General features: G+C 43.7%; 2 protein-coding genes across 3 annotated transcripts; one reads left to right on the top strand and one right to left on the bottom strand.

Annotated features, from left to right (window-relative positions):
- Positions 1–1,037: 1,037 nt before the first annotated feature.
- Positions 1,038–35,708, bottom strand: zgc:173742 (DNA topoisomerase I, mitochondrial). 2 transcript variants are annotated; one of them, XM_061244977.1, is made up of 20 exons: positions 35,047–35,078; positions 33,530–33,661; positions 32,289–32,364; positions 31,990–32,042; positions 30,254–30,376; positions 27,518–27,608; positions 24,104–24,231; positions 22,021–22,136; positions 21,586–21,707; positions 20,424–20,546; positions 17,289–17,476; positions 14,867–15,011; positions 11,142–11,285; positions 9,074–9,259; positions 6,034–6,102; positions 4,258–4,372; positions 3,034–3,161; positions 2,618–2,712; positions 1,808–1,957; positions 1,038–1,309 (listed from the first exon to the last, which is right to left on the bottom strand). In XM_061244977.1, the coding sequence occupies exons 1-20, from the start codon at positions 35,061–35,063 to the stop codon at positions 1,207–1,209; spliced, it is 2,304 nt and encodes a 767-aa protein (XP_061100961.1). In that variant the 5' UTR covers positions 35,064–35,078; the 3' UTR covers positions 1,038–1,206. The 2 variants fall into 2 exon arrangements, with proteins under 2 accessions (XP_061100961.1, XP_061100962.1); XM_061244978.1 differs by lacking the exon at positions 35,047–35,078 and adding an exon at positions 35,565–35,708 and having other exon boundaries at positions 1,039–1,309.
- Positions 35,709–38,557: 2,849 nt separating this feature from the next.
- On the top strand, positions 38,558–59,051 carry mlycd (malonyl-CoA decarboxylase). The gene is made up of 5 exons (XM_061244979.1): positions 38,558–39,165; positions 52,131–52,243; positions 52,779–52,935; positions 53,383–53,535; positions 58,293–59,051. The coding sequence occupies exons 1-5, from the start codon at positions 38,611–38,613 to the stop codon at positions 58,830–58,832; spliced, it is 1,518 nt and encodes a 505-aa protein (XP_061100963.1). The 5' UTR covers positions 38,558–38,610; the 3' UTR covers positions 58,833–59,051.
- The last annotated feature ends 62,845 nt before the right edge of the window (positions 59,052–121,896 follow it).

The following is a 121,896-nucleotide window of genomic DNA, read 5'->3' as shown; positions in this document are numbered from 1 at the left end:
AAGTGCACCCCCACAGGTGGACCCATGAATTACCAATAAAATATTCTAAGTATGCGCTCATGTTTCCCTGCTCAAAGGAAAGATTGTGAGTTCTTAACTTCTACTTGTCGCTTCTAGAAGGAACAATTAACAGGTTGGAATGTCCTTAAAGATGGCAGACCTCGATTGATTTCTGGCCCAGGAGGGAGGAGATGAGTGGAGGAAAGGAGGATTCATTTTGGAATATTGGAAGTTCATCTAAACAGAGAATACAAGCAGATAAAATACTGCCTCCTAGAGGCCATCAGGGACCTACAGATACTCAAAATCCCAAGAAGTCACATTAAAAAAAGACATGCCTGTTCCCTTCAAATAAATCATGCGACTGTAGTCCTCTTACCTCAGCCTCTGTAAAGCAAAGGCAACAGGATTTGAAAAATCCATACATACAGTAACTTCAAAACAGGTCCTATTTCACACTAGGAGAGGTGGTGCCATCGTATGCTGTCAATCACTGACTAATATCAACAAATCAACACTTTGCTCTCCAGTCTCCACGGTGATAAGTTTGGCCGTTCCAACGATCGAGGGGTTCACAAAGCAAATAGTAAGCGGCACCCATTTTGAAACCGACTCGGGGAAAATAAATCCATCCACCACTTTTGTTGGTGATTACGGTGCCGGCACTTAAATGAGAATTATTTGAACCGCTTCAGCATCGGTGACATTTATTCCCTCCTGCTATAATTCAGCCGTTAGTTTAATCAACTCTTCCCCTTAATTGCAGCCGACCCCCTGACACGAGGCCACCTTGCGCGCGCTCCCTCGTAGACACACCGCGGAGCTTAATGAAGGCAGAATAAACTGTAGCAGAGATTGTTCACAGGCCACACATTCTGTTAAAAGGGTTCCGCCACCGCAGAGTGAAGTCTGTTTACAAAGGCTTGCTCGCTCGCTTTTAGCCAACTGGAGAGTAATCACACCGACACCACTGTTCTTTGAACAATTAACACTTTCACACCTTTAATGTATCCTTTATTCATGGTTAATTTAAAAAATATAAAATGCATTTGAACTGTAGCATAAAACTTTAGCGGAGAATGAAAAAAAGCGGCAACAGCACTAAAATACAAATACAGGGTAGGGGGAGCATGTGCAAAACTTTGAACAAACAAATTCATTCTTAATGAAAGCCATCTTTGCTGCAGGTTAGTCTGAAGCTGAGACTCAGAAAAAGAAATCCATTTCGGTCATGTCGACGGCCCAGGCAAACTTATCTCTCTGAGTTTTGTTGTATATTTTCTCCAAGGGCACCTCCATGTTCTTGCACCTGGAGAAAAGATGGGGGATTAAAAACAGCCACCTGTGAAGAGATTAGAACAGCACTCTCCTGCTCAGCCAGATATCTCAGGACGACAAAAGACATCAGCAGTGGGCATATGCAAAGCCAAAAACCATAAACACAAGGAGCGAGTGTGAGCGCTTGGCTGTGTTTGTATGTGTGGGAAGATAGGAGAACGTGTGTATATGAGCAATGTGTGTCAATAGTATGTGTACTGTATGCATGAGTAAATATGTGCACTTGCATCTTGTATATCTCTGTGCGCACGTGTGTGTGTGTGTGTGTGTGTGTGTGTGTGTGTCTATAGGAGTATGAGTGTATGTGTGTGTGTGTGTGTGTGTGTGTGTGTGTGTGTGTGTGTGTGTGCATGCGTGCGTCTGTGTTTGTGTGGGTGGGTGTGTGCATGTGTATGTGCGCATTCATGTCTGTGTGGGTGTATGTGTGCATGTGTGTGTCTATGTGTGTGTGAGAGAGGGAGAGAGATACCAGGCGACGCTGATGCGCGGGTCCAGGTAGTTGAGTTTGGAGGTGCCCAGGGAGATCTGCTTGTTCTCCTCCCGGTCTGTGGCCTGGATTTCCATCCTCAGCAGCTGCTCCTCACAGCGCTGCACAGTCTTCTTCTTCTTCTCCACCACGCTGAAACGCACGCGCGGGAACCAAGTCACACGTCACGCACACCGAGTCACACGTTTATGGCTCTCATTCAGCCATTCATACACACACAACGACCATAGGCTGCCATGCAAGTCACCGAACAGCTTGCCGGGAGTAATTTGGGGGTTAGCTTGCTCAGAGACACTTCGACACAACCTTCTGACTGCCAGACGACAGCTTTTGCCTCCTGAGCTAACCCCGTCCGTGGCTCTTGCTCCGGTAGAGCAGGGTCGCCAGGGGTACTGAGATTGTGTGAGACCAGGGGAGTTTGGAGACAATGGCGCAAGTACCAAAATTGATCACCTACAACTGGCTCCTCTCAACTCTGCTGCCTCGCTGACAGCTCGCCATTTCCACGACCACACACTCGCTAAATAACAGCCCAAAAAAAAGCCTCAACCAAGTCGAAAAAGCAACCGAATTTGGCACGGAAAGCCGCATAACCTGCAAACGGCAGCCCGTGAAGAGACGTCGAACCACGGCGTCCCCCTGCTGCGCGAGGAATTTAACCGAAAGACCTCCGCGGGTATCGCAGCGTGCGCTCTCGGTTATATCCCACACCTCACTTCCTGTCTCGCGCACCCCGCCGCGAGCACAGCTTGCCGCCGCCCACGCCTGGCTTCCCTCGGCGCTCTCACTCACGCCTGCAGCTTGCTGTCCGAGCCGCTCACCAGCTCCTTCTTGGCCTGCTTCAGCTCAGACTTCGCCAGGGCCAGCTGCTCCTTCCTACTGTCAATCTGCAGAAAGAGCGTCAGGGTAGAAACGCAAGACCGTCCATTTCAAAGAGTGTGTGTGTGTGTGTGTGTGTGTGTGTGTGTGTGTGTGTGCGCGAAAGAATACAGCACTGCTCACTAAAAAAAAGCATTTGCCTGCTTTGAAGATTCTAGTTTCCTGAGGAACATTTTAGAATCTCACTGAAGTTGGTTTCTCCTGTAAAAATTTTTTTTTGCAGTATGAACTACTGATTCTTAAATGAAATGAAGGTTGAGAACCGAAGAGAGAAATGGCTAATGAGTTCAGTATGGTTCAGCGATAAGGAAATTAAATGCACTTCTCACCTTGGCCTGCAGGTTGGCCATGGACTGCTCAAAGGTCTTTGGCGGCGCCCGCTGGTGGTTGCAGAGTACTGCAACCGCACGGTTGGCCCTGTTGTATGACAGCAGCTTCTCAGGCACATTGTCTGACACTGCAACGACACATGGAAATGGAGGGTGAGTGGAGATTCTGCAGGAACGCTGGTGATATACACTCACTGAGCACTGTATTAGGAACACTATACTAATACATTTACATTTTAGTCTGCCAAATGACTAAAATGCAAATGTAATACTGGGTAGGGCCTCCCTTTGCTCTCAAAACAGCCACAAATGATTCATGGAATGGATTCCACAAGATATTAAAACATTAATTTGAGATTCTGTTCCATGTTGACATGATTGAATCATGCAATTTCTGCAGATTTGTCAGCTGCTCATTCATGCTGCGATTCTCCCGTTCGACCACATTCCAAAAGTGTTCTATTGGATTCAGATCTGGTTTGGGGGAAGGCCACTGAAGAACATTGAACTCATTTGTCATGTTCATGAAACCAGTTTGAGATGACATTTGCTTTGCGAATTGGTGCACTGTCATGCTGGAAGTAGATGGGTACATTGCGGTCATGAAGGAATGCACATGGTCAGCAACAATACTGAAATAGGCTGTGGCATTCAAGCGATGATTGATTGGTATTAACGGGCCCAAAGTGTGCTAAGAAAACATTACCCACACAATTACACCACCGCCGCCACCAGTCTGGACTGTTAACACAAGGCAGGTTGGGTCCATGGATTAATGCTGTTGGCAGCAAGTTCTGACCTTAGCGTCTGTATTCCTCAGCAGAAATAGAGATTTGTCTGAGTATTCTCTGTTGACTTCTCTCATCAACAAGGTGTTTCCGTCTGCAGAACTGCCACTCACTGGATGTTCAACCATTCTGAATAAACTCTAGAGACTGTTGTGTGTGAAAATCTCAGGAGATTATAAAAATAGTCAAACCAGCCCGTCTGGCACCAACAACCATGTCCAGGAGTCAGGAAGTAAATGTCCTGCCATTTCTATCTTTCACCAACAATCTCCTGGCTGAAGAATTGTGCTAATGAGCAAATACAAATGATTGGAACAGAATACTGGGGAGGACATTACTTTAAAAAGCTTTATTTTCCACCTCTGATGATTGTATATGCACAGATACACTCATCTCATCTGCACCAAATTAATACTGTACGTGCTTTAATACTCACTGGTGGACAGTTCCTTCAGTTGCTCCTGCAGAGTGATGGAGGCGTTGTACGTTCGGAACACCTTGGCGGTCAGCCCAGCCATTAGTGAGGTAAGGTACTTATTCAATACAGACGTCTGGAGAAAAGAGAGAATGGAAGGAGTAACCTAATAGAGAAACAGGATCAACCATAGTTCAAAGCTACACCACTGTAACAATATCATTGTTGAGGTACCAACCAGGGCAGAGGGTCGGCAACCCTTGGTCCAATGCGGGTGGCCAGCACACCTTGTAGCTCTCCAGGACCAGAGTTTCCGACCGCTCTGCCAGGTTTATGCCAGTACAACACGGCCTGAAAAAGGCACTAGATGGCACTGTGGTACTTGTGCAAAACACTTCCCTCCCTCAGTTATAGCAGGACGAAAAATACGAAAAAAGGACAATTTCCATAGTTGTTGTTATTATTATTATTATTATTTGGACCAGGTGGAGGATTAAGAGCTTATGGCAGTATTTTCTACAGTCTGATTTGAATGCCTTTCTACATCTTCCAACCATTACTTATTTCAGCACAGCCCACCCTCTTTACCAGACGCACAGCCTCACCACTCAGGCCAACGGTGCAGAACACATGGGCATGCACACACGTCGACACACACACACACACACACACACACACACACACACACACACACACACACACACACACACACACACGTCCATGGACACACACACACACACACGCATACCCGTACACACGTCCATAGACACACACACACACACACACACACACACACACAGACACAGCAGACACACAGCAGACACACAGCAGACACACAGCAGACACACAGCAGACACACGCACATGTGCACACACACATGTGCACACACACATTCACACTCACAGGCAGGCACCTGAAGCAGCAGACTGGAGCTCCACTGTAACGAGGCGGACGCACGCCCCTTGATCTGGCTGTCCGTAGACTGCGGCGGACAGCCCGGGTTCGACTCGCCAGCCCATTAAAATCCGCTCCCCCCCACCTGCGGATACCGCCGCTAATCCCTTCGTGCTCACAGGCTGTGAAGCCAAATCCTTTCCCCCCGGTCCCACAATCGATCAGAGACGGGGGGGGGAGTTGTCGGGCAGGTAGTTTGGTAGGACGGCGGTACAAGAGTGGCTGTTTCTGCAGTCCAGGTTCAGCAGGAGTGCTTCTTATCTCTTAAAGACTGGTCCAATGCGGGTAGCCCCCCCCCCCGATCCCTGACAGGTCCGATCGAGCAGAGCCGGTATCGGCCCGCCGATCCTTCTGGGCCCCGGCGATACCGCCAAGCTGCTCTGTCCGTATCGATCCGGACCTGGAGAAGTGCCACTTAGTTGGGAACAGAGTACCTGCCCTACGGTCTCAGAACCCGGGAGATAACTGGATAGGTGCTGTAATGGGGTGTAGACCCACAAGAAGGAGCCTCAGGTACACGCTATACAGTGTGTTTACGGTGTGCACAAAGCGTGTGCCGCGTGTGTGCGCAGGTGCACGTATCTAAGCAGGAATGATGATAGTATACATACAGACATATACAGGTAGTACTCCGTATAGGAGTCATGGCAATAGAGGTACATGCATCCATCTGTTAGATAACATTTACTTTAGGCAAACAAAGCAGTTAGTACACGTTCGTTGTAGGAAAAGGCAAGCATTGCTGGGCGAAACAGCCGTCATTATGTTACGTTATAACACACACTCGCTCTTTCTGACCGAACTGTGATCACAAAAGCTCCGGGTTTACAAATGTAAACTCACGTTCAGACAGTCGAACAGGTCATCTCCTCCTTGCTTGTTGTTCATGAAAATCTTCAGGTTTTTGAATACCTGGAATTAGATAGAAATGCTTTCATTGCCACCTGACATGAAAAGAGAGAGATCCATTCACTCCAATGATAGGAGCATACTGCGAATCTCACTGCTGAATTAGCGCCTACTGGCCTCCAGACCTGGTCTGAAGGTTACTCATATTAATGAATTATACGCACCAGACTGAACACTTTCTCATGCGATTCAATGCCATTCCTTCACAAACAGGATGGAGAAAAAAGAAAAGATTCTCTCAATTATATTTGACATTTCAGAGAAATTTTGATTTTATTTCTGTCCAAATGCACTGAATAAATTATTCAGGGAAGTAATTAATTGTACCTGAAATGTTGCCTCTAAATAGTCTAATTTGAATAATTAAACGTAGAAGGGGGGGAAAAAAAGACGGAAAAATATCTGTCAGGTGCTGCCTCCTGATTGGTTCAAATAGGTTTTTTCCTGGCCTGGAACACATTCTAATTTACCAGGAGCACAGATGATCGACTGCAATTACAGAACTTTACCGGTTTAAATCGGTTTGTGCGTCACCAAACTGTCACTCAAACTTTCACCATGAGTTTTCTGACAGTCTGACAACGATAGCACAGGGGTTGATGTCCAAGTTGACAATAATTGCCTGCTATTTATTTTCGTAAATGCAATGCGTGCTTCAAATGTTTAAAATGGTGATATCTGGTCTCCCTGTTTGACTCCTGAGGAATTTGGGTCCATCTTATTAAATCAATGCCATCGGTGGACAAAATAAGAAAGTTGAAACAGTTTGGCAATAAATGCCATTGAAATGCAAAAAGAAAAAATCATAAAATAATAAAAAATGTCAGCATACCTGCTCCCAGTGACAGATCATTTGGAATACCTATGCATTTTTCCAAGAATGCATACAGTTAATTGTTTACATGTATGCAAATACACTAGTCATCCATAAAGGGTTTCATAAATAGTGGAAAATGGCTTGTGCCATAACCTTTAAAAAAATAATCTAGTCCCCTTGAAAAAGCAGTAGTAGAACCAGGATATAAACCAGTGGTTCTTACTCAGAGAGAATGTGCTTGAATTAAAATAAAAATATGACTTTTGAGAAAAAAGTCTGCAGGAAAAGGGAGCATTTAATCAGCACTGGGCCATTTCTGCGTTTTATAGAGTGCGGGCGTGTGGGGCTCTGTTTATGGTGGGCATTCTGAACTGGAGTGGAGGAATATCATTTGGCTGGCTTTCCGCTTATAAACATGACATTTAAGCCACTTCAGCATTACCTATTTAAAAGGGCAGTAGGGAAACCGCCAACTCCAAGACGGAGCTACACGACCTGCCATTTATGAAGTGGCCGTTAAATGGACTACAGCCACAATCATTTGGCTAAACTCAAAACTGGATCAGTCCCAGATTCCGTGATAAAAACGTGATTGATTGCAGCTTGTTTTTGGTGCATTTGGAGTGGAGAAACACTATATGATCTCAAGGGAATAAAAATCTTGTCATTTAGCTTTTATTTTGCAGATGGCAGACTATCCACACATGCCAGTGACTTAACTCATACCCAAATGACTGAGCACACACAGTGACTTTCCATACAGAAATGATTAGATGGGTAGTGCTACTTACAGACCACATATTGCAGTGACACACACAAATTACTAACAGTGACCAATTAAAGTGCCAATCTATGATTTTTTTCATATGAATAAATACCATATTTGAGATATATTCCCACTGGCATTTCTCTAGCAATGACAATTTTGCGTGGTTTATTTTCATTTCTAAACATTAACATGCTGCACACCAGTACTAAACACACACCAGTGTCTAACCTCACACATACCACTGAATAATCACGAGCCAGTTAGTAAATTAGTCACTAGCTAGTCACGTGACTTGTTTAATTCGGAGACCCAAGGCACCAATCACTATTTATTCAGCTCATGAAGGAGGAAGAATATTCTCTCAATTATCTCTGACATTTCCAAGAAGTTGTGTTTTTCTTTCACTCCAAAATCAACCTGATAAAATATTCAGAGAACTAATTAATTTTACTTGATGGGCTGTTTTTAAATAGTCTAATTTGAATAACAATTAAACCTTAGGCCAAAATAACAACAAAGGGAGTCGAATGGCTGTCAGACGGAAGCATTTTTTTCCCTCTGTCCGGGAAATGTTTTTTTGTTAGTTTTTTCACCCCCATTATTCTCTCGGAGGAACATGGCAATTCCTCTTCCCAAAGAAAGAATCTTATAAATACCGTTAATCTCCATGCAGTCACCGCACAGCAACGGCTAATGAACGGGCCTTTTCTCCAGCTCATCACCCTGCTAAACCAGCCAGTCTCAATGCAGGCACTGATTAGTTGTGTCTCTAGCTTTAAATGGCAGCTGATTATTTCTGTCTGGGTTAGGGGCACAGGTTTTTAACCGGAGAGGGCTTAGGTCAAACGGGAGTGTTTATGCAGTTATCCTGTTCCCGAGTTACAGTGTACGTCCTATACCCCACCTCCTCAGCAAGTAGTGGGAGAGTGAGGTGACATAACCTCGCACTGAATGGCGCTCCAGTGAGCTGTCAATCACCAACTTGTTTGAGCCGCGGTTCTCAAATTGAGCCAACTGCTGGCTATTTAGTTAGCCTTTAGTTACTCCAGGCGTGCAAGCAGCCCATATGTCATGCCATCCGTGGGCTATCACGGCAGGTCAGTTTTGTTTCAAATTGTAGACTGCATTTGATGAGAGGGCGTGCTAGTTTGGTTTAGCTTACCTAAGCCAAGTTGATTAGGAAGGCCGAACGTGAGTGGGTGTCCAATAAGACATGGACAAAAAGACATCCTTAAAAAAAAATCCCGATCTGAAAACACCTTTGCCTTACCCACATTTACACACCATCTGTCCCCCTTTCTCTTACAACACGAAAAGGACCCAGCGCGATTGTAAACGCGACATTGAAAAGGCACTAACGAGACGTCAGTGAGGTGCCGCCTCCTTACCCTCTTGGTGACGGGGACCTTGTTGTAGTAGCGGATGCAGTCTTTACCCAGGAAGTCGAACTCCACCACGTTCTGCTCTCCGTCCAGCTGCGGGTGGAGGGCGATGTGCTCCACACGCAGGGAGCAGCAGCCCACCGTGTCGGCCGTCTCGCCCTCCTCCTTTTCGTTCCCCGCCCTGAGGGCCAGCTGTGCGGGACGACAGAGGGGGGGGTCACTCAACTTCAGCCCCTGAATTTCACCCCTCAGTGAGATTGCTTCTGTCCATCGGTGATCCTCCCCTTATTAAAAATGTGGCCTTGATATACCCAGGCATGACATACATACAAATTCAATGTGGAGCTTTAAGTCCAGCATGGTATAAGCATGAATGGTTCATCCCTGTCCTTATGCTGCATTCACTGCTCATTTATGGTCTTTCAAAAAAGAAAGGCACCATTATTATTATTATTAATTATATAATAATAATGGTTTCTAATATAACTGTATTAAAACAGCTAGTTGTGTCAGAATGGCCAGTTCACAGTTTGTAAAGGCAGGAATCTGAAACTAATGTCCTTAAGGGCCACAGTGTCTGCAGGTTTCTGTGGTTTTGTTTCAATCAGTGGCTTAATTGAATAACCGATAAACAGCAGTCACTCGAATATTTAAATTTGAGATCCCTGACATAAAGAGTATAGATAACCTGTAGTGGTGAGTTGTTTGTGGACAATTTGCTCATTTTGTAGGTGAATGACAAACTGGTTTGTCACAATGTAAATATTTGATCATTTTGTCATTCTTGTATCCTGTTCGTCTCGGACACTCAGCGGGTGAATATTTAAGGCAATAAAAACAATGAGAAACGGCCGACGCCTCTGAGCGGAATGGGCTGCGTTTTATTAAGGATCTCATTTGTGAGGATTTATCGAACGTAAATGCCCCCAAACAAATGAGATTGAACAAATTGGTGAACTGAAAGAAAGGTGAGCTGAGGAATCCATCGGCAAATTAATTGGTGAGCATACTGAAAGACCTGGTGGAGTCTTTTACAAACAAGTGCCTACCTGCCCGGGCTGTGTCGAAGTGTCCCTGAGCAAGACACCTAACCCCCAAATGCTCCTGACGAGCTGGTCGGGGCCTTGCATGGCAGCCAATCGCCGTCGGTGTGTGAGTGTGTGTATGAATGGGTAAATGGAGAAGCATCAATTGTACAGCGCTTTGGATAAAGGCGCTATATAAAATGCCCGCCAGTTCCCAGTCTGAACTTTAAGGGTATTCACATCCATATGGAGTGAGGTTTGTAGGAATTACAGCCCTTTAAAATTGTGCCACTGTCCAAATACTAACAGGCCTCACGGTATGTGATGCACAATGTAACGATATAAACAATATAAATTTGTTACGATGTAATAATGTATTTATAAGTGGTTCAATTGGCATAGAATTCTGGTCAAACAGACAAAATTGGTTCACTAACATATATTAATTAATTTAATTTTTTTGCTTCTTATAATGACATTAATATTATTCATACTGCCTCAACTTCCCTGTTACTGTCTACAATGACAACAAGTGTTAATTTATGCATTAAATAAAGATATTGCAATAAACCATACCACGTAAATGTCCTACAGTGCTGTTCGTTCATCATATTATATTAATGAAATGGCATTACTGACGGAGGACATTTTCTAAATCATTCAAAAACCTGGCTGAATCATATTTTACCAAGGGATTTAAGACCTTCTCGACAGTCAGACAAATTAAATTAAACCCTGGTTAATTTTCTTTTAACATTTAAACATGTTAAATTGAGTTAAAGTGAGAAGTGGGGTTTAAAAATTGTTTTAACATCAGTGCACATCAGTTAGCTTGCTTCAGAGGTTTAACGACCCTGGGATGCGCTTGGGCCCTTTGAGAATGAATCTTTAGTGAACCGAGTCAAAAGGCTCCAACCACTGTAATGAAGCAAATTGCCCATTTGTAATAACCTGCCTGTGAACTCCTGCCACTCACTCCCCGGGCTGGACCAATGAACTGCCAGGAGAGAGGGCCATAACAGACAGGATTGTCCTGCCCTCTTCCTCACCTTGTCGATGAAGTAGAGGGCCACAGCTCTTTGGCGTATGCTCATCTGCTTGGACTTGAGGTCTTGCTTATACTGGGTCCTGATCTGCTCCACACAGCCCTTCAGCCTCCGGGCCACCTCATATTTCTCCCAGTCTTTCTCACCCTGACAACCCACAGAGAATGGGAGAGAGAGAAAGAAAAATAAGCTGGATAATTATGCCAGAGACAGAGCAGACTGAATACAATTACACTGCCCTATGATTGGGCCAGAGAGAGCTGAATGGGAACATGGACTATATAACACCACTGAACCAGAGCCATATATATATATATATATATATATATATATATATATATATATATATATATATATATATATAGTCCTCTGACACAGGTCTATGGAAAAGCAGGGTTATAATGGACACATTACCACAGATTCTAAAGTGACTTTCTGCAGTTATTTTTTACATTTCAGTTTTTGATTGGCCCAAGTAGTTTGCGTGTGCCATGTGCAAGGATATTTTGGATGCTTACAGAGGTTTCTGATGACCAGCCTGCTTTACAAAATCTGGTTTAGGGGCATTCGAGGGTGTAGAACATACACTTTATGTAACTCCAAATACCTTTACAGGTGTTCCTGCTTACTCAGTTGTGTTCAATTGCTATTGTATTGTCTATTATATTGTAATTTCTCACCATTATGACCATCAACTCATTATGAGGCTGAGAAATAAGAATGGAAAAAAAAGACCTGTTAGACCTCGACAGTTGATGACCGAAGAATTCTCACCATAATGGAAAAAAAAGCCCCAAACACCTGGCTGACAAATCAGAAGCACTCTTCAGGCTGTAGGTGTGGATGTGTCAGTGACTACTGTCCACCGAACACCGCAAGATGCAAACCTCTACTAGGCTGCAAAAATGATGGCTAAGGAATACCTCAAAGAGCTTGCAGAGGTCTGGAAAAAGATGACACCAAGACTCACTTGTATCAGAGTGATGGCAAGAGCAAAGTGTGGAGGCCAGAAGAAGCACCAAAGCATCTCCCCCTGCCCGTGAAAAATGCCAGTGGGGGTCTTATGGATTGGGCTTGTAAGGTTGCCACAGATACAGGCTTACCCATCTGCATTGATTATGTAATTGGTGATAGCAGCAGCAGAATGAATTGTGAGGAACAGAAGCATTTTATCTGTTCAAGCAAATGCCTCCAAACTCATCGCATGACGATCCATCCGACAGCAGGGCAATAATCCCTAACATACTGCTAAAGCAACAAAGGAGTTTTTCGAAGCCAAAAACTAAAAAGATCTTGACTGGCCAAGTAATTCACCCAATCTGAATCCAACTGAACATGCGTTTCATATGATGAACAGAATACTTACTTAACTAGCCCCCATAACAAGCAGGAGCTCAAGATGGCTGCAGTACAGGCCTGGCAGAGTATCACCAGAAAAGACACCCAACACCTGGTGATGTCAATCGGTCTTCAAGCAGTCATTGCGTGCAAAGAATATGCTACAAAGTACTAACCATGACTATATTAATCTACATAATATTTACATAAGTGTATAACAATATCCTCCAATAAAAGTTAAGAAAGTGCACTTGTCAAACCACATGCGAATGGTTTGATTTTCGAGTACAGAGCCAAATCAAGAAAAAAAATATGTCTTTGTCCCTCGACATATGGAGCTCACTGTAGCTATGAATAAGGAAGGAATGCCAAGTACAGTATGAGAGACGTAGTCCCAGCAGGCTAAACTGTCATGTTCCACAAACAAGGGCGATGGCAGGACAGGCTCAGAATGGAAAAAAAAAGGAAAAGAAACCAAAAAGAATAATTAAAAAGAAAATCAATTCCCCGCACACGCACACACTACCTCTAGACTCGTAACATTTCAGAATTAGCTTTGCCATTGGGCACCAGAGAACCATAAAGCTTTAATTTCCAAAAATTGTCCTCCAATTTCCCAAAACAGAGAATGCTGCTCTCCGGTTGATGTGGGAGGACAGCTCCCAATTACTGCCTTTCGTTTCGACGGCGAATAAGGCACAAGAGCGATTCCGACCACGGAGCGGTACACGCCAGAGCTCGTCGCTGCCAGCGTTCCTTATCCGGGGAACACTTGTTCTCTGGCTCCACCCCAGACTAAACGGTACACAAACACCTGTGGAATCATTAAGACTCTTTTTGCTTCATGGTTTTCCCTTGAAAAGGAAATGTCTCTCTCAGTGGGACGTTTGTACACACAATAGAAAATAAAAATAAGAGCGCTCTCCCCGGGGTTGCCGACAGCTCCAGCGTTTTTCGCAGGCCGCCCAGGACTTGGCGCGCGAGTGGCTTGCCGCAGAGTCGACGTGTTTATTAGGGAGATGGCGACGTCGCCACCGGCCCTTTAATTAGCCCGCGCCTCATTACCTTCTGTTGCCAGAGTATCGTCAAGACTACAACTGTGGAATAACTTAACCTTTAAAAATAAAGATTGGGGGGGGCAGCGGGTTGGACAGAGATGGTGGTAATGAGAAAAGAGAGAGGAGATCGAAGAGAAGGAGATGGTGAAAGAGGGCGAGGCTGAGCGTCCGTTCAGAGTAGAGAGTGGCCGTCTGTGTAGAGATGGGAGGAAGGAGACAAAGTGAGGAGCAAAAAGAGAGATGGGGACAGGAAGGAGAGACGGAGAAAGACGAAGTGGGAGGACGGAGTGATGGAGGAAGGAGAAAGATGGAGTGAGGAACAAAAAAGAGATGGGGAGGAGGTAGGAGAAATGGAGGAAAGAAGAGAGATGGACTGAGGCAGGTGATAGTGAGGTGGAAGGAAAGATGGAGGGAGGAGAGGAATGAGGAATAGGGAGGAGGAAGGAAAGATGGAGAAAGAAGGGAGGAGTGAGAGATATTGAGGAGGAAGGAGTTATGCAGGAAAGAGTGAGGCGGGCAGAGAGATGGCGAGGAAGAAAGAAAGATGGAGGGAGGAAGAGGGAGGAGGGATGAGAGAGACGGAGATTATTCCCCGTATTGTTCTCTGCACGGCTCCGAGGCCCAAGGACAGCCACGTCCCAGATCCCCGCTCTGCCCATACAGCCTCTCCATCACTCAAAGATAAACTTATTCAGCGGATTTAATAACGCCGCTTAATTACTGTCAGCATGCATTTGCCTGCGGAGACCGAACCCACGGCTCCGACAACACAAAGCGCAGGGCGAGCCAGGCTTTCATTACGGAGCCCCGGTGACAGATTGGAAGAGGCTGAAGCTAACTGCGGAAATAAAGCAAATAAATAAATTGAGATGGGGATAAAAGCCCTGCGTTACGTGTCATTGTTGAGAACTCCGGGGAATAAATTGCTTCCTCGTTTCGGGCAGGCCTCTTATTAAACCCCCGGCCACTCTGGCAGCGTGAGGGGCGGCGGCGAGCAGGAGGCCGTAAACACGGGGGCGAATCGAGGGCCGCGTGCGATTAGTACATCTTGACCTGACAGCATTACACAAGCCTCGCCTCTCGTCCAAATCCGCTCCAAATTGAAGGGCTCTCGTCTCAGCTTTTCCGTGTTTGAATATTCACAGTTCTCGCCATTTACCCGCACGCTCACCCAACCTACACACCTACTAATGCTAATTTGTAATTAGCATTAATCTCCCCTTTTATCTAAAGGGACTTACAGTTGATTAGACTAAGCAGGGGACCCCCCCCCCCCCCTGATTAACCCCCACTTTCTGTTGACAGTTGGACCCCACTGTAAGTCCCTGGTACCTTCAGTTTGGAGTTGGCATTAAGCATGATGTATTTGCACGAGCCCTGCACATTCTCCGTCCAGCTGGCCAGCCACGTCACCGTGTTGTCATGGCGAACCTCCTTCCACTTGTGACCAGCAGGGGGTTGTGGGATGTTTGATTCTCTGCAAAAGGTGGGGTAAGGGTGGGGGTTCACACACCATGTTCAAAAATGCGTAAATGCACATTGCTTAGTTTGTGGCTCACATATCGAATGACATCTTTGTACATGCTGTTATAGGTCAGAAGAATAACAAAAAATATAATTTCCCTCAACAGACCCAAATTAGTTACTATAATTGTAATTAGTAAATGTGACAATACAGTGGTGGCCAAAATTATTAGAACACTTGGCATATTTAAGAGGTTTCAGTTGTTTTTGTTGAATTGGCCATTAAAATACCCATAAAACAAATGAAATATCTACAAAGTCATCATTATGCTCTATAAACCATAGAATAGAGCCATCATAAGGTGATTTACGTCTTTTCCATACAAAAAACAAGCTAGGCCTATTTCACTGACAATGTCACACAATCATGTTCCTTCACAGAAGAAGCCAAATTACCTGTGTAATCATTGTCAGGCGTGATCGTGGTTAAATTGATGATGATCCAAGAGTCTTAGGACACAGCTGTGTGATTATTTTGAATGTACAAGGCCTATCCTGCTCATTAAGTGATTGGTAACATCAGGGTTTTGTCACTGAGGCCACATCACCAATTGGTATAAATTCAAAGCTTCTAGAAGTAGTCTTGAAGCACATGTTGCTCTTTGAACATGGCTAAGGTGAAGAAGGAGCTAACGAGTGAGCAACGGGTTCGAATATAGGCCCTTTTTGATGCTGGCTGGAGTTACCGCCGCATAGCCAAGGACTTGAGATGCAGTCCAAGCACTGTAAAGTACACTTTAGACCGCCATGATGCCACCACACCAGAACCGAAAGGGGAGAGGTAGAAAAAGAAACTTTCAGACAGACAAGTGAAGCATCTCAAAATTCTCAGTCTTAAGGACCGAAGAAAGACCTCACGAGAACTGCGTGACGAGATCAACACCACAATGACTAATGGTGCAACAGTGTCTTCAAGAACTGTGCGTCGGAAACTGGGAGAAGAAGGACTTGTTGGCAGAATAGCAGCAAAGAAACCATTACTGAGAGAGAAAAATATAGTGAAACGCCAGAAATTTGCAAAAGAACACAAGAAATGGACAAAGGAAGATTGGTATAAAGTGTTGACTGATGAGTCCAAGTTTGAACAGTTTGGCAACAAGCGAAGAGTATATGTTCGACGGAGGGAGGGGGAGAGATATAAAAATGAGTGTCTCTTGCCAACAGTTAAACACGGAGGGGGTAGTATTATGGTGTGGGGTGCCATTTCAGCCTCAAGAACAGATGACATAGTGAAAATTGATGGCATCATGGATAAGAAAGTATCCCACAACATTCTGGTGAGGCACGGAGTACCATCTGAGAGTTGTCTTATTGGGCCTGGATTTATTTTCCAAGAGAACAATGACCCTAAACATTCTTCTAACTATTGCCGGAACTACCTGCTACAGAAGGAATCTGCTGGAACATTGAAAATGATGGACTGGCCCCCTCAAAGTCCGGACCTCAACCCCATCAAGCAAATTTGGGGCGAGTTGGAGAATAAACTGGACAGATCTATTGTACATTCAAAGGAAAGCCTTTGGCTTGAGTTGCAGAAGGCATGGGATAACATTAGTGTTGAAGTTCTCAGGAAATATATTGACGCTATGCCAGAGAGATGTGCTGCTGTAATTGCTGCAAACATTTGGACATACCAAATATTAAAGTTAAAAGTGGATAAAAACAGTTGGACTCACTTAATCTGTTATTTGTTGTGCTCAGAGCAACCATCTGCATGTTTCATTAACATTATGAAATGAAATCATGTTTTGGAGGCAAGAAAAGGTCAATATTTTCAGATAATTCTAATAATAATTTTGGCCACCACTATGTCAGAAAGTTTAGTAAATCTCTCTCCAGGCTCTGCCCCTCTCTCTCCCCTCACTCCCCTCTCTCTCTCTCCTCTCACTCCTCTCACTCCCCTCTCTCTCTCTCCTGTCTCCTCTCACTCCCCTCTCTCCTCTCCTCTCTCTCCCCTCACTCCCCTCTCTCTCTCCCCTCTCTCTCCCCTCTCTCTCCCCTCTCTCTCCCCTCTCTCCTCACTCCCCTCACTCCCCTCACTCCCCTCTCTCTCCTCTCTCTCCTCTCTCACTCCCCTCTCTCACTCCCCTCTCTCACTCCCCTCTCTCACTCCTCTCTCTCACTCCTCTCTCTCACTCCTCTCTCTCACTCCTCTCTCTCACTCCTCTCTCTCACTCCTCTCTCTCACTCCTCTCTCTCACTCCTCTCTCTCACTCCTCTCCTCTCTCACTTGCTGCAGTTGATGATGATATCCTCAGGCTGGAGCCTCTTCTTCAGCATGCCCTGTTTTGGGTGGTCGCCTCGCCCACGGAAAAGGCCCGGTGGCTCGATCTTGAAGTTGCCGATGCGTTCCCGGTGGTGGTCCAGCAGGCAGAAGCCATAGTCCTCTACTATCTTCTGATTGGCCTCCTTGATTACCTTAAGAAAACAGAAAATATTGGTAAAGAACACAAAGGCACCAAAAAAACACCCATCACACACTGAAAGAGGAGAATCCATGATTGTAAGTGTGTACATCGCCACAGCGAGAGGGCAGGCCACCTCAACCCTGGTTAATTTTCTAACCCAATTCATCCAACCACTTTTGCTTCCTTGTTTGTGGGGTGAAGGTACCAATGACAAATAAAACTGGGAACATACCCATCCAGAGCAGGAATATCAAACTCCAGTCCTGGAGGGCTGCAGTGTCTGCTGGTTTTTTGTGCATTTCAGCAGTGATGAATTTAAGTCTTTCATTGGCAAAAGTCCACACACCTTGTTCTCAATGCCTTAATTGGCTGCTGATTGAAGGGAAACCACAAAGACGTGCAGAAAAGGTGGCCCTCCAGGACTGGAGTTTGACACCCCTGATATGAATTCTGAAGGCCAAAGGTCATTGGCTGCCTGAGGGACCCTGACGGACCCAACACGCTCCTAGCCCTCTCCGCTTCCTCTGCCACCTCTCCTTTCTTTCTCTCGCTCATTCTCTCTCAAATATCAGATATCCTGCATCTATCCTCTTCACATCAAAGCAGCAGTGAGCTCACTTTAATCTTCCAGCCACTGGTCTCAGATCAGGGATCAGATGCGGTTCAAAAGCAGGCATGGTGCCCGTCAAGGCCCTCGTTGCTTCTCTGTTTGACAAAAAATGATTGCCAAAGCACCAGGTGATGTGCCAAAGCGCCTGATGTTCATGTCTCATTTTTCTCCAATATCAGTTTGCACTGTTAGTTTCAGTCTCACTTCACATGAAAAATATTAGTTTTGCACCTTTTCCACCAGTTTCAGATGAAAACTACAATTAATTTAAGAAAATGTTTTTTGCAGGTTTTGACACAGCTTGAGGTCTAATTATTTTCATAAAATATATCTTTTTGCCAGTCTTTTGACACAGTTTCAGTCTTCAACCAGTAATTTCACAAAATATATTTATTTTTTGTCTTCCATTGACTGGCCTGCAGGAGAACAATAAACTAAAAAACACAGAGCATGTTTTGAGAGGATGTTCATGGAGTTCATGGAGAATAATTTGGTATTTAGCTTTTAACCAAAGCAACTTAAAGTTGATTAGACTAATGCAGGGTTAAGGGCCTTGCTCAAGGGCCAAACAGCTGAGTGGATCTTATTGTGGCTACACCGGGGATTGAGCCACAGACCTTCTTGGTCCCAGTCAAGTACCTACAGTAGACATCCTTGTTCTGGAGATATCTACTGCCAGAATCAATAGGGGTAAATCTTCTACATTAAAATGATTGGGTCTTGGCCATAGCTAGTATCCAAAGCCTGTCATGAATTCTACATAATCCTGTATATTTTAAGTACAACCACAAACCAAAAAGCTTGAATGTGCACAGTGCAGTCTAACAGTTGTTGGCAACAATATTTGTCCAATGTCATATTTTCCTTTTTGTAACCCCCACATATGAAATGTATCCCAATTAAGGTTTTGTTCATTGTCCTGTGTGAATTCTGACTGTGTGTTTGTTAAATTGTACAGAATAAGTTGAACATCAGACAAATACATAGGAACATTCAACTAAAAGAAATACATACATTTTTCATCCAAGAGCGAATGCTGCCTCTGCATGATACCTTCTTTTTCAGCAAGGAATTCCTGACGACTTTCTCACACCCTTTAAAGAATACTTTGAGCTTTTCCCAGAATGCACCACCTCTAGCTCCATCTCTCCCTTTCTCCCGCTCTCACATTCTCTTTGCGGGGTGAATAAAACGCTGCCCTCGGGCATCATGGGATACTGGAGGACAATGGCCTGTGACAGCAACTTTAATGAACACCATTCTCACAGGTTCTTGCTAGTTAGAAGCCAGAATAAGGAAGGGGGAAATGCACTGTAGTATAGTGCACCCTAACGCATGGCGATTTGAGTCTAACGGTGTGAATCACAACAGTACAGTCTCTGTAGGTTTGTGTCCAGTAGTTCAGAACACTACTATTCAATCTTCATAGTTTTAAGCTGAGCTTTGCTGAGGCCAGGGCACATAAGCCCTGAGAGTAGTGTGTCACAGGCCACATTCGTGTGCCTTGAGTGATTTTTCAATTATTGCCCGAATGACGGGGTATTAAAGGAAACTGCTGTCTGCCAAATTAAAAAGCATTTTTGAAAATTGTAAAATATGTCTGAACAAAAATTGAGAAATGTTCTAGGCATTTAATGATATTCCAGCATTTTTAACCTTGTTGAACTTGGCCTTCATTTACTGCAGAGAAACGCCATTGGAATGCATGAGATTAAAGTAGGCATTCAATCACATTTTTGGTATCCAAGACCCATCAATTCAAAAGACTGAAGACCCTGCACAAACAAATGTCAGTCATATCACAGATCCATACTCCCATCTAAGGCACGCCCACCTGTGTATGATACAAACTATTAGTGCCAGTCCGAGGAGGCTCACCCAGTTCTGAAAGGCCCACATGCATCAGCGTTCTCTACCTGGTTTTAGTATCTAAAATACCCACAAAAACATTCGCAAGAAAAAAAACAAGAGCAGTAATGTATTCTTTTTTATTTTATTTTTGTCCCTAACCCTGCCACCTGACCCCAATTCCCTCTCTGCCTCCTGCGGTCAGCTCTTTGTGTTAACACGGACAGTGGCCAAAGGGTGGCTTAAGTAGAGAGATCATCATTAGAAGATCATCAGGGTTCTCAGAAGGCTCAAAAGCTTATATTTAACATCATCCCGATAATTATGCAAAAACATACGTCCTGTCACGTGGAAAATCATTTAACAAGCTGGGAAAAATAGCATTTTCTTTGTTGTTGTATGGAAGTGAATTAGGAACACAAATGGAAAGCTCCAGGATGATGTGAAAAGCTCATGATAAATATGCGTGCGCACTTCTTTGCCCCAGAGCTTCACCCACCTGTTTCTCTTCTTTGCTCATGTTGCGTCTGGCCTGCACCCTCTCCTGGTGCATGCGGAAGATCTCCCCAAAGTCACACTTATTCAGGTCCGTGATGAGCATCCTCTCTTCCAGACTCATTTCCTGAACAGAGAGAGACTGCCGATGAGATGCACACAGAGGCGTACGGCAGACGATCGCTCCCGACTCAAACGCACACGCCGCCTTTTCACGATTAAATTTACTGACCTGCGGCAGGGGAAGGAAAGCTCGTAAATGTCAGTGAACGAGTAATGGAACTGAAGGCAGAGCAGGTATGTTTGCAGTCAGTAACGCATAGTGAGGGCAGCTCACATGCACATGAATGTCAAAGGCTCTTCACTTATAATCAACACCTTCACATTTAGCTGAAATATAAAATAAAATAAAACATTTTATTGTTATTCAATTAATGCAAATAAATCTAACCCAAACCACATGCTGTAGACAACCTGGTACACCCCCCCCACTTATGGATACTCAAAGTCAACTTGCGCACCGCTTAAAAAATAATACCCCCCCGTCCAACCTATGCACCAATTACACCCTGCCAGTACCTGAACACCCTTAACGCCAACACAATGTGAACTCAACAATTACCTCCAGCTATAGAGTAATAGGGAATCAAATAATTATACCCCTCATAAACAGAAGCGAGCTATCATTCGCACGTTGACAATGCATGGGCTCTCATTCTCTGGGTGACTGACAGGTAGGGGGCAGGTCATGGAGGTAGAGTGGCTGGGTGGGGAGAGATGAGGGGTTTCTTGTCATTGTGAAAGAGTTTAATTGGATCTGTTCACATGTGGGGAAAGCGGCTTTTCAGGATTAGCATATCAATTCTCTTACACAAACTCGTATTTTTCAAGAGCAGAAAGAAATTAATTTTACATCATTTTCGCCTTTAGGCATCCTGGGATCCTATAAAAGACAACACCCCCCACCTTCATTTTATTCACCTCCCCCCTCCGAAATGACATGCCTTAAAGTAATGCAAAAAAGAAGCAGCTTGGGCCGTTCTTATGGTGGTAGAGAGCCGTCGGCTGGCCATCTCTGACAGATCTGTGCCACCCCCTCTGCCCGCTCCCTCTCTCGCTCCCACCACTCCTCCTGCCGCCGTCTCCTCCCGTCCTCCCTCACTCACCTTCCTCCAGTCCTTGAAGAAGTTGTTGCGGAACACGTCCTTGGTGGTGTAGTCATGATCCAGCATCTGGGCAAAGAACAGGGCCGCTTCCTCTGCTACTGGGCTCAGCTGTACGGCTTCCCCTGGGTAACGCATACTCGTCTTACCTCAGAATCACACTAACACACACACACTTTTCCAGAGAAACACCTTTTGCACCTATCCATTTATACTACTGGGTATGTACTGAAGCAATTTAGGGTAAGTACAGCACCTTGAAGGGTACAAATGCAGTGTCCTACCTGGTGACAAGCCCAGTTCTCTACCATTAAGCTGTAGTGCCGCCCACACACTCAAATTCAAAAACATAATATTTATACACACAGGCACATACAGCGTGGGTAGGGGGTAGGAGGGACTTTTCAGCTGTAAAACAAAAAAGGGCTCCGTCGTCACCATTGTAGTAGAATTTCACGTTGTCAGGCAGGGGCAAGTACTCTGGGGGGAAATAAGGCCCTTTGTGTTCCAGAAACTTCCACTTAACACCATCCTCATACTTTTCCTCCTCCCACCTATAAGAGAAGAAGAGAAGAAAAATATATATTTACACATTCATAAATAAAATGCATCTTGACAGTGCTGTAAAAAGTGTTTGCCCCGTTCTGATTTCATCTATAATTGAAAATTTGTTGCACTGAATGGCTTCAGATCAGATCCTCCAAAATGTATTTGGACAAAGGGAAGCAGAGTAAACACACAACACATTTCTAAATTATTGGAATGAGTGAACTTAAATGTAACTGGTTGCACAATCTTTAGCAGCCATTTCCTATAATTTGCTCAGTCTATCACATTGTTGTGGAGACATTTTAGCCCACTTTTTTTTTAGCACACACTTTAATTGAGACAAATTGGTAGGTTTTTGAGCATGAAGTTTCAGCTCTTTTGGGTTCAAGTCAAGACTTTGACTAGGCCACACCAAAACCTTCATTTTGTTTCTATTCAGCCATTCAGACGTGGACTTGCTTTTGTGTTTTGGTTAATTTTCTTGCTGCATAGACCCATAGCGCTTCAGCTCACGGACAGATGACCAGACATTCTCCTTAAATATTTTCTAGTACAGAGCAGAATTCACGGTTGCTTCAATAATGGCAAGTTGTCCAGGTCCCAAGGCAGCAAAGCTTCCCCACACCCTCACACTACAACCACCATGTTTGACAGTTGGATTGATGTTCCTTTTGTGAAATGCCATATTTGTGCCAAGGCAGACATGATGGGACTGCCACTTTGGACTAATCTGCCCATAGGACATTTTCCCAAAAGGCTTGGGAATCATCCCAGGAATCACATTTTTGCCCAGTTTCTTTCTTATTGTGGACTCATAAACACTGCCCTTAGCTAAGGCTAGAGGCACCTGCAGTTCTTTGGATGTCCTTCTGGGATTGTTAGTGACGTCCTGATCGGTTGTCACTGCACCTTCAGAAACATTTTGGCAGGTTGGCCAGTCCTGGGAAGATTCAGCATCGTTTCAAGTGTAGTTTACATCTCACTGTAGTTTAGTGGAGTCCCGGGGCCTTACAAATTACTTTGTTACCCTTTCCAGACTGATACACTTCAGAAACTTCATTTTTCATCTCTTCTGGAATTTCCTTTGATTGAGGCATAGCATGCTTGTAGAAACTGTGGTGACTCTGATGGTAAGGTTCAATGGGCCACATGCAATTTTCATATTCTTATCATAAATTTATCTCATTTCTTTTGAACAAAGGGCTCATACGAGTGTGCCACGTTGGATTCAACAAACACGAACTTCAGATAATGGTTCTAAATGAAGATCTTCGGTATAATACACAGGACATAGTCAGGCGGATCTTTGTCTTTTTTTCTCCAGAACAATCCAGTGAAATAAGTTTCTGACAACATTTGAAGCGAGAAATAAGCAATGCAGTTGCTGAATCTTGGTGCATGTTTGATCTACAATGCCTAGTTTGAAGGTTTTGTCCTAGTTCAGTGTGCCAGGCACACTGACATGCGCTGCAAGTCTCTTGTTTACATGACTCGTATGACAGGTCAGGACCCCTCATAAATGTTGCTCCAACCCAAGGAAGAATTCTAAAGAGAAAACTGGTGAATGCAGTTCTCTTAAATCACACATTTTAAGAGATTTAAGTGATTTAAGAACAAAACTGCCCATACGAGTGGTTCTTGCAAGAGGCCCATTGAGTGAGGGTTAGCTTCAGTAAGCCTGCCTGCAATGAAGCCTGAATATAATTATCAATTACATTTGGTTAATTGGTTGACAATTTTAAAATGTGTTTGTTTCCTCAGGTTTCCTTTGTCTAATATTGCATTTTGTCAAAGCATCTTAAACAATTCATAGTCATATTAATATGCAATAATAGAGCAAATGCTACGGATTTCCCAGAACTGCATAATTCATAATTTGTACTGTACCAACACACTTTTGGGAGGATACACACCTAATCCCCATCACTCTACTGGCAGGATATTTTCACACGCACACACAAAGTCCACATACCATCGCCACCTCTGTTTCTCCTCCTCTTCTTTCATCTTTATCTTCAAAAGCTTCGCAGCTTCGATCTCCTCCTTCGTCTTCTTCCTCTTTGAGGACACCGGTTGTTCCGACTTTTCTGGTTTTGGCTCCTGGCAAGTATAATGAGGATCGCAAGTTGGCATAGTCCCCATGATGTGCGTCATTTGCAAGTCCACTATGAAACTTGGATCACCCACCTCCTCGATAAGGAGCCTCTGATATTCAAGCAAGCATTTGGCACATCAAAAAAAATCCCTGGCTCAGATGCTACAATTCTGAATATTTTGCAATGAGTCAGTCCACCGTTCAGCTCTGGATCAAACTACAATCCCCATAATTCCTTTCATCGACACAAGTGGTATTTCCATTAGTACTGGTCAGTACAACCAACACTGGGCTGTCAGCTATATTTGGTACCACTTGAAAACATCAATCTGTTACCTTGGCCCTCCTGCTCCAGCTTATAAACCTGATCAATGAATCCTCCTGGCTAACAGGGTGTCAGTAGCGTGATCAAGCCAAGTTTACTCAACTCATGCAATTGTTTTAAAATCGAGTGCATGTATTAATGCATACTGCCATCGAATGCATGAATGAATGGGAAAGGTGAGTCAATGTTGGAGCAACTTCAGCAGGGTGCCCTTCACAACAGCAACACTGCTTTGATGTGCTCTGTACGTAATTGACCGAATTGTGTCTTTCTTTTATATTTTGAGAATTGTTTTAACTGCTCAGCACCCTGGAACACCTTTAAAGAGCAGAATATAAAAATAAAACTGATTTATAGAGAAGTCCCGCCTTAGCTCACAGTTCCCTTTAGTGCGGGAGTGTGATTTGTGAGCTAATGGACAGTGGAGACGCACACATTTTTTCACAAGAATAGACTTGCATTATTTCAGCAGTAATTCTCATACGTCTCTGTATAGGTTGGCAAGCCACCAGGTCCACCTTAAATGGCTATAGATTTGCAGTTTTTGGAACAGGCACAACCCTGGTACAGACAATTGCTCCAACAGTGCTTTCAGATTTGGATGCAAGCATACACTATTTCAAAACTAGACGTGTACAGAAGGTAGTTGCTTTTAAAGGGTATATGCATAACTCACTGCTATCTTGCTTAACGTCCTTTATAATTGTGAATTGACTCTACTGATAATGAAACGATTTGTAATTTTTTCAAAATAGGTTTACATTTCGGCCCTAATTTGGCACATGTGATTCCACTAATGATCAGCTCAAAAAGATCTCTAGCTGTGCAATGAGGCGTGCATTGAAAACCTATAGAATGGTAGATCTCCACGGACAGGGTTGGGCAAACCTGAAAAATACATTTTGGGGACTGCTTGGTGGCTCTCCCTGTCAAAGATAATGGGCCTTATGCAAGAACCACTCGAACAAACATATCTGTTCTCAAATTGCTAGTACGAGTGAATTAAGAGAACATTAAGATTAACATTCACCAATTTTCTTGTATGTAGAATCTTTTTTTTTACGTTTTTTACGAGTGGTCCTGACCTGTCGCAAATAACCTGTACACTTAGTCAGCCATTTTCCAAGTGTTTTATCTCATTACACAACTACAAAGAGTACAAAAATGTTCTTGCATGACTCCTTGAAAAAATAAAGATAAAGATATTTTGGCATGATAATCTCTTAGATGTGGGCAGTGCTAGCCAGTTACATCATACCATCCCAGTCACTTGTGGGTGAGATGGAAACTCAAACCTATACAAGGATGGGTAACAGTTCAAGTGTATATATATGGATCATTCTTAACCTTCACTCATCTGCTACACTGGTGGACAACCTGCCCAAACAATATTTTTCCACCAAAAATCAAGTTTTTTTTTTAATAGGTAAGGGTACAATAGGTAAGATCTTCATGTGAAAACATTGTTACAAGACCACTGTAAATCCCTTCCTATCATTGAAAAAGGCTCACTGACATGTTGACTCACCCTTTACCTGTGTTTTTAAATTTCAATTCTTCCTTCAATCGGGTTTCAAAATATACAGTTGACAGCCCGACACACTGTATCAAAACATTGTATAACTGTACAATAATTCAAACTCATTGGTTGAAAATTGGTTCTAATTGCTACAGCCAATGGCGCGTCAATGTCAGCGTGTTTACAGAGAAGGGGGTGGGATAAACAGTTTGAAGGTGTTTATTGCTGCTATTCCTCTCTTGACCGTTAGAAGTGTGAAATTACCAATTGTACCTTTAAATCCCAGGTCAACTAAAAAGCATATAAATACAGCAATAAGACAGATTCATTATGGTTATTTCTGAGCAGTTTATGGTTGCTCAAATCGAGTTGACCGGGAGAGAAACAAGTATTTTTTTTAGTTTGCCAAAGATTATTACCCACCAGGGAGAAGAAAAGCAAAGGTTGTCAACAGAAAGAGCAAGGTGGACAAACAGTTTAAGTAGGCAAGATCTCACACACACACACACACACACACACACACACACACACACACACACACACACACACACACACACACACACACACACACACACACACACACACACACACAAAAGTTTGTTAGGATCACTTTGTCACTGGTAAGTTTTACTTTGAATGTGTTCTATCATACAACTTCCTCACATTCAAGCTAGCATGGGCCAGCAAGTTGAAAAATCTCATGGGCCAGTTTTAACAAGTGCAAAGTCCAAACTAGCTATGAGGTACTTCACAACAAAATCAGCTAATAAATGTTCTGGCACCATGATTACTTATATATAACTGGTTATATCCCAACTCGTTTGATCATAAAGTCAGTACTAAGCCATTACGAAGTGGATAATCGGCGATGAAAACGATATCTCATTGCGGTTACCGACTTTGAAGTTACTTGGCATCCTAGCTAGTTGGCAAGATCCTACTAAAATATCCATAAATGAAACCTCTTCTTGATTACCAAGTTGCTAAATGCCATGGTATTACCAAAGAATTATGTTGTGTGCAGACAATATAATTTACCATTAGTGACGGTGTAGGTTATTTCTGAGGGGTCACCGCTTTTATGTTAGTAATGCATACATCAAGAGTATTAGTAGGATTATAAGTTACAGCTAACTAGGCTACATTTGAATTGAAGTACAGCAGGGGCAACCCAGTCCTACAGAGGAAATGCAGACAGTTGCTGCAGTAGTGAAGCTCCCTTCTTAGATATTTGTTTTTTTGGTTACAGGCCGAATTCAAGCCCTGTGTTTGACCACAACAATGAATGGGTTGCTATGGATTGCTATGGCCACTTGTCCTCAAACACGTCAAGGAAATTGTCACGTGATTAAGAACGATCCATGAGGGAATGAGCGAATGTGCATGTGTGTGTCCTATTCGCTCTACCCTTGCAGTGGCCAAGCCACTTCTTCCTGGGGCAAAGTACCTTTATTCTCTTCTTTTTCTTCTTCTCATTCCTCTGGCCTTCAGCTTCAACCTCCTCTTTCTCTTCCTTCATTTTCTTCCTCTTCTTCACACTGAGAGGTGAAAGCACCATTTTGTCACAGATCACACTGTGGAGCATTTCTCACATTCCATTACATCCTGAAAGTCTCAAAGTCTGGAGGCTTACTGCGGCAGACAAATACATTTGTAAACAATTTTAATCTTTTCGGAATGCACAATCCCTACAGCAATTCATGTTAAGGATTTTCAACTTTCGATGACAACAAAAGTATGTTAAAGGACCTTTTAATGGATGATTGTAAAATACATTTTTATTGAATCCTTCCTATTATAAGAAGGAATGTACCCCTTTTTCAAGCTACAACAACACAATGTTCGACAAACTAACTGAAAACCACCTTAAACATGAAGCTGAAAGCAGTTGCTCATATTGGATTTGTTCCCTTCTTACCTGTCATTTAAATGGCACCATAACCATGCAATGCAGTGTGGAACAATCAGCTGTGGGGGGAAATAAAACATTGGGGCATGGTCCTAAAAATGTTGATGAGGTGGCAGAACATCCAGCAAGGGATTAGAGATTATTTGTCCAGGCAGAATCCTCACAGTCCCTGATCTTTGCTAGTGGAGACTCCTCTTCAGCTGACCAATAGGGGTTTGAGTCAAGGGACCGGGATGACCATTGCAAAAGCTTGATTCTGTGGTCAGTTGACCATTTTGTGTGGATAAGAAGGAATGATCTGGATTGTTGTCCAGCAGGAAGATACAACCACTACTTAGCTTTTTTTCCTGGCAGAGAAAGCCAGCTTTCAGTCTAAATGTTCCTGGGTCCAGGATGCCATGCATCCTAACACGGTTCCCAGGGTCTTTGGAAGCAAAATGGCCCCCACTATCATAAGGGAGGGGGGATTGGGTCCTTTTCCGCATAACCATCGATCTTTTCATGCAATGCCCATCTCTGATGTCTGTGGCATATTTTTGCCACCCACACTACCCAGTTCCACTCAGAGTTCCAGTGACATTTAGCAAATGCCAAACGATTACCTTTCATTACAGCAGAGGCTTGATACTAGTAAGTCTTCCAAATATCCTGTTGCCATGGAGGTGGCGTCTAAATGCAGTTTTGTAGACCTGGTGACCCCAGCATGCAACCAATTACTACAGCTGTGATCCTTGGAGTTAAAATTATTTTGATCTCAAATAATCCTCCAGTGCTTGGGGACAAAATACGGCAGTCTCCTCTCTCAGCCAGGTTAATCGCAGCTCCAGTCTATATGGGTCATTTAAGGCTCTTAGCTATTTTAACAAGGTCAAGAATGTTTTGTCTCATTTCATTTATTTGTTTTCTCAGCATCCCCATGTTTATGGTTCACTAAGGAAGTTTGGCATGTGTCACATATTTCTCCAGAGAAAAACAGGAAGTCACGGAGGACCACTTAGACTTTTGTCAAGACTCCAATTCACTTTAAAAAAGAAAAAATTGAAATAGATGGGAGAGGGGATTAAGAACAGAGAATTTAACTTCAGATACATGTTTTTTTAATTTATATTTTTTTTTAACCTTTTTTGTGTAGAAGAAATCCTCAGTAGTGTTTTATAAGAACGGCTGGTGATCACAAAAAATAAGCTAAGGTGGTTGTTATGAATTATTGAGGAAAATAATTCCTCAGGTTACTATAGGCTAGCCAAGGTTACTATAGGGTAGGACTTCCTATATAGGTTGTGGGGGCCGTTCGGTTCAGTTTTGGTTTGTTCATAATCTATCCACCTTTGCAGAGCGCCTGTTAAGTTGCATGTCACAAATGCAGTGTGGAAATACCTCCCTCGAAGGGAAGACTGGGCGGCCTGTAACATAGTGGTTAAGGTAAATGACTGGGACACGCAAGGTCAGTGTTTCTAATCCCGGTGTAGCCACAATAAGATCCACACAGCCGTTGGGCCCTTGAGCAAGGCATTGCTCCAGGGGAGGATTGTCTCCTGCTTAGTCTTAATCAATTGTACGTCGCTCTGGATAAGAGCGTCTGCCAAATAATGTAATGGAAGACATCAAGGGAAGGGAAGGTGTTAAAGTGGAATTGAACCCAGACACATCGGATGCCCGTTACGCATGCATTTTCCTGTCAAATAAGTGACCTCTAGGCAGGGAATACTGTATCAAATATAGGTTTCTATATGGTTACCGTTACCTGCAAATGTAATTTATTCAAAAAATAAATATTATAAAACCTAGTCCCTGCATGGGAGACACCCTGTTTGCCAACTACAGCTGAGCTCTGAATAAATTACAGCTTGATGGAGCTGTTAATTAGCTTTGATTGAATGATTGTTAATTGAATCATGATCTGAATCTTCAGACTGTGACCTCCATGAAATTCTCTTGTTCAAAATACAAAATTAAGAACAAGGCTGTTTTTGCCATCATCTGCAGTGTAAACTGATGGAAAAAGAGGGTGCATTAATTCATTACACTTAATTGGTTATTTGTTTTAGGAGGGCGCCTGGTGATAAATTAATCAACTTAATTACTCTGAATCCCTTTTTTTTTGTTAATTACCCCTTTTCCTAGGGAGCACAAGTGCTGGGTTAGGAATGGAGTGGGAGACGTATGGAGAGAGGCAAGGGAAAGCGGACACTGACAGAGAGCGAAGAGGTGACAGAAAGGCAGATGGACAGGCGTGACGTGTATCCTCTGACAGAATGAGCGGCTGCCACTCACGTTGATGTTGAGCATGCCGTCGCCTCTGTGGGCTCGCTCTCTCTAACTCTCTTCTTCCCCTTTTTCTCGGCCACAAAGTCGCCATCGTCTGGCTCTGCCTTCACGGTCACATGGCCAGGAGTGCTGTAGAAGGTGAAGAGAGGAAAAAACAATGACACAATGGCAAGTGTGAATTTAGTTTCAGCTTCAATTTGCATTCACACCAGCTTCATTCTGCATTTACCCAACTGAAAAAGGTGTGCAAATTAAATTCACAAAACAGCATCTGCTCGCATTCACACTGTATTTAATATCCATTCACACCCAACTGTAATTTGAACTTTTGTTGCCTCAAATTCATACTGACATTTTTTTTTTTGCTTCCAGATTTAATTCCAACCGAGTTCATGCAGTTCTGTAAAGGTCACAGAAAAAGAACTAAAAATGTATCAGAACTGATAGAAAAGAAAACCTAAATCTTGTTTAGAAAAAGGTAAATGGCATACAAATACAAATTAAATACTTGAACCATTCATCCTCATAACAATCATCAGGTAATTACAGTTAGTATTCACCGTTTAAAATCATGATTCCATATCCAGTGACCAATAATTACATAATTACAGTAATTAAACAAGATAACCGTGGTAATAAAATTACTGTAATTAGACAATAATTCCATAATTGCTATTCGTTATTCCCTGTAGTGTGCACATGGGAACGAAGCCAAACTGACAAAATATAAATATTAAAATAATCTGTAATTACGCTGTTCACTCGTTTATTCTAAAGGTTGGAAAAATAAGTGGGAAATGCTATGAAAAAAAAAATGTAAGGTCCAACAGCTTTCCCGCGAGAATGACAGCAGACTGTTCAGTTATGTCAAGATTATTTTCAAACACAGCCTTATAATAAAGTACACATCGCTGTAATTCCTTATGATTTGTCTTTTATATTTGCCTAATTCAAATGTATTCTTTAATGCATGATATCGAGATCTGGCACTAAGTACAGAACCTGTAACAGCAAATAAAGCAGAGATGATAGACAGAAAAACAGTGCTTGAAAAAGTGCGAGCGGTGGCAAGCAAGAGCGGGAAAGACAGCCAGTAAGAGAGAGCAAGAGAGGCCAAATTGGCAACTGTTCTCCTGGCAGAAGGCGGTATGGGTAATGTGAAAGCCTCTTGCTGAAGAGACCCACTGTAATGGCTTCCCCGCCAATAGGTAGAGGATTTGCTTCTGTCGCCACCACCTGACACTGGCAAACCCACGATCCTGACTGCTTTCAGACAGACCGAGAGTAAGGCCATTTCAGGGTCCGTTCCCCATCGTCCCCGCCAAGCCTGACCCCCTCATTAGTTTCGCCGACGTGCTGGAGAAATCTTCCCCGAGTGCCGTCCGTAATTAATTTAAACCAAGACGATTGGAGGAATGTGGCGGAAAACTGGAATGGAAGCAGTCCGGGACCTCGGACACTCCCAATCACAGGAAAAATTATTTCAATCAATTCTCAAACGTTTCATTTAATTTGAAAAGTAATGGGACTCAGAACTCCTCGCCAACCGACTTGACATCTCGCCCCCCCCTCAACAGATATAGCTATGAATATTGATGAGAGAGGCTGGTCTCTTCCACGCACAAATACCATACCACTTTCTCACTCACTCTCTCTCTCTCTCTCTCTCTCACTCTCACACACACACACACACACACACACACACACACACACACACACACACACACACAGGACAATCTCACCTCACAAAATCCTCCATTTCACTCTCAAGTGTCTCCGTTTTGACAGTCTTGACCTAAGAGAGAAATAGAGAAACGGAGCGAGTGAGAGACCTGAGTCAGGTAGGATGACTAACACCCTGCAACTGTTACATTTTTGCTTTCGTCCTTCAGAAATCAGGCCATGGTGGCCGATGGGACAAGCAGACTTTTCGGTTAACTGCACAACTCAACAGCAGCGCAGAAATCTTTGGGGCTGGGAATTAGAGGAGGGCGGACATGGTTCGGTAGGAGCTGCTCCTGGAGACGGAAACTAAAATGACCTTCCGAGAGGCTTTTCTCTTCTGATCCTTTTCAGACATCTTCACGGCTTCGTCTTCATCCTTCTCGGGCTTTTTACTGAGAGGGAAAAGATGGAGGAAGAAGAGAGGGGGAAGAGATGGAGGAAGAGGAAAGAGGAGAATAATGTGAGCAGAGTTGGCCTCCCCCTAAAGTCGCGACTGCAAAGACTGTTTGTCTACATCTCCACAATCAGCCATCAGTACCTGTCACATGCAATTGTTCACCATCCCTTTCATCTGATTAATTACACACACTCTAGATGGATGGCACTGCATTCATTCTGCTTTTATGTAATGAATCTGATATGAAGGTAAATTAATTTATTCCCGTAAAGATGGAGCACCCGTCTGTGGATGGCGGGTGCCCGTCCGCCCACACAGCGTACGCTTTATTAGATTTCTCGTCATTGCTGTCGCCCGCTTGTTTGTCGCTTTAATTTGCTCTTCCTTTTCGCTCTGATGAGAAAGGCTTCATCAGTACAGTCGCGTTTGGTTTCAGTATGTGCGGTAGCGCCCTGTCCAACTCGGCGGTGTTGTGCTGGGTTACAGATGCGTCGTATGAGACGCTCGGTAAGAGAATGTGCTTTCAATGTCCCACCCCGTTGTAAAAATGCAGCCATGTAAACTACAGTTATGGAGGTTCCCTGTTAAAGGCCGTTGCAGATCAGAGTCTAGTTCTCACTATAAAATCTGTTTGGGAGCATTTACTTCAGCGAGCAGGGTACCCCAGGCACTTGCAAACTTTTTTGATAGCACCATCTTTACCAATATGGATCATAAAAAGCCTGCAAGTAGAGATTAAGGTACATTACATTTCATTATTGGCATTTGGCAGACCCTCTTACCCAGAGCGAGACAGGAGACAATCCTCCCCTGGAGCAATGCCTTGCTCAAGGGTCCAACGGCTGTGCGGATCTTATTGTGGCTACACCGGGATTAGAACCACTGACCTTGCGTGTCCCAGTCATTTACCTTAACCACTACGCTACAGGCCGCCCTACTAAGGTACATGATTGGGCCCAGGAAGGATGGTAACTCAAGCCCTGATGAAGCCACAATAAAATGAGCAAAGTCCTTAACCCCACATTGCCCCTCCCCAGCTTAGTCTTATCAACTCCAAGCTGCTTTGGAGAAAAGCATCAGCAAAATAACTAATGCAATGTGATGTAATGGCACAGGAAGAGGGGTCCCCGTCTCCAGAGTTACATGATGACACTCCTCACCTTCTGGGTGCGTCTCCGCTGGACAGCTCCTTGGATGGACGCTTCCTCTTGGTCTTGCCATTCTTACCGCCCTTCTCTCCCCCCATCTCAGAAAGTTTATTCCCCCCTGAGCCACTTACACCAACAAACAGCCTGCAAAAGAAAAAAAAGCCAGCAAAAGATCAGCCTGGGTGCCAGATTATAACCAATCTTATCACATCGATTCAGTGAAGGCAGATCTACACAATTTAAAACACAGGAATATAAGGCATATAAAATATAAGGCACAGGAAAGAAAAATCTCAGAATGGCCTAAGCCTAAGCTTGCATTTCCCTGCAGGGTTCAACAGTGCTCCACTTTTGGAGCATTTTCTCCGGATAATGGATAGGTGCCAACTGGAAAAAGAATTTACATGTGCACCAACATTTTTCAGCTTTGAAGCATATGTGCACCTTGGAAAAATACGTTTACGTATAGCCCTGCTCTGTCCTGACCTGGACTATTGCCATTACAGTACGTGGATGTTCCCAGAATATTAAGGTGATAGTGTCATGAGATCTGCAGGCTTGAAACGAATACTGTGGCCTAAATTCCTCAATCAAAGTGGTTCATTTTTGTTGCTTCGGCACCCATCCTGCTGTGACCTTAGCTGGGTTGTAAAATGGAACTACATCAGTTGCCTCAGATCTTGTTATGGGTACAAGCACAGAATAACGCACAGCCAAAAAAAGAGATGCCGCTTTTCTCTCTCACTGATTCATTGGCTGTAAAAGAACATTTAAACTTGGCTGGCACTTGTACAGCAAACCTGGTCTCAGAACAGTTTGAGCATTGCCGCATTTCTGACGGTGTCTGCGCGAGATGCAAGAGTGCAATGCCCATAGAAGAATGCATGGTTGGCATACAACAGAATTTTCATTAAATTGGGATATTTTAACTAAAACATGGCACAATATCTAGAATTATTAAAGTTCAACTACCCATCGAAAATTTCCACAAATTTTCCCGATATCTGTTAAGTATATGATAGGCACGATATTGTTCAAGTATCTGTGCCCATAGTAACTTAACATTCGCTACGTGTGGTGTCGCCGTATCTAAAGTCCCTAAAATTAACTATAATGTTTCTCCTGTTGACCATTGTCTGGCATTTAAATGCTGTTTTAATTGATATCTGATGGCACCAGGTGGACACGAACATAAAGCTCTTTCAGGCTCTGTGTGCACGTCGCGGTATGCTCTCAAAGATCACTAACACACCACCATGTCGTGTTCATAAAAAAACACGTTTCTTTTGTAAGCCGTTTTAGCACGCTTTCAACTTGATGCGCAATCGGTGCTAACTGAAAGCATCCTCAAAATCGATAGCACTGTCTTTTTCAAAGCTCCACAGGCGTGATGGAGGTTAGAAGGTTAGAGAACAACAGACAACGCTTACAATGAAATGTTGTCTGAACATACATATCTACTTCCATGAATATAACGATCTAAACGGCACTATTATCCTGAAGCAAAAAAATTAATAAAAAAATCAGACCAGCAGAAATGGTCCATAAGTGAATGCACCAATGTCAGTCAGTCAGTTCCCATTCACCTACAGACGGTTTGCAAGGTATCCAACGCTTTGAATAAAATGTTGCATGGCAAACTAAATGAAACACATGTCTGGACATATAGGCTAGGTTCAGTGGTGGCTAGCAACGCAATGTTTTCTCCAATCTTTATCGAGACTTCAAATGCTACAGGTGTGAACATTTTCAACGGTAGCCAGTCACATCAGCAAAGGGATAGCCACCGCCAACATTACTGGCAGCCAGCAATATTTTTATATTTTTCCCCGCGAACTTCCAAGATAGCTAGCCGTCAGTAGCCAAAAATCAGGCGTGATGGGGTCGATGTACAGATCGAGCTACCTACTAAGTTAACGAAGATAAACAATCCTGCCAGTTATTGCACTCATCGGTCTGTATTTAAACTATGGTGTTAGCCAAGGATAGTTATTAGACATTTTAATTAGCATAGCTAACTTCCATTGCATAGCGACACCATGCTTACCACCTCTCCCGCACTTGGGAATGGGAAAACTAGTAAATAGGTCGTGCGGCCGATTCAAGTTGGGAGTGGAATCTGAGTGGAAGAGACGATCCTATTCTCAGTGGCCTCTCAATGCATCAGATTTCGATTGGTTTAGCTATCACGTGTGCAATATGTGTGCAAAGCAAGTTGCGTTTCTCTTCGCATGAACTGTTCCTCTAATTGGTGAACTTCCCGAGTGCTTCCAACTATTTGCCTAGAAGGTACATGCACTCCAGATAAAGGTTGAGAAAAGGTCATCATATTTGGAGATTGAGGATATCTTGATTCAAGACTGAAGCTGAAAAATAGTAGATGATTTTGATACAACAATCATTCCACGGTCTAAGTCACTCACATCATATTTTTTTCCCCATTCTGATGGTTAATGTGAACATTAACTGAAGCTCCTGACCGGTATCTACATGATTGTATGCATTGCACTGCTGCCACCCAATTGGCTGATTAGATAATCGCATGAATAAGTACAATAAAGTAAAAATGTTCCTAATAAAGTGCTCGGTGAGTGTAGGCTTGTGATATTCCCAATGATGCCTAAATTCCCATATTTTCCATTGTTTCAAATGTACAGTTGTCTGCCCTCTGTGGTGAAAGCTTGGATGTAACTGAGGATAATGAGATTTTCTGCAGATCTTGACAAGGGGTCAAATGCAGCCTGTATTACAGTATCTTCAGGTAGTTTGGGGGTTATTGGCTAAGGGTTTGGTTTGTAACAAATTCCAAGGGGAAAAAGTTTTGATGTAGATGGGGCTGGTAACTTTCATCATGTAGCCTCCCCTTGAAAGGTCCTTGTTCTTTGGCTCTTAGTGGAAAGGCTCTGTAGTACAGATTTCAGTTCACATAGACACTTGGTCGAAAAAACTGTCCGGTGAGCTGAGCAGATGGTGCTCGCCCTGTCACTGCATGTGACTGCGCTGGTTTTCCATGCTATGCTGTATTGGGGTACTGTCAGTCCAGGATCACACTTGTGGTTCTGTATATTCCCTTTCAACATAACTTTTAGATGTGATGCCATATTATAGCACCCTGGGGCTTTTCCATTTTACACTTCCTCTAGGCTATATGTGCAATACATAGCATTGCAATGATCTAGTTCCTAACACATTTGCATTTCTGTTCTCTTGGCAGGGGCATCTGGCCCTTTCCCCCATTCGATCAGTCTGATCCAGCCCCACCTGGTTCCAGGTTCAAGCCCACGCAATGACACAATCTGGAAGCCAGGATGCATCAACGTGACCCTCTGCATATTGATATGCATCTCTTTGCATGGACTTTCTAATTTACCAGCCAGTTTAATACATCAGGCTATAACAGGTCTACCCACTCTGTCTGTTTGCTCTGATAGTGTGCCTATTAGCTGTCCATTACCATTTAGCTTATCTTCAACTACTGACAGCTGGCAGGCCAGAAGAGGATGACCTCACCCTCAACATCTGAATTCCTCCTGGGTTTTCTTCTATCTGGGGAGTTTTCTTTTCTTGACACCGGGGAGTCATTTATCTCAATTGATGAATGGGGGTGCATGCTCTGTCTGTCCTAATTTTTCCCATTTCTTGTTTCTGTAAAGCATCTTTGTCACAGCGTGTCTCACAAAAGCAATGTACAAATAAAAATGTATTAAACTGAAATTGAATTGAATTGTAAAAAAACAACATTAACAAACACATGGAAGACTGGGGAGCACGCTAATATCCAAGCAAGCCAAATATGCATCTATAATTTAATGTATTTCCACTATACGGTAAGTGTCTTCAAATAATCCTAATTGGCTGCGGTTATTCCTTCAAATAATGTAGGCGATAACTCGTCATCACCAGTCAGGCGAAACACAGGATTCCATTCTCCAACAAATGCATTCAATTTATTTTTCTTTGCACAAGATAGTCTCACTAGTGAAAGCAAACACTGGCCTAATACATTTTTTAACAAAGAGGAAACGTTAGGATAAGCTTTTTCAAACATGGTATGTAATGTTAAGCCACATTGGCATTACTATTTTCAGAGGAATGTGCACACGATTTAATGCACCCTCCATCTCTGTGTTGACTCACGCAGAAATCTATTTATTTTCCCATTTTGATCATGTAGCAATTCATTGTGATAGCCTACTGCCATATTTAATACAACGTAATGTCATATTATGCTATTGCCTTGAAACTAGTTGAGATATGGGGGTATTTTATTGCTTGCCAAAAGATAGCTATTTAATTCAAAAAACATTTTTAAAAGGAGGGGACTTTATTCAAAAGAGCCTATTTTTCATACCACACAATTTCCTATAGGATATATTCTGTGTTCCCACTGCTACATATACAGGCCAGACAAAAACTCAGTGTGGAAGTGGATGTCTAGAAACATGAGTTTCAATTATTTCCCTGTCCCAAATCATTTTAATACAAACAGTACCCCATGTCTTACAATACCAGTATTTTGCATGCTTTATTTTTGTAATACAGTGCTTGAGAGGAATATAGCTTAACAGGAGAGTCAGTGTTTTTAGGTAAATCAGCAAAAAAAATATTCTAGGAAAAATGCAGTTTTGCAAGTCCTGAGCACAAATGTGAAGATATAGGCTTTGTGATAATTACTGTAATTTACTATGATAATATCTGTATTATCCAGTGAGGCCGCTAACCATTGAAATAATATTTTAGAGTCATCTTAGCATGCCAAGCATACATCAAAGTAAATGCCAATGCTGTTTTGCAAGGCATGCAAAAGTATTCCATCTGAATTAAAAACAAATATACGTACACTCAATGTGAATGAGCAACACATGGCATTTATTCATCAATACACAAGATGACAATTTACACGATGCCAAAACCAGTTTATAACCGTTGGATGCATGAATGAACAGTTTATTGACTATATGGAGGAATATCCCTTTTATTCGACACAAACGAGTCCTGAAATAGGACGCTGTCCCTTTAAGATACCGGAAAGGCGCACATACTGTACCCGGGTTACACGTTTATTTTGGTAGGTCCGCTGCTTCCAGACTGCGATGATATCTTTACACTTATTGTGTACACTACGCTGCGGTGCAAGGGGCTGGATACACCGAGGCGTTCTTGGCACTGCCATCAAATTAACAGCCAGGGACTGTCGGAACGTGCGCTGCTACACGACCTCTCCCGACCAGAGCCTTGTCAAAACCATGGAGGAACTGCTGAAGAGGACTGTGGCTCCCTTACCCACATATGAGACGAGAGATAAGTCTCCGCCTATCCCGGAGTCAAGCAGCGTGGAGTTTATGCATTTTTACAGAAGCTTAGATAAGGAGCAAAAGCTTGAGTTCCTAGACAGACTGTCACGGGATTTCGGTGTGGACCACAAAAGCGTTTCAGAGCTGGGAGCGAAAGTAGTCGAAACGCAGCTCCGGGACTTGCCGACAGTCCTTCAAGTGGAGGACAGACTACGCTACAGCCTGACCCCTCGTTACAGACATCTATTCGGTCATATTAGCAGGGTAGAAGGAGGAGTGAAGTTTTTGGTGGACCTACGCGCAGACTTGATCGAAATAATTTCCTCCAAAGCCAGCGAAAGTCCTCTCTTAAGGGTAAATAATGAATATTGCTTTAAACGAGTATAGTGGCCCTGTGTTGCCAATCTTAATATCAAACGCTTTTTGGTTTTCAGATAAAATTTAGTAAAACGTATTTAACATGAAGCATCCTCTATATAGAAATGGTCATAATAATAATAATAATAATAATAATAATAATAATAATAATAATAAAAAGGTACATACACTTATTATTATTATTATTATTATTATTATTATGCTTAATTTCAGAAATGCCATTTGGCATGTTTTATTCAAAAGCTTCAGTTTCAGAAGTTTCCATCATCACTGAACTTTTTGTTCCGTTATTTAAAGCCATTCTCGATTTAACAAAATCCCCAAATTGTTGGTAGACCTGAATGGACCAGTGTTGTCTCAGGGTTGATAGGGCTTCCTGACAGGGCTGTCTGTTTGCAAGGCCTGTTTTGTTGAGTAAAGAAGAAAGGGCAGTTACAGTGGCATGCAAAAGTATTTGCCCCCTTTCTGATTTTGTTTATTATTGCATATTTCTCCCACCCTTTGCAGCAATAATTGCAACCAAACACTTCCTATAATTTGATATCAGTCTTTCACATTGCTGTTGAGGAATTTTAACCAATTCTTCCGTTTTGAAAAAAGACAAATTGGCACATTTTCAGCATTAACTACTTTTTCCAAGAAAGTTCCTGCCACAGCATCTCTTTTGGATTTGAGTCAGGACTATTGGATTTGAGTCTAGACCACTCCAAAACTTTTCTTTTTTTCAGTCAATTAGATGTGGACTTGCTTTTGTGTCTTGAATCATTGTTTTGCTATATAACCCTATTATGCTTTAGCTTCAGCCCATGGACAGATGACCAAACATTCTCCTTGAGAATTTTCTGGTACAGAGTGGGCTACAAAGTGGGCTACAATTCCTATGAAAGATTGATATCAATGCTGGATGTTGATGTGCTCACTGATGGCTCTGAACTCCACCAAGCTGCAGACCCAGTATTGCCTCATTTGATCAGGGAGTGGAATATCAGGGGCCCTTGTCCCCAGTACCATTTTGTATCCAGCCATTTCGGTCAAAATGGAAAAAGATGCTAGCCGAAGCTCGTCAACCACTTGCAACAAACTATGTTGCCCAGAATTGGCAAGCAATCAGGGACGCAGAGCTACACACTGCTTCCGTTTCAACGTGATTCAGAAACTATCCGATGAGGGTCTTTTTTGCGAGAGAGATTTGTGTCCGTGAGCTGACAGAAGTGTGATAGCTTTAGGGTGACCGAAACGTGGAAAAGCAGTGCAGCGCTTCAAATAATAAAACGAGTACACACACGGAACGTGATACGAATGAGGACAGTTTTTCAGTGCTTGCACAATGGTATAAATAAACACAAAAATACATAAACTCTTGTAGCTTGCAAGCTAACTAGCTAGCGAGTTTTGCAGACCAACAACGTTGCATAGCAATCACGTGGCGCTACTTACAAGCATGCGGAATTACTTGTAAATTATTCTTGTAAGGAAACTGTTAATAAAAAAACTATTAATTTCATTGTGTCTATAATATCTATATTGTTATTATTATTACTGCCTCTCGTTAGTTATTGCTTAAATATAGAAAACATGGAATGGTTGCAGACTTGGCAGGAAGAGGACGCAAGTGCACGTTGCCCCCACAGATGGTAAGGAAGATGGTGAGGGAGGCCATAAAGAACCCAAGGATCACAGTTAAAGAACTGCAGAAATTGGTTGAATCTTGGGGTCACCAAGTCTCAAAAAGAACCGTAAAATGGCACCTCAACCAACAAACTATTTGGGAGGGTGGCGTGAAGATAGCCCTTACTGAGCATAATAAACAAAACCAAGCATCTGGAGTTTGCCAAACCTCATTTGGATTATGACTGGTATGGTCAGATGACTTGGCCATACGCGGCATCGACAATGGACACTATTTAAATCAATGGTACAATGAAATCAACAAAGTACCAGAACGTTTTTGGCAACCGAACTGGTTGTCTCTGCTAGGAAGCTGACAGTTGTCATGGCTAGATTGTCCAGTAGGACAATGACTCCAAACATACATCAAAATCCACACAGAAATGGTGAAAACAACATTGATATTCTGTGGATGGCCATCTCCGTCTCCAGGCCTGAATCCCGTAAAAGGGGGGGCGCAAACACAAGGATATCAGGATTCTTAAAAGTTGGTGTGGAGGATTGGTCAAAAACCCCTCAAAATGTGTTCTCTAACCTTATCACAAATTATAGGAAAAGACTCATGGCTGTCATCTTGGCCAGTGGTGTTTAAAGTATTAAACAATGTTGTATTTGGTCATATGACCTTTCGTCAAGATACATGACTGTTGAAATGCATTGTGATTCCTGGGCCTTTCTATAGGGTGCCTTAGTCCAGAATGGGTTTTACATCTTGGAAAATAAAGCTTATGTCAATAAGCATTATTTTTTAGTTTACAGTATTTTTTACAGATATTTATCAAGGGTGCAGTGCACTCCAGTGTGCTTACAGACAGGAGGGTTTAATTTCTGAACGGGCCATCTGCAAGGCTAGCCCTATCTCTCTGGTGCAGGATGGGTCACATTTTGTATAGCGATGATGGTGATCAAAATAGAATTGCTCATAAATTAAGTGCTGCTTGCTCAGCTTGGCTCTGTGTGTCTAATCCTGCCCTTCGGTCATTGCCCGTCCTCTTTGTAGGTATAAGGTCATATGTGATGCTGTAGGTGGCTTTTTACCATTTTTAAAACTGCATATTGCACCGGTTTTCCCTCTTGGCTGTGTTCCGTGTGAGATAAATTTGCCGGCGCTATAATCCCTGTCTTAGGAGACGCATCATGCCCTGACCGTGGGGGTGTGATTGTACACGGGCTGGCCTCCCTGATCTCAGGTCTGCAATTTTCACTGTTTTTCTGAGAGCCTTCCTGTTGCCCATGGCTGTATCTGGTTAGTGCGTCACCCCGGTGACTAAACCTCAGTGCTGCACATTTATTAGAATGTTAACATTGCGTACCATATTGGCTTGAAGCCTGTGTGATATTTTGGCATATTATATTGAGATCTGGAGTTGAACCGAGGGGTGATAGTGTGTGGTGTAGCTCACTGGTTAGAGTGCTGGACTGTAGAACTGAGAGACAGTTGAGGGGTGATAGTTAATGTGGTGTAGCTCACTGGTTAGAGTGCTGGACTGTAGAACTGAGAGACAGTTGAGGGGTGATAGTTAGTGTGGTGTAGCTCACTGGTTAGAGTGCTGGACTGTAGAACTGAGAGACAGTTGAGGGGTGATAGTTAATGTGGTGTAGCTCACTGGTTAGAGTGCTGGACTGTAGAACTGAGAGACAGTTGAGGGGTGATAGTTAGTGTGGTGTAGCTCACTGGTTAGAGTGCTGGACTGTAGAACTGAGAGACAGTTGAGGGGTGATAGTTAGTGTGGTGTAGCTCACTGGTTAGAGTGCTGGACTGTAGAACTGAGAGACAGTTGAGGGGTGATAGTTAATGTGGTGTAGCTCACTGGTTAGAGTGCTGGACTGTAGAACTGAGAGACAGTTGAGTGGTGATTGTTAGTGTGGTGTAGCTCACTGGTTAGAGTGCTGGACTGTAGAACTGAGAGACAGTTGAGGGGTGATAGTTAGTGTGGTGTAGCTCACTGGTTAGAGTGCTGGACTGTAGAACTGAGAGACAGTTGAGGGGTGATAGTTAGTGTGGTGTAGCTCACTGGTTAGAGTGCTGGACTGTAGAACTGAGAGACAGTTGAGGGGCGATAGTTAGTGTGGTGTAGCTCACCGGTTAGAGTGCTGGACTGTAGAACTGAGAAACAGTTGAGGGGTGATAGTGTGGTGTAGCTCACCGGTTAGAGTGCTGGACTGTAGAACTGAGAGACAGTTGAGGGGTGATAGTTAGTGTGGTGTAGCTCACTGGTTAGAGTGCTGGACTGTAGAACTGAGAGACAGTTGAGGGGTGATAGTTAGTGTGGTGTAGCTCACCGGTTAGAGTGCTGGACTGTAGAACTGAGAGACAGTTGAGGGGTGATAGTGTGGTGTAGCTCACCGGTTAGAGTGCTGGACTGTAGAACTGAGAGACAGTTGAGGTGTGATAGATAGTGTGGTGTAGCTCACTGGTTAGAGTGCTGGACTGTAGAACTGAGAGACAGTTGAGGGGTGATAGTTAATGTGGTGTAGCTCACTGGTTAGAGTGCTGGACTGTAGAACTGAGAGACAGTTGAGGGGTGATAGTTAATGTGGTGTAGCTCACTGGTTAGAGTGCTGGACTGTAGAACTGAGAGACAGTTGAGTGGTGATTGTTAGTGTGGTGTAGCTCACTGGTTAGAGTGCTGGACTGTAGAACTGAGAGACAGTTGAGGGGTGATAGTTAGTGTGGTGTAGCTCACTGGTTAGAGTGCTGGACTGTAGAACTGAGAGACAGTTGAGGGGTGATAGTTAGTGTGGTGTAGCTCACTGGTTAGAGTGCTGGACTGTAGAACTGAGAGACAGTTGAGGGGCGATAGTTAGTGTGGTGTAGCTCACCGGTTAGAGTGCTGGACTGTAGAACTGAGAAACAGTTGAGGGGTGATAGTGTGGTGTAGCTCACCGGTTAGAGTGCTGGACTGTAGAACTGAGAGACAGTTGAGGGGTGATAGTTAGTGTGGTGTAGCTCACTGGTTAGAGTGCTGGACTGTAGAACTGAGAGACAGTTGAGGGGTGATAGTTAGTGTGGTGTAGCTCACCGGTTAGAGTGCTGGACTGTAGAACTGAGAGACAGTTGAGGGGTGATAGTGTGGTGTAGCTCACCGGTTAGAGTGCTGGACTGTAGAACTGAGAGACAGTTGAGGTGTGATAGATAGTGTGGTGTAGCTCACTGGTTAGAGTGCTGGACTGTAGAACTGAGAGACAGTTGAGGGGTGATAGTTAATGTGGTGTAGCTCACTGGTTAGAGTGCTGGACTGTAGAACTGAGAGACAGTTGAGGGGTGATAGTTAGTGTGGTGTAGCTCACTGGTTAGAGTGCTGGACTGTAGAACTGAGAGACAGTTGAGGGGTGATAGTTAGTGTGGTGTAGCTCACTGGTTAGAGTGCTGGACTGTAGAACTGAGAGACAGTTGAGGGGTGATAGTTAGTGTGGTGTAGCTCACTGGTTACAGTGCTGGACTGTAGAACTGAGAGACAGTTGAGGGGTGATAGTTAGTGTGGTGTAGCTCACTGGTTAGAGTGCTGGACTGTAGAACTGAGAGACAGTTGAGGGGTGATAGTTAGTGTGGTGTAGCTCACTGGTTAGAGTGCTGGACTGTAGAACTGAGAGATAGTTGAGGGGTAGTAGTTTGAGTACTGAAGCTGGTTCCAGGGAGTAGTGTTGGAATGCTGGACTATGTGCCTGAAGACTGGTGGAATAGCAGTAGATTGCATTTATAATTGTGCTCTTCATCTCAAAGCACTTTAAAATGAAGGAGGAAAATGAATTTGGCCACTGTCAGTATGTAGCCAGTATGTGGCACCCAGCTGGGTGATTTCCTAGCAGCCATTTTGCGCCAGAACACTCAGCGTACATCAGCTGAGATGAAGATGGAGAAATGGAGCACAAGGAATGTTGATTTAATTTTAAAATTGTTATATTGCTTGAATAAGATCCAATTCACTTGTAGTAAATAAGGATTTCTGTCATGTTACTCTCTGCCAATGACTTATATAAGAACATTTAGCGGAGTATTGCCTTCCTTTGCCTTTGTGCCCTGATTGCCACCCCCCTGACATAATACGCATGACTAGAGTTGCCTACGATTATCCTATACATTTAATGGCAATGCAGAAATATTTGAATACGATCAAATCACGATTTTTTTAAAAATGCAATATTCACATTATTTTGTTGTCGCGGTTGACAGCCCTACAGAGTGCTGGACTCAGTGAGCCGAGAGCTGTGAGTTACTCATGAGTAGCAGGTAGAGCGCTCAATGAATCTTGGCTTTTTTTGGGAAAAATTTCTGATTAACTCTGCTGCAATTGACTGCACCGCAATTACCCAGTGAAAAATCCAACCAAGTCAGTTGGTTACATGACGTGCAATGTACCGTGAAATTGTGAGCGTCGTAAATCAGCTGCCATGCAAAGAAACGGTAAAAAATGGAGTATCTCTAAGGGTGTGTGCGTGAAGTGGAAGTATGGCGCAATGGTTCAGGAGCTTCAATTCTTGGTCCCTGCAGTTTTACTCTTGAGCAAGATACAGATGGCAAATTTATTTGGTAAATATCCAACTGTTTCAATGTAGTATGTAAAAAATGGCTACGCAAACACCGCAGATAAGAGTTTAGCTAATGCAGTGCAATGTGTACTTGAGATTATGTAACTGATGGTTTTGGCTACAGTGCACACAAGATTGAAAGCACTGCTGCAGAAGGCCTACTTCTCTATGAGAGAGTGAGTGCCACTGTGGATAAATTAGCCAGTGCTGGTGTTAAAAGCATCTTTAATTACGTTTTGTAGTATCAGGAATGTGCGAAAAGATGGGCTAACAGCTCTTTATTACACTGGACCATGTGTTTAACACCCACGGTAATGCTGGAAAGTGTGCTAGGTTACTTCATGAATAAAGCTAGGGTTAGTCTTGGAAGGTACCGTTTTAATGGGGAGGGCAGTGCTAATTGGTTAATTAAGGCTTTTGGGAGAGATGGGTTAGTGAAGCAGAAATATTATGATTAGATTTTTTTGCCTTGGCATACTACGTAACATGGCAGCAGGAGTTCTGTACATGGGAGGTGTTTGGAATAATTTCTTTAAGGTTGAGAGTGAGACAGGTGGACATGAAGTGGTTTAGTTTTGGCATAGAACATGCCACAGAGAAGATTTCCATGGTCTGAGGTAAGGCACTGATCGCTGAGGCCTGAATCTTTGGCGTTAGATGCTTTTAAAGTTGAGTCCTGCTGTAGTTTCAGAAACGTAAGGTCACATCTATGCTGTGTGTGTGTGTGTGTGTGTGTGTGTGTGTGTGTGAGTGCATTGTGTGAATTTATGTGGCTTGTGCAAATATGTGGCTGTCATTTGTGTGCAGTTATTTTTGTATGTGCTTTTGTGCTCCTTAAATGCATTTTCATATATATCTTTCATGTGCCTGCACATGGTTCAAGCTTGTGTGTCTATGTGCTTGCTTGTGTGTGTGTGTGTGCATTTATATGTGTCCATGAGAGTTGGCACAGGCTGGCAGCCAGTGGTCACAAGCTCTTGAAATACCCCTCAGGAACGCAGCTACCTGAACTCTGCCCCAGATCTTTGAGCCCAGTGAGTTAGCGCCAGTGCTACATGGACACACATTGGCTGCTCATTCACCACTGATACCCTCATGGGCCACGATGAGGCAGATGACAGGGCTGGCTGCGGAAGAAGCGGTAATTAGCATAGGGCTTGTCCAGATGTTTTATAGCTCCTTTTACAGAACCTGAAAGTTTATTGCAACAAAATATGTTATCATGGTATTACAACGTTTATATAGCCGCTTTCTGATACTGTGCAACAATTGTAATGAAAAATGCTTAACTCAAATATTTTTCATTATATTTGAATGGTTCCACATATTTACATTATATTGCAGGATATTCTGTGTCCGTGGTTGAAACTGGCCATCTTCTGTGAGCTCTTGTCTCATGTTTGGCTGGCCTGTCACCTGTGAAATAAGACTTCCGTCTCTGGTCAAGTCGTCATTAGTTTACTTCCTGGAGGACTAACTTCCTCATTCCATAACAGACATTCCTCACATATATGGCTGTTGGAATTCAGAGATGAACTTCCCTGGTGGGACTCTGTTGTTGCACCTTTGAGCATGGTACTTAACCTGAATTGCTTCAATAAAAACATCCGGCTGAGTAATTGGGATTGTAAACAGTGTGTAACACAGGAAGGTGTGTAAGCGGCTCTAAGTAAGAATGTATGATAAATGCCCGAATCCATCTGTAATGTAACATTTTAGGCAGCACTGTTCATGCTTTGACGTCTCTCCTGTAGATAGCTGGCCGCTTCTTTTCCTCTTTACTGAAAAAGGGAGAAAGTTTGATGTCGCTCTTTTGGGAGAGCTCATGCTAGTCTGTGCTCTTTTCTGAAACAAGCAAAGTCAAACTGCAGCGGGTTGCACGTCCAGCTTGCCCAGAGCTGAGGGAAGATATTTCACGTACAGTAGGTCTTCAGCAACATGGAAGGGGGGATGGGATTGTCCCCTGCTTAGTCTTATCAACTGTAAGTCAGATAAATAACTGCAATTAAAAGCAGACAGTGGGAGACCAGCAGGGTTTGCTTGTGAGCAATGAGTTACCCTCCCTCTTTGGGCAACGCTACTGCCAATTTTGTGTTGCCCTCTTGGGTTGCTTGGCACTGGAACGCTGGTTGACTTAATACCAGACAGACTGTGTGTGGGGTCTATCCATACACTAGAACAGTGTTTTAACAGGATAAGCCATCCAGGCACCTGTTTTTCACACTAGACTAGTCATTTCAGTGCTGTTTGCTGAAGTGCAATGTAAACAAGATATTCCAGTGGGGTCTAGGCTGCTTGTTTGATGTTCATACCTTAGAGTAGGTTCCAGCTGGTTCCAACTAAGAAGAAAGTGGATTTTCAACATAGTGGGTCAGAGCCATTGGCACAGTCACATTGTATTCTCACGCTGGCCCCTTAAAGGAAAAATCCAGGCATTTTCACTATAATTCTAATTCTATTGCATTCGTTGGCAAAGCCCTTTATTTAGGATGTTTTTCTATAGCCTCAGTGTGCATGGTATTACTTACTGCAAGCTGGTGAGCAGGGGTAGAACTCTCCTTCTATTAGATCTGATAAAAATATTTCAAATTCAGTTTCTAAATCCAATGGTACATTGGCGGCCAACTGAACAGTGGAAAGAGTATAATTACAGAGTAAAATATATATACTGGTGTGGTCGTTAAGCATATCATGCATTCATTCATCATATCCAGCAGCTTTTTTGAGTTAATAGGACATTTTTGCGCAGCCGTTCAGAAAAAACCCTTCATGGTGGATAGATCCTTTGAAGAACCCCCACAAAGCTTTTTTTGTTGTTGAGAAAAAGCAAATTTACTGCATTGCACAAGTCTAGTAGTTACACAATTATTTTATTTTATCCCACATTACTGTTAACCTTATTGTTCCCACATAGTATGTAAGTTGTTCTCAATGGGGTTTTTTTCCATACAGAAAAAGTTTACCTTCCGTCGATTCTTGCCAGGTTTTGGGTTGAGGTTTTCAGCTGCTGCTTCACCATTAGAGCAAGAAGGCTTGGGCAGGTTTGCCAAGCGAGTGAACAAATAGATATCGCACAGAGCACAAACCACTTGGTACCACTATTTCTGTTCTAGAAAAGTGAATCTCCAGGTCCAACCTTACAGTAAGGTGGTGGAAGTACGTAATGAAGAGGACAGACCATGCAGCCTGTCTTGTCTCTTCAACTATGTTTGTGACAAGACTTGAATACCGTGGGTATCTCAGCTTCTACTACAAACAAGCAATCGGCAACTGAGTTAAAAACAATAGATTGGTACAGAACAGTAGCAGACATTGACAGCCATTTCATTGATTAAAAACAACGTAGACTTGAAATACACCAAAAAAAACGAGAGGGCTTATTAGCAGTTAAATAATGAAGGTTCCTCGTTCTAGGGGTGTGCAGTTATCAGAACTGCCAGGGCTGTCAGTATGAATTCTAAAGCACATTTATTTTCACTTTTCGCCCATCGATTTTCCCATCTGTTCTCCGGTGACCTGCGGTATCTCAGAAAAGGAAAGGCTGCTGGGGTCCCTGGCTCCACCTCCCTGACACGCTTCTGTGGTCGTGCTTTTGTTGTTTGTCGCCATGGTGCTCCAAGTCCAAGGCTATCCAATCATGAAGGTGCGGAATAGTGGCTATGTACGCATACACAGACCAGGGACCTGAAACTCACTTCCTACCGGCTGCAGCGTTTGCTGGTTTTCCAAGTCTTTCAACACCCTTTAGGCCTGAATTGTCTTCACCGAGGAATTGGCATAATCCAGATCTGGCCCAGTTTTAATGTGGGCCGAACACTGCGGGGGACAGATGAGGCTTTCTCAGATATTCGGGGACGCGTCCCCTGTGCAAATGATGCAATTTAATTAATGATATATGGTAATAGGCTACCAAAGAAGCATTGTCGGTCAGTTCAAAAACGCACTGATTGATTCTTTCATGAATTTATTAATCCATTAAATTATATTTGTATCGTGCGGTTGTCAGATGAGAACTGTATTTGCTGCTGTATCTGCTACATATTTTACGGTCCTGGGTACATACAGAAGTGAAGTGTAGAAATTTGCATTATCCTAAAGTTCTTCTGGACTGGAAATTGAGATCCCCAACATACATGTTTTATCTCAAGAGTTTCTTCCGTCTTCCTTCTGATGTGTATGGGATGACATTGTCATGGAAATGCATGTGTCGGCTGATTGTTCCCCGCACTTGTTTGCCATGGGATAAAGGAGTGGGTTCTTTATTGCTAGTACCAGCTGTGTCCTGAGTACTGCGTATTCACCGAGCTCAAAGCAAGCGGGCCACCGCGCAACTCCGCGTCTGCTGAGGAAGCCCACTCCGGCCTAATGAAAAATGTGCATAATTTGTTGTGCTGAGGCTGGAGATGGGATTGGTAGCGACGCAGGTATCCTCCAGTTTGAAGTGCGCCACTTCAGGGCTGTTTGATCCGTCTTCTCCTCGCCTCTCCTTTCCCGCCTGGACGCCGGTTAGATTACAGTGCGGTGGCTTTGCTGCCATTACCAGTATGGCGACTGTTATCTTGCATTTGGAGATGTTTTGCATTTCAAACGCAGGACCTTTGTGTGAAGGTTGAGAAGATGGGGTCTTGTCCCTTGTGCGTTTCATGCATTTCTATTACACCAGGCCAGACATGGGAGGATGGGCCTCCCCTCTGGATCCAGGGTCCTCCTGAGGTCTCCTCCCATTGGACAGTTTTTACTCACCACCATTTGAGTGTTTGAGGTTTTTTTTTCCTTTCTGTTTTCTCTGTAAAGCACCTTTGTGAGAGTGTCCAGTTTCTGAATGCAAATGCAAAGTTGGGCAACTAAACCGGTTCCTGGTGTAAAAGTTATGAGGAAGGATAATAAAGGGAGGTAGCCCTTTTCTTAAGAAAGAAAATGATAAGTGGATGGGATAGCGTCGAGCTGAAACCTACTGGTTGCTCAAGTGCAGGTTTGATGCAGGTGGTGTAAATTGCGAGCTCAGATGGGCTGAATGGCCTTTTCCTGTCTTTATGTGTTCTTAAGCCACATTTTTCTAGCATTGCTTTGATGTTTTACATATGCATTGTACTGCAGTGTTTAGGACTCAGTCTCCCGGAATTATTATTTTACATTTCAATGATTTGCCCCCCCTCCCCTCTCTCAATTTCTTTCTCTCCCTCTGTGTCTGTCTCTTTCTCTCTCTCCCACATTAACACACACAAACAAAGTAACAAACTGATATACACTCACTGAGCACTGTATTAGGTATTTATTAGACTTATTAAGTTTTCTGCTGCTGTAGCCGATCCACTTACAGGTTTGACGCATTGTGTGTTCACCTTCCTGGCAGCTTTGACCAGTCTGGCTATTCTCCTCTGACGTCTCTCATTAACAAGGTGTTTCTGTCTGCAGGCTTACTGGTTGTTTTTGTTTTTCACACCATTTTCTGCAAACTCTAGAAACTGTTGTGTGTGAAATTCCCAGGAGATCAGCAGTTTCTGAGACACTCAAACCACCCTTTCCGGCACCAACAATCATTCCACGGTCAAAGTCACTTAGATCACATATTTTCCCCATTCTGGTTGATGGTTGATGTGAACATTAACTGAAGCTCCTGACCCCTATCTGCATGATTGTATGCATTGCACTGCTGCCGCACGATTTGCTGATTAGATAATCGCATCAATAAGTGTTCCTAATAAAATGCTCGGTGAGTGTACATATACCCATACACTCACACCTGTACTGTGCTCGCTCATACATGAACATTCAGCCCAGGAGAAAGCCAGCTGACCCGGCACGAATGGGCTAAATCAGCATATGATATTCAGTGTGAAGAGGACTGCTCAGAGCGGAAAGGACAGCAGTTCTGAATAAGTAATGTGGCCTGAAGAGTTGCAAATTCAAATCCAGGTCAATTTTGCAAAATGACAAATGTGAATAGAATTCATATACCACAAAGTGTAGAAGTGCAGGAACTTCAGAGAAACAAGTAGAACAATCAGAGAAAATGGCATGCTTGTGAGCGTATATGTATGTTTGAAGTGGGCTGTGTGTGTGTGTTTGTGCACGTGTGTGTCTGTGTGCTTTGGTGTATCTGCGTGTGCATTGGTGTATCTGTGTGTGCGCGTCAGTGTGCGTGTGTTGATGTGTCAGTGTCTGCTTAGAGAGCAATGTGCTTGGGTATGTATGTATGTGTGTGTGTAGGGGTGCTTTGCTCCCTCTCTCTCTCTCCTTTTAAATGAAAAGTGACCCTGAGAGCTGATTGCACTTACCCAAGCTCCTTTTCTCCATAAATCCTCATTGTGCACAACCACAGCGACTAATGAAAACATCCAAAAAGCAAATAAACACTGCTGAAAGGAAGACAATAAAAACCCAAATCCCCGCTGCTGCCCTCTTACGCATCCTTCTCAGAAAATGGACAAATAACTCAACTGTAGATAAATTGCATCATAAATTCATTTAGCCAGAAACCCTTCAACCGCAGTCATGGTCAAAACCGCTTCTGCACTGTGCCCCCTGCTAACATTCGTACTCCGGCCGTTGTCCTGAGTAATTTAAGACCTGTAGGAGCCTGTTGAGCTGTAAAGCAGTGATCTTATAATTAGAACTTCTACAGCTCTTCCCACTGTGACTGTATATATGAATGAGAGCAGGGTCCACACACAGAGAGGGTGTGCAAGTTTGGTTGTTTTACGTCCGTTGGTGTTGATTTGCCTTGTCTCCCTGCCCTTCAGGACCTCAATGGGACCCTGAAAGGCCTGCTGTCAGAATGGTTTTCTGTTGGTTTGCTTCATCTGGAGAGGGTCACCTGGCTGTCCCCCTGCGAGCTCCTTCAAAAGATCAGCCAGTTAGTAATACACATGCTAAACACTACACGTACACACTACACACTTTACATGTACCATACACACTACACGCTATGCACTACGCGCACTGTGTTCACCACAAATTATGCACCGCATGTTCTATACACACTGCACTCTATACACTGCATCAGCGCTACTCAACTCCACATCCTGCGGGCCATAGTGTCTGCAGGTATTTGCTCCTACCACCTGATTTCACAAATTATTCAGATAATAAGCTAATGAGTGGAAATGGCGTGGCGTAGCGCACGGTTGAAGCAAATGCCTGCAGACACTACCGCCCACAGGACTTGGAGTTGAGTAGCACTTCACTGCACGCACTCACTACACACACTTCATGCACTAGATATATTACACACTATAAAAGACATAACGCACAGAAATGCTATGTACGAATACACAAACACATACAGACAAGAGATACCGCACATTAGTTTGTAATACACAAAAGCACACGCACCCACACACATTTTTTTCGCAGGTGCGATCCCTCAGTAACCCCCACCCCTACCCCAGGTACGAGGCGGTTCACCCCGTGAGGAACTGGACGGACATTAAGCGCCGAGTGGGTCCGTACCGCCGCTGCTTTGCCTTCACCCACGCCGCCATGCCTGGAGAGCCGCTGATCGTCCTGCACGTGGCCCTGACCGAGGACATCTCCAGCAACATCCAGGTGAGAGCCCCACCCATCCGGCAACGGAGCAGGGGTTTGGTCAGGCTTGCAGTCGGTAAAGGGACCGCTTCAGTTGATTTGTCGAAAAACTGATTGGTGGCCTGGTGGGAGCTTGATGTCCATAATTCTGTTCACAGCAGGGTTAATTAAACATTTGAGAGAGATTGTAATGCGCTGTTACTGTGGCGTGTACAGTATTGATGGCATACTTAAACTAGAATTTGTACTGGGTACCAAGGCAAGGCTCTCCAAACCCTGTTTCAGACCAGAGTACAAATGTCTTACCTGACTAACTCTTCTGACTAACAATGCATCTAGAATGTTCCGCAATTTTCACAAGTCAGTCAGTTGGTCAGCCACAAGCCTGTTATGTTTACTTTTCTGTCTTTCTCTCTTTATGTATCTTTCTCTCGCTATCCTATATCCTTTTTTCCTTACTCACCACAGACCATCCTGCGGGAGTTTGCAACTCTGGACACTGAGGAGGACGTAAACAAGATCAATTCTGCCATTTTCTACTCCCTCTCGTCCACCCAGGCTGGGTTGCAGGCTGTGGATCTGGGGACCTACCTTGTCAAGAGGGTGGTGCGCAAGCTGCAGGTGGGTGGCACAAGAGCTACACCCAAATCAAGCCATCTAGGCTGGACTCGACTGGTCTCCCTTTTGGTCTCTACCCTCAAGGTGCTTGTGTCTGATACATGACCTGGCAAGCTATTCTTATTTTTAAAATTTTTTTCCAGATTTTTCCCTTTTTCTCCCAATTTGGTAGCCAATTGTACCTCGTCTGATTCAATTGGAGGTAGTCGTATTAGATGTACCGCCCGTACCCCGTCCCTCGGCGGCCCGAATGAGAGCGACACGCCTTCTTCAAGCCGTCTCGTCTCGTGCCCGTTGCCGTGATTCCGAGGCGCCCGAGGTGCTTATTGTGCGGCGATCTAATAACCCTGCCAAGTCCCTCCCTCTGGAGCAGCGAGCCAATTATTGCTGCCCCACGTGAGCCGGCCAAACAGGACCGAGAATCGAACCCCGGTCCCCGGTGTGCAACTGCAACCGCAAGTCTGCTGCGTCTTAGCCTGTTGCGCCACCGCGGCTCTAGCAAGCTATTCTAAGCATCAACCTCTTCACTTAGGCTGAACCTCCACCTCCACTTACCTTCTTTCAGAGTTCTGAATGTTCCTAACCAATGTGTGGCACTGTACTCACACATTAAAGGCGCTTGTGAGCAGTGTCACATGGGTTACAACAGCATATGATACAGTGTCCCTGAGTGAGTGACTGAGTGAGTAGCTGAGTGCCCTGAATTAGAGGCTTTCTGCCCCCGGCTACAAACACATGCTGTGAGAACAAAGGGTCTTCACTCCCCCTTGCCTGTCACCCTCACCCTCACCTTCACATCTCCGTCTCAACCTCCTTCTCCTTGCAACTCCAGAAGATTGTAAAAGAAATTGCAACAATAATTATAATAATAACTAGGGACGTAACAGATCATCGGTTTTTGTAAACATTTACCCTCCCATTTTGTAAATGGTTAACCGTGTAACTGATACTGCTTATGGGGTTGTATGTTATTTATGAAAAAAAATTATCTGGAGTACTGGCTAATTTAATAGCATTTTTTGTGCCATTTTAATAGTTCTATTTAAATGTCAACACTGTAAGTCAGATAATAGCCTAATTAAACTGGGGCATCGCAAATTATTATTTTATGTTGGAAAACATCAACCTTTTTAGGCATACAGTCTCAAGAATGTTTGTTGTTTAACGGTGGCAGCATGTGTACTGAAAAAGTTATGGTTGGTTTACTCAGGTGAAAAAATGTCTGGTTTTATGCAAGCCTAAAAAACTATACACCACTAGAAGCTACTCAGTCATCACTGTAAGACCATACCCCTAGCTAGTTGCATACTGAGCAGAATTTGAAGACTTTACCCTGATTCCTGTCATCTGTGGATTTCCAAAATGCAGAGATGATGAGGTCCCCCAACCTTTGTTTTTCCACCATATATGTTACAAAATAAGGAACCATTATTGCTAAAGCAATGGTATCATAAAATAGTTACAGATACATAATACAGAAGTGTGAGTTTTAATGTTTTCAAAAGATATTCTGTGATCATATTTAGTGAAAATTTCACTGTGGGGAAAAAAAGAGATTTTATGCAAATAAGGCCCCTGTAATTTATGGGGTTGACTTCCAAGGCTTCTGTACTGACAGGGGAGAGACCAAATCAGGCCAATCAAGGTGGGATTCATGGTGTCAGGAGACTGTTTCTGTAAGGGCCCTTTCGAGACTGGGTCACATAGCTCTGTAGGTATTGTGGTGTCTTCAGGGCCAGAGTCGAGTAGCTCTGTAGGTAATGTGGTCTCGTCCTGGCCAGAGTTGAGTAGCCCTGTAGGTATTGTGTTGTCTTCAGGGCCAGGGTTGAGTAGCTCTGTAGGCCTGTCCAAGGCCTGGTTGAGTGGTCAGTTGGTTTGTCCTTTTGCTATCAGAATTTAGGGCACCTGAGGCGTGTTGGAGGATTACTGCATTGTCCACAACTGAAGGGGCATTCTGGAGAGTGGAGAACTCGGGTGTGTGCGTACGTGTGAGCATTGAACCGCAGACGGCAGCTTTCAACCTCTGCAACCCCTCACAATTATACATAATTCAGTGGGCCTCTCCACTGTCATTCACTCTGACCCGAGGAACCCACTGTCACATTTCCCACCTCTCCCCAATCCCAATCTCACTGACATCATCACCATCAAGGAGCCTGTTTGTACCCAATTACAGGCTTCCATCAGGCTTAATGGAAAGAGACAGAGAATAAAGTAGCAGCAGGGCTTCTTTTTGCACCAGAATTTTTCAATTTTTCCTTTCTTTTTTAATATTTTGTTTTGTTTGATGTGTTTTCTTCCTCTTTTTTTAACAATACCCATTTGCCGTCCGTCACGTTCGGTCATTCTCAAACACCATATTTTTTCTGTAATATGATATTCTTTTCTCTTCACCTGATGTTCCACCCTGTCCCTGGTCAATGTTTTGTTCCTGTGATGGGCGCCCATCTCATCCCAGCTCTGCGTCACCCCCTGGAGGCCAGAGAGGGGACTGCAGCTGGATTGTGCCAGCCTGTGGTGCCCTAGGGGCAGAGAGAGGGAGAAATAATGAAATTTCAGCTGTCACCATCGATCATCATGAGAGTGGGAGAGATTGTGTGTCTGGGAGCTAAAGCTACCTTTTATTAAATGAGGAGAGAATTGGCTGGAAAAGCAGGAGGCATTCGGCTTGATAGATTCAAATTACCTTTTTTTTCTAGGCCCATCTCCATAAATATATAAACATGGAGTGGGATGGTTAACCCATCTCTTTCTGAGTGCACTCCATACTGTCACTGAAAAGGTTTTTGCTAACAAACTCAAACTGTTGCTATTTCTATCACAATCCAGGTAAGCTAGCAAACATGGTTTTTGGGGGTACGTGTAGCTACATGACCTTATGACCTAAGCATTTTCTATGTATTCTCTAAGTTTTGGTCCTAATGACCTAGATCAGCAGTGTTGTCTAAACCAACATACAAGTTTCAGTGGATAAGAGCATCTGATGAATGTCTGAATATAAATGTAATTTGCTTGGAGAGGCATTACTTCATAAGGTCAGCCTGGCAATGCATGCCAAAATAACTAATGAGAGAACCTGAAAACAAATGACCCAAAGATATTATTGAGGGAAGGAGAGACTGATTGAATGAATGAAGAGAGAATGAGAAGTGAGGGAGAGGGAATGAGGCAGAAGATCATCAGGTGAGAGAGGTTATCTCAGGCCACTGAGAGACATAGTTTTATCGGAGAGCGATTCCGTTCATCTCGTGTCAACCGCCCTGAGAGCACCGTGCCTGCTTATGCCGGCAGAGCGAGGGGGAGAGAGAGAGAGAGAGGCGAAGGAGAAAGAAGATGCAGCATGGGAGACACAGAGGTCAGGGAAGGAGAGAACAGATTTCAAAGTGGGCGAGAGGTAGCGAGGGGGAGAGAGAGAAAGGAAAGGAAGATGGCAGCTAACGCCATGGCATCCTGCCAGAGGGGGGCGCTTGCTCCTGCCGTGAGCTCAGAAATGTGGTGTGGCGATTCTTTCTGAATTGGCCTGCCTCTCACGGCCAAGTTGTCACTGACTGCAGTGCCCTATAATGGAGCACTCAGTGGCAAAGAGTCCATTCTAATAATAAGACTAAGGCTAAGACTCCCATCGTGACTCTGTTTGATACATGTGCTTTGGAAAAATGCCCAGAAGGGAAGAAGATTTTTCTGATTGCAAAGTTGAACCATTTTTAGTGCTTGTCAGTCCTTGAAAGAATCTTTGTACGTGCTATACATATACAAATATAGGCTTGGTTAGATTGATTACATCCTGCTTACTATAGTTAGATATAAAGTATACACGAATGAGCCAAAAGATTATATTAACATGCTGTTGGTTCTCTAATTGCCACCAAAACAGCTCTGACCCAACGAGGCATGGTCTCTACAAGACCTCTGAAGTGCCCTGTGTTTTCTGGCACCACAACGTTAGCAGCAGATCCTTTAAGTCCTGTAAGTTGCGAGGTGGAGTTGCCGTGGATCAGACTTGTTGTTCCAGCACATCCCACAGATGCTCGATCAGATTGAGATCTGGGGAATTTGGAGGCCAGGGCAACACCTTGAACTCTTCATCATGTTCCTCAAAGTATTCCCGAGCAGTTTGTGCAGTGTGGCAGGTGGCATTTTCCTGCTCTTTCACTGTCCACAGTACTGCCTTCCTGTTTTTCTTCATAAGAAGAAGAGGCGAGTGCATCTTTGATAATACATCTCTGAGAGAGCCCTGCTGGAGTCTTATAATGTGCGATGCTGCATGATTCTCAGTCTTCAAATAATGTGTGCACCTCTGAGACTAAAAACTAGGAGTTGTGACATGTTGTTGTTAGATGTGGGAGTGTGTCATACCTATTTTCTTCTAGTGTAAGGTAGGCATTAGCTGCCTAGTTCATGGAAAGCTCATGGAGGCTTACGCTATTTAGTCATTAGCTACGTTATTTCAGTGTGGGAAGTAATTCAAATGTAGTTTAAAAAAATATATAACTACAACAGCTCTTTTCTGTTCTCAGTTCTGTGCAAACTCTGTGCCGCTGTTTTTAGCTGCCATTAATTTCATGGAATTAGGAAGCCTATGGTTAATTACAAAGACTTATGGGATATAAGTATCCGGCAGAGGATGCATGCATCCTGCCTTCAGAATCGTCCAAATGAAGGCACATTACATCCTTTTTTGCAAACTTTCGAATGGGACAGCACTCAATTCCCTTCCTGCCTTAAATTACTCACTCTCCCTCTCTCCCTCCTCTCTCTAGGGTGAGTTTCCCCACATCTCCCAGTTCTCCAGCCTGTCGCCCATCCCCGGGTTCTGCGCCTGGCTGCAGGGCCAGCTGAGCTCTCAGCTTAAGGAGGGCCGAGGGGCGGGGCTGCTGACGGAGCAGGAGTGGCGGGAGGTGGCGGAGGTCACGGGGTCGGAGGTCGGGGCCGCGGACTCCCTGCGGAAGCTGCTGGGCAGTGGCGACTGGGTGCGGTCGGACGGTCTGGCGCGGGCCCTGGAGCCGGCCCTCATGCGCCTGTGCGCCTGGTACCTGTACGGAGAGAAGAGGCGCGGCTACGCCCTCAACCCTGTCGCCAATTTCCACCTGCAGAACGGCGCCACCATGTGGAGGCTCAACTGGATGGCGGACACCAGCCCGCGCGGCATCGGCAGCTCCTGCGGCATCATGGTCAACTACCGCTACTTCCTGCAGGAGACGGCCGGCAACAGCGCCTCCTACCTGCAGAACAAGGCCATCGCAGCATCCGACCAGGTGCTCGGTTTGGTATCACAGTACCAGAAAAACAGTAAACTGTGACACTGTTCCCTGGTGTTCAAGGGCACCTTTGTGTTCAATGGCTTTACAGCTGAAAACCTGTAGAGTTAGGCTCTGTCCTGCTCCAGAGAGGAGTTACTTTAGTCAAATCCAAGAGTTGCATTTATCTTGAGTGATTTCTCTTGTACGTGCACTACAAAAAATAAAATGGAAACTAACAAAAATATTTTGAATAGGGCAATAAATCACATCTTTTTCTGAGATGATGCATTATCTTGCCTCTCACTGTTTTCACAGAAAATTCTACTTGTTCATCGTGGGTTATCTCGCAAATATAGTATGTCTCATTGAAATTTATGACCTGAAACAAACACCAAAAGGTTGTTTGAAGCAGGCTATCAGCTTTGATGTTATTATTTATTGTGTAAAAATTAGTTATGTGGCATTTCTTTTCTGCTGCATTCATTTTGAGAATATAGAGGTAATGATCCTGTCAAATGAAAATAGCAAGTATAGCAGTTCATTATTAAGTTCATTATTATTTTTTTCAGTAATGTGCCCAGTTCACAATTATTAATATTTATGTACACAGCACAGAACACAGTTCTACTGATCACAGTTCTATTTATATTCCACACACACAAAGACCAAAGTAGTCCAGCATACTCAAAATTTCATTCAAAATCTAAACATTGTCACTGTTGCTTATATTCAAACTGTCTAAAAATGAAATGAAAATGTTGATGCCAAATAACTGAAAAGCACTCAATACTTTTTGAAATTGCAGATAAATGCATCTGATACTTATATTCTTGCACATACACGTATTGCAATTCAGCACAGGCCATTGGAGAGACTGCATCATTTACATAATCTATACCAAGCAAGCCCCTCAATTTTGTTGTGCAAATATGGCCTACTTCTCTTTTCTGACTCAGGTCTGGGCGCTGGAAACCGTTTATATTTTATTCACACATTTGCTTTTATTTGACAAGGACTTAGAGATATTGAAACAAAAAATTGAGGTCCACTGTTTAAAAAAAACTGTTTCAACTCACACCTAATGCACATACAGTATGTCTAACCAAAGATGCTTTACATGTTTCCAATTATGCTCAGTGAGTAACTTATACCAAGTGCAACAACGGGTGCCAAGATTATGTGGACAATCTCTAGAAATTCAGGGATAAATTGAAGTACCCAGTGAAATGCCCATTGTCAATTCAACTCTTAAGAGTCTGGCTGTAATGGACTCTTATAAACTCTGTAAAAGTTGATTTAACACTGAACATGTATGCATTACATTTCATTACATTATTGGCATTTGGCTGACACTCTTATCCAGCACGACGTCCAACAAAATGCAAAGTGCATACCCATCACCAGGAACAAGTGCGCTGAAAGACCCTAGAGGGAAGTACCATTTCAAGTGCTAAGAGTACAACAAAGATAAGGACCAGGTCCTGTTTGATTAATCTGACAATGGATTATATCCAAAACTGTTTTTATACAGCACAATGCAATAGAATTATATACATTTAACATAGAAACAATAAACAGCATACATAGCCGAACGAAACTATCCTAGAGAGCAAGTTATTATATAAGTAATGGCACACTATTGAGAACAGAAAAACAACAACTACCAAGTTAAAGATTACAGAGTGGTGGGGAGGGGTGGGGAAAGGTGCAGCTTGAAGCGGTGTGTCTTCTATCTGCGCTTGAAGGTGGTCAGAGTCTGCTGGTCTGACCTCCACCACCGTGGAGCCAGAACAGACAGTAGTCGTGAGCAGGAGGTGGAAGTGCGGAGAGGGGGAGGGACCAGGCGTCCCGTGATGGCTGAACAAAGGTCTGGCATGGGTATAAGGTCTGATGATCTTTTGGAGGTAAGCTGGGGCTGACCCCCTAACTGCTTGGAAAGCTAGCACTAATGTTTTGAATTTTATCCGCGCCATGACAGGCAGCCAGTGGAGGGAAGTGAGCAGGGGGGTGATGTGAGAATGTTTGGGAAGGTTGAAGACCAGACGAGCTGCTGCATACTGGATGAGTTGGAGGGGTCTGATGGCAGAAGGCCAGCCAAGAGAGACTTGCAGTAGTCCAGGCGGGACAAGACCATGGCTTGGACCAGGACCTGGGTCGAGTAGGGGGTGAGAAAGGGGCAGATTCTCCAGATCTTGTTCCTGGAGGGACAGGCTGTTGTCCATCACCACTCCGAGGTTCCTTGCACAGGGCGTGACTGGGGTATCCCCGAGGGAAATGGAGAAATCAAGAAGGGGAGAAGTGAGAGCAGGAATGAAACCTGTGTGTCAGATCATATGCATTTCCTTAATCACTTTCATACAAATTACAATATTTTCAAAAGAACAAGCATTTGACCTGAGAACTGAGTTTATTATCCTATGATAACATGCTGACAATAATCTGGAACATCCAATGGTGAGTAACAGAACCTAAGAATAGCAGCATTTAATGTGTCCCTGTCAACCTGCTCTTATAGTGCACTTTGCTTCAGCACCACTTGATTTCTAATGGAGTCATATCTTCCAAAATGACATTGTGCATTGTCTCTTGTGGAGTTTGTTGGATAACATCCAATTCTAGGAATTCAATTTGCTATTAATTGATTCCAAATGTTGTTTTTATTCAAGATTCTGTGCTGGCTTTTTCTCTTTCATTACATTGTCTAAGATCCAGTTTCCCTCTTAACAATAGAATCCTCATCCAAGTAAAAGCGCATGTTAAAAACAATGCAGAATGCCTACATCTTTTGTATGGGAACACACTTTCTTTAAATCCCACCAGCTCATGCTGAGATAAAATGTCTCCACAGAAGGAGAAGAATGCACGGTATATCTTTCTCTCCATTGGTGGTTGTAATTGTAACACCATAATGGATCCAAGTCTTCCTTTACTCTCTGCAAAATTTCATCTAGAGGTTAGCTGACTTAGCCATATCAAGCACTCATATTGTTTCCAAGCGTGTAATATACAGCACCATTGACAACTTACTCTTTGATGCATGTGCTGCTTGTGGACTACACGTTTATCTCACTGGTGTATAATAGTATCTGTAAGGCTGTAGGTTTAACAAAAACCCTTCTCAGGTTCTTTTTCTACTATAGGCAATATACAGTATGATGTGACAATAACTTTATTAAAGGTAATGTAATGAATATGTATTGAAAGCAAATTAACTGCACTGTCCGACAGGTGTTTTGGTGCCAGGCCAGCAAATTGATCTACTGTATGAAATGGCCAAATGCCTCTAATGCCTCCACAGTCCATCTGCCCCTGCTGGGACACACTGCTTGCACTCGTTTCCTTCAAACGTCCAACAGCGAGGCTAGACACTGCTGCAGCCCAAAAATAATGTCCGTTTACCAGTCTTTTAAAAACAAAATGGGGGAAAACAAAGGAAGAATGGAGGGACATTTATCCATGGAATTCGTGTATACTTTTCTAGTGAAATCACATGATACCACTGCAGTATGTAAAATGTAAGATTTGAAACAGTCAAATGAGATCATTTGAATGTATATTTCTATAAATTTCACTGGGGCTCAACACTAAACACGAAACCATGACCTTGGAATTATTTCTATCTGCATGGTGAGTAGTTTTGAGGGATTGATAGTGCTGCCTCAAAGCAGCCATATGTCCTGACCTGATGCATCCACTGATAAGGTGCTTATGCTGGGCTCTTTAAAGTGATAATAGAATGAGCTGTGTAGCCTTCACCCAGGGCTAAACAATAAGGAGTGCCCACTGTACTGGGGCCACAATCAGTTTGGTTTGGCCAGTTGATTGATCTTGGCCAATTGGGCCAGTCAGTCTTTCCAGGGTGGAAGAGAAAAGAGATGTTTTTACCTTCCTGGAAACTAAACTACAACTTAAACTTAACATAATAATAATAATAAAAACGGTCAAGAAGTCTAATCTGACTTGAGCAAGGAAATAATAGGGAAACTCAACCTGGTCGTAATATGAAGTGTGTAGGAAGTAGGTACGCAAACATCACCAGGGACAAAACTAGGCCGGCTCCCAACTGAATTATAGCCTATCTAGGACCAGGAACGGCAAAGTGATAACGAAAGACAAGGCATCCCATCTCTAATTCAACTGACAAATCAGGATTACTTAAAAAAGTGACAGAAACACATGAAACACATTAACCCTTTTAATTCAACTGACAAAGCAGGGATAGTAATACAGAGGTAGGAAGTGTACGCGAACAGTCTCAGTCACGGAACCCAGAGCTTATCGGTGAGTTTGCAAAGCTCTTCTCTGACAAGGGCAATACTCCAACGACCATGTCCATGTCATGGTGGGAGGTAATTCTCACTGGTGCCACTAGTTGGCCGAGGATAATTGTTTCCACCTGTTCCTCGTTTACGCCAGGGGAATTACCTCTCGGGAGAGTATTTAAGACCAGCAGGGACTAGTTTCTGTGCTTTTGTGTTCAACCGTTCGCCCTTGGCACAAAGCCGGTAAAGCGCCCGGTAGACGCTAACCCTATACGAGTCAGGTACGGTGCTGGTGGATAATTCTCTCATTGCAAAAAAGGAGAAATATCTAAAAGGTAAGGAAGGCGTACAGCTGGAAGTGTTGTGTGTGCTGGCGCCTTCCTCAAGGGTTTTGTTTTTCTTTTGGACTCGTGTGAGTCGATGGTAGAGGGACGTTGTCCCCGGTGTTGTATTTTGGTTTGCATTTTTGTCCCGAGCTGCGCCTCGAGGTTTTTATTTTCGTGCCTAGCTTTTCTCGCTAGGTTGTATTTTCTTTTGGTTCTCACTCAGTGCCCAGCTATTTGGCACGGTACCAAAGTATTGGTTCGCCCTAGTTTTTTAATGGTTGCTTTACGTTCTCTAGCCGTTTTTGAGCTACTTCTCTGTTTACGAGTTCTAAGTTTGGTTTGTTTAATTTCCTTTCCTCCCATTGTTCCGGGAGAAGTCCTGTTCCTAGCTGGGTATCCCTTTTTCGGTTCTCCCTGGGATTTAGTGACTGACACGTTTGCGTGTCGGTTAAGAAAAAGGTTCTACCTTTGGTCGCCCCTGGCTCTCCGCTTAGCTTCCAACGCTACAGAACACAAAAGCCACCATGGAGAGACCAGCGACCAGTTCTGGAAGGGAGATGGGAGACTCCTCACTAGAAGCGGTGGTAGCCGCTCAGCAGGCTATGCTAGCTAGGCAGGGGCAGGCGCTGCAGGAATTGCACACCCAGCAGACAGCTACCACCGAGCAGCAGACCATGGTTTTTCAGAGGCAGGACGAGATCCTGTCTAGGCTGGGCAGGCAGCAAGAGGTGTTGATGGAGCTTGCCGATAGTTTTCGGTTACTGGCAAGCGAGTTCCATTCCCCACAAGCTCAGGCACCACATCCCTACAACCCTCAGCCACTCACTTCCTCCCCATCTACGGGATCCGCATCCCAGCCCAGTTCCCCACTAATACGGGAACCTAAGTTACAGTTGCCGCTGCGGTACGGGGGAGAGGCGGGTAGATGTAGGGGGTTTCTTTCCCAGTGCTTAATTTTTTTTAAAAGCCCAACCCTCACGATTCTCTACCGAGGATTCCCAAGTAGCGTTTATTTTATCCCTGTTGACCGGGACCGCTCTGGCCTGGGCAGATCCGCTGATTCGGGCACAATCCCCCCTAATGAGCAGCTCCCAGCTCCTAATGCAGGAGATGACAAGAGTATTCGACCACAATGTCACGGGTAAAGAGGCGGCGGCCCGATTAACGTGGATGAGGCAGGGAACTCAGAGTGTGGCAGAGTTTTCAGTGGCGTTTCAGGCTCTGGCAGGGGAGACGGGGTGGGCAGACGAACCGCTAATGACACTCTTTACATGTGCACTGTCAGACTCGGTCAGGGACGCGCTGGCCACAGTGGAGCCACCGGGGAATTTAGGCTCACTAATATCGACAGCGATTCGTATTGATAACCGGGTTCGGGAACGTGAGCGAGAGAGAGCCGGCAGAACGGGCAGTTTCAATTGGCCGGTTCCGCCCTCCCTGAGCCAGTTTACAGAGGCGGAGCAGAGACAGGGGGTACACAAATTGGAGGAACCCATGCAGCTTGACAGCACCACGCTGGCACGTCCTAGGAGGCGGCCTGGGAGAGAATGGTTGTGCTTCTTTTGTAAACGGCCAGGGCACTTAATAAAAAACTGTCCTAACCGGAAAGCAAAAGAGCAGTCCCACTAGTGGAGCGAGAGTCACTAGTGGGACCAGGTGCAGGTATTAGCTTTCGCACAGTGCTTCCCGTCGAACTGACGTGGAAGGGGGCCGTAGTGAGGACAGAAGCTTTTATCGACTCTGGGGCAGTGGACAACTTTATTGACCGTCAGTGGGCTAGGCAAAATAATCTGCCGGTTCGGTCTATACCGCAGCCCCAATCCATTACGGCGCTGGACGGTCGCCCATTGGGTTCCGGGGTGGTTCGTCACAAAACGGAGCGAGTGGTTATGCGTATCCCGTTTGGGGGGCACCGGGAACGTATATATTTTTATTTGGTGGAATCTCCGGTTTATCCGATTATTTTAGGACACGTCTGGTTGGTAAAGCATCAGCCACAAATAAACTGGGGTAACGGGAGCAATCCGGTGTCCCGGTGGGGTCCGCAGTGTGATGAGCACTCCAATCATGTGTATAACTCCTCGACCCCTCCTATTGAGACTGACATAGGGTCCGAATTGGACGAGGAGGAGGCTAGGGAGCCCCATAATCCTAGTGTCAGGGTACCTGAGGGGGAGGAGGAGCAGGAGGGGAGTCTGGAGTGGGACTCCATGTGTGATTGGAATCGTCTTACTGACGACGGGGAGGGCAGTGAGGGCTCTGATTGGGACACTGAGAGCTTGTTTCAGACCTCAGGTAGTGGGGGTGAGGAACGTATGGTTGGGGCTATCGAATTTCCGCTACCAACCAACGTTCCGAGGGTATATGGCGAGCTGGCAGAAGTATTCAGCAAGCAGCGCGCGACCACACTACCACCGCATCGGTCATACGACTGTGTGATCGAGTTACACCCAGGGACAGTCCCACCCCGAGGCGCACTCTATTCTTTGTCAGTGCCTGAGAGCAAGGCAATGAAAGAATACATTCGCGAAGCCTTAGCGAATGGTTTTATCAGACCATCGTCGTCACCAGCGGGAGCGGGATTTTTTTTTGTTAAAAAGAAGGATGGCAGTCTTAGGCCATGTATTGATTACCGGGGACTAAACGCGATCACAGTCAAGAATAGATATCCCTTACCGCTGATGAACTCTGCGTTTGAGCGCCTGCAGGCGGCATCGGTGTTCACAAAATTAGATCTCCGTAACGCGTACAATTTGGTGCGCATACGAGAGGGCGACGAATGGAAGACCGCGTTTAACACACACTCTGGCCATTATGAGTATCGCGTCATGCCATTCGGTCTTACCAACGCCCCCGCAGTGTTTCAGGCGTTAGTAAATGATGTGCTCAGAGAAATGCTGGAGAGGTTTGTATTCGTCTATCTGGATGATATCCTGATCTTCTCCGCCACTATCTCTGAGCATATTCGCCACGTGAGACTAGTGTTGTCGCGTCTTTTGGAGGCTCGCCTTTTTGTGAAGGCTGAAAAGTGCGTGTTTCACGCTAATTCGGTATCTTTCCTGGGGTTCATTGTATCTGCGGGGAAAACAGAGATGGACCATAATAAAATCTCTGCGGTAAAGAATTGGCCTACCCCGGAATCGGTTAAGCAGGTGCAGAGGTTCCTAGGCTTCGCCAATTTTTACCGTCGTTTTATCCGTAATTTTAGCACCGTAGTCGCACCCATTACCGCGCTCACAAAGAAGGTTCCGACGCGTTTTGTATGGACAGCTCGTGCGGAAGCTGCGTTCATTGAGATAAAGAATAGGTTCTGTTCGGAACCTATTTTAATAACTCCGAATCCCTCCCTACCATTCATTGTAGAGGTTGACGCCTCTGAGCTGGGGGTAGGGGCTATTTTGTCTCAACGGTCCCCCCAAGACCAAAAGGTGCACCCTTGTGCGTTTTTCTCGCGGTCGCTGTCCCAACCCGAGAGAAACTACGATGTGGGAGACAGGGAGCTGCTAGCGGTCAAACTAGCTTTGGAGGAGTGGCGGCATTGGCTGGAGGGGGCGGAGCATCCGTTCACAGTGTGGACGGACCATAAAAACTTGGAGTATATTCAATCAGCTAAGACTCGCAACTCGCGCCAGGCCCGCTGGGCGCTGTTTTTTGCTTTTTTTTTCTCTTTTACTGTGACGTACCGCCCCGGGTCCAAGAACACCAAGCCAGATGCCCTCTCACGGGTTTTTGACAAGGCGGATAGGGAGCACGAGCCTGAACCCATTCTGTCCGGGGCTCAAATTGTGGCGCCTGTGGTTTGGAAGGTGGAGTCGGCAGTGCGGAGAGCACTGCGCCAAGATCCGGGTCATGGGGGGGGTCCACCTAGTAGCCTTTTTGTGCCTGCGGGGGTCCGTTCCCAAGTACTACAATGGGTACATGCCTCACGGCTGGCGGGGCATCCCGGGGTCCACCGCACCAAAGATTTGGTGTCTCGACGGTTCTGGTGGCCCGGGATGGAAAAGGATGTCCGAGAATTCGTAGCCGCGTGTCCAGTTTGCGCACGCAGCAAGGGCTCCCATCGACCACCATCAGGGTGGCTACGTCCGTTACCCATCCCGAAGCGCCCATGGAGCCACATCGCACTAGATTTTATCACGGGGTTGCCACCATCGGACGGTAAAACGGTCATTCTAGTGGTAGTGGACCGTTTTTCCAAGGCGGCTCATTTTGTGGCACTGCCAAGATTACCATCGGCAGGGGAGACCGCTAGGTTGGTGGTAGATCATGTGTTCAGACTTCACGGTCTCCCACAGGACGTGGTTTCTGATCGCGGACCCCAGTTTGCTTCCCGGTTCTGGCGTGCGTTCTGTTCTCTGTTGGGGGCCTCGGTGAGCCTTTCGTCTGGCTTCCACCCAGAGACCAACGGACAGACAGAACGCACTAACCAAACTCTCGAGAACACGCTCCGGTGTCTGGCTATGGACAACCCCACGTCATGGAGCCGCCAGCTCACGTGGGCGGAGTATGCCCACAATACGTTACTAAATGTGTCCACAGGTCTCTCACCGTTTGAGGTACAATTTGGCTATCCCCCGCCTCTGTTCCCGGAGCTAGAGAGAGGGGGCGCAGTGCCCTCTGCTGAGGCCTTTGTTCGGCGGTGCCGGGCCACATGGAGGAAAGTGCGAGTGGCCCTTTTAAGAGCTACGGCCAACCAGAAAAGGCTGGCCGACAGGCGTCGTCGAGCAGCGCCCTGCTATAGGGTGGGGCAGCGGGTATGGCTGTCCACACGCGATCTGCCATTGAGGGTCGAGTCGCGTAAGCTTGCCCCTCGATACGTGGGGCCTTTTAAAATTATTAGGAAGATCAACCCCGTCACGGTGCGCCTCCAGTTGCCTCGCTCTATGAGGATCCACCCTACCTTCCATGTTTCCCGTCTCAAGCCCGTGTCGACGAGCGTACTGGCACCTGCGGAAGTTCCTCCACCACCCCCTCGATTAATTGACGGGGGCCCGGTCTACACCGTCCGTCGCATCCTGGCGGAACGTCGCGTAGGCAGAGGGCGACAATACCTGATAGATTGGGAAGGTTTCGGGCCGGAGGAACGCTGTTGGGTTCCCTCTAGGGATATTTTAGACCCCGAACTGATTCGTGAGTTTCACAGGCGGGGGGCTAAAGGAGCGTCTGGGGTCGCTCCTTAGTAGGGGGGTCCTGTCATGGTGGGAGGTAATTCTCACTGGTGCCACTAGTTGGCCGAGGATAATTGTTTCCACCTGTTCCTCGTTTACGCCAGGGGAATTACCTCTCGGGAGAGTATTTAAGACCAGCAGGGACTAGTTTCTGTGCTTTTGTGTTCAACCGTTCGCCCTTGGCACAAAGCCGGTAAAGCGCCCGGTAGACGCTAACCCTATACGAGTCAGGTACGGTGCTGGTGGATAATTCTCTCATTGCAAAAAAGGAGAAATATCTAAAAGGTAAGGAAGGCGTACAGCTGGAAGTGTTGTGTGTGCTGGCGCCTTCCTCAAGGGTTTTGTTTTTCTTTTGGACTCGTGTGAGTCGATGGTAGAGGGACGTTGTCCCCGGTGTTGTATTTTGGTTTGCATTTTTGTCCCGAGCTGCGCCTCGAGGTTTTTATTTTCGTGCCTAGCTTTTCTCGCTAGGTTGTATTTTCTTTTGGTTCTCACTCAGTGCCCAGCTATTTGGCACGGTACCAAAGTATTGGTTCGCCCTAGTTATTTAAGGGTTGCTTTACGTTCTCTAGCCGTTTTTGAGCTACTTCTCTGTTTACGAGTTCTAAGTTTGGTTTGTTTAATTTCCTTTCCTCCCATTGTTCCGGGAGAAGTCCTGTTCCTAGCTGGGTATCCCTTTTTCGGTTCTCCCTGGGATTTAGTGACTGACACGTTTGCGTGTCGGTTAAGAAAAAGGTTCTACCTTTGGTCGCCCCTGGCTCTCCGCTTAGCTTCCAACGCTACAGTCCATCACTTGACTTTAGGAAAGTCAGCAACCACAGATATTCACCAGATGCTCACCTAGGCTCAAGTGAACGCACAGGAGATTTACAAGTCCGGCAACTAAATGCACCTACTGCTCCAAGACTTATCACACACAGCGCCAGCGAGTACCATGAGACTCTCCAATGAGAACTCCCCACACTAATAGCAAACATACATTAATCATGACACAGTACATGCCTGAACTGTGGCGATTCTAGTTCAAAATCAGCCAAATTCCATTCTGGCTTTCGATATAACAGCTATACAGAAGTAAGAAGTACAATAATGGTAGGGGAGACCAGGGACAATTGTAACACGTTCTGCTCCAACATGTATAATTTGGTGAGTGTTTGTGCTAGAGCTCTCAAACTTTGATATAAGCTACGCACATCTATCTGCTACAACGTCTATTTACAGAGTCATTTAGATATAATCTACAGTATCATAGAATGCGTAAGTTAATGTGAAATTGGGGGTTGTAACACTAGCTGGGGATGGATGTAACAGGAACAGAAAATGTGCTTAAATCAGACCCACACATTACATTTACACAATAACTAGTGTATAGGCTGAAAGTACATTCTTTTCCATAAAACACATGAGAAGTAAATACATACAGGCAAAGATGTCACCCATAATATTCAACATTTCACATCTGTGATTGGTTGAGACTGAAATGGAACATGTCCATTATTTGATGGCAGCAATTTGCAGATTTTCATATTTACGAAAGGATTACGTTCAAGTTTTGACACATTTTAAATCCATAGAATCTGCTTAATCCCCTTAAAAGTTGTTTATTTTGGAAACTGTGCTCCGTCTGTCTTATTTTGATGTCAAATCAACCTCAGTTGGCAGTTAAACTTGGTTAGGGTTCCATTAAACCAATTTGGCTAAGCTTACATTTTTGAAGTGTGTCTTTTTATGCCATAACATCTGTCATAGCATTCACCAATAACAGTTACTGTATATCATTTGACATTATCTGTTATGCAATCTTGTGACAGCTGTTATGTTATGCGCATGACAATATGCAAGCTTTACTGTACGGCAAAGGGTTCATGTAAAGTGTTACCTTTTTTGTTGCTTATTTAAAGAACACATCTAGGCAAGCGATGTTACGCCATGGACAGATGGTACTTTTTTGAGCCTGTTCCACTTTTTGCAGGGTGCATCAGTTTGAGAGCCTGTACAGTTTATTTGTGTGAACTTGAGCATGTGATTGTATGTCTGTCATTAGGCACTGGTTTGTGTGCATGTGAGTGTGTTTCTGTGTCTGTCTACAAATGTGCACTGAATCGTTGGATATGTGTGTGTGTGTGTGTGTGTGTGTGTGTGTGTGTGTGTGTGTGTGTGTGTGTGTGTGTGTGTGTGTGTGTGTGTGTGTGTGATAGAGTACTCATTCCCAGGACTCTCAATAAACTGTTCCATTGCAAGTTGACTGTGAAATTGCTTTTTCCCCCTCAAGAATGCAAACAGTCTTCTTTTCCCAAGCCACGCAATATTCAAGAAGCTAACAAAGTAAAAAAAAATGTTTTTTTTAAACAGATAATGAATAAATGCAAAATATTCACTTAAAGTCACGTGGGGAAATTGAGTGAGAGGGTTTTCAGCCATGCTTTTTAATGTTTCGGACCTTTTAGAAACTAAAACCACCAAGCTCTTTTTGGAGTGGTAAACAGATCTGACCCGTCCAGTATTGGCACAGCCTTTCCTCTGGAACTGATGAGTCAACTGAATTAGTTGACTCATGTTGTGGTTTTGTTTTAGGAATTGCTCCCTACTTTCATATACTATGAAATTACAGTATTTCCTTCATATTTTAAATCACTGACTAGCTGTAGTGAACTTGACCCCGTCTAATTGGCTGCCACAATTTGGCAGTCTCCATTAGCTTTTATTGTGAGCTAATGTCATTGTACGTGTTCATTTAATTTTGGTCTGCTCAATGTGACAGTTACCATAGTAATGGTGATGCAAATGGGTCTTTCAAAGAAGAAGCAGAGAGAACATTCTGTTGTAAAGGCTGCTGTTATAGGCTGTTGAGCAGCTGAGAAAAAAATCTATTGAGAAATTAAAGATTCATTTAAATTGTTAATGCAGTTATAGTTTGTCATGTGGGTATTGGTATATGTTGGGCCTTGGGATGAGTGTTGTTGCTTGTCACCTGGTGATGAAAGAAACATCTGGTAAAACAACAGGCTGTCTGCTTTATAGGCAAGTAATGAGCTCCCTGTTTTTAACATTGAATACATTGATCTGAATGTATGATGTGTTTGGATTTGCTGGCTCATTGTGAATATTTATTTACTTTATTTATGATATCATCAAAGACAACAAGGTGTAGCACCTTTACCTGATACTAACCAGAGCCTTCTAGTATGAGCAAGTACAGGAAACGCAGTAGGGTGGTCATCTTGTTTTTATATGGAATATCTTTATTGCTGTTTACTTCATTTTGAGTATCATGTAATGTAAGTAGCTTGGAGATGTTTGGCCTGAAAAAGTTTCCCCAATTATTCATTATTCCAGCTTATTTGAGCACATGACTAATTAATACAAGTGTGACCACAGCAGTGGGTGCACTTATACTGGTAACACTGGCTGCGGTGGAACAAGCCAATGAGCCAATTAACAGAAACCTTTAAAAAGCACTCTCTGATTAGCTTATATTTACATATAGGCTTTGTCCTAGTTTCAGACAGAATTAATATAAAACAGCAAGAAGTCAGCAGTAATTTGAGAGAGGGAAATGGAATACAAATGACTTTTACACTTAAAAAAGGCAATTGGTTAATTAAAATGTCAGGGCCTTTTTGCATGTTGCTTCTCCCCAGCTGAGATGTTGTTTTTCCTCTGGCCCTGTATTTATTTGGCTGTGCGTAATCACAGCCTGAATCACCGGGGCCTCCTGGGGCAGCACTCCAAAAGCTGCAGTGATTACGTTTAAAGAAACAGGGGAAGAAAATTTCCCCTTTACCAAACGCCAACAATAAGATTTAATGTGGTGCTTATGAAGTCCATGCATTTCTCCTCAGGCCCCTGATGGCCATATGAAACAAAGCCTGAGAAGAAATAGAGGCCTGCTTTATTTAACCTGATTGGACATTATGATAATCATTTGCATTGGTAACCTTTATGGCATTAAGAAGTAAATAACTGTATAATAACGGCAATGAAGTCTCTGTTCTCATAATACAAGGTCAGATATGGTTGATGATGGGAGTTAGATACCAAGTTAGAATGGTGGGGGATGTCTTTAGACTGACAGTGACTGAGAACATTTTGCAAGAGCTGATGGGAGTTGGGAGTCCCTGATCATTTTCAACAAAAGTGGATGTTATTACTTTCATATACAGTGAAAATGAAAGGAGAAATGTGTTCTGAATATTGGTTTAAAATGCAGATGAAGCTGCCAGCTGATTTATGTGTTTTATTTTAAACTTCAAGCACTTGTGACTGTTAACCTAGTTGCGCAAGAGATCTATTGGTTAACTAAATAAATGTTTTTAAAACACTCTGCCTCTTTATCAGTTTTCAACAACAACTTTGACTGCTCTGTTACTTTAGCCAATATTTTCTGTGACAAATACCCTTATTCATAACAGCTGTAATTTTATGGCATACTGAACCCATGATTGAAAAACAGCATATTTCCTTTCTTTTCACTTGATTCCCTCTCCTGTCAATTTCCTTTCAGAAGTAATCAGAATTCACATCCCATATTTCAAAGCTGTGGTACCATGGCAACTTCTTTTTTCTGTTCGTATACAGATACTGACACATCATTTTGGTGGTTGAACAGATACACGGCTTTCAAATATTAAGGGTAGATACATACAGTACAGAACAATATATACAAACAGTATAAGTATATATTATTTATTTACCTCATTAAGACATCAATATGAGTAACACCCAGATCTTCCACCATTTCTGAATCTAATTGAAAAACTTTTCTCTGCATGGCGATGGAAGGTTTACGATCAGAATCGACACACAGAGATGCCCCTTCTACAGGCAATGGAGGAGAGACGTGGTGATATTCCTATAGAAGCACTCCAGGGTTTGATACATCATGCCAGGAGATACCTTCCGCTGCTTGTACATGTGGGCAGGATGCTTTTTCATTTTATAGTTATAATTCAGTCTACTGTATACAGTATTTGTAGAGAACACCTACTGTTGAAATGTTTACATTAGTTTTGAAAAAATAAAAAATATTTTGTTATTTTATTGGTGTGATTGTTCTATACAGAGGAACATGTTCTACAATCAACTACTATCCATAGTTTGTATATGCAACACTGAAAATCCAAAAGGCACAAGCCTACAGATAAGTATTCACAAGACTGTTTTTCTTTGAGCAAATCTGTGTGAAATTGCTTCTCAGCGAGGTTTATTCATATAATGCATGAGTGTGTAATTTTTGGTTAATGGTATTGTGGCTGTTTTATTGAGAGTTTTGAGAACTTGAGGTATGGTTTCAGAAAACATGTGTAAACAATTGAAAAAAACTGTAAGAAAATGTGGCATTTCTATTTCTCCTTGACATTGTTTCAACATGTTTCCACATGTCTTGGTCTTGTGCTTTTGTAATAATATATTTATTTTGTAAATATTAGCTAAATATTTTGGAGTAATCTGTCTGCAAATTTTATACAAATAATTACTATACATTATGTTTATTGAAAACTTGAAATGACTCCATTTCCCAGCAGACCTTATATCCATACATGTTTTGACCAGCTATCCTCTCCTGTCAGACTCATACCTGGGGCCTGTTCCACAAGTCAGCCTGATAACGGCACTGAGTAAAACCCAGACCCCACCCATATGTGGAATATGCACTGAAATAAAAAGGGTTTTCACTTTTGGCAGTTATTCAGCGAACTCAGTAATCCAGCTTTGCGGAACAGGCCCCTGGTCAGACAACTTTATTTGTGACTCCGTTCTGGCTAAGACTTGCTCACAGTTCAATTAAGTCTTACCCACCAGGAACCAGTCTCTCAAACCAGTCTCTGTAACTTCCCATTCTAGATGTTGTGTCTAACGTTGGTGACCAGCTCAACAGAACAACATGTCTCTGCAATATAACTGTCAGTGTCTCTCTGCCCTGGTGAACACCCCTGCCTCAGGATGTAATCAGAGTGCGATGTAAGAGAGTTTGAGTGTCAGTGTGAAATTGTAATCAGGACCTAAACAAGGTCTGCAAGCCAACAGCTGCTTCTCAAGAGGGGTCAGAGGTCGACGCTTCCAACTCTCTCATTTGCATAAGCTAACGAAGGCAAGTGCAAATGCTAATCTAGTCAATTAGGGGCTGATTGAGGTTAGCACACAGCAGCTGTGCTGGTCTGAAGGTAGCCCCTCCCTGCCTTGGCTGCAGCAGTGGGCACAGCATCTGTAAAATCTCTCCAATTGCACTCTCCTTTCCTCCCTCTCTCCTCTCCCTTATACCTTGTGTTTTCATCTTCTTACCCCTCTGCTGTTAGCCACTCATTTAATTTAATTTCTTAAAATGTTTTACAGGTCACCTTGCCAAACTCCTTTACATGACTGGCACAAGGGATCGGCCTGTCAGACACAAGGCATCCACCTGTCTTGAGCTACATCTTCTATAAGTTTATATAAGTCTACGTTTGTGTATGTTTATGTACAGTATTACACATCCCTCTCTAAAAAACAAGTGTGTGTGTGTGTGTGTTTGTGTGCGCGTGTTTGTGTAGACAGACAGAGAGATCTGATTACGGATGCTGCTTCAGGGCCCAGACAGAGAGCATTAATGGCAGAACATATTTGGCGTGACTGAGATTGTTGAGAAAAGAAAAGGAGAGACTAAATGAAAGAATAGGGATTATGTTTGTGGAGGAGGGGGGGAAGTGACAGGAGACAAGCTCTCATTACATGGCGCGGGATGATGACAGCGTCACTGTGCTGCAGGGGGACTCCTTAATCACTCGCTGCGCCTGGCTTTCCAGGGGGAATGGTGTCGCGCAGCGAGACTCCCAAACGACACCAGGCTCGCTGTCAGAGATCGCTCTTAATTACACACAGTCTCTGAGACTGTTTATCTGCACCTAATGAGTCTGATAGGGATTAAACAGTCCTCCGTGCAAATTACCCACAATTCCCAGGGAACTGCTATATTAGAGGCCAAGAAAAATCAAACATTTTTTGCATGGCAAAAGTTTGCTCTTCAGCTTGCCACCCATAGCAGGAATAAATAATTCTCACACAGGTGTATATGCGCACACACACACACACACACACACACACACACACACACACACGTGACTGTGCAAACATACACACACAGAGTACATGCACAATGAAATTGAATGCCAAATCCCCACCTGCAGAAGTCCTTCAATGGGAGTCCTCAATACAATGATATTTGACTCTTAATCTCTCTACTAAGCACAGAAAGGCACCCACTGTTTGTCTTGAGGCACAGGAAACTGCACTTCACAGATACTGACACAGGGTGGACAGCTGGTGCAGATGCTGACAGAAACATTCACCATCTCAGCGTCGCATTGCAGGTTCAGAACGGACTTTTTTTCTGAAAAATCGCAAAGTCTAGCATCTGTATCATCTCTGGCCACCCCTGAAGCCTTCTGTCACTGGTTATTTCAGGAGCCCTGAAAGATCATTTTAAAATGATGTGTTTCTATGTTTCCATGTTTCTATGTTCTTACTGGCTTATTAAACACTGACCTGAATGGAAGAAGGAACTGGGCTACCGATGTGGGATTTAAAAACATCTCAGCTGATTCTATTATAGGTAGAGATGTAAATCTGCAGGCTTTAGTTCTGGTCTGATAACAGCTTCCCCATTTCTCATTAATCTTACTACTACTCTAAAGGCGCCTCCCAGGCCGATTCATTTTAATTCTATGCTTGGGAAAACAGGCTGATACTCAGAGTCTATTCAATCAGCCGTCCGTCAGGGGAGCAGGGAGCCGCGGGGTTTACGTGTTACGTGCTTTAAAAGCACACCGGCCTCACGCTGTCTCTTATGTTCAGCTCTGTTCTCCCGCAAGTCCTGCTCTTGAACAGTTTTGTCCCTTAACACATATCACAGAGCTTAATCAGGGCTGGTTTTGGGGATCTGAAAAGTGTTCTGTTGAAGCAGGGATGCCAGTAAAATTATGGATAAAAACTAATTGCACCACTAAAGCATACATATTTCCTCCCACAAGCACAGAGTACATAATGTACACATTTCTTCCTACAAGCACAGAGTTCATACAGAACACATTTCCTCCTATAAGCACAGAGTTCATACAGTACACATTCCTTCTACAAGCACAGAGTTCATATAGTACACATTCCTTCTACAAGCACAGAGTTCATACAGTACACATTCCTTCTACAAGCACAGAGTTCATACAGTGCACATTTCCTCTATAAGCACAGAGTTCATACAGTGCACATTTCCTCTATAAGCACAGAGTTCATACAGTGCACATTTCCTCTATAAGCACAGAGTTCATACAGTGCACATTTCCTCTATAAGCACAGAGTTCATACAGTACACATTCCCTCTATAAGCACAGAGTTCATACAGTGCACATTCCCTCTATAAGCACAGAGTTCATACAGTACACATTTCCTCTATAAGCACAGAGTTCATACAGTGCACATTTCCCCTATAAGCACAGAGTTCATACAGTGCACATTTCTTCTATAAGCACAGAGTTCATACAGTACACTGTCAGGTTTGCAAAAACAAATACCAACCGCTGTGCCATAATAGTAATAATGCCAGGCAATGCCAAACAAAAGCACAGAGACCGCTATCATATTCTTGGTAAACTGACCTAAAAAAAATCAGAAAACTCTCCAGAGTGACTAAACTTATATCAAATAACAGAATAATCACTCAATTAATGAATTAATATCTTATTTAAACGCTTTCCACAAATGTTTTATTACAATGTTTTTTTCTCCAACGTATTTCAATAATATTAATATAAATACACAGGATGAAATCCCCTCAATACACAGTATATTCAGCAACAGTTAACAATAAGGTTGCCTGAATTGGCATGAACTAATGAACTCACTACTGAGAAGTAGTGAGTTCATTAGCTTTTGTTTTATATTTCTACACCATTAATTCTTGTTCACAACTACATTAGTTAATGTCAATTCATACTGGAATGAAAAAAAGTTTGCATTTATTAATGGTTAAATAATTAACTAATTATAAGTTTAGCCTATGTATACATATTCATGCAACTAATACATTAATTAGGAGATAACAAGTGCATTAGCTAATTAACAGTTCATGCTTACTTAATGCATTTGTATGTTAATTCATTCATATTAAAAACTACATTAGTTAATGTCAATGCATGTAAACTGTGACTGTATATTCAACACACAGCATGTTCAACTGAACTCTTAGTGGTGAAGTCCAGCAGTCCAACAGAGATTGCTCATATACTATAAGAGCTGACAAGGAACAATTTACCATATAAATGGCAAGATGCCAACCATGACATATGGTCATTTAAAACATATTCTTTTAATAAATTAGAGAAAGCAATGCAATCTTACTAATTCATGCGGGAGTGCAGCGTGGTGACTAACAGGCACGGGCTGTAGCTGAAAGGTTGCAGGTTCAGAACACAGATGCTGCACTGCCACTGTTCCCCAAGGTGCTTAATCTACATTGCTTTAGCAAAATACCCTACTATACGAATGTGTCGCATTTAAAAATGCAAGCTGTTGTGTGTAAAGACGTGTCTGTTAAGCATATAAATAATGTAATGCGTATTATTCTCCCAGATTTTCCTTGGCCCAGACAGGCTTTTGATGAAGCCACATGTGGCATCTCTGTGAGTGTAATGGAGCTAAGCAGCTTGTATGTGTAGTCACCCCCCAGAGTCACATACACAACCTTTCTAACCATAAGAGGAAAATCATCTCCCTCTGCTGAGGGCTTTGGTCTTTATCTCATCAAAGGAGGTCTTTACACCTCCCCTTGCCTCATCGACTGGATTGTATCTGTTGCACCGTGTGGGGGAGGTAGGCTGAAGTTCACATGAATATAATGCATAGGCTGTGATGGTACACAGAATGAACTCCCATTGAACTGAGGATGAATAGGGGGTTGAGGGGATATTGGGCAGGGACACAAATTTCAGCGGTAGGAGGGCGGGGTGGGGAGGTATCATTCAATATCATTTCAAATTGTGCTTTTGAACGGAGATGAGGGTAGGTTTGGGGGGAAAACAGTGTCATAAATAATTCACTATTATATGCGCAAAGTTATCAGGTCTGGGAGAGAGGGAGTCTTACGGAAGCCGTCTTTACAGACGATCCCCTTTCTCAACCCAGTGAGCTGAAGCCTGCCACACTTTACCTCCTGTTTGTAATTGCTTTGAAACATCTCTCTCCACTGCTGAGACTGAAAAAGGGCTAGTTAGGCTATATTCAAAACATTACGCTCCTTAGCAGTAAATGCAACTGCTACATTGGGGGAACGGAGAGGGGGTCTCAGTGCAAACCGACACGCTCTTCCACACACACAGTAATATGCAGATAAATAACACGCTGTGTAAAGCATAGGGGACCAGCACTTGCTAGAACATTCCATTCAAAAGTAAAGGCATACATAAACTCCTACAGTATGCAGACACATTCATATTCACAAATGCACACACTCATCTATACATCCACACGCACAGAAACAAACATACACACATTTTATTTAAGCATGACAATCTTGTCATATTATACAAATGTTGCAACACAACACATACCAAAGCTTTCATATATTCATGAAACACATATGAAAGATAAACACATTCTTCAGCATGGAAATATCACAAGGACATTACAGTATTTTAAATCCTGGCTATCTAGATGTGTATCACATTGCTAGGAGTATGACAGTAAGGACAGGTGTGCATTAATGAAATAAAATACAGGTGTAAGCTTGACAGGATTGTCTTTGATTGACAGCTCTATATGGAAAAGCGTGGTCTGTATTGGACACACAGGAAAGACTTCCCCGCTTTGGTTTTGGTTTTGAAACACTCTGGAGAGCTGGTTGACCAGTTCAGACCCACTCCTAACACGGTTTACCTGAATGACCGGTTCAGACCAGCTCCCAGCCTGACATGGTTTGACCAGCTCAAGCTATGTTTCGAAGCCACCAGCACTAGGTGGTTGACCAGCTCATACCCAGCTGGACCAGCTTATGACCAGCTCAATTTTCAAGCTGGTCAAGCTGGCATTATAGCAGGGCTGTGTGTGTTGTGCAGCCAGGCATGTGACAAACAGGCGGATGCATGATTGACAGGCGTATGTAAATGCGGCTGACCGGCTCCTGGCGCTAACGCTAACACACTCCCATTACGCGCTGGTCTGACTCCCTCTCTCACATTAATCATGTCGGCCTCCATAACAGATGCTTTCATGCTCTGTCCACTTCTTTAAATGTAAGGCTGACAACCACTCTGCGCATTAATTGAATTGGTTTAAATAGATCTAATGCACTGTGCCTGGATCTGCTCTCCTGCTCGTGGAGTGAAAGACGCGCTTTTAAAAGCGTGACCGCCTCCCTCACTTTCAAATAACACATCACCCTCACACGTGTTGGGTAGAGAGATTAGCAGAATTAATTAGACCTTTCCCAAAAGCTGAAGGTTACTGCAGTCAGAAAGTGGTATGCAGACTTTATTAATTAGGGCTAGAATGAGTGACCTCACTTTCCCCCCCCCCTCTGTGTTACCTCACAGAGAAGAGACAAGTGAGGATGAATCACAGTAATAATAATAATTTGTTATTTATAGCTGACGCTTTTATCCAAAGCGACTAACAATTGATTAGACTAAACAGGAGACAATCCCCTCTGGAGCCATATAGTCCCTGGGGCCTTGCTCAAGGGCCCAACAGTTGTTCAGATCATATCGTGGCCACACCAGAGCTTGAACCACCAACCTTCAAGGTCCCAGTCATGTACCTTAGCCACTAGGCTAAAAGCTGCCCAATAAAAGGGAATTTCAGCTTTTAAGACTCCTTTATTTATTGTGCAGACCAACTGCAGGAGACCCATATGGCTACACACTATCATCCAATAGCTATCCATTCTTTCATACACAAGAAAAGACAAGGAATAAATAAAAAGGAATTAAGGTAACATTTTAGAATTATTCTACCACCCTCTTCCCATTCACTGAACAGAAACATGTCCCCACTTACAAAATCTTTAAAAAACCCTTTAGTACATTAATCACTAATTTGTAATACGCCACCTCGATGGATAATGTTAATGAAACCTCTGAGAACATTCACAGGGTCCAGTGGACAATGGAAGAGAGATGAGAGGGAGTAGGAGAAAGGGAGCATGTGAGAGAGAATAGTCACTGAAACACCCACACAGTATTGTGTGTGTATCTGTGTGTTTATACTCTGTGTTGGGTTTGGATGCTTGTTGGGTGGGTCCCCAAGTACTCTCTGATACCTTCTTGTTCCACAGGGGTCCCAAATTGGCAGGCGCATTGAGAGGGACATTACGAGTATAGGAAAAGGTTATAACCATGGCAACGAAGAAAACCAGGGCCTGCCTATTCTAAAGGAATGTCAACACTGGATTAATTGGGTATTTCAGATAGGAGCAAATATGGCATGGACCACAAAGAACTGTCAAAGAACATTAGCTACTACTACAAATATATAACTTATAGATTTTGAAATATTGCATACGTTCCATATCCAACATGTTCAATCCACCTGACAAACTGTGCTTTTTTATGATTCTCAAAACAATGCAGTAACAACATCCGAATGGTCACCTGAACACGGCTAAAGTTATCCGTCGTCTGTGATTGGATGCTGGGTCCCTCTCTCTCTCATCGATGACAAAGCTCTGAATGCCCACGCAGACGATCTGAGCGCTAGTGTGAGACCACCTTTCTCCCATGGCTCAGTTTGGGCTCACTTTCAAACACATTACATTACATTAATGGCATTTTGGCAGACGCTCTTATCCAGAGCGACGTACAGTTGATTAGACTAAGCAGGAGACAATCCTCCCCTGGAGCAATGCAGGGTTAAGGGCTTTGCTCAAGGGCCCAACGGCTGTGCGGATCTTATTGCGGCTACACCGGGGATCGAACTGCCGACCTTGCGGGTCCCAGTCATGTACCTTAACCACTACGCTACAGGCCGCCCATGACACATGAGAGTGAAGCACGGTTACTGAATCATCTGTAGCACACATAATGACACATATACTACACATATACAGGCCGACAGATGCACAGAAACTAAATGTACATGCGTATACACATAAATACTTCAAACACACATAATACACACATAATACACATAAATTAGTCAGAGGGCAGCCTGTAGCCTAGTGGCTAAGGTGCATGACTTGGTGGTTCAAGCCCTGGTGTAGCCATGATAAGATCTGCAGAGCTGTTGGGTGCTTTAGCAAGGCCCTTAACCCCACATTGCTCCATGGGGGATTGTCCCCTGCTTAGTCTAATCAACTGTAAGTCACTTTGAATAAAAGCGTCAGTCAAATAACTATAAATAATTAACTAAAAGGACAGTATATATATGATATCATAATATAATTTATACCCACACACATACAGTAACACGCTTGCACACAGACAAGTGTATATTTTCCCTGATAAGTCATGTGTACTGTGACTACAGGCTTTGCTCTCCTCAGTCTAATGTGTCTCTTCTATCATCTCCCCTGTCTCTCCTGAATGGTCCAATCAGACCCTGAGTAGGCTCTGTCTCCCATAAAGCCCCTCTGATGGGTAGAGTGGGCACAGCTGCTGATCTCAGATCAGCAGATTCAGCTGTTTCCCGTCTAATGGAGTGTGAAACTGCCCTCAGATTGGAGTCGAACAGCTCTCAGGTCTTCAAACAGCAGGGACATGCTAAAGATATGAAATATAACAGGGCATTGATGTCATGTCCAAATAACGTGTCCTCAGGCTTGGATTGGTTTATTTTTGTTGGAAATATTGGCTTTTCCTCTTGTCATGTTGGATTTTCTTTTCTTCACCAAAGAGTGTGGAATGCAGAAGTCAGAGATCAATGTCTGGAGGTTAGAGAGTTTAGTCACGGATTCCCATTCTGATGTTTGTTCTGAAAAACAACCAAACCTCTTGACCATTTCTGCATGCCTTTATGCATTGAGTTGCTGCTATATTATTGGCTGATTAGATATTTTCATTATGATGAGCAGGTGTACAGGTCAACCTATGAAGTTCTAACTGTGTGCACTGTATCGCCACACACAGGTTCAGAGTTGTAACAACAAATTGTTACTAAGTAACAAATGTACAATGTACCTAACACTGTATTACAGTGTAATTACATAGGAATAAGGCCTGCTTAGTATAAACTGGACAGATTTTCAGTTTAACAGGTCACCTGAAGTTTCAAGAGACAGGGATAATGTAATAGATTTAAGACAGTTCTAATAGGCTTATGACAGTTGGGATACAGTTCACACAGATCCCCTTACAACTGCCAAAACCAGTAGCAAAATTCAAATGCTGCCTTGTGGACAACTGGCATATCTGCAGATTACAAGGAAGTAGTCAGAAATTGTCCATGAACAGTGGAATTCTTCTCTGTTTCCTAGTAAGGTGATATCACAGCTGGTCTTACCCCTAGTATCTCTGTCCAGAAACAGGAGGCATGCACTCTTCTCTACCTGACCCATCATAGAGCCAGAACTGCCCTGTAGAGCAAGGTCTCCATTCACATAGAGCCTTCACTCCCGGCTCCGCTTGCTTCCTTCATAACAATCATTTAAAAAAAGCCAACTGATTGCCTCAGAGCAGGAACCGGGAAAGTTTGCACAGTTCACCTGACCTGCCGGGACCAGCAGGGCTTTGTTCCTACTTCCTGTCCTGCTGGTGCCATTGATTGGACTGTTACAATCAAAACCAGGCAGTTTTGATTGTAACAGGCTCCCTGACAAACAGGAAAAGTAGACATAGACTGCATGGAAGTTTACATCGAAGTTAATGTACATGTCACGGTATGCGGTCCATTTGTTACCGAGTGAGGCTTAGGCACGAGACAGAGCAGAGCTTCTGAACCCTGGTCTGGGAGAGTCCCAGGGAGAGCAATTAATGACAAATTAAAGCCTCCGTTTACACAGTAAACTGGCCTCACATAGTCAGAATTGGTAGGTAATAAAAAACTTTGAAAACCTGTAGATCCACTGGAACCAGGGGTGATTGAATGTGTAGATAACAATCAAAATGGATGCTCAGTGCGCTAACAATCAATGGCTACCTACTACTAGGTGCTCAGTGCTCAGTGTAGCATGCATAAATGCATATTGATTTGGGTCTGAGGGCAGTGATGTATTATAAAAGAGGTTCCCAAACATCATCCTGAGGACCCCCTGTAGATTCTCATTGTTGTTACAATCACAACTGCAACCCTAGAACCTGTGTACCAAGCAGTTATTATTCTGTGATGATTTAGTGATGATTTACTATCTTAAGGTCATATTATGTCCCAAGAATCTCATGCATCCTATTAAAAAAAGAAATGTTCCTCTTGATATTCCAGGACTTTAAATCTGTCAAATTAATGTGTGATTTTTCTGTAATGCGCAATATGACAAATGATTAATTTGGAAAGAGGTTGCATTTTAATGTATTGATGTGACAGATGAAAGCAATGGGGTCCAACGTTCAAAGACAAAGCAATTGGCTGGGAGCCAAGACTCCATTGTGTTGAGATAAGTAAGGAAGAGCTGAAACATGTTTCAAAAGCCTTAATCGATCAAACGATTGGCTGCAACCCAAAACCAGCACCCAGGAGAGAGACAGGGCCAAGTTTGGAACCCTGCATGGTAAAATGTTAAATAAACTCTTAGAAAGTACATATAGTCCCAGTTGAACTCATATGTACTCTGTTAGAGTTTCATTAACACAGAACATTTGACAGTGTGGGGTTCAATGGTATGGACAGGCCCAACTTAAGGCACCACCCCAGTTGTAAATTGAACAGGAAGCACTCTCAGAAAATGGTTCTTTAGCTTGTCTCCATAGAGGGACCCTTTTGAGTTTTTTTATGAAACCTCTATTATAGGTGTGAAGCTAGAAAGCACCCAGACAAATAACCATTTTCCCTGATGAAGGACCCTTGGGTTCTTCTATTGGATCACAGGATTCATTTTGTAACCATTTTTTCAGGCCAACAGAATGGAGAGATGTGGGCATGTTTGCAGGTGAAATGATTTAGGCTTTACAATACCTGACCTCTCAGACCTTGGCAGCCTTGTTAATGCAAATATTTAATCGGCCAATCTTGTGGCAGCAACTAAATGCATAAAAGCATGCAGATGTGGTCAAGAGGTTCAGTTGTTTTTCAGACCAAATGCCAGAATGGGGAAGAAATGTGATTTAAGTGACCTTGACCGTGGAATGATTGTTGGTGCCAGACAGGGTGGTGTGAGTATCTCAGAAACTGCTGTTCTCCTGGGACTTTCACACACAGAGAATGGCGTGAAAAGCAAAAATCCAGAGAGCAGAAATGCATTGTTAATCAGAAAGGTCAGAGGAGAAGACCAGACCGGTCAAAGCTGACAGGAAGGTGACAGTAACGCAAATAACCACACATTACAACAATGGTATGCAGACAACGCGTCAAACCTCAAAGTGGATAGGCTACAGTGGCAGAAGATCTTAAAAGTCTAATAAATACCTAATAAAGTGCTCATTGAGTGTACATATATGCTGCCTTACCACAAGCATTTTATATTTGCATTTTTTTCGTCTGCGAATATGTACAGTCCTTCTTTGTATTTTAGTATTTTTTACATTATTTATTGTCTCTGCTGTGTATCAAGAACACAAATGTCATGTTTCTAACACAGCTAATGATAATACGCCCATTTTTCACGAATCCTTCGACCCCTTCTTGAACCCTCTATCCCCTTCACAGCCAGGTAATGATGATACGGAAGTAGAACAGTTAGAGGCATATTTTTATTGCATTAAAACTGGAGTGATGGCATACAAATGAATATCTACCTTCAATTAAAGCAAGATGCTTATCCGTAACGAGCACTTGATATTCATTTTTAATTGGATCATTTTTAATCTTCACGGCAAGGTTAAATAACCGAAAGTGCCTTTTCGGAAGAGAGTAATAGTAATTTCAGTGTAATTCAAAGGCGTTATGAGCGCTCCTTTTGATGGGGGGAGAGAGATGCTCGTTGGCAACTCTGGCTCGCAATGTCCTTCAAGAAAATGAATAAATAAATAAATATATAAAATTCTTAAGTGCCGCCAAACCGCACGTCCCACCCCCCCCCCCCCTTTGCGAAAATCACCCAGGTAACCAATATTAAAGGAAATAGAATGGAGGCTTTTAAACGCCAGTGACTGGTTACAAGTTAAATTGCTGATGAATGGATGGGTTTTGAAGCATGTTTTGTGCGTGCTATTTTAAGTGTCGACAAAAGCAAAATCAAACTGTGCTTTTCTTCAGGAGAAGCAGGGAAATTACTGTTGCCAAGACAGCACAGATAATTGATTGTGACCAGTGGTGGACAGGGGATGGAAGCAGCTCTGCCCCGTGAATAGCACTCAGTTCAGCAAACAGAGCAATGCACAAGACCAGTGTAACACACATGACAGATTTATACAGCGGGGAACTGAAAGTGTATATGTACAGTGGGGAACTGTAGTGTAAATGTACAGAGGGGAACTGTAGTGTATATGCACAGTGGGGAACTGTAAGTGTAAATGTACAGTGGGGAACTGTAAGTGTAAATGTACAGTGGGGAACTGTAAGTGTATATGTACAGTGGGGAACTGTAAGTGTATATGTACAGTGGGGAACTGTAAGTGTATATGTACAGTGGGGAACTGTAACTGTATATGTACAGTGGGGAACTGTAACTGTATATCTACAGTGGGGAACTGTAGTGTATATGTACAGTGGAGAACTGTAAATGTATATGAATATTTGGGAACTTACTGAGGCCATTTGTCTCACCTGTGTGTGCCTCAAGGGCAGTATCCCCGATGCTGCTTACTCTGACCCAAGCCCGAAACCTCCACCCAAAACCTCCGCTGAGCTTACGATAGTTCCCCCCATCTATATTCAACAGCTCCCCCACCCCGAGGGACTGCTCAGCTCATTACGACGGCAGACTCTGCTAATCGCCACCTCCTCGTCTCCTTCCTACCTGATTAGCGCCAGCCTCGATGCTCATTGGCTACGGAGAGTTTTGGCTTTTGGCTCTCCCTGCAGAGGTGGAGCGGGGTCTATCGGTTCCATCTCAGGGTTCAGTTACAGACTCCTGGGCACACATGCAGGACCGACCCCTCTATTACCCCCCAGAATGAAATTACCTGGAAAAAAATGCTCCCCCAATCCAACCGGAGCATTTAATCCCCCATCTCCCTGTGGCAGCCGTCTGATGTGTCTGTGGAGAGAGAGTTTTTATTTGGTGATAAGCGATTAGCAGGGTTATATTCAAATCCTTCCCTTTGGCCCTTCTCCCGGTATCAGTGAGCCCATTAACAGGAAGGGCATCTGAACTGGATAACGTGGACACTGTGGGCATGTGAGATGGTGGCTCTGCCTTCCCCCAGATATTTTACTGAGAGAGAGAGACAGATGACTGCAAACAATTAAAGGCAAGATGTGGGCACTTCAACATGGAAGATGTTGAACAGTTCACTGCTCATTCCCAAGGGCAGCTCGCATTCTATAGACTACATTGTTGTTCTTCTTATTCTTTTTCTTATTATTATTATTATTATTATTATTATTATTATTATTATTATTATGATTAAAATAAGACTGATTTTCTATCGTTTCACTGTATTTCAGTTTTTTTCCACACACTATGCAATGATAGCATGATTGAAACCAGAAGGCAGAAGGAAATCAGCATACAGGTTGCTCTGAGCAAGGCGTAATCCTTTCTGAAATGTCAGCCAATTTCAGAAATAAAACCTAAACAAAATAAATCATTTCTGCTCCAAAGCCCTCTTTATTATTATTATTACATTCATTTTCCGGTGAACAGTCGTTGAAAGTTTTCACTGGTGTATTTCTGATGGTTTATGGAGTCAGCAGCTGTGGAGTACCCCTCTCATTTTTGTAGTGATTAAGTGCAAAAGACACATGAAGACTAAACTGAAGTCAGTGTCATGTTCGTGGAACCAGCTTGAGATAATGCATGCTTTGCGACATGGCTCTATCTATAGATAGATTGTATTTATATAGCGCTTTTCTGGACACTCAAAGTGCATTACAGTGATGGGGGAGGAGACTCGCCTCAACCACTACCAATGTGCAGCACCCACCTGGGTAATGCACAGCTGCCATTTTGCACCAGAACGCTTACCATTACATTACATTACATTAATGGCATTTGGCAGACGCTCTTATCCAGAGCGACGTACATTTGATTAGACTAAGCAGGAGACAATCTTCCCCAAGAGCAATCCAGGGTTAAGGGCCTTGCTCAAGGGCCCAACAGCTGAGCGGATCTTATTGTGGCTACACTGGGGATCGAACCACCGACCTTGCGTGTCCCAGTCATGTACCTTAGCCACTACGCTACAGGCCGCCCACACACTAGCTGAGGTGAAGAGGACACAGGGGAAACTCACACTCTTTGTGAAGAGCGTTGTGAGATCTTTCATGGCCAGAGTGAATCAGGACCTCAGTTTAACTTCTGATCCCAAAGACGGCACCTCGGACAGCACAGTGTCCCTATCACTTTTTCTTCTTTTTTTGAGTGTCATAGTAATTCATGATGGGATGTAAGATTTAAGGACACAGGGACATACTGTACATGGACATGACAGGCATCCCACATGGGGCAGACACATTGTCAGGGTGTCCCAGCTAATACAGGGATTTGGTCAGGTCATCTGGGCCAGTTCGGCCAGGGGACCCATTGTGTGGCAGGCCAATGCCCTGGGACACAGGAAACTGAAGGGGCAGAGAGGATGAATGCATTTGTAGGGGGAGTTGGGGGTGGGAAATATTTGCCACAGATGGAAAGGTGGTCTGGTCTCCCCCATCTCCCACTTATACAATTTCACTGAGTGAAAATGTATTTTTTCCCACATTGTAATTGCTTTTCTCAAGTATTATTGCAACACTCCTTCATGACATGCTATTCATTGAAACCCTTCATCTGTAATTCTCAAATGGTAATGAGGCTCTTTGTATTCACAAAAAACATGTGATCCACTAGTGGCCAATGGTGAGAAAGGAGAGTTATAACACCACTTATTCCAATTTCTGCTGTAACTAAGGTTCTGTTCATTGTCTCAAACCATAAATTCACATATTCATTATATTTTTCATTTTTCCACACATATGTAATGTGCTTAAAGTCACTGTTTGAAGCAATGATTCTAAACAGCAGTAGGACACATTTGAATTTAAATATGCAGTTTCAAGATATTTTTTCCAAGAAGAAAATCAGGAAATAGAACGGAGGGCGTTTCACAGCATCAGAGAAAACCCAAGATATTGACAGGAGCAGCAATTAACTGTATTTTTGATCTTCCACCCATCCACCCTGCTTATTAATGTTCTTTAAAACTTTGTTTCTCATTCTATCTTCCATGCTGTAGCACTGTTACTGCAGTAACTTTTCTGCAGTCCCTGGGCAGGTGGGAACAGTATGACAGCAATGCTAAGAAGCACAAATATATGCATGAAAAAATGGACAGATACATAAATAAATGAACAAGACGGAACCTGGCCAGTCCCGTGTCATCTTCTGAAAGGTTTTGCATTGAGGCTCTAAAGTAAAGACAAGGATTTTAATCGAATAAATACACGCATGAAAACTGACGGTTAAAAACACACTCTACTCTCAGACCCTGCACTCGGGTGGACAGTTTGAACCCATGTCCTGGGGCAACCATTCTGGGGCTTGGCATGTTTACGTTTGGCAGGTAACTGCTTGTGCCTGTCGCCTGTCATGTAAAAGTCACAGGTAGTCCACACCACAGGTGCAGAATGCATACAGGACAATGTTCAGTGTTAAATCAACTGTTACAGATGATTTAAGTACGTATAGTCCCGGTTTGACTAATATGAACTGTATAGTTTAATTAACACTGGACATTTTACAGGGATAGTCTGAAACGACACATCTGTGAGTGTCAAAGTTAAAAACTGGGGTGCACAACATGGACAGGTCTGTTTAGGGATTTCATGGATATCACCTAATTACCTCAATTATTATTTAACCTGAGATTCTTAGTAGTCATAATCTACACAGAAGCTGTATCTGCTTGCAGTCTTGAGGAATTGTTTACCCAGCTATAAAATTCAGTGATGCCAGCTTGACCAGCTGGGTATGAGCTGGTCAACCAGCTAGTGCTGGTAGCTTGTCTTTGCTGGGAGCAACGCAGCACTAGCTCAAAACAGCTTGAGTTGGTCAAACCATGTCGAGCTGGGAGCTGGTCTGAACTGGTGTACCAGCTATGAGTTACCTAACCCTAACCCTAGTTTCAGCTGTTTTTTTTCCAGAAGGGTACGGCGGTCCATTTTAGCGCAGAACGAACCAGCACTGTAGTATACAGTCATTAAGAAAATTGATCTAAAATAAGGGCTTGGAACAGAAACTGGAACACAGACGGGCCATTTAAGAGCTGCACTATGAGCCTAAATCCCCACCACCACGGACATTCCCCATTTCCACCAGACGACTCTGGTGTCCTGCCACTTCTTTTTTAACAGGAGATTACTGCCACGTTGTGTCGGTTCCACTTCGATTGGCGGACACTGTACGACCACCGCTTCGCTTTCAGATACAAACAATGAAGCGGGGCAGGGATCAATGACAAGATGGGGGGGGGGGGGGGGGGCACGGGGGGAACAATATGCGCCAGTGTTAGAAACATTAAGGAGAGAACTACGATCTATATGTGAGTTAGCCAGAGGGACTGTCTCGTCCTGCTGACTGTTTGTCTCACGGCCCTCAAAGCCCCCCCATAGCACAGCGTAGCACTCACGCCGAGTGAGTGGGTCTTTTCAGAGGAAGAGCACAAATGTACTGCGCACAAAGGTAAGACCCCGTTGATATAGCAGATAAGCGCTGCCGTTGAACCACTGTGAGTATTTATTGGTACTGACAAGGTCAGGGCAGCGGTTTCACTGTGTCGATCAGAACAAGAGAGGAAGAGAAAGGAGAGAGACAGGGAGAGGGAGAGGGAAGAATAGGAGAAAGACAGAGGGAGAGTGAGTACGAGAACAGAAAGACCTGAGATGAGGAGGGCGAAAGGCTGGAGAGGAGAAGTTGATTGACAGGTACATTAAGATAATGCTACAGGGAATCTAGCCTGAGTCAGACCTGATTTGCCCAGCTGGAAACTAATATAGAACAGAGAGGAGCTGGGGCACTCTCTATATATAAATACTCATGCAAAGGTTTAGTCTATAAGGCACATAGACCCACACATGCACATACACACCCAGACTAACACACACACAAGGACACACATACACACACAATGCATGAACACAGAGGCACTTGCACTTGTATCACCAGTGCGATCACACACACACACACAAACACACTCACTCACACGCACACACACACATGCACACACACACTCACGCACACACACAGGGATACAGATACAGGTTATGTCTCAAAAGGAAGGCAGATGCCTGCATCATTAGAAGTGAGCTCCTGCAAAGATACAGTAACTTCCTTCAAAAGGAAGCTCAAAAGGCAATGAAAGACAGGATGTTTTCACAGGAAAGCTAACTTGCTAGTTCACAGAAAGCTCACAGAGGCGTAAAAGCATTACATACATTATTCCAGTGTATTAAAAAAGCATGGCAAATTCACTGTATACTTACAAACAAGTCCTTCCACTGCCATTGCAACGTCCATCAGCCATCATTATTTTAACAGAAGTGAGAAGCCTGAGGTAATCGCAAAGACCTACGGATATCCTACCAGGTGACACATAGATTGGATGCCGACTTCCAATTTAAGCAATAAAAAAACGTGTCCTTCGAATGCTGCATTCTAAGACAGCTGGCTTTGTATTGGGATGCTGTCTCTGCGAAGGCGGGCGATTGTGTTAATGGAGGACGAATTTCCCGCCTCAGGAGAGAGCTAGAAGAGTTGTGTTTAAAGTTAATTCTCTGAGGATTATCTGCAGCTTTAAGCAGCTTAACCAGACAGAGGAAATTATCACTATTAGCCAGGGACTCAAAAGCATGTCTCCTAACCTAACACGCATCTCAGCGTGTGTGTGCAAGCTTGCGTATGGGAGAATGTGTGTCTTTGAGTTAGAGAAAGAAATCATGTGTAAACCAACATGGGAGAGAGTGGGGGGTGGGAAAAGAGGTTTATCTATTGTAGTGGTACCACAGACTAGAGTGCCATCCTTACATTACTAGATACAATGAATGAGGGAGAGAGAGCGAGGTAGAGAGGAAGAGAGAATGGTATGAATAACAGGAGAGAAGAAAGATGTCAACATGAGAGCATCATGTTCAGTTTTTCTTCCGTCGCTGACATTCTCACCCCCACCAGAGCAGACCCCAAAAAGCTCCTCTCTCGAATGTCACAGACTGCTCTCATTAGCACACAGGAAGTGTCACCACGGCGACAGCTCCTCAGCACGAGAGGGCAACACAGGAAGTAAACACGATACACCGATCCAAGGAGATCCACGCTGAGCGAACCGCACGCCAGATTGAAATGAACCCATGCCGACTATTTTATGTTTATGCTTTAAATATTTATATGTATGGTTGCTATTACTTTTGCAGTTACTATTATTATTATGATTAATTATTAAAAATGTTGTATATTTATTTACAAATATCAAATAAAGCATTCAAAAAGAGAGTGAGGGCGAGAGCAAAAGCAAGAGCAATGGACACTGTGACACTGGTGAAGTGGAGACAGAGATGCACTTCCTCCTCCACTGTGAAAAAATATACAGAATTGAAAGAAAAGTATTTTTAAAAATGGATATATACAGTAAAGAAATGATTGACATAAACAGATACTGTCTTCGGTCTTACTGAGGGAGGGACACACGGCACCACTTGCCATGCAGTATGCGGCAGCATGCTGTAGCCAGTGAGAAAGTGAGCAAAAAAGTCAAACATCACATTATCCCTCGGATAGAGACAATAGTTCCTCCTAGCCCCTAATATGAATGGCTTATAGTGTAGTCTTTATGGTTATTGCTGCTTATTTCCATTATTATATTTGTTAACAAAGCCCTTTGCCCTCCGGTATTACTAAGGGTCTAAGCATCCTATTGTTTACATAATTGTTGTTCATATAGTTGTTAATGCTATTGTTGTTTTACAGTAAGAATCAAATTGTTTATACTATGCTGATGTGTGGTCATGCCAATACAGCTGATGTGAATTTGAATTTGAGAGAGAAAGAAAGAGGGAGAGAAGGAGAGAGAGGAGGGGGAAGAGAGAGGAGGGAGTGTGCGGGGGGAAGAGAGAGAGCGAGAGAGAGAGAAAAGGAGAGAGGGATAAATTTCACCTACTTAGTATATATCTTCAGGATAGCTGACAAAGGAATGGTGTTGAAGGAAGATACCGGGTGTAAACTGCATAAATAACTGACTGCGTATCAGCAGTTATGGGGTAATAAGAATGTGTGGTTTTGTTTGTCGGTTTGCCCAGCTGTGAGTTACTGATAGCTGAGCCCTGTAGAAAGTGTCTTTATCTCCACCTAGCCTGACACAACTGACAAAACCTTTCAGAGGATAAAAGAAGAAGAAAAACAACACAAGGAAACATACTCATTAAAGCAAACTCAGAGGCATGGCTAGGGCGGAACTGGAGCACTAAATCCCCATCTGACAATACTGCACACAAAACACAAAATACACACAACATACACAATACACACAATAAATAATACTAAACACAATAAACACAATACATAATACCGCACACAATAAACACAGCATACACAATACATAATACACATGCAAGACAACACACACAAAATGCACAAAACCTAATGCAGTACACTCAACACACACGATACACAAATACTGCCCACAATGCATACAATACACAATATGCACACAATACACAATGCGCGCACACACACACACACAAACACACACACGCACATGCACACACGGACACCCACAAATGTACTGTACTCACAGACAAACGCACACACACACACACACACACACACACACAGTCTTACTCTATTGACAAGGGACATGAACTCAGTAAAGGTTACAGAAAATGGTAGTGCCAATTTTATCGATGAGGCAGTGACAGAGGCTCATCCATCGGCGTTTCTCCATGTTTCAGCAATTAAAAAACTGGGAACAAACTGGAGCTCTGCTTTCAGCTTCACCTCGTCGTTGTACTCACAAAGCCACTAATGAAAAATAGGCAAGACACCTGTGGAGACAATAAAAGCCAACCGCTGCATTCCGCAGTTTCAGAGCTCTTAACACTTACTGGCAACTCTGACAAGCGACCGAAAAGCTACGGCTAAATCGATCTCAGCTGCTCACAGTTCGACATTCCCCAAAACCTATGACCGTGTAAGGTTTTATGCTTCTCCCCAGAAATGGCCTGTTAAACTATTTATACAATATGAATCCACTGGGATGGAAAACCTCATTTACCAATCCATGTCATGACGGTCAAATCGATATCTACAGTGATGTAACAAGGCAGCATTTGTAATGCATGCATTAGCATTGCGCTGTTAGCGAGCGCTAGAGAAATTTGTCTCGTTCGTTTGACGTGCGGGGATGAGGCCAGCTGTCAGTTTCTCCTGTTTTAACGCTTTTATTCAAATGAGATCTGTGGGATTTGTTTTATCCTTCTTCTCGCATCCCTCGTCCTCTCTCTCTCTCTCTCTTTCTCTTTCTTTCTCTTGGCATGTTTGACAGGAGAGGTGATGGATGGTGTGTCTGCGTGGAATTGGAACGCGCGTTCCAGTTTCCTCTCGGTAGCCCGGTGTCACCGCTAATGCTACGCTACGCACAACAATCTGCATTCCAAAAAAACTGCCAATGAGTTCAGAAAGTTTGACTCATTTCAAGATTTGCCAATGGAGTGAGAAAACTTTTCAAGCAAACTGTAATTGAAAACAAGTTAATATTTTCTACTTGAGAAAAGGGAACTTAAATCTTATTACTATAAACGGTTGTTAAGACAGCTAATTTTTGCAGTGTGCTGGTTTCCAATGGATCCCACCTTGACTTACCGAGGTGTTTTACAGCACCGTTCTGAAAGCTTGTTATCACCCAGAATCCCCTACTACCTCACAAGCGCCTTACACGGACAGGAAAGCACACACATACATGCACGTGCGCACACACACACACACACACACACATGCACATGTACACGCCCGCATACACACACGCATGCATGCACACCCATGCACACACAAGTCAAGTCAACTTTATGCATAGAGAACATTTCATACACAAGGCAATTCAATGTGCTTTACATTGAAAAGAAAATAAGAGAGGCATGCCGACATGCAGTCACTTTGACACCCATCACCGGCCATTAAGGGTGGTGACACGGGCGCAATTATGGGCCAATATCTCAGGAAAGATGAGAAAAAACCCAACCAAGCTCACCTGAGCCGTGTTTCACACAGCAGCATAACTGAGTTAGCCGGATAACTGCGCAACCGGAAAAAACGCTTTTCACTTCAGCCTATGTTCCAGTCCAGGGTTCTGAGTTTGGCGCACTTATCCAGCTAATCAGTAATCCTGCTTCGCAAAAACAGCCCATGAAGAAAATTAGGGCAGCTCTGTAACAGGAAAATGGCTTCCATCTGCTGGGGCACTTAAAGAAAATCCGCACTTAATCAAAAAACTGTCCATTCCTCCGGAGCACGAGCGAGAGGAGCTAATGGACAGCCATCAGAATATGGCGTTCCGCAGCGTAAGTGCGGCTGCACTCTGTAAAAGGCGTAAAGCGAGACTACCAGGGGAAATACAGCCCTAATGAGCCTGGCACCAAAGGGACAGTTTTACATTTGGTGGGCTTTCTGGCAGGTGTAGAAATCATTGGTGACCCAGGCTGTTCTGTAGCATTATAAACTGGTGTTTGCCGTTACCTTCAGGCCTGTATCCCCACTGGCATGCCTAGTCCCTCCGATACACCAATATCTCCTAGCCATATCTGTTACCTTTTTCAGAAAAAAGGCATGAAACAGTGGTTATAAAGGTACAAACGCTTGCTACTGAGGTGGTACGCAATTAATATTGTACATTTGATTGTAAAAGGCACTTATTAGTACCAAAATATAACATTATAACACCTTCATCGTACATTTGGGAAGTTTGTTCCCGGAAGAACAAAAATGTACAGTGCCATGAAAAAGTGTATGCTGTCTTCCAGATTTCTTCTATTATTGCACATATATATGGTGCACATTAAGGCAAGTCCACATCTGAATAGCTGAAAAGAAACAAAATTACAATTATTTACAATCACTTTGACACTAATTTCAAAATGCACGGATAATCAATTTTCAAATCTCTAAACACTTTTTTCAATTGCTTGAATAAACATAAAACAAAGATCATTTGTTTGCTGAATCAAATCACTTATTCACATTGACACAACTTAACTTTCAAAGTATTAGCCTTTCAAAATGAAATACACACATTACATATGATACGACTGTCTTTTCATTCATTGCAATGCACCTAACTACCAATGAATCAAACTACTCAAAATTATAAGTAAATGTAACATTACTCCTAAAGCATAGTTATATGGAAACTGATTACTATTAAAACAATTCATGTTGAGATCATGAATGTTAAAAGATAAAGACAGCTAATGACACCAATTATGTTGGAACATTAATTGACCCTGGTCCTCATGACGGGGGAGAGGGCGGGTATGTGGTAGAGGACAGTGCCTTTTATTTCCACTTTGCAGCAATAATTTACAATTCACGTTTTCAAAGTTGTTAAAAGAACTCTCTGCACCAACATGGAGCTTGGCACAACAGTCAAATCAAAATACCAGCACTAGTTTTCTTCCAACAAGATTTTTTCTGTCAATCATAGAACAATGAGCTAAAAAACACAAACTACCAGTGGCATCACAGTAGATGCACTATTTTCTGTCAGTCATTTGGACTGTAGCGCTGTATCGTTTTTTTTGGTGGTTTCAGTGGCTGACTGAGAAATTAATTTTTGCATTTTTTGAAAAAGCAATGAAAAAATTCACAGTTTGGTGCACATACAGTGCTCTTGTCTAATTGTGTGAAAAGCTCTGAAAAAGTAAACTCAGTATCAAAAAATTATTGTTAGCAATTGTAAAAAACTGAAACAAACCTATGTTGTCATTATATTTTTAATTCAGATTTTGTTCAATGATTCCACTATGCTCTTTATTTAGAACCATAGAACCACAAAAAGAAGCATATTGAAACACATATAAAGTATTATTTACTGTGTATTTTGTGTTTCCATTTTGGAATTTGAGTAGTACTGCATATGCAAATAAATATGGAAAAAATACAGCATATTGAGGAATATTGTTTCATTATTGATTAATTCCTTTAAAATATAATGTGTTACATTGCTTACAAAGTACCGTTCTTATATTGCATTGGAATGTTGGGCTTATGTAAAAAAAAGATGCTTCAAAGAAAAAGGATGCATCTTGTAATGCCCCCTCTTGTTAGTGTTTTTTGGTCATTCTGTTTGGAGTGACAAAGTGATCTTGTTGGGACACCTTTAGCCACTGTTATGTTAGAATGAATTGCGTTTTGGTAGTTTGGTAGTATTTTTTGTGTGCAAGATGAACTAACTGTGCCAAGCTGCATGTTAGTAATGAGAACTGTATAAAGAGTTTTGGAAAAGGGTACTCAGTATTGAGATATGGGTATAATCAATTGTAAAAAACTGTAATCACTGTCAAAAACAACAACAGCAACTCTTGATTGGTATACAGTAACTATCGTTACAGTAGTACAGTAGTTCCCACAGTGGAAACAGCACAGCATCTCCTGAAAAGAATAAAATAAATCAGAATAAATGGTGGTTAATTAAATTGTGTTTTTGCAGAAAAGAGTTTGTGAGCAAGGGTGACATTAACAGAGCATCTCTCCAGATATTAGTAAGGTTGTTAGTATTTACCAAGTCTGTGAGGTCAAAGCAGCTGAACACACGGGAGACAAATTAATAAGTGCATATTGTCTCTGTGCTTCACCTTTTCTGCAATTATATTTACGTTTCCGAAAGTGGAGAAAAGTCGCACTTAGAATCGTACAACACATCTTCGCCCTCTCTGATGATCCAAAATACCTTCAGCAACCCCTGCACATGTGAAAGTTAATTCTGAGTTAATAAAGAAATTAAGTTGCTTTTTTTCCCCTCATGCTGATCGTTGCTGTAAATATTTCCACACAGCTGAAAGAAGAGAATGCATTTTGTTCTCATTATCCAGGGTAAATAGATTGGATCAGTGGATGTGGAAACACAGGCGTGGACACGACTCCTGCCTCAGAGGCATCCATTATATTACATTATTGGCATTTGGCAGACGCTCTTATCCAGAGCGACGTACAACAAAGTGCATACCCATAACCAGGGATAAGTTCGCTGAAAGACCCTAGAGGTAAGTACAATTTCAACTGCTACCTGTACAACAAAGATAAGGACAAGGGGCTTTTTTTTTTTTTTTTTTTTTTTTTTTTTTTTTGAACAAACAAACAAACAAACAGCAAAAGTCACCAAAGTTAACTATCCAAACACTGCTTACCTAGCCAACTAAAAATACCGATACACAAAGCAAGTCACAGAGACAACAATTAAGGTTCACAGGGAGGTAGGGAGGGATGGGGAGAGGTGCTGCTTGAAGAGGTGCGTCTTCAGCTTGCGCTTGAAGGTGGGGAGAGATTCTATAGTTCTGACCTCAACGGGGAGTTCATTCCACCACCGTGGAGCCAGAACAGACAGTAGTCGTGAGCGTGAGGTGGAGGTTCTGAGAGGGGGAGGTGCCAAGCGGCCTGTGGAGGCTGAACGAAGAGGTCTGGCAGGGGTGTAGGGTCTGATGATTTTTTGCAGATAAGCTGGGGAAGACCCTTTAACTGCTTGGAAGGCTAGCACCAATGTTTTGAATTTGATGCGAGCCATGACAGGCAGCCAGTGGAGGGAAGTAAGCAGGGGGGTGACGTGTGAGTAGGGAAAGGTTGAAGACCAGACGAGCTGCTGCATTCTGAATGAGTTGGAGGGGTCTGATGGCGGACGCTGGGAGGCCAGCCAAGCGGGAATTGCAGTAGTCCAGGCGGGACAGAACCATCGCTTGGACCAGGAGCTGCATGAAGTGACTCACTGACGGAGAGGAGCGCAGTCTCTGTCGAGTGGCCCGATCTGAAGCCAGACTGATGGGGGTCTAGCAGGTTGTTGTTAGAAAAGAAGGAAGAAAGTTGAGTAGAAGCGGCTCGTTCTATAGTTTTAGAAAGGAAAGGAAGAAGAGATACCGGGCGGTAGTTCTGGATGATGGAGGGATCCAGGGTAGGCTTTTTTAGCAGCGGAGTGATGTGGGCCCTCTTGGAGGATGCCGGAAAACAGCCGGAAGACAGGGAGGAGTTGACAAGGGAGGTGACAAATGGGAGAATGTCAGGTGTGATAGTTTGGAGAAGAGAAGAGGGGATAGGGTCAAGGGCACAGGTTGTAGGGCGGTGGCAGAGCAGGAGTTGAGAAACATCAGAGTCCGTAAGGGGGGAGAAAGTGGAAAAGGAAGGGATGGGCCTAGAGGGGGGGAAGGGCACAGTGAGGGGGGTGGTGGTTGTAAAGGATCTGCGGATGACTGTGACCTTCTCATCGAAGAAATCAGCAAAGTCATCAGCAGCGAAGGAGGACTGAGGAGGAGGAGCCGGTGCGTTGAGGAGAGAGGAGAAAATAGAGAAAAGTTTCCGGGGGTTAGAACCGGAGTTCTGAATTTGTGTTTGATAGTATTTAGCTTTGGCGGCAGTGACAGCGGAAGAGAATGCCGCCAGGAGAGACTGGTAAGTTGTGAGGTCTGAAGCGTCTCTGGATTTCCCCCACTTCCTCTCCGCTGCGCGGAGGCTGGCCCTGGAGGTACAGAGGGTGTCAGATATCCAAGGGGACGGGGGGGATGTGCGAGGCGGCTTTGAGACAGGGGGACAGAGGGAGTCAAAAGCAGAGGAGAGAGATGAGAGAAGGGCGGCAGATGCAGAGTCAGCGGGGAGTTTGGAGAAGGATTCGAGAGGGGGGAGTGAGGCGGTGACGGTGCTGGCAAAGGAAGAGGGTGAGAGGGAGCGGAGGTTACGGCAGGCTGAGGAAGTGTGGGTGGGAGGAGGGGGAGGAGGATGGGGAGGAAGAGGGAGGGAGAATGAGATGAAGTGGTGATCAGATGTATGCAGAGGGGTAACCGTGAAATCGGAGCATGAGCAGTTCCTTACAAAGACAAGGTCTAGGACATTGCCCGCCTTGTGGGTTGGAGGAGAGTGTTGCAGGGAGAGGCCGAAGGAGTGGATTAGCGGTAGGAAGGCGGCAGACTGGGAGGCTTCTAGGTGGATGTTGAAGTCTCTAAGGAGAATCAGTGGGGTGCCATCCTCAGGGAAGGAGCTGAGAAGGGTGTCTAGCTCATCAAGGAAGTTTCCCAGGGGCCCTGGAGGACGGTAGATAACTGCAATGAAAAGGTTAGTAGGGTAGGATACTGCAACAGAATGGAATTCAAAAGTGGATATGGATAGGTCAGAGAGGGGGAGAACAGAAAATTTCCACGAGGGGGAAATTAAAAGACCAGTACCACCGCCACGGCCGGAAGGCCGGGGAGTGTGCGAGAAGGAGAAGGAGGATGAGAGGGCAGCGGGAGTGGCGGTGTTGTCAGGTGTGATCCAGGTCTCAGTTAGGGCAAGGAATTGTAGGGACTGGAGGGAGGCATACGCAGGGATGAAGTCAGCCTTCCGAGTGGCAGACTGGCAGTTCCATAGTCCCCCTGTGACAGCAAAGTCCTCACAGGGGGTCAGCGGGGGATAGCTGAGGTTTGAGGGGTTCCGACGCCGTGGAGGCCCACGTCGCAGGGGGGGTCTTCGAGGGAGAGAGCAGACTGGGATGGGGTGAAACATAACATCACAAACGGGGACAGAGCTAGCGTCGCTCTGACACGCCTATTTAAATGGCCTACAATTGCTCACAAGCAATACCAAATCCACTGTCTAACCTGCTCAATCCTGGGGCCAATTCCAATCGCTTATGTTTCTCCTCCTTTTTCTTTCCCTTGCTTCTTTTCCTGCTCTTAACACCACCCATCGCGGGAGGCTAGAAAAAGAGGCTATAAAAATAAGTGAAGACAGGGAAATCGAGAAAACGTTAATTAGACAAATGGAATGTCATTTCGAAGCCACGTCAGTTATAGACGTGGCAGATGGGGAGAGGTGGACCCACATGTCGATCATTTATGTGTCACGCTTTCCAAAAAAATACTTCTAGCTTCTAGGAAGAACATTTCATGGGTTGGAATGTCCTTCTGGTGAGGTCTCACCCAGCATGCATTGGGTGAGATCATGTACCAGATTTGAATAAAATCTAATTAAAGAAATTGTACCAAGACACAATGGGCCAAATGTATGGACATAAAATTCACAGCACATATTGTGGCCTGACAAAGGTATGTTGCGGCATACAGCCTGTGTGAGATTAAGCTCTTCTTTACTAAGAACCCAGCTAATTACGCAATCAGCAAATGGGAATACCTACTAATTGCAATTTGTGTATGAAGCGCAGCTGAAAGGACACAGCTATAAAACCTCCAATTTAGTGCGTTCAGTGTTTTCATTGGATGTGGGGAAATTGGTGCCTGTTCTAGTGCGAAATAAGACCGGACCGCGATATTCCAGCAGTGTGGATTGAACCAAATCTATGTATGTAGAATGTAACAAATCTTACTTTAAAGAAATAAAAACCAAACAAGCAGTAACCCTGTTTTTCTTTTTTTTGTCATTTTAGAAAGCAATTTGCCTTTTAGAAAGCAAAAAACAGATCATGTTCTGTTGCTAACAATGTTCTGTTAAAGGCAAGACTGCAAAAAACAAGCTCTTTCTGTGATGGACAAAGGCAATTAAAAGCAGCAGCCTATCAATGTATTTACTCATTTTTTACTACCGTTGATATGCATGAAACTTGTGCTACGGTTGTGCAATTATTATCAATCCTTTCCCACAGCTCCACATGGGATCTATTGGTTCTTTAAATCCATTATTTATTCTTTTGAAACATTCCCTTATCTCTGCCTGATTTTTAACAACTTTGCTGTCACTACTCAGTGACATTGGCCAGTAACACTCTGAATTATTGCTCTGGGAGTTGTAACAGTGTGATTCTTGTTGCAAAGATTCTCTTTTGCATCTTCAAAGCCTATATCTATATCTTGCTTGCACTTTGATTTACGGCTCCTCTTTGGAGGCAGAGAAATTTCAGGCAAAAATCGACCCTTGTCAAACTCATTGTCATGTTCATGAAACCAGTTTGAGATGACTTTTGCTTTGTGACATGGTGCATTATCATGCTGGAAGTAGCCATTAGAAGATGGGTACATTGCGGCCATGAAGGGATGCACATGGTCAAAAGGGCTGTGGCATTCAAGCAACGATTGATTGATATTAACGGGCCAAGAAAACATTCCCCACACTATTAGACCACTGCCACCAGCTGGCACTGTTGACACAAGGCAGGTTCGGTCCGTGAATTCATGCTGTTGCCGCCAAATTCTGACCCTAGCGTCTGTATGCCTCAGTAGAAATTGACATTCATCAGAGAAGGCTACATTTTGGTGAGCCTGTGCCAACCTCAGCTTTCTGTTCATGGCTGACAGAAGTGGAACCCGACGTCTCCTCCTGTTGTAACCCATCCGCCTCAAGGTTCGACATGTTGTGCATTCTGAGATGCTTTTCTGCTCACCATAATCGTACAGAGTGATTATCTGAGTTACAGTTGCCTTTCCGCCAGCTCAAACCAGCCTGGTCATTCTCTGTTGACCTCTCTCATTAAAATGTTTTTTCCATCCGCAGAACTGCAGCTCACTGATGTTTTTTTGTTTTCGCATTATACTGAGCTCTAGAGACTGCTGAGCGTGAAAATCCCAGTAGATCCGCAGTTACCGAAATACTCAAACCAGCCCGTCTGGCACCAACAGTCATGCCACGGTCGAAATCACTAAGATGACATTTTTCCCCCATTCTGATGGTTGACATTAACCGAAGCTCCTGACCCATATCTGTACAAGTTTATGCATTGCACTGCTGCCGCACAATTGGCGGATTACATTATTTAACAGCAAAATGAGTTAATGGAGGAGAGTAACCATGCCAACCAAATGATGGGGAAGAAGACAGTGGCTTTTCTCTCTGAGACTTAATGCTTCCTTAAAGACAACTGAGGCAAGCAAAGAGAGTGAGAAGAAAGAGATGAGAGTGCAGGGTATTGTCTGCCTGTAGCAGAGGGAGGGAGTGCAGTGCGGGGATTGAGGAGGTGGAGGTGGAGGGAGCGTGATTAGGAAAGAGAAAGTGAGGCTTTGCAGAGTGCAGAAAAGAACACCGATCTCTTTGCAGGTTGCATAGGGATATGTGTTTCTTTTGTCTGAATTATGATTACGGTTACGAATGATCCTGGCAGCTGGAGAAAGAGGGTTCTTGGGGGGAAGGGAGCAACGTGGTCAGACTGGGGGTGTGGTGTGCGATGTCTCTACACCTTATTGCGGAAAAGATTGACTCATTTGCCACTTTCCTGGTATATTTCAGGGGTGGACTGCACCCAACTCACATGTATAATCCAGTATTTATATTACGGGAACCGCTTTTAAAATATAAAATGAGACATCTGTCTTGGAAAGACTTAAGAGTGGGATTATGAGGCCCAGAGTACACATAACGAACATTGTACATAATTGTTTGATGTATTATCTTTTTATTTATTTATATATTTATTTGTTCCTTCTGACACACAGATTCAAGAGCTCCACATGGCAACCAGGTCTCATTTCCCAAGTGAATAGTGACTGAAGGTAGCAGATAGCTTCAGTCTGGGAGGTTCTTGAGGTGCAAATGTAATGCGTGTGTGAGAGTGTGTCTGTATGTTTCTTGCCTGTCCCTGTAAGGCACTTGTGAGGTAGCAGGTGATTCTGGGTGATAACAAGCGTTCAGAGCGGTGCTGTAAACCACCCGGGTGAACCGTGATCCGCATGTGGTGTTGTGTCCATAGGCACGACAGAGTGGAGGGTTCTTTTTAACCTTTCTAAAGCACATTTGTTTCTTTAAAATGAAAACGTCTCGACAATATAAACATAAAAACGAAACATCATCCCCTCTTGGAATAGGTTGCTTTTCTCTCGACAAAATACCTTAAATAACTTAAAAAGCAAGGAAAAAAACACACATTAATTTGCCCTGAGATGGCACGGTGGTGGTCCCCTGACAGTGGCCTTGTCAGTTCTCTAGACGGAGCCGAGAGATGGAGAGCGGAGCTCCCTCCAAGCGGGGGTCTTCCATTCCCGTTCCTCTCTGTCTTTCATTCCCGCTCCTCTCTGTCATTCTCAGAGGGGATGCGACGGGCTCTGATCAATCGTCTGCAGAGGGCCGCGGTGGGTTTTTATTTTCTGTGGCTGTGATCTAGCCAGTGTCAGTAAATGAAAAAAGCGCACACCCAGGGAGAGAGAGCGGGGCGTGAATAGCAGGTGAAAAGAGGCCCCCTGTCTGCCCTGCACACAGCGTGGTCACGCGGACACACGGGACACACCGACATCACTCAGAGAGCGAGGAGGGGCGCGGGTTACTGCGCCGAGAATGTCATCTAAACCGCAGAAGCAGAAGGAAGCACATCGATCAAATAGAACACGACACGGGCCCATTTCTACAAGCAAAAATACAGCAAGTTATTATATGCATGCATACCAATGTGCCAACGTGTTGTGAGGTGAAGGTTCACAAGAGGCTACAGGTGTGCTGGTAGGAGGTCTTTAGTTTTGGGGGAGGCTAAAGGTATGTGGGTGAGGGGATATGTCCAGGTACAGAATTTCTGTCCCCCTTGATGAAAATGAGATGGCAGTATGAAATACAATGAGACTGGCAGTATGCTAATCAGACCATCAGACCCCTCCAACTCATCCAGAATGCAGCAGCTCGTCTGGTCTTCAACCTTCCCAAATACTCACACGTCACCCCCCTGCTTACTTCCCTCCACTGGCTGCCTGTCATGGCTCGCATCAAATTCAAAACATTGGTGCTAGCCTTCCAAGCAGTTAAAGGGTCTTCCCCAGCTTATCTGCAAAAAATCATCAGACCCTACACCCCTGCCAGACCTCTTCGTTCAGCCTCCACAGGCCGCTTGGCACCTCCCCCTCTCAGAACCTCCACCTCACGCTCACGACTACTGTCTGTTTTGGCTCCACGGTGGTGGAACGAACTCCCCGTTGAGGTCAGAACTATAGAATCCCTCCCCACCTTCAAGCGCAAGCTGAAGACACACCTCTTCAAACAGCACCTCTCCCCATCCCTCCCTACCTCCCTGTGAACCTTAATTGTTGTCTCTGTGACTTGTGTATCAGTATTTTAGTTGGCTAGGTAAGCAGTGTTTGGATAGTTAACTTTGGTGACTTTTGCTCTGTTTGTTTGTTTGTTCAAAAAAAAAAAAAAAAAAAAAAAAAAAAAAAAAATGGCCCTTGTCCTTATCTTTGTTGTACAGGTAGCAGTTGAAATTGTACTTACCTCTAGGGTCTTTCAGCGAACTTATCCCTGGTTATGGGTATGCACTTTGTTGTACGTCGCTCTGGATAAGAGCGTCTGCCAAATGCCAATAATGTAATGTAATGTAATGCTAAAACACAGGTATTGTGCTATATATAGCGTATTTGTATGGGGAAACTATATGCTTTTTCTCAACAATGCCTTAAATCGAAGCACTTACACGGTATTTTGGGGTATTTTTATATATGCTACAGTAAGTGCAAACTTCTACCACGTTGTGCTTTATAGGACCAGACTGTACAATGATATCATCACTGATGTAGCTGGTTCAATATGCTTCACTTAAATATGGTCCCAGTGCTCGTGACAGCATGGTGCTTGTTCATGAAAATCTCACATATCTTCTTTCTTTGAAATCAAGATATCAAAAGCAGAGAAAGCAAACACAAATGGACAGTGATGTGATGTAATTCCTCGGATGAGCAAGCAGTAGGTTAATTAAACCATTTATTCAATATAGTTTAATGGTATTTTTATGCTCTTTTGTAATGTCCAGAACATCACGGTGCCGCAAAGAATTATAGCAATTCTCTTCAACAGTGTCAAGAGACGCAGACAATCTGAAGAGAGCTCATTAAGGGCTGTTTAAGGTCAGTGCCAAGCCCTCAGACACTTGTAAACTACTGTAACTGAGACTCTACTGAACTCATATGAGACTCTGTTCGTACCCTCACTCAGTCCAGCAAGAATGTAAACTCACTGAGCACTTTATTAACACCTGCACACCTAATAATTATTAATGTGATTATCTAATCAGCTAATTGTGTGGCAGCAGCGCCATGCATACACTCATGTAGATACGGGTCAGGAGCTTCAGTTAATGTTCACATCAACCATCAGAATGGGGAAAAAATGGTATCTCAGTGATTTTGACCATGGCATAATTGTTGGTGCCAGACAGAGTATTTCTGTAACTGCTGATCTCCTGGGTTTTTCATGCACAGCAGCAGTGTTTGCAGAGAATGGTGTGAAAAACATCCAGTGAGCAGCAGTTTTTGTGTGATATAAATATGAACTTAAAGTGGGTAGGGTTAAAAAGAAAGAAAGGTGATTGTAGAATAATGTTTGGCCTCTTCCGGTCAAGAACGTTAAAAATGTTCTGTTATACCGCCATAACTTTACATCAACAATCATTGGGCATAAAATATTACAAAACATTTTCCATTGCTTTTACAGCATATCAATTATGAAACCCAAAAATGCACCAGAATTATTTTTTAGGCTTATTTTTTTTCTCATTGGTTTTTCCACTGTCCCTCGGGTTATAGCAGGCACGCTAGGCTACCCAGTTCCCTTTTTCTCCCAGAAGGATTTGCTATTTTCCTGGACGGACCAAACCTGTGTCATTCCGTCACGTTCTCATCTTTTTCACAGATTCAAAGGAAGTGGAACTCCCCCGTCTCCACACGCTGATGCTATGAGCACAGCACGTCTCCGGGAAAGCAGGTCGCACGGCGATGACTAGTCTCCATGACCAGCCCGATTCTGTATTTATTTTGACAGGATTGCGCTTTGACTGTGATACAAAATTTTCTGCCAGGAAGGAAATGCTATTTTTTTTTTTCCACAAAATAACATTTTACATATAGATATCTCTATTACATTAGAGTAGGCTGTGTGTCTTACTCTGTCTCATTCGCACCTTTGACCCTCACTTGGTGAGGACAACATAGCCCTGAAATCCATTATCTGTCACGCTGAATAGCTTTCGCTGTGTTTTGGAGTGACTTTGGAAGGGAATGGGTTTTCAAATTTAAGCTGTATCCCTCCATGCCCATTCGCATATGTCACATCAACAGTGTGGACAATTCTGCTTTTGGAATAGATTACCTGAGTGGCTTGTCTGTGGCGTTCCAGAACCATATTGGAAAGGAAAATGTTCAGATGTAAGTTTCTTTACTCTGCAGTGAAAGGATGTGGTTTTCTAAAAAGGTTAACCAGCCATTTTGTGCGCGCGCATTCCATTCGGGGTACAATTTTGCTTCTGCCTATTTTCTGCAATTCAAACACTGAGCTGGTTTCCGCTGAGGAAATATCTCTGTATCTTTGCGACTTTTTAAATGTAAAATTGCCAGAAGCAAAATGGCCCACAGAGGAATTTGCCTCAAGCAGTGTAAAATGCATTTCAATGTGGAACCGCATATTACTACTGTTACACACACTGACATGCAATCTCACTGAGACAAATGCATACCTTAAGGTGTTAGAAACATTTACGGACATAGCTTGGAGTTATCTAATAGGGTGGATGTCATAGTATTAGTAGAAAACTGGCATACCACTCAAAATTCAAGTCCTTTTGAAAAGTTTTAAAGAAGCCAAGCTTGCAAAAAATCTTTATCATTGTAGTGCAAAACAGGTGCTCCAGTGCAAGGTGCATCAAAGGAAATCAGAATAAATGACAGACAAGTAAGACTAGCTGATTTCGTGCCATTAATATTATTGCAATTGCAAGCACAAAATGGATGTGTATGTGTATGCGTCTGTGTGTGTGAGTATGCATGCATGTGCCTAAGGGTGTGCCATATCTGTTGTATCTGTTATGGTATTGTATGGTATTGTATGTATTTATTTTGCATAAACTGGTCTAGGACTGTTCTTAATCAGGCTATGGCCATATAAACCAGGTCATGCAATGATATGTGTCAGCCACACTTCATAGGAGCATATGTCTGTATATGTGTATCCGTGTGTACTTGCGTGTACGTGTATGTGTTTGTGTGTGTGTGTGTGTGTGTGTGTGTGTGTTCAGTTCAGTTTATTTTATTGTCCCTACTAGGGAAACTTATCTTGCAGCAATACTAAGAAACAGTAAAACAACAATAATATATGTGGTGTTGGCAGTTATGTTCCTCTGCTTTTATAAACTGCATTGTTGTTTCTGAGTAGTGTGTCTCTCAGTGCCCAATCACACAGTACTGGCCTCTCTCATGGGGTGTTTCAGCGGTGCTGTCCGTTTGACAGTAGAGCTGTTACAGCCTCATTGAACTAAAACCCCAGGAACCCAGGGAGCTCTCGGACTGAGCAGCCTTGTGTGGCCCGCCTGTTCCTAGTCACCTGTCACCTGGTCTGGAACCAGCAGGCCAACACGGTGAGTTTTCTTTTACTCTACGCAAGAGTGACAAATGATGTTGTGTAAGCACACACTGGGGAAGGCTAATTTCACAGCTCTGATTCAAATCACAGGTTTGTGTGCCGGTAGGCCCCTCCATTTCCAAACTATTTGGCAAAGTTTTACAAAGCATTCACCAGCCTTAGCGAGACTGGCTTCCACTTCACCATCAATACTTTTGAACAGACGGGTGCCCAGACAGGTAATCTGTCCATCTTCTGCCTATTCAATGTGATTCATACCTGTGTCAAAGAAGTAATTGTTTTAGATTAAAATATTGTTCTATGCTCTAATGATCTTGCCTGGTTTGTACTTTTCCAGGTTCCAATACACCAGACAAGCATAGAAAAGTATTTGAGTCCGAGACACTTATGTGTTTGACCCAGGTGCAGTCTCGCGAACACAACATGGACTTTGGTCTTGGTCTGGAACTGAATACTGTGGTCATGCCAACAAATGTAATGAAAAGGTCACTGTGTTGCTCTTGACACTTTTCTAAGGACTGCCTAATTGCAAACACTATCAACAGTGCCCCTTGTTTCCCTGAAGCCACACTGACTTTCTGGGAGTACCTGCCCCTGCTCTAGGTGGCGTGTAAAGTATATTCCTGTGTCAAGGGATTGTCAATTTCTTTTAACTTTTATATGGATGCACTGTGGTGGCAGCATGCCTTGTTCCCAAGACACTTGGAAGATCCCAGTGAGCATTACAAGCAGCTGCCACCCAACATGCTTAAGTATATCAGCAGGTTTTAAATCTTGCCTTGCCATCTGAGAGCCGGCCAACAGCTGCTACCATCTCCAGCAGTGTTGGAGGTGTGCCTAGACCCATGTTGATCTCTATCTGGAGCAATCTATTGATGGCCTCTTCATTTATATGGGAGAGTCTATTTAGGATGTTTTTGAAGTGTTCAGGATTTCAGATTTCTCAGCGCGCAGAGTGGTGTCATTGGCGCTGAGTAGGGGAGATGAGCTTGCAGGTTGGGGGCGGTAAATTGTTCTGAAAGATTCTTAGAAGCTCTTCATGTCATGCTTGGCCACATACCGCTGGATCTCATCCACTTTCTCTGTATCTTGCCGAGCTTGCGTTCCAGTGTGCTGTTCGGTCTGGTGGAGAACCGGATCGTCTCGGCTACACCTACTGACAGAGAGAGCACACACACCCGGGTTGTGTTAGCTAAACAGGCCAGGTGCTTAACGGTGCGCTCGTCTCCACAGTACAGGGCCAAGAGCACGCCGAGAGAGACATTTTTGTGTTGTTTTTTTGTTTTGTCATCAGCACCAAGAAAGAAGACGCTGCTGACAAGCAGCAGAGCTGGTCAGCTCAAAAGCTGTCGCTCGGCTTTACTGTCTTGTCTTTCGTGTTGTGTTATTTTGTTGCGTAGGCTCGTTATTTTTGCCCAGAACCCATGAGGGGGAAGGGGGAAGACTTTTTATTTTGTATTTTGTATTGGTGTGGGTGCACTCTCTTTCTCCGTGCGGCGAACGATGGTGAAATCCTGGAACTGTCGCATCTCCTTCCCAGGGTGTCACATGGCCTGTGAAGGGTGATAGTATTGGCTGTTTTTGTAGCCCTCGATGGATTGCAAAGATTTTTCATAGAGCTCCTATATCTCTGTGTTGTTGTCATTGAACAAGTCTTGATGTCTACGTTGTTTGAGTTCCAGGTTTTAATGCGTTTTATATTGTTGTGGAGGGTGGTCTAGTTATCCTCGATCTTGTCATCTAAACCTCATGGGAGGTCATTAATGGAGCCAGCTTTCCGGTGGACCAGCTGATGCTGCGCATCAAAGATTTTAAATTTAGAGGTGTTTAACCTTTGGGCTTCATTTGGTCAGTGTGTCGTGTCTCCTGACGATGAAATAGTGAATGAGGTGTCCGTAGCCAGAGAGAGGGTACATCCAGGCTGACCTTTTACAGGTTGGAAGATGGAAGGCTATTTGTAACCAGGGTCCCCACTCTGCACAGAACTTGAGGAGTAGAAGACCATGGCTGTCGCATTTCCCCATGGTTACCAACAATGTTTACCATCCCTGGTTTGGTTGTCTGTGATGACAAGGGGGAACCTTTTCTAGCCTTTCCTCAACTACGGAGGTGAGCAGGGCTGTCCAACAAAGTGCTGCTGAGTCACCCAGGCAGTTCACTGCTGCTTCAGTTCAGTGAAAGACAAGCCTCTGGCCTAAGTTACAGTACATTATTGGCATTTTGGCAGACGCTCTTATCCAGAGCGACGTACAGTTGATTAGAATATGCAGGAGTGCGGATCTTATTGGGGCTACACTGGGATTAGAACCACTGACCTTGTGTGTCTCAGTCATTTACCTTAACCACTACGCTACAGGCCGCCCTGTAAGCAGGTTCTGAACTCACATGAACATACACACAGGCTGATACAAGCGCACCGAGCACATGCGCTGCATCCCACAGTTGACACAGAACTAAGTCATTTATAACCTACAGTTGTTTGAATAATGTTTAATGCCTTGTCTGGCCACAAAGACTTAAAGGGTTCATGTAAGACACAATAGAGGAGAAAATACTGAGATAATCCAAGCTGATTAAGCTTTATCACTGATGCAAATCCTACTTGGTTTCAAGATTTATGACAATAAAGTGAAATACAACTGATAACAATTAGCTTTTTTAAATAATGAGCTTTTTATCTTTTAGCTTAACTTTATATCAGTGCCATATTCGCTATCATGCACAAACAGATCAAAACACAAGCATCATCATCAATCTCAAGTGGTGTATTTATGCTTAATTCTGACATAATAATACAGAAATAATATACTTCCGCTTGTATACACACACACTCACACACAAGCACACACACACACACACTCACTCTCTCTATGTGGAACACCATTTTATATATAGATATCTAATGCATGCCATCTCTCTCTCACTCTCTCCCTCTCTCACTCTCTCCCTCTCTCTCTCTCTCTCTCTCTCTCTCTCTCTCTCTCTCTCTCATGCACACACATACCCCTTCTATTCATCTCTTATATTTCATCCTTCATATCTCCATCTCCCGCTGTCGGCCCATAAAATCATACCATAAAAACAGCAGCAACTGTTCCTGTAGTATATGCTTATTTCACTGATTTTAGTGCTGAATTGTTTCAGCTTCAGCAATTCCCTGTGTGTTACCATGGTATTCAGTGTTATTACCTTCCATGTCATTGTGAATCTGAGAAAACATATAGTCGATGCCAAAAAGATCAGATCTCATTTTCAGAGAGAGAGAGGGAAAGAGAGAGTGAGAGAGATGACATGCATTAGACGTCTATATATAAAATGTTGTTCTGTTGAAAGTGAATTTCCCTCCTATTGGAAAAACACCACCTCATATCTGCCCTCATCTCCTAAAACATGGGCTTTGTGGGGGAAAAACACTGTAATGACATACAGAATGAAACTGAAAATAAGTCCAGATCATATCTGAATGTACACAATACACTAAGGTAATATATTCAGTACATTCCCTTATAATTCTTTATTATTATTATATATTATTAACTATATAAAATCTCTAAAAATAGAACTATATGAAAAGCTGGGACACTTTTTAAGGTTGAGAAACTAATCATCTTAGAACAAACGAAAGGAATTGAGAAAAAGAGAGAAAGTCAACCACACACAGTAAGTGTTAAATAAACTCTTACAGAGTAGCTACATATGGTCCCTACTGGACTCATACAGTACATACTCTGTTAGAGTTGAATTAACACTGGACATTTTACTGTGGCCAATATAATACCATCTGCAAGGTAGCCTACTGAGCACACGCCATAGCTTTTCACACTCTTATAACTGAACGTTGGACATGTGCTCCCCCACACTTTCAGCTACAAACATCGGTTTAAACGTTCTGCTGCACACGCGTGCTATATAATAACAAACGTACTGCAAAGGAAGGTAACATAATAGCATGAGGTATAACGAGTATCCGCGGCGTATATGAGGCCTCTGGGAGAGACACTTTGCACTGCGGCTCTCTCGACTCCCGAGGACACGAGGCATTCGAGAGCAGAGTGAAATACGATGCTTGATGATCCTTCGCGGAAAAAAGCGAGGAGAAGCGGGGCGCTCCCTTGATTAGAATGTGTCACATGGGACCGCGCGGTGGAGAGCCCATTACGAACTCACGTCAGGCGAAAGTGCAGGAAAGCCACTTAATGAGGGTCCTGTTTTCAGGAGGGAATCGGCCAGCAATAGCCCTAGCGGTGACTAACTAACCGTCGGAAATAGAAAAATAATATCAATTAGTCCGTGTCAGCCTCTTGGTTCATAGCCAAAGGCAAACATTAACAAAAATATAAATATGTAAAGCCCAGCAATATAAATAGATTAATGCATTCTCATGGTGACTAAGCTCATCTTATCGCACCCATTACAGCCGAATTTCTGAAAAGCAAGGCGAAAGGTGTTATTATTTTCTCCAGTGCCTATCGTGCAGCAGTGTAATCCCAGGGAGGCGAGCAGCTGGTCGAAAGACCCAAGACTGCGTATACGAAACGGAGCTGCGTCAAAAGCCAAAAATAGAACGAAACCATTAAGTCTGGCGTTAATTATGAGTGATTGTCACGCGCTCGGTCATGTCTTCGGTTGCTCCTTTCCGCAGTGGGACACTGGGGGTTGTTGGCCCAACGGGTATCCGATAAAAGGTTTTGACATACATTAAGTCGGAACGAGTAACGCTGACACCACGTTATGTATGGTGTCGTGTTTCTTCTGTGGCCTAAGTGTGGGAACAGGAGTGGATGCAGGTGGTGGTGGGGGTGATTTTTCAGCAGGTGATAGGGTTCAGAACCACAGAGAGCTTCAGGCTCCCTGAATCATGCACGCCCACTGACCACACTCGCCTGCATCTTGGATCATTCCATTCACTCTCAGAAATACAGTCACAATGGAGGTACACTTGTTCTTCAAGAATCACCTTTCCCAAGTCCTGAAAGTACAGTAATATTCTAATAAAAGTCCTGTTTCCAAGCAAAAAAGGTAAAAATTATATACTGCATATATTGCAGGCTGGGGTACAATTGTATGTGCCCATAGAGTGACAAGCATTTGTAGTGACAAGCATTTGTACCTTTTTAGGCACTTGTACACCAAAGGGCTTGATGTGCGATTCAGCTGTGTCTCCTGTACAAAACGATCGTATATTTAGGAGATTTATCACGACATGTGCTCGCACAAAACGATGAGGTGCTACGAGGAAAAAGAATACATGCAGCTTTTAGAACAAATGACCTTGAAAATGTGTCATCTCAAATACTTACAGTATATGCTTAATCTTTGTACTTTGTACCTCACTATTTACTCACAACTTGTTCTCTACACTATGGCCTTACCAAATAATAATATCAATTATCACCTGTGTTTATGATTATGCTCATTTTTCTTCTCCTGCTTTGAAATTCCCAATCGTGTTCACTCCTTGCTGAAACCACAATATCTATTCAGGGGAACAAAAACAAGCACGTGCTCTCTGCAATGTGATATCAAGCAGCTGCTTTGATCACACCACAGGAGTCCCGCCTTCCTTGACATTTGTCAGAAGATACTTCATGTGCAGCTTGAGTAAACAGATGCATGCTCCTGATTTACCAGCAGGGGTCACTGTTGTGCATGAGACAGAAGGCTCATTCCAATTGTTTATTTTATTACATTACATTACATCAATGGCATTTGGCAGACGCTCTTACCCAGAGTGACGTACAGTTGATTAAACTAAGCAGGAGACATCCCCCCCTGGAGCAATACAGGTTTAAGGGCCTTGCTCAAGGATTTTATTGTGGCTACACATTCGAACCACCGACCTTGCGGGTCCCAGTCATTTACCCTAACCACTACGCTACAGGCCGCCCTTCCATGTCTCCTTGTTGCCTGACATGGAAATCATTTTCTTTTACATAGCATTTCAGATTTCTGGTTGCCAATCGTACCGTTTATTTCAATCGCCCATGCTAGTCACCACAATGGCCCCGGGCAGCTGGAAAGAGACCCACCTGCCTTCTTCAAGCTGCATCATCTCCAGCTCTGGACCGTGATTCTCCCCCCGACCCTCGCAACAGCAGCCCAATAATGCTGCTCCCTCATGCCTCAGCTTTGGCAGGACCGGGGCGCTAACTGCATTCCTCGTTGTGCAACTGCATCAAACTGATCCCCAAATTCCCAACCCTGGCTGTTTCAACCTGCCACCTAATCATCCCGATTCAATTGCCGAAAACATTCTTCTCTCCCTCTCCACCTTGGCTGGTGTGTGGTGAGTGTTCTGGCACACAATGGCATCCATGCATCACCCAGGTGGGTGCTACACATTGGTGGTGGTTGAGGTGAGTTTCCGGCTCATCACTGTAAGCACTTTGAGTGTCTAGAAAAGGGCTCTATAAATGCAATGATCCATCTATGAATAAACTGTTGGTGCAAACTGCACATTAAGTGTCTCCTGGCTAATGTCAATGAAGGCTCAACCAGCAAGGTGTGCAGCTTACATTAGCTGTGTGATATCACATAGTATAAGATACTATTATTTGGTAAGGGCTTAGTGTGGAGGACAGGTGGTTCAGAAAGTGCTCTACTCAAAAGTGTCAATTCAGCCTGGGAAAATGAGGTGCAGTTAATCCTTATCTTAGAAAAATGACTGAGCAGAACAAGCCAGCCAGCAGCTCGAAGGCCATCTTGTCTGAAACGGGAAAATGTTTTTTCGTTATCTTATTTAATATTAATTTTAATGTATTTTTTTTAATGGCCACTATGGCATCCCACTGCTTTCTCTCCCAACTTTCGTTGTAAATTTAGGATTGGCATTTTTGATTGGCCAAACGGGGCCTTAATTAGCAAGCACCAGTCTCTCTCTCTACACTCCAGAGATAAGAGAAACTGTCATCTTATAAATCATGCTCAGCAACACAACCCGCTGTTCAATTAATCAAGGTTTCTCTCCTCAGAGGAGAGATGTGAGAGACAGAGCATATCCAGAACGGGCGCTCCTGTGACACGTCTGCTTGGAGCTCAACTAAACCCGGCAATATTTATTTTTCAGCATTACCTCTACAATTACACATCTTCAACCACCCGCCCCACCCTGGGCACCTCCTCACCCTCCCCTGACCTCACAAGCACATAGACAAGTTGACGAAGAAATAAAGTACTGTACATTCACATACAAGCTGTTTGAATTGAAAATCATATCTTATTGGGGGCAGCCTGTAGCCTAGTGGCTAAGGTACCTGGAATGTTCTGGAAGGTTGGTGGGTCAAGTGTAGTCACGATAAAATCCGCACAGCTGTTGGGCCCCTACCCCACATTACTCCAGGGGGATTGTCCCATGTGAAGTGTAATCAACTGTAAGTTCTTTAGTATAAAATGAATAACAAATAAAAATAATATCTTGTCCTATGGTATAGAAATTAATTCATTTATTTTGTAAGGAGTGTTTTCCCACATTGGCTCAGTTTAGCCTGGCATCAACCTGGATATTTTGGAGGCATTCTGGGTGGGGGCTCGTCCCTCACAGAAGCCTCCAGGACAGGGGCATTTCTTCAGGAGCTGACATAAATACCCTTTCCTGTCCCGGCTCCTGTAACTGTCTTATATACACAGTGATTTAAAACATGGTGTTGCTGTATTTTTATAGCTGTTTCCATGGATGAATAAATTGTGTTTCTATTGCACCTTTCATCACACACAGTGAAAGCGAAGGTGGGGGAGGGGTGACTCACCTTGCCCATGTGAGGGAGTTGGATGATGCACGGCTGCCATTTTGTTCCTGTATGCTAGTCGCATACACAGAAAAATGTTCTGGGTTAATTCAACTCTTACAGAGCACATAAGATCCCGATTGGACTCGTATGTACTCTGTTAGAGTTGAATTAAGACAGGGAATTTTGCTGTGTTCCAGCTGAAGTGAGGGAGAGATTAATTTATCCAGCTACACTGGGGGGAAATTTGATGATGAGAATTGAATGAGCCAGATTGGCAGTCTAGCTAGGAAACAGATGAAAGCCCCTGCTTTGTAATAAGTACCATGGGATCACTGTCATGGTGAGTTAGCACAAAGGTTTAACATCTCATCAAAGAGATAAAAGTTTTTATAGCACAGTGTCTCTGTCATGACACTGGGGTATTGTTCTTTCAGCTTGCCCCAGGGGGAAGATCAGCCCCTCCTGTAATCGGTGTACAGCACTTCCAGCAGCCACCGAACTGCCCAAGACAGTCGACGGTCCAAGCTCTAAACAAGCCCGGCTATGCTTCATTTCAGCTGAAAGGCCGCAGAAAGCCGCAGGGTGTCATGGCCGCCGGCCTGGTGATAAGCTCTCCAGACCCCTCACGTTTCCTTGGCTTTGCTCACCCTGCTGTGGGGCTGCTCTTCGGGGTGCCCCTCCGGTGCCTCAGAGATAAGGGTCATGGTTTCTGGGGAGAGTACCTTTGTCTTGGCACACACACACACACACATACACACACACACCCAATGCAATAACATCATCAGACCAGAGATTCATCATAAGACCTTGACTCAAACCTGTTCAATCAGAGGCGCGATACTCCACACGCTATGTATATGCCTGGGATTGCTCTGAGAACTCCGCTCAGCTGCTGCCTCAGCCTAGGGGCAAGGCCACTATGTAATAGTCGCTCTAAGAAGAATAGGGTTCTGAAATGGTTATTTGGCTGGATTCCATAGGGGAGCCCTTTGAAGTTCTTCATGGAACTATTCATTGGTGTGAACTGAGAAAACCCCCATACAAAGAACCATTTTGCCTGACAAAGCTCAATGGAATCACAGGGTTCCAACTGGAACCATTTGTTTAAGTGCATATACAGTAGCACTGACTGGCTGAGGGCTTGGGACTCTACAGTATAGATAACAAGTACAGAGTAGCCTTGACCAGGAACAGAGCATGGGACCCTATATGTAGTAGTAGTAGAATATAGTAAATGAAAATATACACTGAAGCTGAAAAAATGTGATTCATAGAAGAACCTTATCTAGTTCAAGGGTTCTTTGTCGGGCAAAATGGTTCTTTATCTGGGAGCTTTCACACTTCACCTACGACAGAGGGTTCCATAAAGAATGAAAAAGACACAGCATTGACCTCTTTTTCTGGGAGTGTACAGATTACAGACCCTACAGACAGAAATCGTGTTGTAATAGATAAACGCTGTAGACAGTAGAGGCTCTGTAGACAAAGGATGTACAGTAATTGAACCAGTAGACAGTATATATTAGCAGTATATCTCTTGGCTGGCACACCAGGAAGAACCTCATAGAAAAATATATCACTTAACTGAATGGACAATTACAGTGATAGTTACCAACAGGGCACAGGGTAAAGACTTTATAGGTAAAGAGTATTTAGCAGCCAAGGTGGCCCATCGTACTTTACTGTAGACACTCTATAGATCTCCACCCTGCTATTAGAATGGCAGGGTGTGCTGGCATTTTGTTTCAAATTAAAATCTGTAAACTATTCAGGAAACTAAACAGTAAACTATGTAACAATGAAAAGAATAATCAAGCGCTTTAATCAAATCAATTAATTGCTCAATCAGAAACAAAATCCCGGTGCACCCCGGGGCTCTCCCGTACCCTGCTGGAGGAGAAGAGTGTGAAGCGGTCCGGGCGGGAGACAGAGGGGAAAACTCCACAGATAAGAGTCCAGCAGCCCCGGCTGGCCACAGCCTTGTCTTATCTCCCATGACCAGAAATGAAGCATCCGAGCATTCTTAATCCAAAGCAAACTGTGTACTCCAGAATTCACCCATTTAACATAGGAAATAAAGCTAAAGCTAAAGCCCAAGCCACACGCTCCTGCATTCTGAAAGAGAAACGTATCGAAGACACCTTATCTTGATCCAATGAGAAAATTCCCCGTTCGCTGTGCTATGCAGAGCAAGTCATGGATTAGAAACAGATTAAATAGACCTGTTGGCAGTGCATTAAGTTCAGTCAGGTTGGATACATAACACACCTGTGATGCATTAGGCTTACAGAGTGAGAACCCCATGTTAACTATAATGAATTATTTTATGAATAATCTTATAATCCAGGGATGTAAGGAATGTCGGACAGAGGGAAGCCACTGGGGTCCAGCATACAGAAGAAGCCTTTACTTATAAAACCCCGATGTGACTTCCTGTTTTTTAACCTTGAGGTCTATGAAAGGTTATAAAAACCTTTTTATAGATGTTGAGATCTATGAATTAAGTGAAGGATGTCTGTGTGCATGTGTGTCTGTGAGAGAGAGAGAGAGAGATAGAGAGGTAGAGAGAAAGAGTGAATAAGAGTGAGAGAATGTATTATTTTTGTTGCTGTTGTTTGATTCATTCAACTCTGTACCACTCCACTGTAATGATAGATAACCTTCAGGTATGTCTACATGTCTACAAGACTGAGCCACCATCAATTTGCATGAATCTGTTTTTGACCATGGCATTGGTTCAATCTATCGATTTCCTTCTATCAGCAGACAACTGATAAACACAAGGATGCCACACATAACTTTTCCCCTGTCATTGGGAGAAAAGAGCATTTTATAAAATAAGTATGCATCTACTGTTGTTAAACCAATACAATTACAGAAATATTGCCTGAACAAACCTCAACTTCTACAATAACACTAGAGACAGGGAAGATCAAGAAAAAAAACAATTCACAGTATATTGTCGGCCACTAGATGGCAGGAGAGAAACAGCACACAGGACCGAAGGCACAGCAGCGAGTCCTAACATAAACGACTCGGGCTCTGTTAAAACCTCTGCAGACAGATCGTTCTGTCTGATGCAGATTTCAGAGCTCAATTCATTAAGCCAGTCTCAGCCTTTTGAAGGCTTACAAACGACCGGTGACCCTGGAGACATTCTGTCCCTCAAAGAATAACATCCCCCTCACAGAGGGGTATTATACCCCTACCAGACTGCAACGCACGACACAGAATAACGTCGGCCTCGAAGACATTCTACTCCTTGCAGAGCACGGCTCACCTCACAAAGACGCATTGTACCCCTAACGGAATACTGGTCACCTTACAAAGATGCATTGTACCCTTAAAGGAATACTGGTCAAGACTAAAAAGATATTCACAATGAAGACTGTTCACTTCACAAACAATACATACATTTTATTGCTCTTCACATTTTACTTTTGATAGTCATATTGTTCACATCAGGTAGGTATTTCTACCTGACAGGATACATTACCCCCACAGAAACATTTAACCTTAACAGAATATAGTTCACCTTGAGATAGATACACATGCTTGATAACACGAATAGCCTGCTCCTCCAAGCAGTGAATCCTGTGTCTGCCACTCTATATACAGTACAAGCAGACATGGTCAGGAGGTTTAGTTTGTTGTTCAACTAAACATTAGAATGGCAAAGTTAGAACAATCTACTAACTTGAATGTGGCATAAACAGCTTCCCTCCTGGGATTCCCATGGTCTACAGTCTGTAGAATTGACAGAGAAACAAAAAACACCCAGTGAATTGCAGTTGCATGGGCAAAAGATACCTTTTTAATGAGAACCACAGGAGAACGGGCAAACTCATTCAAGCTAACTGAGAGGCCACAATTGCTCAAACAACAGCTGTTTACAACAGTGGTGTGCAGAAGAAGACCCTATCTAAATGCACAACGTGTTGAACTTATAAGGGGGTCGGCTACAGCAGCAGAAGACCATGCCCGGATTCCATGTCTGTCACCAAAGAACAGGAAGTTGGGCACATGATCACCAAAACTGGACAATAGACGATTGGAAAAATTATGCCTGGTCTGATGAATCTCAATTTCTGCTGTTACAAGCAGAAGGTAAGATCAGGATTGGTTGTAAACAGCATGAATCCATGGGTCCATCCTGCCTCATGTCAATGGTGAAGGCTGGTGGTGTAATTGTGTGGGGAATGTTTTATTAGCACATACTAGGCCCCTAAATACCAACTGCGCATCATGTGAATGCCAACAGCATTACAGCAGCATAAGGCACATGTCAGAGGGCAGGCATCACCTCGAGCTGGTTCTACACACATGACAGCGACAGCTAACTCCAATGGCCTGCACAGTACCCAGAGCTCAATCCAATAGAACACCTCTGTGATGTGGTGAGGTTCACAGCATGAATGTGTGGCTACAAAAATCAGCAGGAACTTTGTAACATTATCAAGCCAGCATGGATCAAAGTTGAAAAGGAGTGTTTCAGGCATCTTTTTTCAACCATGTCATGAAGAATTCAGGCGGTTCTGGAGGAAAAAGTACTAGATAGAAATAAATACACTTTATTGGGTACACCTAACAGAAAAATACTCACCTCACAGATATATTCTACTTGAAACGGAATACAGTTCACCCCAGAGAGATACTTACATGAATGATATGCTCTCAGTGACCACTTTATTACGTATTTATTGTATTAGACTTATTGGTTCTGGGGCTGAAGTCCACTTAGAGGTTTGAAACGTTGTGTGTTCAGAGATGCTCTTCTGCATACCACGGTTGTAACGCACGTCTATTTGAGTTACTTCCTGTCAGCTTGAACCAGTCTGCCCATTCTCCTCTAACCGCTCTCATTAACAAAGCTTTTACACACACTGAGCTGCATCCATGTTGGATGTTTCTTTATTTCCTCATAAAATCTAGAGACTGTTGCACATGAAAATCCAAGGAGATGAACAGTTTCTGAGATACTCAAACCACTCCTTCGGGCACCAACAATTATAACACGGTCAAAGTCTCTTCGATAACATTTCTTCCCCATTCTGATATTTGTTCTGAACAACATTTGCATTAACGATCTGGTGTCTACCTAATAAAGTGGTCACTGAGTATACATCTGTATGTACGCATATACACCCATTCCAATCATGTACAGTATATCATAAACCTGAGTGCTATTATTACTGACCTTGCTGTTAAAAACATTTGCCAATAGTTATTAACTGAAACTACCAAAGTACAAGAATCATTAATATCCTATTAAATATTGATAAGTGCACTGCATTCTAAAGTGCTACCTGTCAGTCCCTGTGAACGTTATGTGGAGCCCACATTTTATGCCACAGTTGGCCTGCAATAGTCTCAGAGCATGGTAAACACACCCAGGGCGGGATCGAACCAGCAACACTCTGAATGTCAGACGACAGCTCTTACCTCCTGAGCCAAAGTCGCACCTAGATATACATGTTATGTAGATATATCAGATATATATATAACCTTGTATGCAACATTCGACATACAGTAAAATAACACAATAAAGAAGCCAGGTACAACAAAGGATGCCTAGGTACATTCAACCAAGCTCTCTAACAGTGTATCCGTTGGATTCGCACTGGTGTACCCTCCAAAGGCTAATTGAAAAAGCCAATGTCCAAAAGCACTTTGGCAGTGGGGAGCTTGTTTGAGGCCTGAGGGAGGACCTGAGAAACGGTGGTTGAAATGACTGCGGCCTCTGGCTCCGGTCCAGATGAATCGCAGTGACAGAGTGGTTGAAATGACCGTGGTATTTGGCTCCGGTCCAGATGAATCGCGGTGACAGAGTGGTTTTAATGACCGCGGTCTAAGGCTCCGGTCCAGATGAATCGCAGTGACAGAGTGTGCCTCAGCCCCTTTCCCAGAAGGTCCTTTGAGCCGGTGGGGCGTGGCTGGAATGAGCTCCTCCTACCCAGCTGCTTCT

The sequence above is a fragment of the Conger conger genome, chromosome 6 (genome assembly GCF_963514075.1).
Source record: "Conger conger chromosome 6, fConCon1.1, whole genome shotgun sequence".
NCBI classification, from domain to species: domain Eukaryota; kingdom Metazoa; phylum Chordata; class Actinopteri; order Anguilliformes; family Congridae; genus Conger; species Conger conger.
Note: the sequence above shows the minus strand (reverse complement) of the source record. Positions and strands in the feature narration are given on the sequence as shown.

Coding starts and splice junctions, on each gene's coding strand:
- mlycd (XM_061244979.1), top strand. CDS start 38,611: ATGATATCTTTACACTTATTGTGTACACTACGCTGCGGTGCAAGGGGC. Junction 52,936..53,382: donor ACATCTCCAGCAACATCCAG/GTGAGAGCCCCA, acceptor TACTCACCACAG/ACCATCCTGCGGGAGTTTGC. Junction 53,536..58,292: donor GGGTGGTGCGCAAGCTGCAG/GTGGGTGGCACA, acceptor TCCTCTCTCTAG/GGTGAGTTTCCCCACATCTC.
- zgc:173742 (XM_061244977.1), bottom strand. Junction 11,286..14,866: donor ATGCCAACTCCAAACTGAAG/GTACCAGGGACT, acceptor GTGGGTTGTCAG/GGTGAGAAAGACTGGGAGAA. Junction 1,310..1,807: donor CCGCGCATCAGCGTCGCCTG/GTATCTCTCTCC, acceptor TCTTTTCTCCAG/GTGCAAGAACATGGAGGTGC.